This window comes from Gavia stellata, chromosome 18, assembly GCF_030936135.1.
Source record: "Gavia stellata isolate bGavSte3 chromosome 18, bGavSte3.hap2, whole genome shotgun sequence".
Taxonomy (NCBI): Eukaryota; Metazoa; Chordata; class Aves; order Gaviiformes; family Gaviidae; genus Gavia; species Gavia stellata.
This window is the reverse complement of record NC_082611.1, coordinates 13,816,517-13,938,412: the sequence shown is the minus strand read 5'-3', so window position 1 is coordinate 13,938,412 and position 121,896 is coordinate 13,816,517. Positions and strand designations below refer to the sequence as shown.

General features: G+C 41.8%; 2 protein-coding genes across 3 annotated transcripts; one reads left to right on the top strand and one right to left on the bottom strand.

The window, feature by feature from the left end:
• The first annotated feature begins 1,526 nt into the window (after positions 1 to 1,526).
• LITAFD (LITAF domain containing) lies at positions 1,527 to 5,770 on the top strand. The gene is made up of 4 exons (XM_009808087.1): positions 1,527 to 1,632; positions 3,821 to 3,886; positions 5,038 to 5,197; positions 5,662 to 5,770. Exons 1-4 carry the CDS (start codon positions 1,527 to 1,529, stop codon positions 5,768 to 5,770), a joined length of 441 nt encoding a protein of 146 aa, XP_009806389.1.
• Positions 5,771 to 11,095: 5,325 nt separating this feature from the next.
• Positions 11,096 to 84,951, bottom strand: USP7 (ubiquitin specific peptidase 7). Of its 2 annotated transcripts, none has more exons than XM_059826175.1 (31): positions 84,857 to 84,951; positions 53,525 to 53,629; positions 47,465 to 47,663; positions 45,907 to 46,045; positions 45,102 to 45,190; positions 44,263 to 44,371; positions 38,002 to 38,132; positions 35,112 to 35,166; positions 34,494 to 34,574; positions 34,317 to 34,407; positions 33,405 to 33,487; positions 32,302 to 32,411; positions 31,331 to 31,487; positions 30,082 to 30,226; positions 29,346 to 29,476; positions 28,119 to 28,253; positions 27,826 to 27,927; positions 27,026 to 27,131; positions 26,534 to 26,626; positions 25,580 to 25,647; positions 24,253 to 24,353; positions 22,678 to 22,831; positions 21,283 to 21,350; positions 20,036 to 20,144; positions 19,863 to 19,940; positions 19,403 to 19,503; positions 18,715 to 18,814; positions 17,770 to 17,889; positions 16,351 to 16,422; positions 15,344 to 15,434; positions 11,096 to 12,476 (listed from the first exon to the last, which is right to left on the bottom strand). In XM_059826175.1, exons 1-31 carry the CDS (start codon positions 84,939 to 84,941, stop codon positions 12,370 to 12,372), a joined length of 3,315 nt encoding a protein of 1,104 aa, XP_059682158.1. In that variant the 5' UTR covers positions 84,942 to 84,951; the 3' UTR covers positions 11,096 to 12,369. The 2 variants fall into 2 exon arrangements, with proteins under 2 accessions (XP_059682158.1, XP_009805702.1); XM_009807400.2 differs by lacking the exon at positions 84,857 to 84,951 and adding an exon at positions 54,105 to 54,138.
• Positions 84,952 to 121,896: the final 36,945 nt, after the last annotated feature.

The following is a 121,896-nucleotide window of genomic DNA, read 5'->3' as shown; positions in this document are numbered from 1 at the left end:
TCTTTATAACAAGTATACAGAGATGCACCCTTCCCCATCTCTCCTCTCCAATCCATACATTAGCAATTTTCTCCAGCATTTTCCGCCTTAACATGGTCAATGCTGCATTTCTGATTTTTTCTCCACACCATCCTACCTGTTCCCTTCATTATTCATTCTGCTACCATTTTCCATATCATTTCCCATTCATCCAAATTCGTGAAAATTACTTCACTTCTTCCCTAGTGATATTTTCAAATTCCTTCTTTTCTTCCTCCCTAAAAGGACTGATGCTTTATCTCAGCACTACTAATCCCCCCTCTTTTGGCCTCACCCATACATATTGCAACCTTGAAAACAGACCTGTTGAGACCATCCTGCCTCATTCAGCAACTTCTATCCTACTCCAGTTTGACCTCACTTATTCAGGCAGCTTGTGCCGACTTGCCAAATGTTACATTTCCCAGTCCCTATTTGCTTATCCAAGTGTCTCTTAATAATATAACCCCTCACTTTTGCATCACGAGTGAGTAGGTCAGATGGGGACAGTCCTGATCCAAACCAGGGAAGGCATCTGCACAGCGACACAGGACATTTAGCTGGACTGCAACAAGCTATGTGGAGTTACCTAAGCAGCCAGTAAACCTGCACCAGACTCATTTAGCAGCTCCTCACAAATATCTTCACTCCTTTTTCCCCCAAAGCTGCCCTTCCTCGCTGACCTGCGCGAAAGGCTGTAACTTTTTTCTGCGAAGGACTCCTACGGTTAACATTAGTAGGAAATTAACCAGTTAATAGTGGTTCAAGGGACAGCTAGGAATAATTAACACCATTCCATTTACAGTAATACAAACACACATCTCCAGCTGTGTCCTCTTCCTCCCACTCTCCTTTACTGCAAAGCACAGTTCCTGCTAACACCTGCAAAACACACATACTTTGTGGCCTGATCTTGTTCAGAGCCTCAGGCAGCGCAGTCGTATTTAATAATGATCTTGCCCAACAAAAGCCTGTCACACTAGTGATGAGACAATAGTTTCACAGTACAAAACTGGTCATGGTTATGATGATGATAAGGTTGCACAGTAACCCAAATTGCCACTGGTTGCACTGTCGCAGGCTCTGACTTCATGACACATGAAAGTGTTTCACAGGTGCTTCAAAGTGTGCTGCTCTTATTTTGACAATCCATAAAAAAAAAATTAGGTTAACTTTTCCGCAAAGGTAACGCTTTCAGTCACGAATTTACACACTTTGAATAGTGTGTTTTCTAGGGGAACATTTTTAGCTTTCCAGCACAAAGAAATATGTAAAGATGGTATTTTCTGCTCCCCCTTCCCATCTTCCTCATCATGAAGCATAACAGGAACTGACTGCACTTCAGTCTATAAAAAAAGCCAGAATATGAGAACTGCTAATTTTCCTCTAAGTAAAATCTGAGTATGAGAACGAGGAATTGCAGAAGCAGGCATTGGCAAATACAGGGCACTAAAAGTCACTTACAGTGGATTTTATTTTATGCTACTTTTGGCAGGTGAACTGTGGAGATGGCTAGTGAGAAGGGACGTGTGGAAATTCCTATGATTATGTATGAACAGCATCATGAACCCTACATGCAAGAACCCTCTGCACCAGAGTACTGCAGCCAGGAGGGTAAGCAGGCTTCGCTGCGAGGGGTTTGGAAAGAGCACCCTCTTGGTGGCTGTGTGGCAAACATTGATGGTTTCCAGACCATAACTGAGCCAGCTCACAAGGGAGCCAGCTTTGCCAGGACATGATGGGTTAGGAAAGTGCTTGTGCCAGCATATAAAACCCAGGGTTGGCGTAGGCAAGCTGGTGGGATCTCCGAACAGAAGCATCACTTAAAACGGCAAAAAATATTTTTGTTGGTTTAGTTAATAATTTTTCTAACAGCTGCTTTATTGGAAAAGGAACTGCAGTTGTATCTCTACAATAATTTCATATTCCTAATAAGCAAATGTTCAGACATGGACAGGCTATGTCTTGCTTAAATTATAATCCAGTTTTCCAGAGGACTGGCCTTTTCCCAAATGCTCCTGCTGCCCAGAGTTGCCCTCCCTAGGCGAGTCAATTCTGCAGCCAGGTTCTATAGGAATGAACAACCCCTCGCCATTGCTGTCTCATGAGGAAACATCATGACTGAAGTGCTGACAACTCAGCTCAACGACTGCAAGAGAGCACCAACAGCTGCTGCTCTGCTGAGTTGGCTCTTCCCTCTGAATCCAGGCATTGCTCTCACACCTAGACAAGTATCTCACAATGCTCCTTTGTCTTCTGCCTGTTCAAGCCCACACTCCTTGAAAGACACACTGAGATATCGGTGATTTACCTTTGTTACCTTCCTGCTATCAAGGAAATTGCCATTCAACAGACAGGACTGGAGCAGAAACCAGAATGGGAGGTCAGAAGGTGACTAATAAGGTTAGATCTGTCAGTACTGGGCCTCTAAACTTGACTCATTTTCAGAGCACTTTACTCTGATCAGCTCTCTGTAAACATTTTTGTCTTCAAAGACCTCTCCGGACTCTTTCTAAACTCAGGAGAACTTGCAAGAGCTTGGGGAGAAAAAGTCTCACTTCTTGTGAGCTACTCAACCAACCAAGGGACAGGCACTCAACACATCCAACACTGAGTTGCAGTGTCTTGTCCTTGCACAGGAAGCAGATCCTCCACAAAAACACATTGAGTGATAACTCGCTTGTAATGAACACATATCTCTTCTAGACTGGAAGGAAATTCTTTACTTTTTAATTTTTTTACAAATTTCTTTTTCCACAAATAACCCTCCCTCCAAAAAAGAAGCCCCAAAAACCTAAACACACCACCACCACTGTCAAAACCAAATGCCATTGCAAATCTCTCTCACTTCTGTCAAGCCACTCAAGGAAACATCCCTAACATTTTTTCAGCTTTGCCATTACATTTCATCTCAGTCTGGAAAATTCCAGTTTTGTACCCCATTGCCCTGTGGGCTTATTCCCTGGTTGGACTCACACTGTTTCTGAAAGGCTTCAACGGTGCAGGCTCGACTCCCATGTCAGGGCTGCTGTGCTGAGGGGTGAGGGCTTCTCTGACGCTGTGCGGGCTTGACCAAACAAGACTTCTCACAGGGGCTGTCCTCCTGCTGCAGATCAGTCGGTAGTTTGAAACCACATCCATGCTAGCTAGCTGTAAAGTTTTATACATTAATTTATTTTGAATGTATTCATGAATGCACTTTTTTATACATTTATTTATTTCACACTCAGGCAAGCTGACTGCATTCTTAGTTTGTAAGATCAGTAAAAGAGCTAAAAAAAGTGTGAAGTGTCTTAATCACCAGCTTCCCTTCTCCTTTATCCACAACAAAAGGAAAAGATCTTTAAATTTTTTCTAAAACAAAGGGTATGATGAAATTACTTGGCTGGAAGCTGAAGGCAGATAAAAGTCAAAGTAGAAAAAAGGCTCTAAATACTAATAGTAAGGGTAGTAATCACTGAAACTAGTTAGAGGTACTGTGGATCCTCTATCAATGGAGTCCTTCAATTAAGACCAAGTCTCATTCCAATGTTACTGCCTTTGTGTTGAAAAAACAATTTGGTTTCTCAGCTTATGTTATGTAGAAAGTGAGACTAGCTAGTCACTGCGGGCTCTTTTGGCTTTAAAAAATCCATGAATCAATTCAGAAGCATTTTTTCCCTGTCCTGTACTTCACTGAGTCATGTCAGGCCTTCTCTGCGAGGCACCTCCCCATGCAGCTTCTCCTCAGACTCCAAATAGGGCTGGCAGGAGGCACAAGCTGTATGCATTTTTCTGTTTTGTTCTGTTTTTCTTTGCATAGGGGGTTATGAGTATCCTTCTCCGCCACCTTACTCCTATCGAGAAACAGCCACCCTTGAGCAACCAGGTAAGTGCCAGGGGACTGTGTTTCTGACAATGTTTGTGGTTCTACATGCTAACAACAGTGAAATGTTTTTAGTTTTAAAATCAACAGAGAAGATGGAGTTTTCTGACCCAATCACAATCTAAGAGGCTGGAAAATTTCCTTAGAAATGTTGGAAGATAAACTAAGATGAGAGACTCAGACTCATTTTTCCAGCACTAGCCAATCTACAGAAGCACCCACTTTTTTAAAACCAGCTAGGAGCTAGGACTTTTAGAACAAATCATTTTAAGTCCAGTATATTTTGTTGTTCTTGTTCTAGTCACGTTTACGGAAGTGGAGAAGCTCAAAGGAGACACTGAGGAAAGGCTTCAAAGAACAGTCAAGTAATCTCTCTTACAGGAGAGAAGGAGACACATACATTTTTAAAATGCCTAAGATCAGAAAGCAATTAAACTCACATATGCTATATCCTATCTATCTAACAGACAATACCTTCCCACTCCTGAAGTTTTGCTTCAGGCTACAGTGTGAATGTACCCTAAACTTGTTTTAGGATGCTTAAAATGGTACTTTTCATTGGAAATATTTCTGAAAAAATACCCTTCATGTACCTACAAAGGCCATGCCCCTCCAGGAGTATGAGAGAGTCAGGTCCAGACTGAAAATACATGAGGGAAGATACAGACTTTACTAACTGGGGACAGCACCAGCATCTGACTGATGACATTTGTATGTCAGAATAACCACTTTGATTAATTTCTAACTACTGAAAAGTTGATCCAGAAAGCTCCTCCATATCCTTCAAATATCTTCTTCAGGGAGAACATGCATTTTTGTATTATTTTAAATATCAGAAGATAAATTCTCAATGTCAGAGTACATCCACCAGTGGGTGGTGGAGACTGCCTGACTATGGGGATTATCCCATAGGCAATTCCCTGTATATGTCCTTATCTGAGTAAATACTGGCTGCTGGTAGGAGCAACATATTGGGATATACAGAACAAGCAGTACAGTGGTTCTTATGAATATACTTGAAATCAATAATAGTAACATAGGTGCCTCTAGATCAGCCATGTTAAGACCCTACATTCTCTGCTTAAGACTTTATAACTTGTAAAAGATTTTCTGTGCTTCTAATTTTGCTGCTCCTCATTTCCTCTTGAACCCAGTTTACTTGGTGTCTCAGCCTCCGATCATTGTAGCAGGCATCTTCTCAAGCAAACCAACATCCACAATATGCCCTTCCTGCCGCCAACACATCACCACACAGGTCACCTACAGACTGGGCAGACTGTCCTACCTTCTGTGCACCAGCTTGTGTATGGTTGGGTAAGCTTTCATGTCTACTTTGAAGATTCTTCATAGCAGAAGGTTAAAAAAAGAGTTATTAAAAAAATAAAAGTTCTAGGTAGTGCTTATATAGACAGTTTGCCCTTCTCTACTTGGTAGGAAGTCATTCTGTCCATTCTAGATACAGTCATCATGGTTACAGGGGATGCAAACTTGCTGCATTTAGCCAAGTATGTTACTACTTTTCGTAAGACAAGCAAAAATTAGTACAACACTGTCTACTTCCCTACTGTAATTTAGGATCAGGCTCAGAATCAGACTAATGCATAAGAAGTTAGCAGTGAAGATGATTAATTTTTTAAACATTAAGAGACTTGGGAAAGAAGTGGATTCATGCAGTGAAAAGGCACACACAATAAGGCAAAGAAAAAGCACAGGCGTCGCCAGCAGAAAGAAAAGTCGGTAAATCATTCCACGCATGTCCATCTCCTCTTTGGCTGTAGGTGCTGTTTTGGATGCTGCTTCGTACCTTTCTTTGTGAGGATCTTCAAGGACGCAGACCATTACTGCCCATGCTGCCAATTTCATATCTATAGATACAAAAGACTATAGAACCAAAGTTTATGCAGCCAGATGATGTCACGTCTATGTTTCCTAATGGCGTAAGATTTTACACATAAAAATACTGCTAGGAAACCTATAGGAATAGGCTTAGGTTCCGCAGCTCCCTTGCTGGTGAATCCATCTGGAGCTTACCATCATGTGGTTGGACTGACTTTAAAACAAAAAGCCTTAAAGACTAATTTACAGTGTCACTTGAATTTATGCTCTATTTGAATCGTTGTCCTGAGCTGCAAAGTGACCAGCTGGTGAGTACTTCAGCGCTACTACTACTCCTCCCAAATCTCCGCCCCAGCTGGGACACGGACTCTTCTGGACTTTTCGACCCACCAGTAACCGAGAGGTTTGGACGTGCACGTTTTAGCGAAGCACTTACCGTCTGTGCATTGGAACTGACTGGTTGGGATTTCATTTCTCTCTGCTCTTCTTCGTATGGGACCTACCCCTGCAGGGCTGTGGGTGGTACAGCGTAGCTGATTATTTATTAATGAAACACTAAGTTATGAGACTGTCTTCGCTGTGTTATGTATAAGATAAGAAAATAAACCTGTTATCGTTAACAATACTGTCAAAACATCTCCTGTCTCCATTGCTTCCGTGACCTGTTGCATCCAGAGCAGAGATGCAGGTCAGACTGGGGCACCCCATTTACATTAACAAACAGAGAACCAAAAGCCAAACATATAAGGAAGAAAAATCAGCAAGCACAGCTTGAAAAGTCACCAAAGCCACAACACAAGGCCCTCATTTTACCTCTCTGCCTTCATGCTGCAGTGCATCATCCCCCAAACAAGGGCTTACTAGGCTTTACGCTTTACAGAGAACTTCTACAGTTCTCATCCAAAGTCACTCATCTCGTACAATCAGATCTCCGCGATTACTTGTCCGGAAGGTGCCCGGACCCTGTTCAACACTGAGCAGCAGGCCCTGCTACCCCGCAGCTGCGGCCACAGGTACGCACAAGGCGCTTCCTCACCGAGCACTGCGGGGAGACACCGGAGAACCGGGCAGAGACTCTGCCGGTTGCACGGCCACCAGAGCCAGCGCTGCCGCAGGCCGCAGCCGGCTGGGGACCATCCGCGCTGCCGGGGACCATCCGCGCTGCCGGATCCGGCCCGAGCTGCTCTGGGGAGGGCCCCGGGGAGGAAACGCCCGGCTGCAGCGAGCCCCACACAGCCCAGAGCCGCTCCTGGCGCCTCTTCCGAGGCAACGCACCGTTCACCTGTGCCCCCTCCTGCGGTTTTCACACAAAACCATGACCAAGCCGCGCTGCCCGCGGTGAAGCAGACTAGACCCCCGCCGGCCGCCGCACCTCCTCCTCAGCGCGGCCGGGCCCGGCGGCTGAGGGCGCCCGCCCGCCCGCCACCCTTCCCGCCCCGCGGCCGCCCCCTGGCGGGGCAGAGGGCGCGCTCCCCTGCGCCCCGCCCCAGCGCGCAGCGGCGGTGGGATCCGCGGAGGGGCGGGCGGCGGGGACGGAGCGCGGCGGCTTCGCCGGCGGCAGCAGCAATGGGTTCCGGGAACGGCGTTCCCCACCGTCCCGTCGTCTGAAACGAGCTGGAGTCCGTCGCCACTACAAATAGGCTCCCTTCAGCTAGCAGCACACTAAGGTAGGGCGGAGGAGCAGTAAGAGAAGTGCAGTCCGACTACGAGAAAAAAAGTACACTTGGCGGAAGGTAAGTAAAAACTGTTGAGTAACTACCTGCCAGGCAGATCAAAGCAAGGCCTGGAGCTAGCTCACCTTTGTGCTGGAGCACAGCAGGCTGAGCTTTCAGCCCGCCTGACACCACAAACTGAAAAAGCCCCATGGCCCTGCTGAAGAGGAGGAGAAGGGCAAAACCAAGAGACTGTTGCAGAAAACTGCTGCGAGAAGCCAAGCAGAAACCGTTTCTAGAGCAAGCACCGTGTGATTCAGTGTTCCACACCGCTTCAGCTGTAAGGCCCAAACTGATGCTGATCAGCCTGGCTGAGCCTGAAACGGGAGCGGGTGCCAGGCGGATCCCGTGCAGCAAACCCTCCGCTGCCCTTCCCCGGGGCCTGAACGCGGCCGGCGGCCAAAGGAAGCCACTTGGAAACAAACTGTCCGTCATCTCCGTTTGAATTATTTTTGTATTTTACGCATTTAGAAACTCACAACGTGTAAAGAGGAGGACGGGGGGGTAGTGCCATTTCTAGAGTGAGGCATTTCTATAAAGGAGCTTTTGCAATGAGGCCATGGCCCTGCACGAAGCCCACAGCCAACACCTCCCAGTTCTCAGCCTCCTCAACCCAGTGGTGCAACGAAGGCGGCTCCAAGAGCAGCTGCCCCGGCTCTCACTCCCTACCAAGGTCAGTAACTCTCCCTCCTCCGGTGGCCCAACCTACTTTAACCTACTGGGAAATAACACCACGACCACGAAATCCACAAGCAGCCAGGTAGGTGTCAGCCCAACAGGTTTTGTACCATTTCACAGGCTTTTTTAAAATGTGAAGCTTTTTCTCCATTTTAAAATCTGGCTGTGAAACAGCAAGCTTTTGCTGTTAAGTAGTGGTAAATAACGCATCAAGCTGGCAACATTTAGGAGGAAAGGTGCAAAAATCAAAACCACATAAATATATACATAACAAAGAAATTATATATATGATTTAAGATGTGCAGGAGACATGTAACAGAAGTAGTTAGAACATTTTTACACCAATATTTGGAGGCACAATAGTTTACACAAGTATTTCATACAAAATAAAGGCTTCCAGCTACAGCCTGGTGGTTAACAAATTTAATTTCCTGCTGTGCTTGGCACACAGCTAACTTCAACATCACCTGGGACAGAACTTAAGTTGAGCACAGATTTGAAGCCAGATTCAGGCATATCACACGTGAACATTTTCCCCTTCTTCTAACCCTAAAGACCAGGCTGGTTTAAAAGCCAACGACACCACTCACACACCAAACGCCGACACTCTCCGCCTCGATATCCAAATGCTTGTTTAGTTCCTCTGAGAAAAAAAGAGAGTTCAAAACCTGGAAATTGTCACAGAAGTCAGCATTTACCTGCTGGCCAGCTCTCCCTACACTATGAATGTCATTCTTGACACACAATTTGACTGAATTTTGCAAAATTTATCTCTGATCTAACCAAAATCACCCTGACTTCCGAGTGACCCATTAGCTTTCGCTCCCTATCTTCTCTAAAATGAATGGACAAGACACCATTGCAGTGTTTATCCTAGTCTATTTTATTTACAATATATACAGTTCCTACAGAAAACGGTTTCTCACAAAGGATATTAAATAGCAAAAACACAGCATAGCTCAGATCTGGGAACTGATGCCTGCAGCTAGCACACAGCCCGCAGGACAGGCTGGTCCAAGCTCCAGTGGGACGCCGGGGCGGGATGCTGGCTTGCCAGCTCCGGAGGGGCAGCAGCTGAGGTAGATCCAGTACACAGGAGGTACTGCACGCTCTGCACATCCTGCGGTACGACATCGGCCCGATCCCTCCGACGCGTCTTGCGGCAGCACATATTTATCCTGGTGTTGCTAAGCAAGGCTTCTTGTATAAAGGGTGGTTTTGTTGGCTGTCACTCTCTAGTCAGCAACTATGTCACTGGTGTGATTTGCTTAGATTTCACAGAATGCTTTGGACTCCTTTAGGATAAAAGGCACTATGTAAATCTACAGGAACAACGCTTTCTATTTTTGTAGGGAGAATTCAGATGGGCCATTAACATGTTGCTCTGATGCTGTGTACCATGAAATTACATCCTTATTGCTTAACACTTACATTATCATTAACTTAATTTAATGCATTCACTGTCTATTACCCAGATAATTCCAAAATCTGAGTAAGAAATGGAAAGCATGGTAACCTTGAAGACTGTATTCTTGTTATTTTTTTAGAATGAACTAAACAAACATACTGCACCTGAGAAAGTCTCCTGTCTTCCTCTTCTCTTCATAGGTGTGTGTTTCCACATTTAAATAACAAGTTACTTATGCTCAAAAAAAAATTTTCATTAAAAAACCTTCAGTTTTTGAAAACTGCATATGGAATGCCTTAATCTATCATCTTTTCAGAACTAGTGTGGGAATAGCGCAAATACTGAAGCATGTAAAAACTAGTCATCTAAAAATCAAAAGGCACCCAAAATTTACTTTGTTAGTGATACTTTCTTCTGAAATAGGAAGTATTGTGATTTCTTAAGATATTCCCTAAAAGCTGCCAACATCCCATAAATTAATGTGAAAACTTAGTGACATTGAGATACAAGCTCAATTTTATATCAGTCCACCATAACATTAAATTCACAAAATATAATTACGGCTTACTACTGCTGACCAGAGTCTCTGATTTTACAGAAGTATTTTGAATACAAATCCTGACATTTACAGAAAGCCTGTAGAGACAATCCAAGTACTAGTAAAAACACAACTTGGATGCTGTAATTCTCACCAGTTCGATGCAAATACAAATCAAAGGAAAACTTTATCCACTTAAGGCATGCCGTTTAAGCACTTCCCTCTACCTGTAACCTACACACTCAGGTGACAAAAAAAAGTAAACAACTAGTTTGCCTTGATTGGAAGTAAGAGACAGACAGAAGCACTGCAAGATATAAATTAAAAACAAATCCAAACATACCTAAAACTTGAGCGATTAATTCATTTTAAAGCTAAAAGAATGAAACAGATCTTAAAATTTCATTTAAAAATACTTGCTGGTGTTTTCAGTAATCACCAGAATCCACCTCAGAAAAAAGTATAAAAGCCATCACATGTACACAACCCCTACTTAAATTTTTATTGACATGTCTGAGAAAGGGAAACTTCTAAGCACTTTCTGTTTTGGTTATGAATACAGGGAACACATCACAGTGGGAATTACTCTATAAAGAGAGCTTACCTTTAGAGACTCCAGATTTCACTTTACACCATTTATAATATTATGACTTGAGAATCTGGACCACAAAATTTTGTACAGGCAGGCAGAGTCAAGTCTACCACAAAGACTCTACTACAAGCTTTACAAACAAATTTTTCCATTTGTCTTATTTGCACATGGCTCCTTCCTGGAAAACCTTTAATTTGTTAAGCTCAAATGTGACTAGTTAGGAGGTAAAAAAACAAAACCAAAAAACCCCTCCAAACCCCAAAACAATTAAACAGAAAAACCCACAAATTTTCCCCAAAACAACCAGTACGAGGGTTATACAATTGTCAACACTTCAGAAAAAAACCCACAACTTTAGCAAAACCTCACAAATGAAAACATCTCCCAAAACTCTATTTCCAAGGAGAGGAGAGATCTTCTTCAACGTCCATGTCATCACTCACCGAAGAAAAATTTTATAGAAAATTTTATTCAACATACAACATTTTCCAGCAAAAAAAGGCAATATACAGGAAGAGTTGTTGTACACTGCGGCTACAGAAACAAAATAAAATACTGGAAAAGAATGTAAAATTAAGTGTGAATTGCTGATTCTATCTTTACTGCACTCAAAACTAGACACGCGGCTGGCATTAGCTCCAAAATAAAAGGAAGCAGTCTGGGGACTGAAATAAAACTACACACAATGAATATCAACATCAGTGAAATTCACTTGCAGACTCACCCAACAAAATTAACTTCCAAGTGTTAAATTGTACATGTTCATTCATTAAATATACAATTTCATTTTTTCTTTTTTTCTTCTTTTTTCTTTTTTTTCCCCCCTCCTTTTTTATACAAAGTCAACAGCTTACTAAACACTAGTGAGCATGCCCTCTGTGCTAAAAGGCTATTTCTTGTGTTTTCCCCATCTCTTCCCACGTTAACTAAATTAATGATATTTATAATCCTTTCACTTGCGTTTGCCAACTTTTGAGTGTCATTCTCTTTGCCAGAAGATGGCATAATAAATCACAACGGTATTTATCAATGGTTGAAAATTTAATAAAAAGACCCAAATATCTTTTTTCAGGACTCAGGGCATCCATTTGGTAAAACGGGATGCAAAGTAATGACTAAATTAAATGAAAACTAGTTTATTAAAAAAGATTCTATGCAGCTGGAGGAGACAAAAATCCCGAATAAGTGCCAACAATGTACACAATGAAGTAGAGATTGCTATTTATTGATGATGTGAGTTCTTTGCATTTACAAATGCACAAAAATGTCATTTAAAGTATAACTGAAGGAAATAAATCTGATGTGAGTCTAAACATAAGACTTACTAGCTGCAGTGATGGTGAATACCATACCGAGAAGGGCAGCCAGCCAGCTTATGCCATCTATAAACGTACTACAGACAAATATTTTGCCAATGTCAACTGTTCTACTAAACTCTTCCCTCATTATGCTGACAATTGCCTTGCATTACGTTTACCATAAAATAACTCTCATTGGCATCCAAGCTTTATAAAAACACCTTCATTTTGCTCAAAAAGGGCAGTCAATAGATACAGAGAAGCCAAACTGAACAGCCTCAACAAAATAAAATTAACATCAGCAGCAAATCCTCTTGCTGAAGACTTCAGATATAGTGCACGTGTACCAAAGTTCTACAGTTGTTAAAAAGGTGCACACACACACTTATTTTTGTCCCTTGCCTTGACAATCTGGTTAAGTAAGTCAGTTATGGATTTTAATAGCTTTTTCAAGGTAAGTGTAGCGACTTCTCTTTGGGGCTTTATTGAAATGGTCAAGCCCTAGCCATGGCCTTGGATGAGACATGTTGCCTAGAAAAGAAAAGAGAAAAAAAATAATGAAGTTTTAAGACTAAATTGGAAAGTTTCCTTTACACAAACTACTCCTGTGTGCCCTGCTCACAGTTTGCTAGAAATCACAGGGTATGGAAGAGGGCTGCAGAACAGTCCTGCAGTCCACAGCCAACCGGGCAACTTTCCTGACCGTTGCTTTCCTTCCAATAATACATTTTACAGCTGTTTCTGGATCAGGTAGCTGGTTTTTCTCCTCTTCAGTCACTTAGAGGAGTTTACAGCAGTGAAGTGTGTGCTAAAGCAAGAAAACTACTGTTATAATTTATGGCCACAGGCACATCAAAGTACCAGCTTTCACCAAAGTGCTGAGCCTGTTTGAAACACGAAGGCATCCATCATCTAACTATGACAACCTACAGTATTTACCATATTGTAAGTTATCTCTGCTGTATTATGTTATTCTTATCGCTTACTTTAAGTGGGAATATTTGTTAAATACATATGAAATGCAAATAATCAGTTAATTAAGAAATTATGTAACTGACCTCTTCTTTATTTTCTGAGGAAGAAAATTGGTCATATTTGGATTGTAAAAAAAACATACAGATTTTTTCACTTGTTCAACCCAATATGGTTTCATCTACCCCTAGTTTTCATGAAAAACCACAGTCCACATACTTCTTGCAAATGGGAGAAATTCTCTTTTTAAGACATCCTCAATGCAGAGCATCAAATGTTCTTTGAAGTGAAATGATAAAGGCAGAAACCAAATAGCCCCCCAGCAAGAAAAGCACACTCCTACATTCAAAGCCATCAACTGCAACCACTAAAGCATAAAACACGTGAGCTTTCTGGTTGCCTGCATCTGCATTTTTGGATATATTTTCTTCAATCAAAATTATTTGTCTTTTTGTTTGACATAATGGTCAATGTCAAATATAAAACAGAACTGCCAATCTTGCTGAGATTACCTGAACGTCTTTTAAAGAAAGAAATGAAGTCCTACACCGCTAGAGCCAGCACGATCATTATTAGAGTGCATCTTTGTAAAAGCAGAGGGACACTATTGAAATCAGCTACGTCAATCAAATTAGAGAATGCCAAAGCTTTGGTTCAATCAGTCCAGCATGTGTTAAAACTTGGTATTTGTAGAAACACGTGAGCCCCACACCTTGAAATACTGCTTAGATGAGAAGGCATTAGAGCATTATATTATCACCCCATAGGAGAATTTCAGGGGCAGAATGAACTCTATCAAAGCGTATTATATCAAAGGGGCAACTTCCCATGAACTCTCAAACTAAAACCCTTTAATCTCACATTCCCTACTACTCCTACAAACAGTTCAAGTTCTCCTTTTTCCAATTTCTGCCATGTTCTGTACTTTTGACCTAGTTACCTGGTTAGTCTTTTGTGTTGTTTTGGCAATACCAGCTCTGCTTTGCTCAGGAAGTCCGACAGTTCATTTCAGACTCTTGCCTTCCCCTTCCCACCCCCAGAAAGATGACTCACAGAATACAATCAGGACTCTGCCTGCTCTGAGCAAACAAGAGAGAGTTTATCTGTCCATGGAGAAATGTCCACCTCCAAGTTCATCATCCAGAGACCCCTCACAACTAGTGCAGAAAGAGGTCCCTCCAGTGACACAATTCTCTGCTCACGGATGACTCGTGCAGATGCAGGCATTCAAAGTTTTGGCAAGTCCCCTCATATTCACAGCCATGAGCCATAAACCTAGCTGTGTAATGTACCACAAAGAGAGGACCTTTTGCTAGGTTCCTGCAGAGTACTCAATAATAGTATAGGTCTAACTCTCTATGGGTTTTGAAATAAATGGACAGTTACAGGTTTTCTTTACAACTGTTACGTAAATCCAGAACACAGCTTGGGGGAAAAAAAAAAATAAATCAGAGAAGGTTTGGCCCTAGCACAACCTGCCAACAAAAAAGAGCTCACAATTATCAGAAAAATAAAACTGCAGAGAGCAAGTTGTCCTCAATCTCGTTTCTACCAGACAGAGCAGCTCACAAAAAGGAACACTCAGCTAAGCTAGGGGAAAAAACCCACCGATGAACTCAAGGCTTTCAACAGAGCTCTGACTGCAGATTCAAAGGTGCCATTCCCAACTGAAACTCTCAAAAGATGACTGTTTGGAACCCCTGAAGGATTAACCTGGTTTCTCCTATGTGTAAATTCCTCAGAGAACAGAGCTTTAAATACCAGTCAAGTAAACAAGATGGTAGACCATCCACAGACAAATTCAGAACAGCGCTGCATTTGTAGCTCGGTGAATCACCTCTTAGGAAAAGAAAATCTAAACAGCATCCTATTCACATATGTAATACTCTTCTTAGATTCTTCAGATCCATTGAAGATACCAAGAATGAACAAGAAGCGTCTTCACTGAATGTAAGAATTCAAATACATCTTTGCAGCACACTTAAATAAGAATCTTATGAGAATGCACCTCAATATTTTTTAGGAACAACACGAGCACACACTCGATGTGAGAATCAAAGGCAGAAGGGAGCAGGTGGTCAATACAGGTAAGGTGCAACTGACATTGTAACTTTCTTCTGTAAAGTATGTTACATTGATATTTGACCCATTTGGCTACTCAAATGCAAACTTAACTCACAAGGAAACCGATTATTTAGTTATTTATGTGCCTATAAAATATATATTCTCAGACTAACATATACACTTAACATTGTTAAGTGTGCACACAAGTGTATATAAATACTTGCTTAGTTACTACATGTAACGTATTTCATCTACAAAGAACAATCTCTTTCTGCATCCTGAGTTAAGGATAATCACACTATAACAACTGGCAGAGCAACTTCTGCAGGTTGAAAGAATAGTCAGGTTGTCTAACAACTCACCAGGTTGGGTCTCAAAATCTTTCAAGTTCACTTCATACTCATCTTCATTGAGATATTGGTGTCGGCCCATCATTACAATTGCAAATTTAAACTATGAAAAGGAAAAAAAAACTGGTAAGATACCACATTAAAATAAGATACCACATTAAAATAAAGCCTTCAAGACTAATTTTATGGTCTAACGCGCAGCTGGTTATGAGTGGTACTCTTCAGGGTTTGACAAAGGCCAATCCTGTTTAAAATCTTCATCAACAACGGGATAAAACAAATGCTCAGGAATGAGACTGCATCTGGAATACTGTGTTCAGGTTCGGGCCCTCCAGGCAAAAAGAGGTGGCAACAAACTGCAGCAAGTCCAGCAATAGCCCAGTAAGACAGTTAGGGGGCCAGAGTCCACAGCATACAAGAAGCTAAGGAAATGGGTTTGTTTAGTCCAGAGAAGAAAAGGCTAACAGGGGCATCTAGTCTTCCACCAACGGAAGATTGTTACACAGAAGCAGACTCTTCAAGAGCTGCACAGCAAAAGGACAAGAGGCAACCATCACCAGTTGCAAAATGAAAAATTCTGATTACACGTAAGGAAAACAAGTGTCTTCACAATGATAGTGGTGATGGTCTAAAATACAGTGTCCAGAACGTGGCAGAATTTCCATCCTTGGGAGTTTTCAAATTGCACCTAGGTAAAACCCTGAGCAACCTGACTTAACTTCAGGCTAGTTCTGTTCTGAGCAGGAACCCGAAGTGGGCAGCCTCTAGAAGTCCTGCCGCCATCTAAACTTTTCTAGGTTACTTTAATGTTTTGCCGAGTATGTCTTTTGATGCAGGACAGAAATGCTACTCCTACACACCCTACCTAATTATTCTCAGAAAAAGCATTATTTAAGTCAAGTAACTGTTCTATTGATCAAAATCTACACTTATCCCAAATCTGTGGCATTCCAACCTCTTAAAATAAACTCATTTAGGGTCAAAAATCAGCAATAAAAATTCTCCCAACTTGCCATTACCTTTTCAAATTCTTTTTCTTGTATGTCCAGCATTGTCTGAATCCGCTTCATAACCTCTCTGAAGTGTTCACCCTAATAATTACAACAAGATTTTTAATGTAAAAAAACCCAAATCTATGAAAAAAAGGGATGCTGTTAATATTTCCTGCTTCAAGCTTCATTGAAATACATTGCCTTCATCTCCTTAATCTCTCAGTTATTTACAAAACTACACAAGTGTCAACATCATCCACTACAATACAGAGTAACAACATACAACTTGCTATAAATTCAGCAACTGTAAGTCTTATTGATTCATCATTATGCAAACTGTCCCATGAATTGACCAAGCACTGCTAGCGATATGTGCAAGTCAGGTTAAAGTTAAAAAACAAAGTTAGAAAATTAGCAGCAAAATAGGAATTTCAAAAAAAATTTTACATATCCTTCCTAAGCATATTACTTTTTAAAATCTCCACACCTGTGATGCTCCCCCTCAATTAGTAGCTTTTTGTAGTATGTTTCTGCATGCTGTGTATGTAAACTGCCAAAAAATGTGACGGATACCATCAATTTAATAGACCAATAATCTATATCAACTGTCATAGACAGGGAAAAGCAGTGCAAATGGTTTCCACCAGAAATTAACGTAGAGGTTTTACTTTACGTTGATCAAAAATATGGAAATATAGTAAAATTCTATGGGATGTGGACATCTTTCTCACTCCAAAACTTTTCTAAGAGTAGGTAATTTTCATACAAACTAACATACATGAACCAGAAAAAGTTTAGAAGCAAATTGCTAACTGCCCCCAGAAATACACTTTGATATTAAAAGAATTAGTGTGACATTCAGTTGGAGCAGCGCCACGTAAAAACTTAAGAATTTAAATTAAGCTTTCAAAATTAGCTTTCACTCTTGTATTAAAATCCAGCCCTAGAAGATAAAGCACATCAAATTACAGAAGTTATGAAATGCAAAGTCATCTTAGAAAATGTTCAGGAAAGCAAACTCATTTTTCATCATCACATGTCTCAGTAAGAAGCCAAGCAACCATGGCCTAGCCACTTTTGCCAAAAAGTTTGCACTGCAATTACTAAAAAGTGGTATTAGAAATAGGATTCTAGGTTTGTTGTGGGGGCGAGTGGGGGGTGTGTGTCTGTTAGTATTGCTTTGATAGTATTTCAAGTCCCTGGCTGATGCTGAATGCCTACTTTCTTGATATTGCACAGGCCCACTGAAACACTGTATCTATACTTGCAAAAGACGACTGAGATGGTAAATGATTTAACCATAAAAAGGCATATATCGGGCAGAACCTTTTACACAGGAGCAGTATTTTCCTATACACTTTTTATACTAATCAATTTCTTTGACAGTACTTTAAGAAAACATCATCAATATAATCCCACGGGGACAAAAAGGGAGGCATGTTGTACCTGGTGTATCCTCAGCAAGAATGGAATTCCAAATGTCCCAAAAACCTCTTTGTGGAAATGTGCCACTGTGATTAGCATCTCGTTTTCTTTATCTATATCTACCTGGTCCAGAGGAATTTCCTAGATCCAGACATAAAATTATGACTGCAATCAGCTAAAACTTCCCCAAAAAGTGACTTATTAAGTAAAACCGTAATTGATGTACTGTTACTGATGTAAAACGAGTCTATTTAAAAACGATTAAAAGAACCATGCTGTTTGAGAGAGTCTTTACAAGAGTCATTCATGCCTGGTATGACAGCATTTCAGCTTCCCCTACTCAGTAAATACTCTCCTGGCTTCCCCGAATGGCTTTTTCGACATGAAATCTTCCATCAGCTGTCATAGTAGCTGATAGCAATATGACAAACCTCTTGTTGTCTCCTCATTACAGTTTACACTGGAAACTTTTTTTACGTTTCTGATCTTTGAGGCAAGTTAACAGATTTACATGATAAAACGTTTAGGAAAAGTCACGTAAGTATCAAAATTTGGCTCAAGAAACTCAACCGAAAAGGAAACAAAGTCTTCTAGAATACTTAAGTTTAGAGTATGAAAGTGGGTTCTAAGCATAAACATTTACATCATGAGTCCTCAAACAAACCTTGGAATTATTGCTAAGGCAGCAAATGTCCTACGGACAAGCCCTTGCCAAGTCTTCATGTATTGTTATAATAAACATACATAAAAATTTAAAGAATGAAATCATTATGGGGAAACAGATGGAACAAAGGAAAAATTTTAAAGTATTATCTTTGAAAACACATACATATTATCATGTAATCTAGCTTGCTGCAAGTATCACAGTATTTGAAAATCAGAATCCAGAAAAAGAGAGTTACCGCTTGAGAGAGTTTCTTCTCTCAAAGTGAAGTTTTAAAGTTTCTTTAACAAAGTAATATTTACCTCTATTCGAAACGTTCGACTTGTTGCAGGCGACAAACACTCTAACAGCTCATCTTCCTGATGGACACCAATTATTTTGTAACTTACAATTTCTAGCAGCCTTAAAAAAAAACAGGAAGAGCATTAAAAAAAAGAAAAATTAAAAATCAATGCAACATTTCTTTCTCAAACCTTGAGGAGGATTAGTGTAGTCAGGATGTAAACAAATACTACTACTGTATTTGTAAAACTTAAAATTCAGTCTTTAGCTGTAAGGTTTCAAAAGGTTAAATTACTTCTAGCTCATGACAAAAAAAAGCCAGTACATGCAATTACAAGACAAAGGTTTTTAATTTGAATTTTTGTTTTAACTCTTTAATGATCTCACTTAACTCCTGAGAAGGGAACAGCATGAAATGCTTCAACTGGAAACAATTATTAAATTGTGAGTTAACAAATGCAATTGATGAAACTGATGTATCTCAAGGATGTAACTTTATGAAATACAAAATAAATGATGATACAAAATTTATATTCATAGTTAATACGAACTCTTTTAACAATGTGAATCTGGATGCTTTTTATTTTTAACATAGTAGCAGACTTCATTTGATAATAAAGGTTTCCACAGTATTTTAAATTCTACGGATACTTTTCTGTACAAAATCCACATGATCACATAAAAGAAATCAAAATCTTCCAGCTTTACCTTAATTTCCCTGAACCTTTTTCAGAGAGTTCTACAACTTTTTTACATTCTTCTAACAGGTCCCGCACACACCCATGCTTATCTGGATATACTGTTATTTCCTACAGAATTTGAAACAGAAAAATCATTAGAAAACTTGAAAATGTAAACAACCATATTAAAGCACAGAATACACTGGATTCTGCTCTTCATCAAAAATTCATCTTTAAAACAATTACTAAAGTGAACACCTGTGTTAATCTTCAAAGTTTTTGCTAAGAACTGGCACAATTTTTTAAATTGGGGGGGCGGGGTTAGGGTTAGGTTTTTTTGGTTGGTTGGTTTTTTTACCTAAGGTACATCTTTGTTCTAATTTTGTGTTCTTCAGGGACAACAGAGTGTGTGAATTGCACCATAATCACAGTCACACCAGCTTTGACACAGAAATGACAGCAAGTGTGTAACAGCCAGCCTCACTCACCTCTTCCCTAAACTGGCTATTTAGCCATATGCATTTAAAACTTCTTCTGTTTTCAAAATCGGTTATTTTCATTTTGAGCTTAAGGAAGAAAAGAAAAACACTTTAGGCATACTTTGTATAGGGCAGAATTATTTTTTTTTTAATTCACACCAATAAAATCAAAAGACTCTTACCTGTTGATAGTAAAGTTTTTTAGGTTGCCTAGGCTTGAAGAACTGCAGAAGATCTCTTAAAGTACCTTCATAATTATGTCTAAGAGGATTACCAGGGCCATCCCTGTAACTACAGAAGGAAAAAGAAAAACAAATATCTCTTTACAATCCATCACTGCTCCATAAATCAAAGTACCAAGTACATTTTTACTCTTGGCTTCCAGTTTCATATGACTGCTAGCACAGCCTAAGCAGCACTATATTAAGTGCTTTAGTGATTTTTAAAAACAGGTGAGCATATGGGAACAGAAATACCATTCACCGTGCGTGTTAACTCTCTTGCATGTTTACAAGCTCGCCTTTAATGCTGCAGGGTGGCAGACCTACATTCCTCTGAAACTACTAATACAGCAGCACATGCTTTAGATTGTGAAAGGTTAATTTGTGGGGCCATATGACACAGCAAATTCCAGAGTGACCACAGCACTGTAAACCATAAAGAGCTACTCAAATTACGACAGGCTCATTGATGATGAAGGGAGATACCTACAGGTTAACAAACAACAATCTACATTTGCATTAATACAAAAAGATGACGTAATATTTGTGTGTGCATTATTCCTGCAGCGTATACATATAACTACTTAATATGCTGTTTTCTGCTATAGTTTTATACAGATTCAAACTCAGCTTTACACAACTGTGCCTGAGAACACCACTTTAACCAGAAACGCCCCTTTTAGCAGCTGTAAACTTGTTAGATCATCATCATCTTCATAAAACTTCGTTTGCAGACTTTGGGGGAGGAGGGGGAAAACCAGTGAAGTAAATCCTGCATTTAAACCTGCAAAATCAGCAAAAATCCTGCTTTTATGTGCACTTGTTTCCCCCCCTCCTCCATTCTTGAAATCTGCATTCACGGAAACAGCACTTGCATTAACTTAATGATTTGTCCCATACAGTAAGGCTTTGAAGTAATTAATGATTTTAGAAATTTAAACAGTGATCCTTTAAAATGCATCCTTTTGCAATGACATTTACTAGAACTTTTCCAAAATGTGCAATTCTTTAAGGCTCTAGAGCCAGACATTGCAATACTTAAAAGTGTCTTTGCAACCTGCTGTGCATGCCAGAATGCTAACATTTTACTGGTAAAGAATTAGTTTACAACCTGGAAAAAGCTACAAAGTAACTGCCACCTACCTATATTTGGGCTAAGCATTTTAAAGAATAGTTTAGACACAGAACACCAAGGAAATTCATCTTACCCTTGGGACTTGAAAAACTGTAATAGCATTGGATCTGTATTAAGTCTTTGCGCAACTGTCTTTGCAACCTGCAAATAAAATTTTTTGTAAATTCTGAATTATTTCAGACAGTTATGACATTGCTCTACAATCACACAGTCATTCCTTATACCTCAAGAACATTATGCTACTGAAATTCTGAAAGACCCACTATGTCTACTTCCCCAAGGCAAAATAAACTACTATCTTTAACTTCTGAAGAGTTGACACAGAATAAGATACACTAAGAAAAAAAAAAATGAGGAAACTAACTGTTTTATTACAATAAATCACTGTCACCAAATGGCCACAAAATCCACAACAGCAGCTATGCTCCTCTTTTGTTTTCTTGTTTGTTTGGTTGATTTTGTTATTAATATTTTTTTAATTATAGTATTATTGGGGAAATAAGTAAGACGTGCTTTTTGAAAATTCCCACTGTTCTTTAACTCACTCCAAGGAAGTTAGCTTGCTGGGTAATATCACCACATTATTCCCATCAGTATATTTCATGTCACTGCCTCACAAAAAGCATGGGGATCCTCTATCTATTTTTCCCTTACCAAAATCAGCTATAAAGAACTTTCTCTTATTTAATTTTTACTTGAAGTGTGAGTTGCTGAAAGGCATACGATAAGAACAGGGTAGGAAGAGTCATCCCTGACTTCCCCTGTATAAGCAGATGCTCAGAGTTCCTGCCTTAGGTGACAGAAAATAAACTTGTCTGGTTTTAAGTTATCTTTCTGACACTGACAAAAGCAATTGCAGGAAAACTGTACGGAGTCAAATCTACTCAAGGCTTTTAATAGATCAGACCAACTTTATTTTAATTTTAAAAAAAAAAAGTTTCATTGTCCAGTTTTCCTCTCTAAACACCACCGGTCACCCTTTATGAACACAACAGGTTTGACCTGGTAGTGCCACTGAGCATTAAACAACATTCTGTGAAGAAAGCAATGCAGTTTGGTCTACAAAATGAATATTGTTGGTGATATTACAAGCAGAAAATAGGTATCACTAGATTCCCAAGGTATTTTTCTTTTAACAGCTAAAGCAGTTGAGCAAGTTTTACATATCACTTAGAAAGCAAATGCATAATTTCATTAGAATATCATTTCCCTGACAGAGCAGAATGGCATATCGAGAAAGAATCCTATTGTCAAATAACTCATTATTAATAAAACTGGGGGTTTTTTTAGAGTATTTTCTTCTCACAAGCATTAGTGCCTTCCTTAAATTTTTCATTATTACAATGCAAAAAGTGTACAAGAACAGATCTACTCTTTCCTAAAAATATGTATAATGTGCTTGAGAACTAATGTAAAAGTTACTTTCAGAACAAGGGAACAAAAGCAGATAAACAAACAGGACACATGCCTGAAAGTAATTCATCCTATTGGACAAAGTAACAACAAAGCCTGGGTCATTGGGGATGGTTTTATCACAGAAAATGACATCCACGCGATGATAGAGGTCTCGGAAGTATTCTTTAGCTGTTGGTAGTTCACTGTTATCATTTTCTGGGTCATCCCTACAAGAGCAAACAAATGATAATACCATTACATACCCCATTGTTACACATACAAGCAGTTAGGGCTTTTAAAAACATGTTCTACAGTAAGTCAGCAACAGTTGAGAGATACAGAAATAAAGTTTAGAAACCTCTTCAAAGAGCCACCACTTGTACACAGTAGAGCTAATACAGTCAGGAGTGTTCCACACCCCTGAGTATTTTTGTGCAGTGCAAGGGCAAACACACTTGCACTCTGCGCTCACTCATTTGGCAATCTGGCAATACTCTGATTCCAGCTGTTTCACAGTGGCTTTCTAGCAGTCATCTTCCCTCCCTCCCAACCTGGCACATTACTGCATGTCTGTATAACACTGCCACAGCTTTCCATATACTCCTATATTAACTGCTTTGCACAGAGGCCAGATGTACAATAGCACTCCTTGAACCACAGAAACAGAACCGTCGGCACAGACACTGGTTTGGGTCACTACTGACTGGTACCCCTAACCTTCTCGGCAGAGAAATAGCACCAGGGTACAAGCTGTGCACTTACCCAGGAGTCAGCAGCCAGCCAAAGGTGCATAACACCAACTGGGTCAACAGGGAATGCGAGTTCCAAGGCATGACATGAGAAATACATTCATCTCACATAATCTGGGGTAAGAGTGCTGAAGATAGACTAGCTGGCTTCCACCCACTGTCAGCCCATGGAGAGAAACACAGCAATACAGTTGGGTGTGACCATCAAGAGTGAGAGCATAGAAATGCCGACTTATAGCCCTGACAAGCTTATGAAAGATCCCTTTAATGGATACAGTATGCACGAGTTCTCCTTTTGCCTTGGAGAAAACTCCAGTTGAAGCACCAGTACACTTATTAGTCGCGTACGCTCAGGCAAATCAGGAGCATCTCATCACTGTGGACCAATATGGAACTTATTGTGAGCATGAGTAAAAGGAAAAAAGGGAAAGCAGTTTAGTTTAGTTCTAGGCCAAAAGGAGCTCCAGGCCAAGAGCCTTGTACAGCGGTAATGGTACAGAGCCCGAGATTTGAAATGCTGGTAGGCTCTTCAGTGTCTGAGTTACCGTGGCTCCAGGTAAAAAGCTGCAGAACTCAAGACACATTGCTGAACTCTTTGGTAATATTAAGACTCTTAATATTACTCTTCGTTAATATTAAGACCTATTTTAGGGTATTGGTTTCCTAAACTAGGATGAAACCTTCTTTTCCTTAAATATGTGGCATGTGATAATTAAAACACTACCAATATTTTTTTCATTTCCCCTTTGAATAAACACATAAGAACTGCTGAGAACATGTCTACTGTTGGAAAATTACACTTTGCTCTTGTTAAAAATGCTAAGTTAAAGGAATTTCTGCTTTCAAAGTGAATCAGGTGATTTAATTGCAATTATAAGCTGGCCCCTTAAAATACATACTTCTGAAAAACTATGATGTCACCATCCATGAGTTCATCAAGAGCTTTATCAAGAGATACATCATAGTCTTGAATCCTTTCTGTTAAATTGGGTTTAACTTCCTGCAATAAAGAACAAAAATTGTTGATCACAGAATAAACAAAAGACAAAAAAAAGGTCACAATTGCAAAGAAATAATCAGATAAGGTAACCTGTATCTTCTTTCAACTGAAACAATGGATGTGTGTGTGTGTGTGTATGTGTGCCTGAGAATTAAATGTAATCTTAGCTAAGGTCCAGATACATCTAATTGTTATTGATAAAGCTGGCTGCTCATTTTTACCTTTAGAGTCTCACTCAAGTTATCTTAATTTTCAAAAGTTTTTATCATTCAGCATTATCTTGTTAGCGCTGAAAAGTTTCCAAAATTCAGAGATTAATTTTCTACTGATGCAGCTTCCAGGAAGCTTGGAGAACCCTGATTATGCTCACTGATTTTAATAATGCAGAACTTTTGTACAGCAATTCACTTGTCTTTTTTTTTTTAAAAAAAATGTATTAAAAATGCGTATATTATAAAATATCTATATGCATATTATGTATTTACACTTGTAGGTTGTCCTCTTGGGATAAAAGCACGTGTCTTAACAAACTGGAACCAAACTGCAACCCTGACCCGCACAGAGTAGAAGTACCTGACAGTTCTGCTTTTCAGCACGGAAGTGTGTGTGCTCCCCTGGAACCACCAGAGAGAGCAGCATGACTGCTAACAAAAACGACAATTAAAAAACAATTCCTTGCTCTGACTATAGCAAGGACTTTGCCTTGGCAAGATCTGCGTCTTCAGCACTCAATAAATCCAGCAGTTATAAAGATTTGCTATTTCTGTATTTGGGCAGAAACACGTTAGCAGACTGAGTATTTTGTTTGCTGACTTCTAACTTAGGGAAGGAAGGAGAAGATGCAATATTTTCTCAACTCCGCTGTCTAAGGGCGGCACTGAAAATACAATGGTCAATACTGTTAGCAGCATTAGCTCCTCTAACACTGCGACTTGGAGGATATGCACAGATTTAGCACAGAAAAGCTGCTCATGTAAGACTTCATGTAGAGACTTTTTGTTTTTAAAGCCTCGCACTTCTACTTGTTTAATTCTAAATCTGTTCTGAAGTTAACTATCTGCTGATACTCTCTTGCAGCACTGTAGACGCCAAAGCTACAGGTTACAGAGTGCTTACGATTTATGAATTACCATTGTTATGAGCAACCTTTCTTTAACCAATAAAGCTTCTTTTCTCTTATAGCATGTAAGAGACAAAAATGTTACAAGAAGTTTATCAATCCAAACCTCATAGAGGATAAGGTTAGTTTCTTGTGGAAATCCTGCTCTCTCACACATAACTGGAAGCAAGTCACCTATTGGAAAAGAAAAGGAATGTGAAATGCGTTGCATTTTAGCTACTAGCAAAAATAAAAGAACCTATTTTTCTACCCTGGATAGTTTTAAAATGCCTAAGAAAGAGAGCCTTCCAGGTGAAAACTCCCCTTATTGACATTCAATCCAGAGAGAGAATTTAAGGTTTTCTTCCACTTCATCTGAACAACAAAAAAAACACATGTGCAAAGCCATCCAAGATCAAAGAGATGGAATAAAACTGTTCCTTCCCCACAGAAAAATTTTAATCTCTTTAAAAAAAAAATTAAGGCAGCTAAAATACAAAATTAGAAAGCATGTACAAGTCAACAAATGAGACATTCAAAATGACAAATCCAAGTATTTTTACTCAGAGGACATTTGCCGAATTCTTTAAATGGACCCATATGAAAACCAAGGCTCACGCCAAATTCAGTCTGAGAGGCTGCTCTCAGGCTACCATAGTGAAAAGTTGCACAAGAGTTATTTTTAAAAGCTATTGCAGAAGTACATTCCAAAAAAACCCCAACACTTGAAATAGAAGTGGAAAAAAAGAACAACTGGGGAGCAGTATCAAATCACAAAGCTTTACAAGCAAGTCTGAAACAGCTGTTTATCTTCAGCAACACCTGGTGAATATAGCAAACCTGTAACAAAAAAATTAACTGACAGCCAACAGTGTATTATGGCAACACTCTCAACCTTGCAGAAAGTTTCACTGACACAACATGGGGAAGAAAACCATCAGGTGTTGAGAGAAATCAGAATTTGTTTCTGTGGCCTACCTTTGATTTCAGTGATAAAACTAGTATTAAAAGAAAAGATATGCAATCTATTGCCTTTTTAAAAATCTCAATTATAACAATGAAATTGAATTTTAGAACTCACGAATTTTACAGGATATAGGTGTGTAGATATGTCCACAATAATTCAAACTCCGAGTCTTTGGATCATACATCTTCAGAAACAACATTACATCATCTACAAGTGAAGAAACAAGATTTAAGTAAGGCTTATTTGGACAGGAGGGTATCTTCTACATATTTTTCTTTAAACAGTAACAAAAGACGTGTCTTTGATTTATTAATCTGATTAACACCCTTAAAATATTCTAGAATACTGAATTTTTATCAATCAACTTTATGTATGTATGCATATATAAAAATACAAAAATTTATTCAGTGATTCTATAAACATGTGAAACGTCTTGCCCTTAAAGATGAATGAGGGGAAAAACTGCATAAAAAAACCTAATTTCAGCACTGTAGTTTGATGGATACATCAATGTCACCATTGAAAAAAGGAATGCACAATGTTTTCTGAGATACACACAAAATAAAAATATTTTGTATTTACTCAAGTTTTATCATATATGCTTACGATCTTTATCAAACTTGGGTAATGTTGCTCCAGTAGCAGCCATCTCTGGATCTACTGTTTCCAAAAATATTGTCCATGGATTTTCATTGTCACTGAGCTCAATCATCTATGCAGAAAGATGTGGAAGAAAAAAAGAAGTCTCTGGAGAATATAATATAACCTGCTATCTGCATTTTCATCAGATACAAGAATTTTACGACATTCTATGAGCGGAAGAATTATTTTTTTTTTTAGTTGCGTTAATGACAAGAAGTTTACGAAGTTTATTAAGAGAAACAATGACAGACATAAAAACACCAAAAAAAGTTTCAATGAAGCACTAGTGATAGGGTTTATTTAAAATGGACCTATTTCTTTTTAATTTAAAAAAAAAATATACCTACAGCTATCTTTATTATGACAAGAAAATTACTTCACTTTAGAAGTAACAGGACAGTGAAACCAATCACTATTTTTTGCGGTATTTAGACACAATATTTTACATTTTAAGCAACACATTTCATTAAATCCAGAGGTTTTGCCCAAATAATGGAGGACTCAAAAAGACATTTCTGTTTGAAATCTAACATAAAAATCATGATCATGCTTCTTTTCATGGAAGAAAAATCATGCACCACACTCCTCCCTCCTGTCCAAATCAACCCACTAAATCTCAAATCTTCTCACGTATCAAACTTCACCACATACATGTTAAACTAAAACCCTGAAAAATCTGATTTCCCAAACTTACAGATTCTTAAAGAGAACTAAAAATCATGGGTGATGTACAGAAATAATACCCTCTATCAATGAATATTTACCGTTTTATTGCCATCTGCTTCATTATCTAACATTGCAGGTCTTTTTGTTCCATTACTTCTAGCTTGCATTGGCCATAATCTGATTTGATCCTGGGGAAATCCCTAAGAGAAATAAAAGTTGTGACAGGAAACAAAAAAAAAAAAGGCTAGGATACTTTTATTAAACCCAAACAGATCTTCTATTTTCAAAGGTCTAAATTATGACTGCTGCCAATACCTGAAGATAAAGACTATGAAGCAACCATAATGTAATAGAATAAATACATACAGATATTCAGCTACAGAAAACTTACCATTGTTTGAGAGAGATTTTGAACAAATTCTGTAAGTGTGGAGTTTTTTAATACTTTGAAAACAGTGTATTTCACTTTTTCTTCATCATACATATCATTGCCTTGGTGACCACAGAACTGATCCTCTGCCACTATCTGAAAAAATTACATTTAAAGGTTACTATTCATATTAACTCAGCTGCACAGTGTCATACCTTCTGATGATGCTTTACTATGCAATGTCACTGGCTCTCTGGATAATGGCACACTGCTAACACTATTCGTGTTCTCATGAAGAAAACGTGCAAGTACACAAATTATAGTGAAATTTAAAAATTGTGATTGATAGTCAAATCAGCGTAATTAAAATACACTAATTCTTACAAATCGCGAACGATTAAAAACCAGTTGTGCTTAGATCCCAATCTTGGAAACATGTGCTCTAACAATCTCGGCACTTAAAAAAAGGCTACATAATTATTTTACTGGTGTAATGCAAGGAGACTGGCCTAAAATGTTTCCTGTATCTCCCACAGCTCCCATGCATTCTTTGTTAACAGAAAGACAAACGGTGCAACTCTGCCAGTTTCTCCACTGAAAATTGCTCCAGTGTAAATGCAGTGTAAAACAAGCTGAACTTCACTGGTATCTCTACTTATGAACACCAGAAGGAAGACACAAGGAAACATGGAGGCAAATGGAAAATGGGTTCTATTTTCTTCTGCCAGATGGGCTCTGGAAAGAGCCATAAACAGGGTTCCTTAAGGCAATTCATAACAATCTAGTCCATCTGGCTTTTCCAAAAAGATAATTGCAAATATAAGCACCGTCTCCTTCTGCTTCTACTTGATGAGCTCAGTTTGGCAGAAGTCCAGGACTGCAGCCTGTGGCTAGTTACATTCTAATTTTAGAAAATAATTCCTGAAGGAGATAAAAGTGCAGTGGCAGGGCAGCCATTTAAAATAACCTGGTGCTTTTCCTTTCACCTGAACATACTATTTTTACTTGCAAGCACATAACTTCTAGAGAAGACGGAAATGTCTGTAAACATACAGTACTGTTTGTCTCATTAGGATTTGTTGCATGTGTAAATATACTTACAAGCACCAAAATCGTTAATTTCACTTCAAACGCTACTTCCAAACACAAATTCAAAAAACTGAAAAATCAAGGTTTGTCTTGGGTGGCTCGACATTCTTAATTTTAAATGGTAAGGAAGGTGCAACTTGATCTGTTTCAAAAGCTGACCTGCACTTGCATATAGAGGTGAGCTTCTTGCCTCTCCTTCCTTTTCTGAGCTTCTATCCTTTTCTCTTCTTGTAGCCTTTCTACAAGTTGTTGAGGGATATCATGGTCCGTGACAGGCTGCAAAACTTCACCTACAAAGCAGATTTTTGTGATGTCATTTCAAGATTCATACCAAACAGCATCTTCTTCATACACGCTTGACTTCCCTCTGATTTGAAGTCAAAACCAGCTTTTTTCATCTTTTTAATTAAAAACATGGTTTGATATCATGTTTTGACAAAAGAAGCATTTTCTATCCTGAGCCAAAATGCACTACTTCCATGAAATATGTATCAGACTTCTGAATAAATATTCATTTTCAGGATTAAAAAAAAAAAAAAAATTACCACCACTCGATTTTTTAGTATACATGTATCTACATATTTTTAATCAATTGGGTCTAGTTTTCATCACTGGAATTAGTTCACCAATTCCTCCATCCTATAAAATAATCAAGGCTAAAGCACTGTGCAGATACACAGTCTTGACTTACTGTGTTAAGACAAGACAACACTAGATTAGCACGTACTTCCCAAAAGTGAGAGAAAGGCTGGTTGATCCCACAGAATCTATAAATTCTAAACTGTAACTAATAAAGCCCCTTTGTATAGGAAAACTGTCAACAATTCAGAAATAAAATACAGCCATAAATTCCTGTATGTAAATCTAACTTGGAACACATGCAGAGTATACATACTTAATTTTGATTCCCTGATGTAAACCAACATGTACGCATTCGTACAGTGCCGTACAGATAAGTCATCGTCATGACCTCCATAGTTGTGTTCAATCGCTTCTTCCTTTGTACATCTTGATACAACATCATCATCAAATTTACACCACTAGAGAGAAAATTTTATATAAATATAATTTTACACATAAAAACATGTTCTTGAATGATAAATTAATCCTATTTCTGGCATGTCTTTCAGCTCTTTGAAGTAACTAAAATTGCTCTTCAAGCAGCATGAGTTTAAAAAAAAAAATCTATTTCAGTATAATTTGTGCTACCTGCTACTTGCACTCAGCATAATGAAGGCCATAAATACCAAACCTTTACTGAAATATTTGAACATTTTACACTGAATATCAAAAGTCCAATAATTATTTGAAGAACTTTTTCTTAAGACTGTTATTCAAATATCTAACATTTCTATAAGAATTTCAGAAAATTGACCTTATTTGTTATAAAATAAAAAGCAGTTATGTACAAGAGATCTCTTAATTTGTACATTTAACGTAATTTACAGCGAATTTCAAATTAAAGCAATAAAGCCAATTAAGAATGAAAGACGAATAGTGACACATTCACAGCAAAATCTGATTTCTACTCTTACTGTGAACAGTCATGTACACACAAAACCAGTCAACTCAAGGGATGAGGCACCTGACCTATAAACAACCAATCCAATCAAGTCACCTAAACCTGTAACAGTGGGACATGCAAAGATACTGAACTTCTGAGTCACGGAAACATTTGAAACATTCGTATTAGCTTCAGCATAAAGTCAGCCTAAAAACATGCTGGATAAAATTCGATTGCAGAACTTCAACACATATACACACACAACTGAAAGGATTCCCTTAGTTAAAAGTCTTTTGCCAGAAGCCAATAGCAAAGATGAAGCTGCTCCTCTTAAGAAGGCAAGTGATTCTTTAATGCCTCCAAATGCAGGCTCCTCCCTAAGAGCAAAAACTACACAAAGGCTGCTGGTTTTTCTTTTTGCAAATACAAAGTAAGTTTCCCAAATACATTAGAATAGGCATCAAATGAAAAGGTATCAAGCTAAGAAATACACGGAGAAGTCAAATCCCTGTGTGATGAAGTGGATGGGCCAGCACGCTCTTCTGTTAGGGAACAAAAATTCAAAAGACTTGCTCATTATGAAAACTGCAAGTATACATTTGCACAACACAAATATATTTAGGTGCTTTTCAATACTCACTTTGCCATCCCCCTTTGGATTTAAGTAAACAACATAATGTCCGCCATGGTTATCTCCACTGTGTACTAGAACTGCATGAAGAATGTAATTGGCAGGATCTTTAGGATCTGTTTTTTGCAAAAATTCATCTAGTGGCAACTGTTCAGGAAACTCAAACCTAGTTTTGAAAAGAATTAAGAGAGTTGTATTGTAGTTAAGACAGACATTATGCAGGACATCAAGTACTTACTCCTAAAGCAAGTTGCAAAAACTGAACAAGTTATTGTTACAATGCCAGGATATATTGCATGCAGTGGCAGATTTTGTACTGATTTAATGTGGAATAAAAATAATCTTCCTAAGCACCTGAGAAAAAAAACATGCCCTCAGTAACAAGGGTAAGAGCGCACCTTACTGAAATAGTGCTGCTTTGGATTCACTGTGTCAAGGGAAAAGCTCAAAACCTGTTATTTTCTAGTACACAAATACGGCTTTTCTAGCACAGGTACCACTGGACTGGAACGTTATTTTGAAATGTCTTTCAGCTGCTGCAGTCCCACCTTCTTGGTGAGACCAAAATCCCTGCAATACAGATTTTACTTTACAACCAACAATGTATCTCCTTGAGAAATTATCAGCCTCTACTTACAGAAAGTGGGCATGGAAATAGATGGAGGGAAAGCAGAGGACTACTTATTCATCCTACTCACTCTTGTGGCAGCCTATGGGAATGTACCAACTTTCCACACATGGCACAAAGAATGTTCCACAAAGAGTTAAGATACATTCACTTGTTTCACATCCAAAACAACAGCTACAAATGACTATTTAAGTATTCAATTTGTCATTCAATCAGTGTACCTTTTGGGGACCTCTAACATGTACCAGTGCACACACCTGCTTCTTGGAGTTGATTCAAAAATAAGATTTTGGCAAATTATTTTTGATAAAATACATTAACAGGACAAAATTCTACAATGAGAAAAACTTACCTATCATTTATCTTGATGTTTTGGTCAGTCTGAGGATCATACATAAATCTCATGAGCTGTAGGTGTAATACTGGTGGTAATGTTAGGAACTTCACACCTTTTTCTGCCTCCTAGACATTTTGAAGGAAATAGATGGTTGAAATTGCAAGATTTTTAGCAACTCAAAACACTTGTTTGGGGCAGACACTCTTCCTAGACACTTTTTATTTTATAGGGTTGACCACACAACGTGCACCAAAGAATGTTCAGAACTGGGGTGGAAGTTAACTGTCTTAATGCTGCATCAACCTTCCCATGAGCTACTCCAACAACACTTACAAGAACTCAGTTCATTTAAATTTAGGCCATTCACACAAGCACATGTGAACATCTCACTGCATTAAGAGCAAGTTACCTGTATTAACAAAATTAAAAGAGAATACAGAGGAGAAAACTCATTTGTGATCAATTAATAATTTCATGCTCATTGTATTCTGCCAACAAATATTTGGCTACCACACTGTACCTTCCTAAGAAAAGCTAAAGCATATATAGAACATTACTCACAAAATCTGGTATATGGAAGCTGCAAAACTAAGCTTTAGTAAAACAAGGGTTTTTAAAAAGAACTTCAGCTTCCTACAGCGGGTGCAGCAAAGTGCAGCTGCAAAGCTCAGAAACATGTGCACACACATAAATGTTTAAAATTCCACGGGTTCATTTAGAGTTCTTGTTGACGATACAAAAATGACCTCTCTAAAGTTACTTTTAGAGCTATTCCACTTTTTTACTAGACACATATAAAAACAGACTACTCTTAGAGGAAGAACTTCTCAGTCTTGAGATCAGTAGAGAAGTTAATCGTTCTAGTCACTAAAACACTTACAGGTATAAAAGCAAAATTCAGTGCTGATTAGACTGGTTTAAAATCCAAGCTCCATTTAAGAAGCCTAACAGAAATTAAGAGGACCTGTGTGAAAGCTTGTCTGAGGAGAAAGATCACCAAAATCAGTTGATACAGCCTAGAATGGGTTTTGCAACATTTTTCTGGCTACCATAGCTTTGTTAAGTTATTTTATCAAGGACAGAGAAATAAAATTTAAAACCAAATTAAAAAAAAATACCTGCAAGCCATGTTCTCCTGCATCGTACTTATTATCACCATCCAACTGTTCCACTGCAACATAGTCAATGAAGGACTCAAAAACTAAATGAAAAAAAGATTGGGGAATTGCAGGGAAGGAGGAAGAAAACTGTAAGTTTACTCTACCCTGGGGGCTTAACAATGTATTAATCAAATAACATATTAAGACATGAGAGCTTGTGTTTGAGTATTTCTGTCTTTATTTAAAAAAAAAGTTTTATATTGCTTAAGAATGTCAAGAAATGCACAAAATTGTAGGGGCATACATAAGAGTATCAACAGATTTTAAAAATCACATAATTACACTGTCTGCCAAATTCCTATTCTCACTTTGCAACTGTTAAGTATCAAGCTAGATGATTCTGTTTGCTGGACTATTACATGTCCTTTTTCATGTCTTGTAGGCCAAGTATTTGGTAAAGTAATTATAGGGGACCACCATTACACTGCTCCGATCAGTTCATTCTTTGTATTTGCTTATTACTATGGTCAAGTCTAAATAAGAATTTATCTTCTCCAAGTTCATCTTCATATATAAATTATAACCTGCTGTGACAACACTACTGTTATCACCACGGCACAGTACGCACTTTTACAACACCAGGAAAATTCCTAAAATTCACAGGAGTTTTATGAAAAGGAATCAGTGAGAGAATTAGGGAGGAAAGAGCAGGGAAGAGAAATGGGAGAAGGGAAAAAAGTAACATAAGCAAAAAAACATTTTCTGCAGAAAATGTATTCAATGAGGTGTCAAAAGACCCTTTCCTCTGAAATTAAAGCAAGGATATTTCAAAGTGCTAAGCACCAACAAACCCATTTGAAAACAACAGGCACTAAAGATGTCCAACATGTTGAAGTATTTGATTGATGCATACCACAATGTATCACTTACTATTTTTCTTTCCCTTTATACTTAGTTGGATGTCATAATAATCTTCTATTCGTTCAGATCGATAGTCTACATGTTTGCATTGGATATAAGACTGTAAACAAAACCAAAAGACACAGAATTTCAATGTATACAAGCAGCAGTTAACTTAAATTTAAAAAAAAAAAATTTAATACATACCACCATCTTTCCTCTGAACAATTTAGGAATAGTGCCTTCTACACACGTGCCTTTCATTTTATTTTCCACATTATCAAGGAGCTGAAAGAAAAATTAGTTTTTACATAGGAGAAACTTATAGGTTTTGAATTTATTCATCACACAGATGACTACTTCATTGATTAAACTCTAAGTCACTTGCATAAAAATGAACTGTTAGTCTATTTGTACTGGCATCTCCTTTCTAGTCCTTTAAATCCTCCTCTTCCCCCTAAAAACTGCACTAAGGACTACCCCAGCTACATTCCCTTGAGTCTTGAAAACCTCACGAATATAACTATGCATTTGCATCTTCAAAACTGCTTTTCTCTCCATGGCTATTCAAGGACCACTAGCATACGTTCCATTTACTTTCAGCCTTCCCTATCCTTTACTAATTCCTCACCCACAAAAGGCCACAATCAATCCCATTCTTAATAAAGAGAAATAAAACAAGGCAAAAACTCAACGTCTTACAGAGCTAACTTAAATTAATCAGTGCCGCCATTTCTAGGAGTGTTACTAAATTGTACTACATATACACAATATCAAGAGACAACATTATACATCACAGATCAGTAAGTAGTAGTAAAAACATACCACTCGACATAATTCCTGGACATCGTGTTGCATGAAGCTGTCTAAAGTTTCCCACCTTTATAAGACAAATTAATATAAAATTACTACATTATGAAGAAAACTTACAGCTCAAAAGACATTCTTGAACTGCAAAGAAATCACAAAACAAGATATAAAGACTCCGAGATTTAGTACTGGTTGATACACAGGTCTCTTTAGCTCTGTAGCATTTACTTGGCAATAAGAATGGGCAGTGAACTTGTGGGACATTTTGGCAGCCATTCTGCGCCCACCTGCCTTCTCTCTCTGTGGATCCGGGGACAAGGAATGGGAAGGCAGCCGGAGCCAGCCGAAGAGGCCTGGACCAGGCGGCTGTTAGTAGAAAAATTCTTCCAGTCTACAACCTAGTCTCAGTTCACATCAAAAAAAACTCTTAAGAAAAGGCCTAGGAGCAATTCAATATGTCAGAATAGTTTCCGCAGCATGCTTCTAGCTGCCTCTCTTCTGAGGGCCCTTCAGGTGCAGTCAAGTAGCGTTCAGGGATTATGTTGGCACATGAAAGGAAGTAAATGGATTTATAGGAAATGTTAGCTCCTTTGTGCTCATCTAAACAGTTAATCCTGGACACACGGTAACTCCAAGGATGCAAGGAGGCATCCAGCTTCCTGAACTGTCCATGTGCAAACACACTCATGTGAAAGGAGGGGGGAGAGCAACAGCCTCTAAACGCCTCACAGCCAAGGTGGCACACTGCAACAAGGGTATTCAGCACTACTGCCTCAAATAAAAAAGCAGCATAAAGCCGTTTTAGTTTCAGCATGAAATACTTTCTCCTATGAACTCTTTAACTTAAACTCAATAATGCTTTTTAAATTCTACATCTCTGACAACTCTTTTTACAACAGTCATCACTCCCAACCACATGAAATAAGCTATATTTACTGTAGGCTTTAGCCTCAGCATGAGGTTCAACCCCGGCCCTTAAAGCCACAAGCACTGGGGTGATCAGGAGCAATACTAACTTTATCTTCCCCTCCCACTCTCTTCTCCGTGACTCACCACCACTGTCACACGGCAGCAGGCTACTCCCAAAAGTGTGCCAAAACAACTGTGCGGGGGTCCACACTTAAACAAGCTGAATTAAGTGACCTGTTGGGTAATTAAGAATGGGAAATAACCTCCTGACTCCCTAGGCTTTAAACACCAGCCAGCTTAAAGGACAAAATCAAAGAAGGTTACATGCTAATATTAGGGCTCCTTCAGACAATGGCATCACTTTCTACTGAAAGAAGCCAAACTTAGAAACTCACAATACCCAGTAAAAAGTTACACTCTACACACCATATAGGTAGGTTTCACAAGGTCAGAAATCCCTCTCCGATTCAATTGGGGGAAAAGACCAAATCTTCAAACGTATTCAAAAATTCCTTCCCAAGAATGAAGGCAGGCATGAACACATTTTTAAAACCTTGCTCTCAGATACAAAAGTTAAGCATCTGCAACACCCTCGGGAAAGATCTCTTCATGCTACTAACGATGACACAGTTGGGCTCTTAACTCAAGATGAAATATTTACGATCTCAGCAAGTCCTTCCAGTGTAACAGGACAGCAGCAGTGCTGATAAACTAAATATACAGTGTGCTAGTCGGAAGAGGATACAACCAGATAAACATACAACACTGAGGCTATTGATCTCATTTTAAAATTCCCCCAAAAGGTGAAAAGGAAAGGTTACAAAGATGCAAGGTTACAAAGAGTCTTATAAGGACTGAGCACTACTACAAGCTTTAGCAGAAGATGTGGGATCAGAGACCTCACAAATGTGATGAGCACTAGGACAGCTATGTGAAAAAGGTGATAAAAACTTCCTAATCTGTTTTTAAATTTAAAATGCTTGTCAATATTACTACAGAAGACTAGTCTACAAATACAGTGCAACCAAGTAATGTGAAATACAATCATTTAGAACAATTTTTGATAAAAACCTACTCCATGCTTACATGACACACAAAAAGGCTTGTAAAGGTTATGCTAATCTTAATCTTCTGCCCTAAAACTTGTGCTCAACTGAAACATCAAGCTAGTAAAAAAAAAAAATAAATATCAACAACCTCAATGCAGCTATATCGTATAATTCTATGTCTAGATACTCCAGATTTAAAATTGCACCCTAACACCATCCACAAGAAGTACCACCAGACTGGAAAAAATACCAGGCAGCAAACTGGATACTGGGCAAAAACTAAAATAAATAAAAAGCAAGCCTTTTTGTAGATGTTTTATGGAGAAGAAGAGGGTGCTAGAATGAGGAAGATGCAAAGAATTACTTTGTGTATGTGCTGACACCTTTACTTCATGCAACAGATACTCCTCTTAAGCTTTAAATCACGAGAACAGAACACAGCATTAAATACTTCTAAATTGTGCACAGGCAAAAACATGTGCATCTTTGATATGTCATAAGAAAATGTTACAACAGTCATCAATGCAGAACTAACAATAGGAAATGCAAATTACTATTTCTCTAAATTTAAAACATATTTTAAAAAAGACATTAACAATACATGAACTGCAATGTTTCAACATCATACTTTGTTCTGAATTTTACTAAGTAACATCACACAATTTTTAGGTAACAGGTAAATTATAAACCTACTACTAACAGTTGTGTTTGACTGTGCACTGCTCCCCTCCCCAAAAATTCTGACTTTTGGATCAGCTGCCTTTAGTACTGACTATAAATAAAAACCTATCCAAGTAAACTAAGAAAAGTTAGCAAATAACATAATGCTGTATTAACACCTCTCTGCACCTCTCTAAAAGTAACCTGATTTAAATAAAACCTTTTTAAAGAAAAGCTTTACAAAGCCTGTAATAGCCCAATAAATAGCCCAAATTTCTGAAACTTACCCAAAAGATTTTGTTAACTTTTTAGTTCCAACTGGTTTGTCACTATGTTGCAGCTCATAAAACACTCTTTGCAATGCTAAAGGAACACTTTTGGATGAATCATCTCCTTCTGTGGGCATCATGTACACAGCCTGAAAAAGCATTTAGTTCAATTAGTATCTAAGGAAAAGTTTATTGCTCATATTGTTTAATGCATTCTTTCCTCTTCACTGACTTCCTTCATATAACTCCATTTAATCATCACTCCAAAAGAGTCTGAAAAAAAATCTTGTACTGTAGTGTCTGGAATCGCTCCTCTTGAAGCACAGTGGTTAGGAAAGATGTGAACAACAGACTCCATTCAGTTATTTTCTCCAAATAGTTCCCTTATTCCACCCTAGAAAAGTAAATGTACTAAAGCATTCAACACTTTCAAACAACTTATCATGCCTGGTATGTCTACGCAATCATCACAGTAGGACCAGGTATACCGATCAATACTATAGGCTTTTGAAAATAACTTCAAGTTTTGTGCTGTAGCTTGGCTATGTGTGAATATCGTCACCTATGGGGTGGGGGGTAGAGGGGGACAGGGAACAACAAAAACAATCACATGAAACCATAAAGGTGAACAAAACCAGAAATGGTCCACATGGAGAAGGATGTCAAAGGAAGCTTTGAGATTCCCCGGATACATTCATTCCTACTTAACACCATTGCTGTCCAGCAAATAAACAGCTTAACAATTCAATTCACTGATTATACTGATCTGGGAAGGACTGAGAACAAATAAATTACACAAATAGACCAAACAGGGATTAGGAGAGTTCAATAGGCACTGAAATGAGATCTACTTTTTGAAAAGTGTGCACCAATATACCTAGGGAAAAGTAACAGCAACGAAAAGGTATTTACAGGGAGATGCTCATTTAGAAAGCATGAGAAGAAAAAGAAAACAGACAAATCTGGAAGGAGATTAGGTAATAACACATGAAAAAATAAAGACTCCAATACTAAGTAGTATATGAGAAAATAACCTGTTAAGAAACAGAAAAATTGCCTGCTGAATTTTTGCCTGTGATAAAACAGCGAGTGATATACATTTCTGCGAGCAAAGCACTGAACTGGACCTCAGTAGTCCTCACTCGGTTTCTGCATCAGCCTAGATTTCAGAGGTGTCCAGCACCTCTAACTTACCATGTACTTCAGTTCCCTATATACAGAGCAAGGTTAGTACTTTTACTACGAAGGTGAATTGTTGGGGGAACACATTCATCGTTATATGAATGGTCAATACAGGGGTGATGGGAACCAGATGAGATGGACATTAGATACAGACAAGGCTGATGCAAGAAGAACAGAAGGGAATGTCAAAAAAAGAAAGGAAAAAAGAAAAAAGGCAAAATAAGTTCTGAAGAAATTGGCAGGCCAGTTTCCTATTCCAATTTTTAATATCCACAAAATGATTTTTCAGAAGTTCAGAAACATAAACACTTAGAAGAATAATATAGTAAGAAACCATCAGCAGAATAGCTACAGTAGTAAGATGAAATAAAAGAAGCTGTTTTACTGAAATATTGAACAGTTTCATAAAGAAAGCAAATCCCTTATATTCAGACAGAAAAACACTGGTTAATGATGCAACTGTAAAGCAGTATGATAGTTCACATAAGTATCTTTAACTTTCAAAATTTAACAGTAAACAGAGACGATATAAAGCAGAATCACGACTGAACACTAGCAGCCTCCAAATTTTATGTTTCTACTTAGTTGTGAGCTACATCATTAACAGTGGCATTTATGCACCTAAAAGGGAAAACGTGAACGTAAATTAGCTGAAATTTATCATCAAATTTTTGTTGAAGGACAGCCCTTCCTATGTTAGCATAATTTTAAGAACAACAGCCCAGCCCCACCCTAATGGCAACAAAGAATTCTTCCTTTGCTCTGCTTTATTTTCAAAGTTTGCTTAAACTGCTTTTTCAAATTTCATAAATTAAAGAAAACAGCATCTTCAGTTTTATCATCAGCAAGAAGTTTTAACTGTTGAAACTCAATAATCCATCATGCCATTATTTTTGCCAATCCATTAGGCTAACTACCTGGCTAACCTGGAAAAATTAAGAGAACAAAAAGTAGTATTTTCTCATGCAGTTTCATCAGCAACTTTTTTAATGCACTACTTTAAGAGCTTATAGTGGTTTAGTCTGGAAAAGAACTCTGTAGGTTTTGAACTCTGGTCCTGCTCATAGAGGTACCAAGTTCAAAGTTGGATCCAGTTGCTCAGGGTCATATCCAGTTGAGTTCTGAGCATCTCCAGGAATGGAGATCCCACAAGCTTTCCACACATCCCATTGTAAAGCTGGACAACTCTGACTGTGAAAATTTATTTCCTAAGATCAGAACATACAATTTCAAAACAATTCCAATAGGCTAATAAAATTATTTTCAATTGCTTCTCTATTTTCAGTACCCAAATGCAGAATTACAGTTAACCATGCTGATCTGGGAAAACTCCAATTCAAATATGAATAGCTAAAATTATACCTTTGATTTTACAAGCAAAAGGGTTTTTTTGCTTTAAAATATGAACATCAAAATGAGTCAGCATCTTGCAGAGTCAGCTTAACCTCCCCCTGCCCCTGGTTTATGAACCCTTTCATGAGCTGGTCTTCACTGGCTAAAGGTCGAAACAGGAAATATTTGAATGACCAAGTCTCAAGTCTTTCAAATCTTTATAATCAGCCTCTATTCATTGTTTTTAATATCTTGTAACTTTTTTTTTTTAAAGAATTAAAATATAGGAAGTTACTTGCTGTGTTTACAGAAATAGAAATGAAATATGAAAAAATCAAGTAATGAAAAAATACAAATATAGTCAGTGCTGACACATTTTCATAGAACATTTTTCTATAGACTTATAAATAATACATTTTCAAATGCTAAATGTTCTTCATAAGGCACCAAGATGATACTACAACAGGCTAGAAGTCCATCTAGTGGTTTTCGCTAAAGCTACCTCCATTGAAAAGGTATAAATGGGAGTTCAGAATACTTTCAGAATTAATCAAAAACAGATCTTTTGCATTCAGTTCCTATTTGGTTTTATCATATACCATCTGGACAATTAATTCCTTTCCTGTATCTCTCAAGTAATATTAAAATAATAATTTACCATGTATTTATAATGACTACATTCCAGCTGCCATTCAATAAACACACCAGTTTTATTTCTTTTGAAATTCTGAATGTGTTACTACAAACTAAACATTTAACACATAGCCTTTCTCCTTCTGTTTGTGTGTATAAGTATGATTGAAGCCCATTTCTCAAAGCTTAAGTGTTTCTCCAAGCTAAAACAAAGCACTTTTCAAATACGATCCTCTACAAAGCTTTATTTTTATGCCTTACCCTCCCAAACTCTGAAAGCTTGACCTCAAGATCAAGGAGTGAGGCATTTTGATCCATTTGAAAAAAGCAGAATCTCTAATTTAACACCTGAGAAGTTCCCTCAGGAAATGAACACAAAAGAATGACAGGGACATGTATAGGCAACGGATATAAGCAACAGACACAAGAGATATGAGAAAAATTTTAGATATTTACATGGTAAAAGAATGCTACAGATAAGCTTGAACACACTGCTTAAAGTCAAGACAATTACTTGAAGAAAGGAAGAAAATACTGTGCACAAAATTCCAAAGTAAGGTAAAATATATGAAATAAATCGAGGAGACCCAGGTCAGGGAGAAATGTACTGGACCAGTATTTATTATTTTAGCATAGTTATATAAACATTCTGCAGTGTTCTCATGAATTGTAGGGAATTTTTCAAGGGAAGTGGCAAAGAATTTTAAGATGGACTGGATGCAGCTGCAAGTACTGACTGGCTGGAGGCACTGATGACAGACACAGGAAGACTGACGTGATGTGGTCCAAGATCAAACCTGGACCTATTTGGGAAGTTACCACCATCCCTTGCCTGGGTAGACTATTTAAGCATGCATTTATCACAAACAGACAAAGAAGATAACACTCTGAAGAGAAAGTTCCTTTGCTTTATTCCCTACCACTGAAGCCACCTGGTTGCTAATAAAAGGAGGTCTCATTTCAAATACCCAAGAACCTTCCATCTGTTGTCTGGAAACAGAGCAAAGAAGAAAGGATCTCTCCATCAATCCTCACCCACGCTTCAAGAGAGTCTGACTTTCCATAGGTACGCGCTTGCCTTTACTATTGTTCATTGCTTTCCCAGCTCTACTCTTGACAGCAACTTCTCTGTTAACAAAGCTCTAAATAACAGCAATAGAATTAATTATTTCTTCTAAGTAAGGAGGATTAACAGAAATAATGGAATTGGCGTTAAGCAAACTGAGGATATTAGACATTTTATTTTACTCGGTTTCAAGAGGAACAAGTTTGCTCAAAGTGAAAACAAAAAATATGTTGTAGAAATTAATTTTTTCCAGACAAGACAACTACTGATTCTTCCTTATCTGTAATAATGGCAAGTGAGTATTAAAACTGTCTAAAACTACCGCTGTAGTCTGCCCTGTTTATAGGGGCTCTGAAAACCTGAAGAATGAGCAGGGAATTGGGCATTTCAGCTCATGTCCAGTAACATTTTCATAAAGGAAGCTGTAGTTATCAGCTAGTAAATCAAGCTTTCTCATATGGTCACTATCCAGATATTAACACTGCCTAGAAGCTGATACTTATTTGGGGGCTGGGGGAGAAGTGCAGGGGAATGCCTGAAAAGATTAGTTCAGTTGAAACAAATTTGTAACACCAAAAGAATTTCTTCTTCACAGAACAAGATTACTTCATGGTACGTATTGATTTACTGACTACAAGACAGTCCTGAAAGGAACTACTCAATTGGATTAGATGTAGCTATTATAAAAACACATTTTTCTTTCAAGAGCGATGTGAAGTTGTCCAAAAAAATAAAACACACAAACACTGTGAATGCTGAGCAAAAAGAACAGGCATTGTAATGAATGACAAACTGAATGAGTAAATTATACCTCTTGCAAAAAAGAAACAGGTGCATCACGTAAAACAAATCAAGTATTTATTTCTTGTATATGGCATTGGTAAGATCTCAGTTACAGTCTACAGGAGTTCGATGTGCTATTTTTTGCAACGCTTCAGAGTAAGTAGCACATCGCAAAAGAGAAAAAAGAAATCCCAACTGGGACACTTACAGGCCACAGTGATATAAATGATAAGATGGCAGAACATCCAAGACAGTGAAAAGTAGGTACATTAAGAACGGAAATTTTGCAGAAAAGAAAGCTTAATGGAAATGTAACAACTAGCATACACAAGAGAAGGCAGAAGTCAGAACAGTTCATTTTCACTAAGAGATATACAATAAGCACAGGAATGTGCAGAAGGATGAATTAGGATCAATAGGACACTCCAATAAACTAAATGGTGCCAAGGTACTTTTTTCCCCAAGTATATCCCCTCTTCCAGATGGCCACCTCCAATATCAAGTCAGGATTTATGTTTTCATCCCATTAAGGCTATTGCACTACTTTAAAATGATACATTATCTAGTATATTTCATCTTGGGTTTGGATGAGGTATTTATTAAGTTGATACTTAAAGCAGTTCTTTCTTCCAGCAAAGAAATAACATCTACATTAAATAAAAAAAAAAAAAAAGAATGAAGCAAGTAAAAAATTAAGTTGTTTGAACTACTGAAATGATAACGCTTTCCATCACTACAAAGATGCTTACCCTAACAACAGAAAATTCAAGTGCATAATACAAATTAAAAAGACAAAACAAATGACCTACAAAGGTCATACATGTTTATCTTTTTACACTGTTTATGGGCTCAGGAGTCATAATTAACTTCTCTATTTTAACTATTTCAAGAAAGGAAAATTATTTCTGTCTATCATCTGCAAGATGTAGTCATCTGTTTGTTTTGTTGGGGGTTTTTTGTTTGTTTTTGGTTGTTGTTTTTTTTTTTTTTTAATTCCAACAATTCATAGCAACACTAACACATACGACAGTCTAAGAAACACCCCTTAAGCTCAGATACTCGGTGTGCTTTCACAAAAACCAAGAGCCTATGTTCAACAAACTATAAAAAGGAAGCTTCCTGCACTCAGCCTCAAGTAAGATGTGCATCACCATACAAGTCATAACTTCTCTAAGAGGACAAAGGAGGCAAAAGAAACGGACAGCTCTGTTTTGAAGCATTTATAAATATAGCATACTGGATATTTCAATTAGCAATCTCATTTTCTTTCACATACTAATTACCTTTCGTAGTTGATTTGTGAAAAATAAAGTCTGTAACAAACTGTTCATGTAACAAGTTGCTCCCTGGTTCTTTAAGCCAACATATCCTGTGTGCTTCTTTGAATCCCACCTAGAAAATAGTTAGTAGTTAAAAACAAGATAGCTTTGTATTAACTGTAATAAAGAGTACTTGTTCTAAGGTAGCATTGCTGGTAGATACCAGCTACTCTTCATTATTAAGGTTCATACAACAGGCTAAACTTCACTACTGCCTGCCAGTAACAACAGTCTTTGCAATTAAATGCGCTGTGATTTTGTTAGGGTTTTGGGTTTTTTTTTCTTAAAAAAAAAAGATATTCTATATGGCACAAAAAATATTTACAATGAAAGTGTACTGGAACCCAGAATTGTATTTTTAATGGCAAATCTGCATTTGAGTACAACCAATTTGTTTAAAAGTGACAGGAAGCAGAACGACTCAGATGAGGCAGTTTTAAAACAACTGTAAACCAAGGCTAGTTAGATAGCAGAGCCACTTAACTATGTCTGGAACCCTTATCAGCTGTAAGATCAGAAATGTTGAGGCTAGATTTGCAGAGGTGTTAAATCACAAATCAATTCATACAGAAGTTAAGGTTCCACAACATTATGCTGACTAATGCAAAAGAAAATTTAACCTATACAAAAATCTCTGCGACTAATGAAAAATACTGCCATGTGAGAATTCATCAATTAAAGGTGACAAAGCGAGAATGTCTAACGAGAGCTACACATATTAATAGCACAAAATACTTGAACACATCTCGAGCAACATAAAATAAAATTCTTAATTCTAATATTTTTTAAACAAAGATACTTACGCCACTCCATGTGGAGCATCTGCTTGAACATAGACTTCAAAAGTAACTTTGTCCTCTTCTATAAAGCCTTTTTCAGGATCAGTAACTTCCTGTAAAACAGGAATGACACACGAACATGAAAACTGGATCTTGTAACATGACTGTATCCAGTTAGATGTCATTTATTACTGATAGCTTAGGCTTGGAAATTAATAAACTGAAGAAGAAAAATTGAAGGACACCAGGAAAGCTGTTTTTCAGCTTAATGCACTTGAACTCTTTTTTAATGTCTCAGTACAGGAAACTTGTTCCTGGCTTTTCAGATTTTGCAGTATTTAAATTTTCTGTGGATAATAAGAATCAGTAATCAAAGGCTCTGCTTCTTCTGGACAACACTCCAACCAGATGAAAAATTAAGGGCCCAACCTTTGAAAATGCTTAGAAAGCTATCTCAGTTCAAGATAAGCCTCAGTAGTATTATTAGGGCATTAAATATTTGTACATATATACAAAGAACACATGGAAATGCAAGAAAAACTATGTTGCTTCAGAATGGCATTGACTATGAAAACAAAAAACAAGCATCCAGATATGCAGAAAATAATGAGGGGATATTTAAATCACAATAGAAGTAAAAGCAATCTACAATAATTAAGTACAGAAATTTATAAGAAACTGCAAAAGAATCTTCAGCAGTGACAGAAAAAAAAACCCAACAGCTTGGGAAAAAAACCAACAACTTTTCCATCAGTATCTCAGTATTCAGGAGTGCAAGTTCAAAACCGTTTCTATCTAGTAACAGATTAGTACATGTCCAATTACTTACACTCCAGGCCATGAAGTTGGAAAAGCCCCAGTCATTTTCCTTATGAAAAAACAAGTGACTAATACGACGACTGAATGATTTTTCATCATCCTTGTAGTTTATTATCTTGAGAACTGCTTGTGCATGACAAGACCATGACCTATAAATACAGAATAAACATTTGAAACTCATTCAAAACCAAGCTTTTTATAGTAATTAAAATAACTTTTTTGTTGGGGATTTTTGGTACATTACTTTCACATACAGGAATTATTATTTTTTCTTATTAGATGTTAAGATTTGGTTAATTGTTATTGAGGGCATGGATCCCTGGGGCTTTCTGAAGCCACATTATGAATGTGAAGCTGGAATGGAGATTTTCTAAGGGCAACAGTGTTGTTAAGAAAATACCGTGAGGCAATCACAGGTAACAGTGGTTTAAGAAGCTAACTGCTCTCTAAAGTGAGCTATTTTTAAGCTACTTCAGTGCAGATGGGTAGGCCAACTCAAAGCAGTCTTGGTCTCTCCAGAGCATGATAACTCAGCCTTTGGCTAAGGAAAGGAGGAGACAGTTCTACTCTCCCACCCACCAAATAAACTCCCCAATGCTCTTGTTTTCTCAGCAGCACTGCTTTATGACCATTCCTGTTCAAATTCATCCCACTTGTGCAAGACGATCAGGCTGAATAACAGTTCAGACAAGGTCTTGTCACTCTTTCACGCCGTGGCATTACTGCTTGCTTAGCTCCACCAGCTGCACCTTGGCTGATACTTTTGAAAACTACATTATCTTTTTTCTGTGACTACTTGTGTGTGAACCACTTCTCCTGTGACTACTTAATAAACTTACAACTTTCTTTACCTTCTGCACTGAGCACTCACCTTTTAGATTACAAAAATGATGGAAAAGAGCAACTTACTATTCAGAGTGAACGGTAAGCTGTGTGAGATTTGGGCAAGAATGGAGCTACTCTATGGGAAGGATACCTATGAGGGGTCTGCACTCTACCTGGATAAACTGCAGTAATGACCTAGACATTTGTATTTAAATTTCCCTATTATTACAAATGTGGTCAAAGACAACCAATTTAATCCAAGAACACGTACATGCTCCTATCTCGCTTGATGAGCGCTGAACGCCATTAAAGGAGATGACTACCTTAATATACTGCTCTGCCTCCGTTGCTAGCAGTTACCTGCTCACACACTGTACAGGGCAGGATTTATAGCTCAGCAGGGTTAGAGAAGCTCCAGTAACACTTTTATTTGAAATAAACCCAAAACTTTTCCTACGACAAGAAAACTGTTAGTCAAAGACTTCTCCCCGGCAATCAAACAGAAGTATATCTAAATTTTACTACAAACTTGTAGCTACATACTTCTAGCTCCTCCTAAAAAGAGGATTCCTCTTATGCTTTGGGATTTTAAAAGGTGGGGGGAAAAGAGGACTCAAACCCTTGCAAGAATTCTTTCCTCTTGCAGAAAGCTAGGTAAAATATTTTTTAGATGTTTGTATTTCCTCCAATACAGATTAACTAGTATCAAATGAGGACTTGTACAATAATTAAAAGAGTCTTACGTGGAATCAGATTCAGCATTGCATTGAAGGAAGAATCCTACGCTTTTTTGGTGTGGTCTGTCTGGGTAGAGTCGTGGCATAACCATGATCTTCCATGGCAAATTCCGTACAAAGCAGGGAGGACTGAGAACTGACTCGCTCAATCTGTTGAAGCGTTCCACTGTAAACTGAAATGTTGCTTCTGATCGCCAACTTGTATCTGTAACACACACACAAAATTATTTGAAAAACCTGATGTTTTTCACTCCAAAACGTCATTTTCAAAAATCATGCAATGTGAGCGTGTTTTATGTAGTGGAAGCAACCAAAAATACCCCAAACCCTGAGAGGCACTGAACTCCTTAACAACTCAAGTTTCAATTTGTTCATTTTGAAAAACACCGCAACACCATTCTGGAAAACTGAGCACTGAAAGACACATTCCTTTTGTACACTGTTTTCTTAAATAATTATTTAGCACTAGAATTTGCTACCACTTAAGTTTCTTCTAAAGCAGTGGGTACAACAAGACAGAGACATCAAATGCTTTGCAAAATAAATCACGGTCCACTCTAACTCTTCTATGTTGTGTAGTATCTTCACAGCCCAGTTTAAGTTAGCTGCTTGTATGAAGCAAGATGTGCAAAGGATTTTCACAATCTGCTCAACTGCCCTATTGATACCAAATCACCATTTAGTTGCTCTCTGCTTGCAACAGTATCTTTTCAAAACAGATGAACCCCATGACTGGTTGGTGGGGTTTTTAAAATCTCGTACCAGTTTGCTGAAGAATAGCTGAAGAGTAGGGTCCTGTATTCTTTGTGGTATGTGTGAAAATTTTAGAGCTTTTTAGTGGTCTGAAACAAGTTAAATGAGACACTGTTTTGGTTTGAGGGTGTTTTTTTTTTTTTTTTTAATAGCTTATTTTGACACGCACAATTAAAACTAATTTTGCTTTCTTCCCACATCCCCAGTTCTTCATATACCACAATCTGTTCTGCTTCTGTTGTACACAGCTATAACAGGGTGCTGGAGACTGCGACAGCTTCAGGAAGGCACAAGACTGGGTTCTCTTCATTGTGACGTGCCTCATACTGCGTACAGGGAGGAAAAACCCACAACTTAGCCCAACAATTTTACAGGGCAGGGATGAAGTACAGAGTATGCACAAGACACTCCCCTCCTTTTCTGTGGTAATACCTGTGTAACATGGAAAGATTTGCTACTGGGCGTAAGGAGGTTCCAGCAGCGTACAAGGCGGCAGACAGCACCCATAGTCAGACTGCTCATCTCACACCACCCATTGGTGATGCAGAAGTGAAGCAGATATGTCACACGTGCAGTGATGCCCAAAACCAAAAGCACTGAGGTACAACACCAAGCCAGAAATGGGATCATGAAATTATGTGACAAGGCGCAAAGTATAAAACAGATGTATTATTTCTGTACATGGAAAGCAGTCATTCACTCAGAAAGCTTTGCATGGCACCAGAGACAGTGTTGAATGACTTTTTTAAAAACAGGTGAGCCCTGGTTGCAACCTTACTTAAAAAATGGAACTCTCCTGATTACAACATGCAACAGCGTAAAGATTATACACTTCAATATAGAAAATTAACAAGTTTTGTCCACAACTGCCAGGGAGCTTTGACAGATTTCATTCTTCTTCCCTTGCAAAATGTTTTTTTCAAGCAGTTGTCCTAATTCTGATCTTGATCTTGGCAACACAGTTGATCTTATTTGTGTATGGCCTGACAGCCCTAAGCATTCCCAATTATCTCTTGAAAGTAATAGTACTACAGCAGAAACCAGCTTCCTCTCTCCTCCACACCTGCAATGACCTTCACATTAACCTGTGCTGTTAGGTTCCTCCGTAACAGAAGAGTTCAAAGGATTGTTTTCTTCTCTTTTTCCCCCGACACGTAAGTGTAGCTAACTAGTAGTCTACCACCTACTTAAAAACTGCTCCCTACCCATTTTACCTACTCACTGCCTATTGACAGAGTAGAAATCTGGTCTTCTACGACCAAGAGCCAGGCAGGCTGCAGACAAAGAAGCTGTATTCTCTCAAACTTGATTCGCAGGCAGAATCAAAAAAAATCCGTAACACAGTTAATTTTAAAATCAGTCTTGTATCACGTGTATCTCAAACCAGCTCGAGAACGTCTTCCTATTCACAATCAGTACTTCTGGGCTTAGTCTAAGCTCCTGAAAAATGAGCCGACCAAGTTTGCTTTCTGCCTCCTTTGATGCAGCTTTCAGAGCACTTCAGCACAAGGATGCAGCAGCGCTGCTACAGTGTCAGCTAAAAAAGGCAGCCCACGCAGCATCTGCAGATGCTTCAGAGAAAGTTTGCCTGTATTTCTTGATTTCTTTTCAGGAAAGCCTGTGCATGAGAGCTCACCAGGGAAGGGTAATCTCAGTAAAATATTTGAGCAATCACTAGTAACTAATCCACAAAAATGCAGCCTCATAACAAAGGTCAACCCTAAAATAGAATTTTCTTTAAAAATACAAAACACAACCCCCCCCAAAATAACAACCTTCCTTTCCTTCCAGAAAGCCCGTAGTTTTGGCAAGTGTAATCAATTAAAACATGGATTATATTTTAAAACGAAGTTTAAATAGTAAGAGTGATGACTATTCTGAGCACAGAAATAAATAGAACCTTTTTTCACCATCACAAGGCATGTCCACCAGTTTCCAATAAAAGACTGCAATTGGCAGCAGAATAATTTACCAGTGACTGGCAAGTAAGACTATAAATCCCTGAACTACAAATATGACACATGATCCTGAACACAAGAACAGACCCAGCTGACAATGTTTGGTGAAATTACATGCAACAGATTATATCTGCTACACAGAAAAGATTTTTTCACTGATGAGATGAATGACACATTTAGCACCTTCATACAACAAAGATCCTTCAAATCAGAGATCCAAATACAGAACATGATCCATTTGAAGACTAAAGTACATATTTAAGTGTTTATACCTTTGAGAAAAGCAGATTTCTTTATTCTCTTAGTAAATGTTACTACCTTTAAAGTACATTGAGGTTATTAAAATATTCTGAATCTGAATTATTAATGGAGAAACTGGCTGAATATTCTATGAATATTTTAATAACGATCCAAATACAGCATGCAATACTAGCATATGGCTAAGACTGATGCTTCTGAAAGCCTCCTGGCCTCTGCAATTCTTCACAAAAATGAGACTTCAGTAGGTAATTGCAAAGCTGTGAGTTTATGTTTAGCTAGGGACTGTCTGTTTGAACTTTAACGTCTAAGGGAATTTATTCTACGTGCTGTTTCGAATACTGATGCACTTGCAGACAACATTTGATCAGAACCTTCTTTTTATTTTTTATTTGCAGAAGCTGCTACTCCAGCTCACAAAGCTTGTTTCATTGAGTCATTCTCTGTACAAAGCATAGCACATTCCTTCAGCTGGTTCTTTTTAATTGCTAAGACATCATACATAGCAACAACAGGTTCTAGTCAAACCGCCTGGGAGAATGCAGCCTTATCTGAAAGTCCTGTTGGTGGTCCACTGCTGCCCCCATCACGTGTTCTTCACAATGCCTGTGGTTAGTTGTCTAGCAAAGGGGATGACAGCTGCACTTTTTTCCTATCTTATCAGTCATTTCTTTTTGTGCTAAGAACAACAAAATCACCGCAAAAATTTCTTGAACTTTGAAATTCACCAGAAAGCTGGTTTCCATGATCCAGCTGGAAGCATCAACCTTTTATCCTACTCTTCACCTCTGTAACAGGAACCATTAAACTCATTAAGTTCTTCATTGAAGAAGCATCTGAATTCTCTTCATGCATTCTTTATCAGTTCAGATCGATCCCACTTGCTATGAATAACAGCAATAGAAAACAGAGCATGTTTATCAAAGAGGCCAATATCTCCCTCCATTTTTTCCTATCTTGTGAATCTCCAAGCTGTCCATTATACATGTACACCATGCTGCAAACCAGGACAGCAAGAGAACAAACAGCAAGGGAGCAATTGCACTGATGTATAAATAATGCAACAGCAAGCAACTAATCTGATTTACAAGACTTGGAAAAGAGGCATCATCCACTTACGTGATGCAAGTCTTCAGGAATGTTTTTGCAATTATAACATTTTGCAATAACACTATTTTCTATCTGTGTCAATGCAGAGCTGTAACAGCACCAAGATGTAGCCAGACACTCCTTATTCAAATAGGATAATGAGGAACTATTAGAGTATTGCTTAATAATCACATTTTAACCCTGAAAGATGTCCCACAGCGAGTGGACCAAAGCTCCTGACCATATTAAAAGTCCACAGAGACATGAGTACTACTATAAACACAGAAGATTTCACAAGCCTTTTGCCGAATACCTTCAGATACTTCTCCCTACTGCGACACCTTAATATCCAGTTCTCTGAGACAAGTTGAATATTCAGTAAATGACAGAAACTGTTTTACAGCAGCTTTTCAGTTAAAAAGTCAATGTTATTCTGAATTAAGAGGTGTACATCTGATTACTTGCCATCCTCGATATGGCCTGGGTTTCAACAGCTGCTTATGCAGCTTAAGTCCCTTTTGCTTAATTTATGCAAGTATATACAGACCAACTTCTGAACAAATTTTTGTACTAATTGACCCATGTGTTATATACTGGCTGTATTGATAGCAAACACTATCAGGCTTTCTACCTATAAATATCATTACTGAGAACAGAAGTTCAACAGAGCTGTCCTTGCCAATCGGTGTCAACCCACGTGATCTTCTCTTGCCACCCTCCAAATACCATGGCCCGACAAAGACATTTAACATCTTTTATAACAGGTAACTTGATTTTGATAAAACCAGAATTGCCTATTTCAGTCTCAGCTAGTTACTCTGAGCAAGAAATCAAAGCCCTCTGAATAAGATCAGGCAATCAGACCTCATTTTTACTTTATTGTGAGAATCTGATCATAGGAACGTTTATCTTTGCCAATGATACGGAGGCAATTCAACCACGAGATGCTTTTGTCCTGAATTTAAACCATATTCTCTTCATGGAACATCACTATTTTCTATCAGTATTCTATTATATGTTCCACGAATATATGAAAGTAAGCACTTTTTTGACCTTTAACCTCAAACTCTGGCTTTTCTCAAACAAAAATCACTCAACATTTTGTACAAACCTAAATAAATGATTAAGGCTAGCCCTGAATGTACTCTCACAAGACAGCATGAAATAAGGAATCAGAGGGGAACAAATCCCACTCATATTGTCTCCCTTCTCACAATTCAATTTTATTTAGTTGTTCAAAATAAGAGCAGTCCCCCCTATAGCCTTCTCCTAAGAAAAGAAATATCATTGTACATTTTCCTCACTAAACGTAATAACAGACTTAAGTGAATTACAAACTCATTATCTTTCTTTAAATAAGCCCAGACACATCTACTTAAATATTATTTGATCTGCTGTAACAGAAAAAAACGTACACCCTTAGTTCGTTTAACAGACCAATGAAAAGATTTCAAAAACACATATCCCCTTTAACTAACAGGACATCAATACATACTTCTTTCTTTGCATTTGCAAAAAAAAGGGCATCAGAGTTGGGGGGCAGGGAGGGAATGTTCCTCAACAGGCTATTTACCACTGACTTACCACAGAATGACAAAAACTGATCAGAGCTGCCACCTGACAACAGAGTAGGACAGATAAGGATTCTAAATGTCCTGAAGGAACTGCGTAACTAACAAAATTACTATTCAGCAAAGCACTAGCTGCAGTACATTTAAAGGACATATCACAAAATATAACAATGGACAGTATCACTTTCAGCAATTTTTAACTGAGTACCCAGAAAGAGTAAGAGAAAAATATCCCAAGCCCTCAGATGCCTAATCCTATTACACAGCTATAATAAAAGGATGCCTATACAGAAAACCAGCAGTTATAACTACAGAGGGTTTCATTTTCTTAATGAGCTGCAGTTCAGAGGACACAGATGAGACATGGACCATTTTGTCCTCAAAAATCATAAAAATAAAGAGGCCAAAGCACATGTTTTTATCAAGTGTTTACTTACCATCTTCCATGTCTTCTTCAGTGTTGTTATGTCCATCAGCCATTGCTACATTCCCATTAATGACAGGATTTTGAGTAATTCTGGGAGGATCATCTGTATCTCCAGCTAACACAGAAAAAAAAAAATTAATCAGCTATATTAACATTTCTGTCTCTAGTAGTGCTTACATGGCACACTTTTGTGCGAAACAGTTTCTATTTAAATTATAGCGCAACAATTGTACTGGTATGTGTCTAACTGTAAAATTCCTCATATAGATTAATACTTATGGATGAAGCAAGAAGTCCAAATTAATGCAGGGTACAAATACAATGAACATTAATTTATTCTTAAGTTTCTAAATGGTCTTACAGTTGGCATCTCATAATCAGGTCTCATTAAATGAAAACGAACTTTTAAATTACTTTTTTTGGCGTTCCACATTTTTATATAGATAAAAGTTTCTAATAGCAGACTTTCTAAATTAACAATTTACTTTAAGACTTCTTCAGTGTTACTGCTTTTTAAGAAAAACCTAAACATTTAATCAAATGTAACTTGGGAAAAAATTGGAAAGAAAATCCTTTACCATCTCAGGAACATTTTAGAGGTAACATTTTCCGGTTTCTAGCCATCACTGCTATTAAGTTTTGCTACAGTAACTGTTTAAAACATACATAAACACCACTAACACAAGAGATACGAAACAACTCCATGAACTAAACCCCCACTATTTTAAAGATGCATTGCTTTGACTGAACAAGCATCTTCCTGATTTATCCAACAACTGAAGTCCTCCTTCCACCGCTTGCGCATCAAAAGCTGATGGATCATTTCAGCATGATTACAGGGAAGTGGATATATTCTTGAATAAACTGGTTTTCACTATTAAACCGTAAAACCTATAACCCTTGCAACCATCTCGAGGACAAGCACTACTTAAAAGACACTCTTTAAAGTGTCTGATAAGTTTCTCTTTGATACACCAGTCCTGCCATCAACTTGTATATTCTACTACACCACAAAACCCCCAAAGTCACTGGTTTCTGTAACTAAGAAAAGCTACACACAAGTTACTGACCGCGTGGGCAGCGAGGGACGTGGGTAACCTGTCCTACAGGACGGAAACGGCCCCCGAGGGGACCAGCAGGAGCTCAGCCCCGGCGCTCCCCGGCAGCGCCCCAGCCCGCCCGCGCCCTCTCCCCGTCAGCACCCTGGACAGAGCCGCCCTCGCCCGCAGGCGGGCCGCAGCCGCCCGGGCGGGGCTGAGGAGCCGGACGCCCCACGCGTGTTCGCGCTCCCCACCTGCACGCGTGGCGGTTAGGGATGCCTGGCTGTTTGCAAGAACGGCCGAGTGGAACCCACTAGCCTAGATGCTCGTCTCCTATCCGAATGCAGCTGAATGTCTCCTATACAAGACGGACAAACGCCTGCGACGAGAAGTAGAATCACGGCGTGACAGCCGCTGGAGTCTTTCAAAAGCCAAGGAACTAAGGCCAAAGCTTCGGTAAGCCACGTGAGAAGTGAAGTAGGCTGTCACCAGTTGCTTCACAGCCCTCCCTCTCCTCACAGCCATGCTGAGCTGTGCACAACATGCTTTTGCAGCCTCATTCCAATTCACAGTACACAAGAAAAGACACTTTCACAACCAGCATTCCTATTCTGATTGTTTACTCTTCTAGTAAATCCACAGAACTAATAACCTCTGCCCTGAGCCCAAACAGAAACAGATCAGGTTAGAGACTTACTTCGGGATTAGGGTTACAAAAGATCATAAACTTAACACTCAAACACGGCTTTCAGAAGCTTACTAGGATGCAGCAAATCTCACTGAGGCACAAGGGACATGTGTATGCTGAAACACACAGTATGCAGCACCCACAATAAAGAGTGCACCTTTCTCATCATTAGTACGGAAGCAAAATTAAGTATGATTTCAAGCTTTGATTTTATTAGAAAAAGGTTTGAAGAAGATTGGCTCCTGAGCAATACAGCTGCAGAAGCCCCCACTAGCAGCCATCGGTACTGGCAATGCTGCAGCGCAGTAGAACAGCAAGTTAAAATAAACACAACTTAATTACAGCAAAATTAAGGGGGGGAACAGGTTTGAACTGCTGCAACTCAAGAACAGGAAGACTGACGAAAAGAAGAGTAAGAAGGAAAGATGACTAAGTTTATTGTTCTTTTTTTTTTTCATCTTTTAACAACAGCACGGTGAGAGTCTAACAAGGAAGCTGTCCTCTGGGTCACTTCTATCTGGAAGCATACAGCATGCCTACAGCAATGCAACAATTGCTTACTGTAAATTAATACTAGGATTTTTTTATTATTTTTATTTTTAAAGTTATCATCAAGACAACTTAGTATCTAGAAACAAACTGAAGCAAACACCTGAGGAAAATAGTTCTTCACTAAAAGCTCATCCAAAATATTCTTTTAACAGAGGATTTAAATGTTGACACCATATTTTATGGGGAAAGAACTGTCCTTTACCAAGAAAATAAAGAGCCTTCTATGAGATACTGCTCTACATTCCTCAAAAGTATGAATGGTTAGCAGACAGGAGGGAGAAAATGCAGAAGAGATCATAGCAAAAGCAATCAACTTAAAAGATAAACAGAGGCGGCTTCTGAGAGATACTATTCAGTGATAAGATAAACTGAACCATGATGTATGCCACTGCTGCTTTTTCTGACATATATTGACACACATGTTGTGACACAGCTTTCAGATATGGAACCCAGATAACACTAGTGAATGTTTTTGGCTTCTGTGAATAAAGGAAATTTTTAACTTCTAATAAAATTGAACTATCACAGTAAATACTTTGCACGAACAGAACACAGTCCTTTTTCAACAGATTTACTAGCAAGCAATATGACAAAATTTATTTTCAACTACAGCACTGAAAACTAGTAATTTATGTCTTCCTCTGTTGTCCTTAAGAGCTCATAGGAAAGAATTGTCAAATCATACCAAGACTGAATTAAGAAACACATTTTCCTTCGCCTCAAGCAGAACGATGCCAAAGACTTATTCAAATTATACAATAAGGATTAAGAAAAAGAAAAAATACCTGTCCACACTGGCCAGGAAAACCTTCCTACCAAACATACTACTTAATACACTGCTGTCTTTAATGCAGCTTAAACCACAGTGTGTCAACATCACCCCAGTCATGTCATCTGTCAGTTCCTAGACCAGAATACCCAGTTTTAATCGTATCCCTAGAATAAGTTAAAGATGCAGTCTATTAATCAACCAAAAGTTAACATAAACCACATAAATTAGGAAAGTATTACAACAAAGCATGAAGGGACCTTATGAATAAGGAATGTTTTTAACTCTTTAAATACAGTACTGCAAAATATTAAGTAAATATAGCTTTCAATACCAGAATTTTAGACTGTCAGACTGTTTGGTGAAGAGCGCTTAAGTTGTTTTCTACCTCCCCAAAATGTAACACACACAACTTTGCAGATATTCTTTCATTACAAAAAGGAATGCAAGGCAACACAAAGAATAGCGATGACCATTTCTTCTGAAACATTTAAGGTCATATACAGTTTTCTATCTACCCATGCCACTGCATTACAAACAAACAATACAGCTTGAAGCGTTTAAAGGGGGGGCTCCGCAGTTTGGAGGTTAAGACACCTTCCAAGAAGAGGCATTTCAGATATTAGTGAGTTTGAGCAAAACAAGAGCTTTCACTTATTTACTGAAAGATCATGTGTGCTGAAATGAAATCAAGTCTAAAAATTGACGTATGCAACTGGAAAGAAACTGGAGCATGACAATATAGTTTGGGATGTTAGTAAGGAGTGTCAGTCCCCTTACACAGACAAATTACTGGATCATATATGACTCTGCAGATACACTCTTCTCATCGCTCATTAACTAAGTTTGTCACTGAAGTGTTGAGATGAAAGCCTGAAAGCAAAATGGTTATTGCAACTGATGCTGGGGGGGAGGGGGCGGGAAGAGATTAAATTCTCTGAAACTACAATCTTGCCACGGGATACCAGATCTTACAGGAAGTATTAAAAAAACCCCTCCTTGTTATGGACTATGACCTCAACATTATCATACTGAAATACTCACAGTGTTAAGTAATCAGAACAAAAATAGCACCAATTATTAAAAAAACTGTACTCAAAAAAAGCTGTTCAGATGGATTCAGCTGGTTTAATAAGATGAACTCAATGTCACTGAAAGATATATTGCTCTATTGTTCTACTGTTCACAATAATTCAAATCTACTGAGAAGGAATCTCAAAGTTTGCTATTTTTTTTCCTATTAATGAGAAAGCAGAAAAGATTTTGTCAAGATCAAGTGGCTTTTGGCACAACATAAGTCCCGTTATAAGACAGGAGTACTGCAGAATTTCATGTCTCTCCAAGATGCAGGATACGTTGCTCAGCAGTAAACACGTGCTTGCAGTCACATGTGGACAAAAGCTACAGAATAACTCCACTATCACAGCAAATAAATTACGGCAGAATACTGCTACTACTTTAACAATGGTGACAGCGAGCTACTAACTTCATCGGTTTCAGTCATGAATCATATCACACCAAGTGTTCAAATTTTGAAAGATTATAGATAATGTTCGTCATTAGCTTTTGGATCTGGCGGCCACAGAGGAGAAACTGAAGCAGCCTCCCCTAGCAGGTTATGAAACATTTCTGTTTCCTTTTGAGGTTAAGGAGACCACAATGGAGGAGTAATAGTGACAGTAAAAACATGCTTACAATTGTCACCTACAACCGCCTCATGATGGAAATCACTAGTACTGAGGACTTTTACATGTCACTACAGACGGTTTGCATAGACCTCCATGCAGAACCGCCACAGCTACCCCAGGACGAGGGAGTTGCACTAACGGTACCATTAGCAGGCCGAAGAGAAGTCAGACAGTCATTCACTGCTGGCAGCAGCTTGAAGACTTTGACGAACCAAACTTCATATCCAGGGTCCTGCCTTTAGTGGGGGAGAAGCAGAAAACACACGACTTTCTCCTCTGCTGCTGGACTAACTGGACGTTCCAGAATCAAAGTCTTCATGAAAGTTTTTAAAGGGCCTTTTGATACTTTTTTAATTTTTTAAAAGATAAATAGACCAGTATGTGCAGGTATGATAAATGGGGGCAGGAGGGCACCACAGGGGAGTGTGAATTCCAGTGGATGAGTGAAGCTGCAGTAAACATTAAGAAAAGGGACTTACTGAGCAAAAATATAAGGTAGTAGGAAATAAGAATAAACTCAGGCAATGTAAATCTCATTGAAAAATGAGCAAAGTCAGTCTTGTAGCAGCCAAATTACATCAACGTCAAAGGATATCAATTGCATGCAGAATACGCAGTCCAGGCCCAGCTTTGCACCTTAGTGTCAGAACTCGCTGGACCACATGAAAGCAGAGGAACCTGCAAGGACCCCCTGGGGCAGGCCCTGCTGAGATGCTGGTCCTCAGCGTTCACTACGTAATTCCTCTTCAATTATGGAACATACTATAATCTCTTCTTAAGAGTTTAAAAATAAATATTTTTAAATACATCAGTATTTTAAATATATCAAATAAACCTTTAAGAGTTTACTCCTTCGGTGCATAACTCAGAATGCCAGTCTCACACAGATAATACCACACAAGTAAAAAAAAAAAGGAAGAAAAATAATTTTTTAAAAAAATCACCATTGCTAGAAATTATAATGAAAAAAACATTCAGTGATTTCAAGTGCTGTATTAAATATCACCTCTTTTACCACAAAATTGACCTTTGCTATTGTAATGATTGGGCAGCATATCAAAATACATAATTGAAAAATTCCTAAAGCAAGCAGCAAGTGCAGCGCCTTCTGAAGCGGTTACTGAACTATGGTGGTGCGAAGAGGACACTGATGAGAAAACCTTAAAGCAAGAATATTAATTCTTGAAAGCAAACAGGAAACTTAGAATAATGCGAAGAAGATGAAGAATAAATACCTGCCTTTAACTGGAAAAAAACAATACGAACAGGTTACTTCACAACTCTCTGTAGCAAAGACTCCCCAAAGCATGCCTGTAAGTGGTCTGCAGGTAGTCTATTTAACCAGTGGAACCGTTTTCTATGTGACTACACAAACAGCTCAGAAAAAAAACCTGTGAGCTCCAGCAACTTGCTTCTCCAGAAGTCTGGAAACCATTGCTACGAAAGCCAGATTCATAGGCATTACTCCCAGGAGGCAGGGTTTAAAAAACCAACCCAAAACCAAAACAACCACACACACCAGAATTAGCCAAACAAGTTCCCAGCTCTATGATCTGAATGAAATTAACTTACAATAATCAGTCTTTAAACAACTAGAGGTGTTCAAAGCAAAAATTTCCTCTCACTTGCTCTGGAAGAACTCAGCCTTTCAAAAGTAAAAGAAAATATTTGGCCTCTAATCCCTACCTGCAGTTAGAATACAAATGCCACTTACTGCACAAAAGGACTCAGGAGAAAAGGAATTAAATGAAAAGTGTTCTACACAGTTTCGTTTTTTCAAGACAGTCCTAGGTTGCTGTAATGAAAATGTGAAGAGGTATCAACCAATCTCGGTAGTGTGGCTGCCTTACAAAAGGCATCCAAAAATAAAGCAATCCACCTAAAACATTTTTAAAGGATGAAACAGTAACAGAGATTAATTTGGCCAGTAGAATGGGAGGAGGGGAAAGGCAAGTACATAAATCCCCGAGATCCTAAGGACTGATCTCAAGGTGTGGATAACTGCTGCCACAGATGTTTCCATGACTTGTAAAAATCATGTAATTTGCCTTTACAGCCAGAAGTTAATTCTCACATTAGCAAAATGGTGGGTAATTTGCTTTTGTTTCATTTATTGTTTTTCTTTCTTCATGGTTCATTACTTTTTCATTACTTGATCCAGCATCAAAAGGTATATCTAGCAATGTAAACCTCTAAACAAGAAAGCTATGAAGGACAATGACTAATAAATCCTAAGGGGAAGAGGCTTCTAGAGAAGTATCAGGAGGCAAGAGGCAATCTTACAGATTAAGGAAGAAAGGTGTTACGAGCATAGGAAGTGAAATGGCTTGTAGCTAGGGAGACAAGCTTTAAAGGTCTCCAATGCTTTCAAAATTTGCCTTAGCAAATTTAGAAAGAAGGAAAGAAAGTAGAAAGGACATTTATTTACTAAAGAGCAAGTAGCCAACATTAGAGCTTCAAAAAAAATAGAATCAGTATTATACAGAAGTATCTTGCCCTCTAATTGTAATCTGAAACAAATGATGATTGCATTATTGACTGTGAATTGCAAATCCCCCAAAGAAAGAGATGACACTACACAAGACAGTAAATGAACAAGTGTTCAAGAAAACATTACTGGGATGGGACAACTTCCTGGAAGCAGACTCATCATCTCTGCCATGCCTACAAAATATTTAGCAATGACCAGACAGACAGTAACGCTGCAGCCACCACTTACTACACTGATCAATCATTATATTGCTGTTACCTTGTACGTCTATCATTACGTCTGCCTATCCAAAGAGAACGTTTTAACAAAACATAGGATGGCAAGACTGGTTTTAAATTGCACCAATGTACCTAACGAATTAAAAAAACAAATGATCATATTAATAGGTTACATGACCATTCTATACTTAGATAAAACAAAGAAGTTATTAACTCTAAGAAGCTCCTGAACACTAAATAACATGCATGAAAGATACCAGTCTGGAAGGTAAACAGTATCCGAAACTTCATCCTACTGAGAAAGTTACCTTTATGTGAAAATAAAAGGGAGGTACCATGTAACTTTGTGGATAGAAAAATAGCTGAGAACAAAATAGCCTACACAGAACCTGCTCTATAACTAGACAATTTGCTGCAGCAACTCATTTATCTGCTTATCTTTGAAGACAGAAGCAGTCTGATGGCACTTTACAAAACAAAATTTTAAGTCTTAAAAATGTGATTAACTTTTTATAGACATGTATAAAGCATTTAGGGTATTATCAATGCAATTACTCAGTGGACCAAAAGCTGCCATTTAAGAAGTCACCCCAAAAGATTTACTAAAACAAACAGTGACTAAATTAGTGCCTGCTTTCAGCAGTTTAACTCATTGCTTTATGAATAATTCAGTGTTAAATGAAAGACTGCATGAACCAGAGTTCAGTTTGGACACTAAGAACACACCTATAATTATGCAACATATTTACAACCTTATGCTCGTGCTGAAGGAGTTTGTATAGACAGCCTTCTCATTTTAAGAAATTTTTCATACACTTTTTTAGCTCCAGGTGTTTAATAACTTGGGTAGACAGCAGCACCAGCATGAGTTTTTCTTCAGTACAGTGATGTTATTTATCAGAAAGATACCAACCTGCCTGTCTCACTAACCTGGCTTTACCCATTCTATGGTGCCACAACCCCTTGGCAGTCATCAGGGCAAGAGAAGGTCTGCTGAAAAATCTTTCATAGTTCCTTTGCTTAGTCTGACAAGCTTTGTTAGCTTAGGTTACACTTCTAGAAAACTATCAGATCAGGAAGAAAGGAAGGAAGACTGCTTCTGGCTCCCATGTGATACTCAAAAATCAGTAACTAGAACAGTTGACAGGACAAATTATTTTCTTCCATGATAAGGAACGGCTGAAACATCAGATGTGTCCTGACCTATTATGGCAACAGCTACTGGACTTGCACTACCTTCTCTTGGCTGTATCTAGAGCAGCAAGGCTATAGAAGCAACTACCCTAACGCGTCACGTCTTGTCTCTGCACATTCCAGAGATGGTAGTATGATTACATCTTTGCTGAAGACAAGGCACTCAGTCCCAACCTACTGAACACACCCTAAACAATGTGTTTTTCCAGTATCACACCCCTCTTTATGTTTTCTGCTTTACCGAGTAAGGGACTTATCTCTTGCAACAAACGCAAAGCTCTTCGGCAATCATCACTAGAATGGCTGAAAAACTACTCAAAGAAAAATGAACTTCTGACACAGGGAAGACAAGGATACACTCTCAACTGGAGCCAGGGCAGCCCAAGCATCACAGAGCATTTATGTTTATGCATGACACTATACTCAACATGCTACAGTGCTGTGATCACATTCTTGGTGTTTTAAAAAAAGACAATTAAATAGCAATTAAAATGAGTTGATTTGAATAATAATATGAGCATGTTATGGGATTGGTGATTATGCTCCCCTTAGCACCTCCCTCTTTTCTTGTGAAAGTATAGAAAAACATACACCTTTATCACCTGGACCAGCATAATTTTTAGAGGTCAGTCAGCTACATACATTTTCAGAACTCACTTCTGGATCATTTCGGATGAGTAGAGTCCACAGTTTCAGAAAGTTTTGGGATATAGCTATTGCAGTAAATACTATGACTGAATGCTTGCTATATACTTAAGCAGCAAAAAGGTTTTGCACATTTAACAGCAATATAAAATGTTGCCTTACTCTTTTGGAAAAATGGATTAGTATGACTACACATACCACTTGCCCAAACTAGGTCTGAAGGTAGACTGATTCTGTGTAGTTACTTTGTAACAAAGTCAAAATATTATGTGCCATTATTTCAGAATCTGAGAATGGATTCAAACTTGCAGCAAATGCTAACTGCATTGCTCACTCCTGAATTCAGTCCTGAACTATGCTGAGCTTTGCTCACACTAGCAGTAGCATGGAAAGGTAGCATGAATATTAAATCTTCTTTTTTTCCCCTAATACCAACATGATTTTTTTAAACTGTTGAAACACTGCTGGTCTGTCCCTGTTAGAGTTTAAATGCAAAAATAATTTCCTAGCAAAGAACAACAATGGATAATAATACAGATTTTGCACTTCAATTAATTTTACAGACACTGGGAGGAAAAAAAATTAACATTTAGCCTCATACCTTAGTTTACCTTTAAACAGGAGATATCACTCCAAGCTAGAGAAACTATGCAACATGCACATCAGAGACCTCATATCTAAGATCTAACACCTTCAGCATTTCTTCCTGTTATTTTCAGTAATGCTTTTAAAGGTCTTCCTTTATTGTTGGATTTGCTAGTGTGGATCTTGTTTTACCTCTTCTTCCTTATGCTTTCTGCCATGCAGATAAATGGATAGGCATGTAAAATAGGTTCACACGAATGTGACTTAGTGGTTACAGGTAGCTAATACTAGGCTTTTGTGAGAAGAGGGAAAGACAAACAAATCAGATTCAGGAGAATAACTTCAAAAACTGTTACACAATTGTGAAAAAGAAAGCAAACAGAGTTAATGGTATTTCCCTCTCATTTGACAACACAAACAAGCTTAAATCCAGGCTTCTCTGCTGAATAGTAAAGGAGTCTAAATCAAATATGCTTACAAGAAATTACTCCTTTTAGGCTAACTATGCAACTACTAAAGCTGTTTTAAAGGTGGCCGTTATAGCAAAGCTGCACAAAATTACAAGCCAAATCATCTACAAACTTGATCTGGCAGTCCTATGGCGAATCTAGAAAAATGTCCTTGGGTACGCAGACAGTGGTGATCTATGCCATGCCACATGATGCGTACACTGCTCAGTTGGGATGTACAACTGGAAGATCTTGGGACTTCCTAAGCACAGTATCTGACTCTATCATTCTTGAAGCTGTGCTTCTATAACAAAGAACTACTATGGGCTTTAATTAGCACAGTGCACTGAATACTACAACAATCTGAATTGTAATATGGAAGCAGAAAGATAAGATACTGTTTATAAGGGAGAACTGTAAATAAAGCCTGCGGTGTGTGCTGGTTTGACTTCTTCATATAACACATTAACAGGTTAAGAATGAGGACAAAGAAAACAGACTAGATATATTCACTTCAGAGAAAAGGTGACTGAAGGGGGGTACAGGATATGCCAGACAAATATCCTGAAAAGCCGGGGGGCGGGGGACGGACCAACCAAAAAAAACCCCACCCACAAGAGAACAATTATTTTCTACTACTTACAATACAAGGGGCTTTACGTGAACTTACCAGAATGCAAATTTAAAGAGAACAAATAAAATCCTTTTTCATGCTGCACATGAAACTTCTGAACGCTGTAAAACATTTTGTCAGAAGATGCTGCGGAGACCAAGACACATTCCAGGCCCCTTTGGCTCAAAGGCAGCGGCGCTAGTGCAAAACAGGAGGTCCACAAAGCACAGCACGCAGGTTTGACACCGGCCAACAGAGGAAGCCATGACAGGCCGAAGGGAACAGGAATGGGGAGGGACACTGCTGTAGGGCACCCTCCCAGGCCCCCACCTCATGGCTCTGGGATTTCCTGATCTGTGGATGGTGTCTCTCCATTTCAAAATGCTCTATGATCATGTGCCCCCACTTTGCAAACCAGTAGACATTACTGGTATTTACAACATCCCAGCAAGGAGTGCCACAGTTTAACTATGTTATACAAAATAACTCTTTTTTTGTTTTCAACCTGCCCTCTGATGTTACATTCCATGTTCTCCCAGTCTTACATTGCTTCTGTTTCACCTTCCCCTACCACTTCTGCTTTCCAGACTTTTAGCACATCTTTCCTCAGTTATCCACAACACTAGGGCCAGACAGATGCTTCCTAGTCTACCTAGTCATTACTGTTACAGTGGCCGTTTAATACCTTTTATGATCTTTATTTTCCTTGTTGTAACTTCTTTACTACTCCTATACCTTTTTAAGATGGAGGAGGAAAGCAAGGCTGTTAACCAGGCTGCACTCGGTGTTCAAGATGCAGAAGCATAGTGAACTTTTTACAAAGCATATATTATTCCCCATTCACTTCCGAAGGCAAAGGAATGAATGGAAGAAGATTCCATCAGGAACAGTGAAAAGGCATGGAGGCAGCCTGGCCAGGCTCAGACACCCTCAGGGTAAGCACAACGGGGAAGGGAACTCTCACCATGCCTCCCCTGCCCTAACATTTAACATAAGCACCTGCTACTGACAGCCCTCAAAACACAAGACACCAGGTTAAACACAATTTTTGCTCAATCCCGGGTCACTAATCTTATGTAGATATGCAGGGTTTCAGTAAGAAGCTTCTGAACATTCATACTAAAAAACCCATTACCAGACTAAAGTTCACACTATGTAAAAACGGGGTAAAAAAAAAAATCCCAAGATTTCTGACTCAGAACACTGTTTCACACTGTCTATAAACTTTACTGTAGGAAAAAAACCCATGCCTATCACAGAAGTGTTTAGCGCTTTGCATTGAAAGTAAGAGCACACCTAAGTCATGCTTCTCTTCCACTTCAAGAAAAACAATCCCAGTTGCCAAGAAGCATCCACAGAGTGTGGGGCAGGGAGCAGGACCAGCCCCGGGCTCCCCACCCAGCCCTACACCCACAGGTGATGGCTTCACCTCCCAGCCCAGCGTCGGTGCTTCTGACAGTTTCCTCCTCCTTTGAGCATGCCGCACGGAACTGCATCGCAGATCAGCGGCCGCAGGAGTAAAGCACAGAGCTGAACCAATTAGCGTGGGTCTGCCCAGTACTGATAAACCCTAACCTCATGTCAGGGTCGCTTTTACAAGTGTAGATTAACCGTGGGGAAAACGACAACAACAATTAAACCATTCAAGGTTTGGGTTGGGTGGTTTTTTTTTTGTTAAGTCCTTTATGTGAACTGATACACATGCACATGCGCATGTCCTGGTAAGAGGAACATACACTGTTTCCCGCCAGAGATATAAAGAGCACTGCTGGCAGAATCATTATTTTCTACTGAAATTCAGTTTTCGCTATGTTTAACACCACATACATTTCAAGCATAGTGGTAAACTATGATTTTAAGAAATTCCTACTACAAAAAAAAAATCTACACTTTGGGTTAATTTTACCATTTGTTTTCACTGTAATTAACAAGACTTAATTATGCTCTCATCTAAAATTAACAACCACAGAAAGAGCAAAACAAAAACCATGCCTTTTTCAAACAGGATGCTTTACAATGAGCTGGACAAGAAACTGCTTTTTTGTTCTCTAAGACAAGGATTTCAGAGTTTTCTATTCTCCATCAGTTTCCCAAATTCCTGAAAGACATGGTTCCCAGGAGTTTTTGAGGTTGTTACTTAATAAGCTCCATTTCCCAACCTCGTCTGTTAGCATTGTTCCATGTTCTACAAACACTTCACTGAGGCAAAGAGAACAAGCAGAGAATGACTGTACATGGGAGGATTGCCATATACCCCATCCCGCTCCCGTTCAGCACAGTAATCCCCTTCCCTGCATCAGAAGTGTCCCCATTTTGACCAGAGTCTCGACAAAGGTTTTGGGGTCTGGACACTCCCAAAAAAACCCAGCCATTAAATTTCTGGCCAGCCTTAATTTAGTGATTCACCTGCCAGGTGGCTACTCTGCCTTCTCCTACTTTGTAGCACAAACACTAGCAATCATTAATATAATTTAAAAAGCCTTAACAGAGGACTGAACCAAGAGTCCTCCTCAGTCTTTACAAGAGAACCACTAGGTCCCAAAGCAGTTTAGGCTTTCCTCAGCATTCATGTTTAAGTAAGATTTAAGCTTTACCTTCCCTTTCCATTCTGACAGCAACCTTCCCTCCCATGCCCGAGTGTTAATGCAGGCAAATACTTATTTAGGCTCTCAGAAAGGGCTGGGGTTTTTTGTAAAGTGTTCTGAAGATCAGCTTCTCTTTACTGCTTTGAAAATATAAGTTACTGTACTGAAAACATCCAAATGTTAGCAGACACCAAAATTAGTACTAAACTGTGTTAATTATTTAATACTGTCTACATGAAGAACACCTTTCTTCAAACAAACACAGCTGAAAAACTGTTTTATGTAGAAAACACATAAGGAATCTTAGGTGTTAGCTTCCATTATTTACCAAGGAATTCTTAAAAGAATGCAGAACAGGAGTTTTATAATCCTTAGTTAAACACTCCACTGACAATTTTATCACTTTTTTGTCAGTAATTTTAAGTCACTGGTTTTTTTAATAATGAAAACAAAAGAAAATTTTTAAGAAGTGACAAAAAAGCTTTTCCTGTTTAAGTTCTCAAGTGTTAAACATCCAATCAATTGTTCTGGTGCCAAAAAGGCTGCCATGGGACCACGTAGCCACATCCTCACATTAGTTAAGCAAACACAACCAGAAAAGAAGTTATACTTTGTATTTTAAACAACACAATATACATACAAAAAAAGGCACAACCATACACACGTTTTGAGGCTACCTTTCTCTTTCAAAATCTAATACAAACGCACTGAAATCGATGAGGCAAAGAAACTACTGCGTAGTCCTCCATACCCACATTAGCTGAGAACAGCTAAATTCAGGTCTCCAAAATCAAGCTACTTGGAATACAAACAAGAACAAAAAAGTATCTACTGATAAACACTGGAACACCTGTAAAGCAGCAATCATATTTAAAACAATTCTTTATCACAGACAGAGCTTCTTGAACCATGTATATCATGCTGTAACATTTGCAGCTGCAAACTTCAAAACTATGTGGTTTATGCAAATCATGCAAACAACTATTTTAGAAACAGAAATTTGAAAGACACATTCAAGAAATGAGACCCTGCACCTATGTAATTTAGATTTCATCTTGCAGTGCAACCAAGTGGATGAAGGGTGGAGGGATCATGGAGTTTATTTCATATGCTGGGGCTCTTGCATATTTCGGTGCTCTCCTTAATGCCCTGATCTGTCACCACCCCAAATAACTACCCAAATTAGTTTTTCCCTGAAAAGGGAGACAAAACAAGTTGGTCAGAATTCTTCTCCTTTTTCTTTGGAAAGCCAGTCACCTCACATGTGCCAGCAGTTATAACTAGCACATTTTTGAGCTAAAATACATTCTGAAGAGGAAGTTGTATTTCTCTGCTCACATGTTTGTTGTGTATTTACTTTCTTATTTATTACATATTACATTTTACTTTTTGTTCCATGAGCCAAATCCTCAGACAATATTTCAATAGCTTTCTGGTCAACTATTCTTAGAGCATAAAGACAACTAAACAGATATGAAAATGTGTTTTAGAACAGCTGACTACTGCATGTCACCCAGTGAATTGCATCTTTCTTATGCTCTGCAAAACACCCTAATTCCACAAATACACTCCCAATCTCAAACTCTATTGTTTCTGGCAAATCTTCCCAACTACTTCTATTTTTGCTCCATTGCTAGCACCACTCATCTGAAGAAAGTTTTGAGGACTTCCAAAATTAGTGACTGCCTTCCTGCTTTGCCTCTGGCTAGAACCTGGTATAAACATCACCACTGAATTAAGCTGTATCTCAAATTCCTTATTCTGTTCACAATGAATGATTCTTCCTTTGTCCCTTAAGTTTCCTCCCTACCCTTTATTTTTCTCTCTAATGTAGCATTTGTGGCCTGTGTCATCATCAGTCACTACAAACTCACACACAGCTGGGACAGAAACCCGCACTACTTGCACTTCTTTTGCTCTAGCTAGTCCATTTACATTTCCTGCTGTAACTCCTATCCCACAAATGCTCTCAGTGTTTTGAGTATACCCCTGGAGCATGCAAAAGCAGATTTTTTTTGTCAGTCGTCCCCACTACCGGATCCTCATCTCATTACCTCTCTTTTTCCTGAACTACTTTTCCACAACTTTAAAACTGCTAACAGTTCTCCTTGGAGGGGGGCGAGCATGGGACAGTGCCTGGCAGTGGGAGGAGAAAGAAATAAATCCAAACATAGAGGTACACCACAAACTGTCCAGTATGTAATTCCTGGCACTTCCTCAGCTCCAGACATTTTTCACCAAAAAAAAAAAATCAATTAAGATTCCATAATGATGTTTCTCCTTTCAAAAGTAGAGAGGATGCAATTTAAGAGATCTTGCTTAAGAAATAAAAGTACATACAAAAAAAGTATCTGCAACTAGTATGCATTATTTGAAGGTGTCTCATCTAAAAGTCATTATTTTTTTACTACCTCGAACTGACAGAATTGAAGCAGAGCGCTCCAATTTAAGTGTCATTACAGTCAGGTCTGACCCAAACCTGAAACGAGCTCCAGATGTTACTGGTCAAAGTCAGAATAAGACCAGGATTGAAAAATTACTAGAGACAGTCAATTGGAAGAAACAGCAATAATTCAGCTGTAACTTTTATCCATACAGGAATACCTTTCCCCTTCTGAAAGGGGGAACTTTCTTTCAGAAAAAAAGAAATAGACATGCCATGACATGCCTTTGCAATGAAGAGTAGGAAGAGATATAAAAGACAATGAAAACAAAGACAAAATAGACCGGGACTGAAAAGAGAATGGTTATTCTGCTGGAGGTTATCAGGCAGGAGAAGCTGCACTCTGGGACAGAGCACTCAGACCAGCAAAGAACAAAACCAACCCTTCGATACAATATTCAGTTATTTCACCTACAAAAAACAGATGCCTACAAGTAAGTGGCAATGTGTTGTGTTTATCAGTGTGGTAACACAACACTGGCATACTTTTAACAGCTAAGCTACACAAAAGGAAATTTATCTGCGCACATGTAACAGGAGAATCTTTACCTGTTTAAGCTTGTTCACAGACCCCATCAGACAGAATACATTGCCTAGATTTTTACCTAGCAGATATACTTTTTTCGCATTACATTCTTTGACCATAAAAATGTTAAAATAAAAACATAAACATACACATATGTTTTGATTTTCTCTAATTCGTATGGCCAAATTCAGGTATTTCAATGTTCTTGTGGATGTTTTCTTCTTGATGAATTTTCAGCACACTTTTTAAGATCAAAGAAACCCCACAAGACCAAAAAGAGAGACACAGACAAGGGATGGGGTGAGTAGATGTCTGTCTCACTTTGGCTTGGACAGTCCAGGTAAACAATAGACTCCACTAAACATGCAGATGATAATCTGTAGGATGCTAGAGATCTCTAGCATTTTATTAGAGAACTTCTATCAAGCTGTAAGATCTCCCCATACTCCCCTTCTCAAGGCAAGGCCCTGGGATGTTGTAAGGCCGGAGAGAGGAAGTCCATTGCAAGGACCAGACTGCACGCCCAGGAGAAATATCACACCCGCTACTGTTGGGTTGCACCATCCAAGACAAAAAAGTGTTCCTTCATTGTACAAACCACTGCAAATGCCACCCTCTCTTCTGTTAAAGTATTTGCTTCAAAGTGTTGACACAGAATAAATGACGACAGAACAAAGAGAAACACTTTTCAATGTATCTTATGGGGATCTGGTTTTAGCTTTTACTATTGCTTCTGCCATCATGCCTGCCTAATAGATGCAGTGCTCACAGCTAAATTTGTTTTTAAAGTTTGGGGGGAAGGAAGGGAGAAGTACTTTCTTTTCATTATTTTCTGCAAATGCTATTAGCAACCAACTCCATGAATTTCAAAAGCAAACAGAAAGGCTATGACTGTAAGAATTTCAATGCCAACAGTGCTTATTCCCTATCACTTAATACAATCCAGCACTCTTGAAGTCCGAGCACACTTCAAATCCCTGCAACCTTCCTTCTCAGGCCCAGCGATTCTGAACTCGCCCTGCGGAGCTGTACAGGGAACATCCACCTGAACGCTGAGCTCCAGCTACTGGGGAAAAGGAAGCTTATTCCAGATACCCCGCTAAATGACCCCCCTGTCATCCATTTGCACACATGCAAATTAAACTCAAGACACTGGTGTCCAAAGCACTCCAGCAGAATTATGGCATTGCTCTACAGCTGAAGTTAAGAACCTGCATTAAGTGACAAACTCCTGTTACATGACAGCATTGCCTGTGCTGCATTAACTGCATGTTACAACTACTGTTCTAGGGATAGTTTTACACCTTATTTTCCCATTTAATTTTTTTAATGTACAAATATTAAATATTTTTTAGAGGAGTGTCATTTTGAGCATAAAAAAGCCTGCTGGACACGCACAGTTTCCATGTGATTTCTGTTATCAATTTTAACAAATATGCCAATAGGCAAAAGATTGAATCAAACAAGATACAGCTTTCTCACTTTCTGTTCTACAAGCGAGGAATAAAACCAGAAACAACAGTATTGGTATTATTTACAGTATTTAGTATTATTTTACTACTACTGGTACTATTATTGTAATAGTAATTTTACATGAATACTTTATCCGGAGTCAAAGAAATGACCCCTACACTTTAATTCATATACTAGTGTACTCGGTTTGGCCAGGTCTCAGACCGAGATCTAGCGGTCCAGCAGCAATCCAAGTGCCAGCAATACAGTTTCTCAACACCCAACAATCAGAATCTCCGCTTAGGCAGGTTGATAACCCTCATGATGCTATACCTTAAGGTGGAAACAGGGTAGGAGAAGAAAAACAGCAGACAAAAAGTGTGAGTTCTTGGTCATTAAGGATTTTCAAGACCAGACTGCATTTTTGAGTTTTGTTTAGAAATACAGAGAGGATCAGTGGAAACCATGGCACGTACATGATGTACACAGAAGAGCTGTTATTGCCAGTGGTGTGTCCTGCTACCTACACTGGTGCTTTTTAAACTTTTTGCAATAGCAACATGCATTTTGATACAGCTCCAACAACTTAACTCTAATCCTCATATTGATTATTGTTGCTTGAAAAACACATCTAAAAGAACTGGTAGAGCTCTGGGGAAAGGAGAAGGTATTTATCACCACTGTAACAAGTGGCATAGCTACAGCAATTTGTATTTTCTCCTAAATCTCACAACGCAGCGAGTAGTTAAACAATCTGTGTAGGCCATAAACCAAATTATTCAGGTATGTCCAGGTACTGAAATACCATTAAAATATAATTTTAAAATAGCTTTTGCTGCTGGTGAATCTACCAGGGACAGTCCAAACTTCTCTGCAGATCCAAGAGGCAGCTGCATACATTCAACCACGACACATGACTTACAGTTACAGATCTCAATGAGTGAATTTAAACAGGAGAGTTACAGTAGGGTGAGGAAAGCATTCCAGCTCCCAGAAAATTCATGCCCACCTCAATATAATCAAGTGTACAGCTATGTTTTGAATATAAACTGAACTTCTGAAGTTAGCATATAGCACTATAAATTCTGTGTTACCCTTCTAAGCGCTGGCACCACTCCTTGCCTGGCAGGCAGTTAACATACCGTCTTCTCAGTGGCTGCAGGGGAAAAGGAGCAGATACCCCTCCAGCCTCTCCTCTGCTCAAGTCCAAAGAGCATCTAGACAAGGCTGCCACCAAGAACAAGGTACTCTGCTCAAAAAATAACTATAGGCAATTCTCAGCTGCCCACTTCTCCAGGTGCTCTTCTGAACCGGACCAGTATGTAGGCCAAAATTACTATTTTGGAAGTAGCAACCTATTTTCAAAGCCTGTTCTCTCCAAGGCATCCCTTCCTCTACCTTTGGTGCACCCTCACCTAGGAAACACAGGGGCATAATGTAGGCTTCTGCCATCCCTGCAACGTCACCCAGCTAAGAGATTGCTCCAAGGAAGGAGAGCTGCCAGTAACAGGACAGGCGCCAGGTTAACTGGCCTGGCACACCACATGGCTATGGGGGAGCGATGCATCCCCACTGGGGAAGCAAGTTTACCAAATTAACAACCCCTCCCCAAATTTCTGAGCATGATGTAGAAATCAAAAATGCAACACTACCACCAAGAACGGGTTTATAACACCAAGAGGTTAACTAGCTTTTCATAGTATGCAACTGTCCATATTTAGGGTAGAAATGACCCATAAACTACTCAACAATTCCACTTACTTAAAAAAATTTCTTACTTCAGAAAACACAAACATCTCTCTATTTACAAAGCTGTATCCTGCCAAAATTTCAAATACATCTACTGTACATTCATCCTTTGATTTAACAAAGCATGCATCTGAGGTGGTTAGTGTGCATTTCAAGGTATATTAAAAATGAGAGATCAAAAATTAACATTAGCCCAGCTAATCACTGCCAATATTTTGCTCCAGCTTCACTAACCAGACCCTGTCTAGCATTCAGCCAGTCAGCACTAAGCCAGTTTTATATTCTTAAGTCTAACCTGTTGAACCTATTGCTAACAGCAATAGGCACACTTTATGTTGAATTTAAAATGACTGAAATTTCATGCATCTTCTCCTGTGAACTTTCCAGATGAGGAAACAGGCTAACTCTGAAACTTCTTTTAACAGACCTGCTAAAAACTTGTATGATCCAACCACATTCCAGAAAACAGTGGCTCCTGTTTAAATTGGGACCACTGCACTGGCCAGAGAGCTTGGCTGATAGAACAGCTGCAGCAGAGCACCAACTCCAGGTCTGAATGTAACCTGCAGATTTTTATCACTGTGCTGAAAATATCAGAAGAAAAGCTAGTTTGGACAGAAGGTTAAAACCCCCACAAATACATTTAGATTATGATTTGAGGTAACTGTTTGAGACTTTAATAGGTACTTAAATCAGAAAATAGTAACCCACTCAATATAGGTGAGAAAGCTGAACATCCTTTGGCTGTACCTTCAAGCTGGAAAATGCAAAAGACTATTTTTAGCTACAAGGAATACCCTTGTGCAAAAGAAAAAAAAATAAAAGAAGTGAAGACACTCAGCAGCAGACCTTCAATGGGAACAATTTCATCCCCAGAAGTTGTTTGCATTTGAACAATACTCAGTTTTTACAATGGTAAACCCATGTGTCTGCACCAAGAGCTCTGCAAGCTTGGATTTGATACTGACCCTTGGAACTTTGCTACAGCCCTGCCCCCTAATGCATTTCTTGGGGGAGACAGGCCCAAGTGTCAAACAAAGGGTCTTGAGAAATTTTTTTTTAAAAAAATAGTTCTAAAAGCTATTAATGGCTTAAGAGTTTTCTTTCCCTCCTGTCTCCTCAGTCAAGCTGACCCACTTGTTTGCGGGGCTAAACAATAAAGCAGACCAGTGAACTGAGCTAGGTTAAAAATAAACCCAAAATAAGGAAGTTATTTTAAATTCAGATCTCTTCATTCATCTCATTTACCATGTGCTCCCACACAGTTGTGTCAGTGCAAGCAAGGAGGCAAAAGGGAGGTGCAAAGGTCAGAAAAAAAACATTCTAAAAAATACCTCTTCCCTGTAGCAGTGTTAGAGCTAACTAGGCACAAACTCTTCTCCTGGCTCCCAGTAGCATATAAAAGTCACCTGATATAATGAAGTCTGGTGCCCATACCAAAATCCAGGATCTTCCCTGCAGCTTGTGCTCAATTTTGGGTTAGACTCCTCTTTCTTGCAGGCACTGTTCTCATCTGGACTGCTGCACAGCACAGCCACCTGACACGGTATCAGTTAAGAGACACTCCCTTGGATGTGCGAGATGTTTGATGCCTCTGACTCCAGAGAGGTCTAGCACGCACACCTACTAACTGCAAGTGGGCTTCCACTATACTAATTTAAGCAAAAGCTAGGTAACAATAGTAATATTCTTGAATAAAATGGGCCTTGAAGATGTGCTCTGTGTGGAATTCAGTGCTACTAGTATAACTTTACTAGCAAAACATGTGTTTACACACTTGGACACATAAGGCATTAGGAAGGCTCCCGTGGCTCATGTTCAGACCTTGACTATGCTGTTTTTCAAGCAACCAAGTACTTTTCTTGGATTCGACTTCAGTTTTGTTCTTCAAAGGTGCCGCACAGTATCTAAATTTTGATTCATCTTCATTATTAGTTTGCAATATGGATTTATACAAACGCTTCTGGGGCATGCATAATTTGTAAGACAACCAACAGATAAACATATGAAGAGAACCACTGAGGCATGGTCTGTCACTGTTAACAACTCTCTGTTCATTATATCGAAGGCTACTGAAAGGTCTTAAAGAATTAGTTAGAATGTTTTCTTAATCCAGTAAGGGAGGTCACTGACTAATAAAGCTGAAGCGTGTTTATCCAAAGTTTAAAAGACTGAAGACAGATGCTGTGGTTCCACACACATTTCTTCAGTGGCAATGCCAATGCGCCCAGTCCCCAGGCTCATTCACACCTCTACATCCTGCTCTTCACCAGAGCCAGCTCGGCTCTTTGTTCAGCTGCAGGAACTGGAGAACCCACCAGTTTCACTAGGTATCTCCAGCAAAGCAGAGGGGACAGAACAAAGTCAGGGCTGAATGGGTCTGCTTATGAATGGGCAACTGACACAGGTGAAACAAGATCCATTTTTGTGCAACCTTCTAATTATTTTTCCCCTTAATCTGTGCTATTATCAAGATCAAGAGAGGGTTTCCCCAGCAGACCTCCACTGGTAAGCAAAGGAGCTGCACAGCTTTCCCTCCTTCAGAGGGAAACCCCAAGAATCCTTTCCAGTAAGGACCCTATTCCTCCCACACCAACCCTCTCCTACTTTGGACAATACACCTCAGGGCGCAGGTTGTAAGCCAAAGCATGAGCCCGATGAATAAAACAGGTTAAAAAACCAAGACAAATCTGCTCAAAACAAGAAAATATCTTGAAATCAATATGGAACTGAAGCCATACATTTGAAGAAACAAACAATTATTATCAAATCCTGTGGTTAAACTTTTAGAACAAACTACTTTAAAAATATATTAGTAAGTTTCAATTTCTGGCAGATTTTGGTTTGATTTTACTGCTGCTTATTTTTAATTCCTCAACTGTAAGGACACTTTCAGAAGAAAAAAAAGAACTTATGCTTATGGTTACTACCTTCGTGGCACGACGGAAATATTGCAAGCATTATACTAGTTTTTAAGGGGACTGGTTTTTTGGCACAGGGTTGAAGTCCAAGTAGTATCTGAAGCAGTCAGACTGAAACAGAGCAGATAAAAACCACACAGGAAGAATGAGAAGAGGGAAAGGAAAGCAGAAGAAAATTGTGAAACACCACTACTAGCAAGGAGCGTTTTGCATGTGGCTTGTGACCCACTGTTTAATTCATATAATTTACAGACACATTTCAGTTATCTCTGTGTTCAAACTTCTAATAGAAACTACTATTCTGCAGAAATTAGGTTCACCCCTCAATATTATTAAGCAACTAACACTCAACCAGGTGAAAAATTCTTTAGAAGAGGTCTGTTCCTTGCTACTCCCAATGAAGAAGGAAATCTAACTGTCCTTAGCTTGATTTAATGAACAGTAAAAGAGGGTTCACACAGCCTCTGCTCAAGCAGATTTCCTTTAAAAAAAAAAAGTACATCTCGCATTGTCTTAGGACTCGAAGCCTGTAAACCCATGCAACAGCATCTGAGTGTCTAGTCGGCTCTAACATCTGTAACAGAAGCAAACCAACCATTTATCTACATGGAATAGATAAGACATGCTGTGAAGGCGAACTTGTGTCTAAAAATCGTTACCTGATTATGGTTACCGGAAATACTCCGGTGATACGTAACTAAGACGTATTTCATGACTACTGAACAGCAACAGCAAAGAGTCGGCTGCATCAGGAGAGCTGCAAGGCTTTACAAGCAGGAAGGGAAAATGCAAGTTCTTCCCCACCTCCAAATGAAGTGATCTTTGTTCTTGAAAAAAAAAAAAAAAAACAAAAACCCAAGGATTATGCAGAAACCACCGTGCCCCAGTACTAGGATTGCCAACTCTGCCTTGACTGCCTAAAACAAAACATATATTTAGATGTGGGGGGAAGGAAAAAAAGGGCGGGGGGGGGGGGGGGGGGGGGGGGGAGGAAACTGATCACTCCCTAAATACTTCATCTCTTCGTTCTTGTCCAGTAATCAGAGACTATCAAGGCAAAAAAAAAAAAACCCAACAGGTTACTGTTCAAAAACTGTATAGTGCTAAATAAGTGCAATTCAACACAGACACTCCTCTAGTCATACAGGGGCTGGGGCAGCCTAGTAGGACCAGATCAGTAATGGTCCCTATCACAGCTGATGGATGAAGTAGTGATGCATGAAAATACAGATCCCAGACACAGTGTTAGCCAGCCTAAGACCTGCAAAACAGAATGTTCATATCACTACAAGCCACAATCCCCCACCGCTGCCACCACCATGTCCAGCACAGTGGGAGAACTGTAGAACATGTGCAAGTCTAAAACACCTACCCAAAAGTCCTCATCCTCTACCGAGAGATAAGGGCTAAACTGCACAGGTGAGCAACAAGAGGGGCTGGCATGCCTGCCCCAGCACCCACGCGAGGCAGCTTCTTCCTCAGCTGGGAGGTCAGATTGTCCCCCAACCTGCAGAGCATCCCTGAGCCACTGCTGGGTCCCCAGGGACCATGGGCATGGGCAACCGCAGGCAAGATGCTCCAGGGTGCAGACAGACCACCGCATGGCCTAGACTTGAAAGTGCAGTCCACAATTTATCCAGTACTTTCATGGCTCAGAAGCAAGTTTTACAGCAAAAATTTCCTATCTAGTCACAGAACAACATGTTGATCTTATACTGGGAAGTCAGTTTCTTTTCTTAAAAATATACTTTCCCTTATCTTTATATGTTTCAACTCATTTATTAATACATTTACTACAGATTTAAAGTCTGTACATTTTTAATTCAGGAATTAGCCATTTTATGAAACAAATGTACACCACAGATCCCTGATCTATTTAACAGTAAGACTATTAACCCACTAAGATGGATTTGGAATTTAAAACCTTGGACAAGTTTTAATAGGCATTTGCACCCTCATACTTTTATCAAAATCTCCATCAAAGTTCTGCTGAACAATATCAGTGATGTTAGAAAATAACTCTCTGAAACATATGGGCAGGAAAATCTCTGTTGTGGAAACACATGACCACTCTGTTTTTAAACACAGCTCAACAGAAATTCATCCAAATGATGTGTTAGTGTAACATCCCATTTAGAGCCTAAAACAAAATTCTCCTTAGATCTTTACAAAACACACATGCACAGCTGGAGATGCCGTATTTTTTAAGAACATCCCTACATTTGCACCTTGTGAAATCACCAGATGATGAAGCTTAGAGCTACAGCGAACACCAATGACACTCCTACACATCCTTTCCTATTTACACTAGGAAAAGTGAAATTATGAAAAATTACCTTAGAATCTTCACAGATTTCTGCATTTAAAGCAAGTTTACTGGAGTGCATTCAATCCCTTAACATAAAAAATACAAAGCCCGAAGCTCTGTTTTCCAACACTTTTATGATGTTTCATATCAAAGAGGTGTGACTGTATTAAGAAAACCTCATCACCTCTCCCAGGCTGCAAAACACTGCTATTTATTTCTAGTTGAAAAAAATCGCAGCCTTCTAGGGAAACTAGGCAAATACAAGTCAGAATAAAGCATCTCCAAGCTGACCATTCTTCATTTTGCTGTCAAGTCATTCAAATTCCATTCAGTGTTTCTAAACTTACAAAGCTTGTTTTACTACAATCAGCAAGCCAAGCTGAAAAAAAATAGTTTAGCAGAAATATTAAAATGTGGTAAGTCTAAGCCTGCAACAATATGCACAGATACGTTATGCTACAGCCGTTGCCACTGATTAGGTGCACTTTTACTCTTTTTTTTTTTGCTAGTGTATCAAATTAAAACACTAAAACCATCAGAGCAAAATAAATTATCTTAAGTGACCAATAAAAAAAAAGTTTCAGAAAACAACTCTGCATATTTAATAATTTGACAAATAAGATAGCCAGTCTCAAGACCCCATTCTACTTGCCAAGACGCTTTGTAATAACTGTTAATCCTGTTGCTGGTAATGTCAAACTAGCACATAGCAGATTTTATATATATATTAATATACATATGTATTTGAGGGGAAAAAGCACACTTGCTATGGATTACTAATGCCTTGTATTGCAAGCCACCCAATATTTTACTCCTTCACAATCAACATATTACAGCCACAAGATACAAAGTTAAATTTAAGCAACTGATCTGAGACACCTCAAAGCACAAACTAAAGCAAACAATGCCCTATTTTAAATTTATTATCATTTAAGAAAAACTGGATGCTTCACAAGCTCTAAACCAGTTCATTTTCACCCTTACCCCAAATATCAAATGATGTCATGCAAGATGTACTGGCTAAACTGGTTTAACTGCTACAGGCTGGATGCACTGTTTAGATTTTCTTGTGATAAATTATTCTGCAGCAATGAAACAGATTCAGTTAGACTCAAGCAACTATCTCCATCTGCTTTTTTAAAGTTTGGGTTTATATTACTTTTTACACACACACCTTGCTACTTTACTTAGTATAGCTACATAGTAATGACAGGGAGCAGATTTTACTCCTCTTCTGAATTCAGTCAATAGAATGGAACAACTGGAGTGGAGTAAGGAAGTCTGATACAGTTCATCCTGAACAGCATGCTGTCTACACTTCCCTCTGAATTTTACACACATTTTCCACTATTCCACTATTTCCACTTCTCCTTCACCGAAAGTTTACTAAATCTGACAACCTATTGAGCACCCAGTTCATGAAGAGTGCACAGAAGAAACTCTAGACATAGTTAGCACTCTTCAAAAGTCACTGATGCCGCTTTCTCGGTTGGCATGAAGTGGCTATCTGAGAACGATGCAATGCACATCTTTTCCTAAGGCCAAGCATGCTGTTTCCAGAGGTAGTAAACATTATCATTACTGGGAATAAGAGGACAGGCCTGGTTCTTTGCTCCAGGTATAACCTCAGAATTAACTTAATTTTGTTTGTCATCTGCTGCATCAGCGTTTTTATCTCCCCTCACTTGAGCATCACCTATTTCATGGAAAAATGTCAAGGCTGGAGAGGGGAAGGGGCAGGAAGAACATATAAACAAGCAGATACCCACAGCTGTATGATTAATTTAGTCTGCGTATTCTCCTTTCAAACATACAGCCTGACTTGATCACCACTTGGCTAGAAGCAATACAGAAACCAGCGAAGGAGCTGAGGGAAAGAGGAATACAGGCCTTCAGGAGAAAGGCATGGAAGCAGGCAAAATAAGAAATGAACACCATGTTATGTATGCAAATGATATTAAAATGCAAGGAATTAAGAATACTAATGAGGACAAAATATGAGAGGGAAGTAAGCATTCAGAAGACAGGCAAAAAAAATAAGATACGTACTTGAGCCCAGTTTCACACAGTGGGTCAGAAATCTAGTAAATTCTGTCAGTAGTGAGCAAAACAGGAATGAACAGCAAGGAGCACAAACTTTCAATTGCATGGCAACTGCAGGAAAGTGAATTTTAAACTTGTCACATACACACACAGAAACACATCAATTTTTTTTCCTTGTTCTTTTTAAGTATCTTGTATCATTTCACCTGGACTTCAAATCTCAAGTTTAAATTGCCCTAACTAGGGAAAAACTTAAAAGATGGCCTTGCCTGAGAGGCTGCAGAGCTGACACAGGAGCACACAAGTGTGCAAGCTGAGCTACCAGTCACTGCGTGTTCACGGGCTGTGACACTGCCTTGATAAGCTTGTGCTGGCTACTTCAGAAAATAAACTTCCATAATGCAAAACACACGTATGTACGTAACTATGGGCAGAGGCTGAACATACAAAAAAGCAGATTCAAACTATAAACAAGGGAAACTTGCAATTATTAAGCTGCAAATGAGACCCCATGAAAGACCTTTATGAAATACATAACTGCAGATTTGTATTAAGCCAAGTTCTTTGAAGTTCAGACACATTTGTGAAAAGACGTTACAGAGGAAGCATATATAAAGTATCAGGAATGGGATTCAATTACACTTTATAGAGCAACTCACTAGCAACTAAACAGCCATAATCCTTGGCATGATAACGCAAGCTACATACTCTACTTACAGTGCAGAAAAACTATTATTTATTTTTTCCACTAAATTTATTTAGCATACAAATAAAGTCTTCAGAATTTCTACAGGATAATTTACTAATCACCACCCCAAACTGTTAATTTATCTAAAACTCAGGCACCAATGGCTCATCTGCAAACTGCCACTCTATTTTGGCCCAAAGGCAGCCATGGCAGCCAGAATCACATGCTTTTATGCAGCAATGGACGAGGGGTGCACACGAAATCCATGACTAGTGACAGAATTTGGCTAGGTAACCGCCAGCATCCATGCCACCTCAAGCAGATCTTCTTGTTCCTTCCCGCCCCGATGCCGAACCTTCACCACATTCATGCAACACTAAATGGGGCCGCAAGGTGAACCAAATTAAAAACCTAAACTACATTTTAAACCCCCACTTTTTGTTTCTAATTTTGAGCACTTCATAGTCAGAGGAAGGCATGCTAGCCCAACTGCTGGCAAGGCACACAAGACAAAAACAAGCAGCAGCAAACGCTGTGTTTGTCCAACTGTACCCTCAGCTAGGGAAGGGGCTGCCTTCAGATGAGGGGACGCAACTGCTTCTGACAGTTCTCATAAATTTAAAGTTTCTCTGTCCACGTATCACTAGTGCCAAGCCCCAGTAAGGCTAAAGCCGGTTACAAACAACATCCACAGGTAACAGCAGAGTAAATACACAAAGAGGTGATTTGTAACACTGCAGCATTCTAGCCAAGTATTGCAAGTAGGTGAGCCTGCAATCACACTGGGTCCCGCTGAGCGGGTACCTGCCCCTTATCAAGGCTGTCATTGCTTCTCTCCTTCACAATGCAGAGATTAATTTTTCTTTCTAAAGGGAATGCCTTCCTCCCTCCTGAAGTCCGACAGCCCAATCTAGTACTACTTTCACTTACACAGAGTGTCCACAAAGTCATCAAGGAAGAGTAAATTAGTCATAAGGGAAAGAGAAGGGAGAAAAACAGGGACATGAGAGCAGACACTCAAAATGCCGTATCGGATTTAATCCTAGAGAGTTTAATTCCACATTTATTACCACATCTGAAATGGTTATTTCACTCATCAAAAATTGTTCATCTAGTATAGCTGTACACAGAATAAGCGAACATTCACATAATTCAAAATCAAGATGTGCAATTTTCCCCTGCGCATTCTTCACATACCTCCTAAATCTAACGTGATCACTCACTGAAGAATGGGATTCGACGCTGCTCTGTGCGTGTTAAAATTAAGCTAACTACATGTTATTAAGCATTTTCCTCACTGCTTGAAAGCATCGCTCTCAAGAAAGCACACACACCCATACATTAAGATGATGAACACTGTTTTAAACATTAAATGAATATATACCCACGATGTCAACTTTTATGAAAAGTTAGCAATAATCTGATCTCTGAACTCCTGTAAACATAACACATTTCTCAAGAAAAATCAAGTACTGCAAAAAACCTCCAAATGCTAAACTTTTTTGGGTTTATTTTTGCATAAATGGGCAGTTCTGTAAACTCTCACAAATTAGCAAGTTCATAATATCACCTGGAATCAGCTGTGTGCAGCCTAATAGATCTCAAACAGATTTCTGAGATAACGCTGTATTCTCAGTGTCGCTATGCTGATATACGCAGAGTCTCCTTCCTCACCCCTCCAATGGAGGTGGCCACCAGTGAAGATTTCCACAGCCATCAAAGGGACTTCCACATGTATTTTGGGCTCCTGTATCCCCACTGACAGAGGGGATGCAATCCAGAGAAGTTCAGGACACCTTTAAACTGCATAAAAATGTTCAACATTTCACAGTGTGCCCAGCATGGTACAGCATCAGGCCCGTAAAAATCAAAATAAAACCCCTAAATACATTCAATATTCTAAAGGACTTGAAAAGGATATTGAGAAAAAGCAGATTGCTAAAGGCTACCAAACAATCTGCTGGAAAATATAACCCACAAGATGTTAATATTTGTACGCGTACAAACAAATATAAGGTATATTTTAAATCATCTCCTTTTACATATTTGCCACACAGTATGTAAACACCAGTTTGGAGATTTTTCTAAACCAAAACCAGAACCAGTCACTCCAATAGTAAGTTTTAGCTATTATTTTATGAAACAGAGAATTATGTTTAAGAAAGCAAAGCTTTACATAATGACCTTCTAATCTTGAAATGTAATCTCACAGTCACTGTGACAAACTTCCACCAAAACACCTTTGCTCCTCCTGATTTCAATGGCTATTATTTAGCAGAAAGGTACGTTTGCTAAGCCGATTGTCACGTTTCCAAGCAAAATACCTTGTGTTGGTGAATATTTATGTCACTGTTGATTAAAACGGTCGTTAACAGAATTGGCATCTTCACAGCCAGTCATTCTAAACGATATTTAGGTAGTTGGTGTTTTTGACCTCCAAGTCAAATACCATCGGTACGAGCAGCATACTGTGGCTGCCCTTCCTTAGGCAACAAAATCCCGCCGTACGTTTATTTGCCCAAAATAATTTCACGTCGTTGAATTCAGACGGAAGGTGTTGTTCAAAGACGGGGGGTGTGCAAAAATAACAACACAATGCAAAAAAAAAAAAAAAAGAAAAAAAAAATGCTGAAGGCACCACCGGAGACTACACCGGACGGGAGCAGGGAACAAGCCTGAAAACGTAGTGCCTCCTTTATGAAACCAGCGCAACTGCATGACGGTGCAGGATCCGGGCCGAGGGCTGTGCAGGCGCTACACATGGTCAGCGCAGCCCGCCGACCCCGCGCTAGGCCCGGCCGGCAGCGGCTTCGGTAAATAACCCTCAGAGGAGGGTTAATTAAAAATGGCGAGCAGCGTGGCTGCCTGCATACAATGAGCGGCCGGGCCGAGCCGCCGCGCCGCCCCGCACGGCCCCGGGCAGGGCAGGGCTGAAGCCCACCGCCCACCCCGCGGCGGGAGCGAGGGACGCCGGCGGCGGGCCGGGCTAGGCCCCGCTGCCCGCCGCTCACCGCCCGGCAGCCCCGGGGGCCGGGCAGCCCTCGGGACAGGCGCGTCCCCTTCCCCCGCGGGAGGGAAAAGCCTCCCCCGAAATCACAGCTACTTTGAGGCGGACCCCCGGGTCCCCCCGGCCGGACGGGCCCCCCTCGGGGCGCGGCTGCGCGCCCCCGCCGCGCCCCCCCCCGCCCCCGGCTCACCTCCCGACGGCCACCCCCGGCGGGAGGCTCCCGGTCCCCGCCAGGCCGAAGGTCCGCGCTCGCGGCCGCACGCCTCGCCCCGGGGGAGCGGGTCTCCTTTTGTAGCAGCGCTTCCCCCGCGCCCTCCCCCTCCCGCGATGCAAATTCCTGCAGAGCCCCCCCGGGCCGCCTCCCCCGGCCCCGCACCGCTCCTCACCGCCCCAACTGTCCCCGCTCCCGCCGAAGCGCCGCCGGGCAGAGCTCCCCGCGCCCCGGGAGGGGCGACCCCGGCCGCCGGGGCTGGCCGCGGCCGGGCAGGGGACGGCGAGCTGCGGCCGCCCCTGCTCGCAGGGGAGGCGAGGGCCGGGCGCGTGTTTACCGCGGAGGGAGGACGGGAGCTCCCCGAGGGGGACGCGGCGCCGGGGGAGCCGCGGCTGCCGGCGGCAAGGCACGGGGGGCGAGGGGGGGAAACTCTCCTCAGAGTTGAGGGCGCGGGGCCCTGCGCGGCCGCGGCTTTACCTTCCATCTCCATGTCCTCGGGCTCGCTCAGCTGCTGCTCCCCGGGCTTCTGGTGCTGCTGCTGCTGCTGCTGATGGTGGTTCATGTCGGGCTGGGGCTGGGGCTCGGGCTCGGCGGCGGCGGCCTGGGCCTTTCCCGCTGGGGGCTGCAGGCCTGTGTCGGGCGGGGAGGGGGCGGAGGAGCGGCGGGGCCTGGGCAGCGGCCGGGACTGGGCACCCGCCTCGGGGGGCTGCGGCTGGGCTCCGGCGGGCAGGGAGCGGGCAGCCGGCGGAGGCAGCGAGACGCGCACGTATTTGCTCGCTATTCGCCCAATCTCGGCGGCGGCACCCGGTCGGGGGAAAGGGGTGGGGAGGAGGGACCGGCCGGGGGTGGCGGCTTCCCCGGGGGCCGGAGGGGAGGGGACCGAGAGGAGGGGAGGGGGGGGAACGGGAGACCAGGAGTCAGGGCCCGCCGGCGGCGCCCGGCGCTTCCCCCTCTCCCGGCGAGGTGTCCCCGGCGCTGCGAAGTCGGGGAGGCGCCGCGGAGCCCCTCCTCTGCCCTCCCGCCCCCCCCAGCGCCCCGGCACAGCCGCTGGCCGACGCCCGGCTCGCTGCTCCCGGCCCGCGGGCCGCCCCCGTTGCCTGTGCCCCGGCGCGCTGCTGCCGCTCCGCCGCCGCCAGCGCTCTCTGCCTCAAAATGGCGGCTGCGGTAAACGCCGTGAAATGTCACATCCGCATGAGGGGCAGCCCAGCGAGCCGGGAGGGGGAGGCAGCGCCGCGGCCGCCCCGGGAACAGCAGCCGCCGCCGCCGCCGCCACAGGAGGCCGGAGGGGCGGGGCCACAGGGGCCGGGCCCGGGCGCCGGCGCCGCCGCGGCCTCCCCGCAGGCCGCCGCCACCTGCGCGCAGCACGGGCAGCGCCGCCGCCGCCGAGGGTTCCCGCGCGGTCGCCGCTGCCTGTCGGCCGGAGTGCCGCGCCCCTCCCGGCCGCTGCGGCGGAGACCCGCTCTTCCCGCCGGCCCGGCCCGGCCCGGCCCGGCGCGGAGGCTCCGGCTCCACCTGACAGAGGCCCGGGACCGCGCCCTGCGCTCGCCTTGCGGGGCCCGGCCGGGGCCTGCCGAGGGGCTGCGGGCCGGCTCCCGGCACCTCAGACCCCGCGGAAGCTCGGGGGACGCGCTGGGCTCCGTCTGGGCCCCGGGGGCTCGCATGCCGACTGCGGGCACGCTTCACCTCTTGCGCCCAGGCCCGCGTGTGTGTGGCTGGGTGAGGGGCTCATGGCGGGCTCGCGGCCTGGCAGGCCCTTCCCGGCCCTGTGCTCCGGCCTTGGCGCCGGGGCGGGGCAGGGCCGGGCGGGGGGCACTGGCGGGGGCCATGTCTGCGGTGGGCCCTGCTCGGGGCTCGGCCCCTTCCCTGCCAGGGCACCCCGCTGCCCCGTGCCCCTGGCCTGCTGCGCTGGTAGGGCATGGGCAGGCAGGTAAAGGATGTATTTGTATGGTGTGGGAAGAGAGAAATCTGCAGTAGGCAAGCCTGTTCCTCGCCTGGATGCCGCTGTTTTTCATGAGCCTTTTATGGAGGACGTAGTGCCTCCCAGGGATGAGGCCTGTCTTTTCCTGTGATGGAAGGAGAAGGCAGGGGTGCAGATGAATGAATAACACCTGGCTGATTCAGTTTGGGGTTAAAGCAACGAAGGAAGCAACTTCACTTAGGGATGAAAGAGTAGTTGGAGGGCTGTGGAGAGTTGCATTAAACAGCCCAGTATTTACTTCATGGTCCTGGGAAACCCAGGCACCAGGACGGTCTCTGAAGGGAAGGGCTCAGGACGTGTAAAATTGGGCCTCTTGAAGGGACTGAAAATGTACCCGAGCAGACAGTGCTGGTCTGACTGCAAGTGGATAAGTAAACTAAGAGTTTATTTATTTTTCTAGTTTATAAGACAAGCAAATCAAAAGCAATCTGGGGGACTAGTCCAGCCTGTCTGGGCTCCAGCTGGCCCCTTCTCAGCAACATGGCAGTCTGCAGGGGTGGGCATGAGAGGAAAATAATTTCCAAGTCTGAAGCACTGCCTTTAGTAGAACTCCAGGGTTATAGAGAGGAAAAATATGGGAAGTTGAGGATATTAGTGGGGAGATCAGGTTTTAAAAACAGTTAGGTTGATACTTCCCCTTCCAAAAAGTACATTCTGACTTTCCTGTTGTTCCTCTAAATTCTCAAAAGCTGTTTAAAGAAAAATTATTTACAAACCTGGCAAAGCTTTGTTACTGTTGTCCCAGGCAAAAACATGACAAATGTGCTAAGCCTGGGTTTACAATATCTCAGCAAAAGAGGGGGATTAGGACAGAGGTTTGGACAGAGATTGATGCACATATGTTTAGTTTCTTAATCTCCTCAACTTTGAATTCCCCACTGCCAGTCTTTCCCTGTAATTACCTCCCAGAACAATTGCTCTTTCCTAATGACTTCCATTCCAACCTCCTAAATCATACACAGGTTTAAACTCATCCCTCCGTCCTTCCCCCAGAAGTGATCCCCGAGACAGGACAAACCAGTATGTCACAGCAAGAAGGTGGCTACAGATTATTACCCGATTCTTCAGCCACGGACAGTGGGTTTGTGGGCAAGGAACAACTGCGGAAAGCAATTTCACTACTGCAGAGAATGAGTCCCTAAATTTAACCATTAGCTGGTGTTATCGTAAGTGTTAAAAACATTCGTTTATAAACAAAAACTTCTGTGAGCTTCAGTTAATTTTAAGGTAGCTAATTTTCCAAGATTGTTGAATTCTCCTACTGTTTTAGAGGAGCAGAAGTCGTGCAAAATGCATCTGTACAAATCCTTTGCTGTGGAAAGGGTGGTACGGAAGAGAGAGGCAGGAATTTTCCTGTTGGTAACTGGACACAGGAACAACGTATCATCAGGTTGTGAAGACAGTATATCGCGGTCAAGCACTCGATTGTATATTCCTAATTTAAGTGAACTTCATCTTTTCAGAGTCCAGCTGCAATACGGACTAAAGTACCTTGTAATGTTTTGAAAAGACGTGTGAAAATGTGTCATTTATGTTGTGTGAAAATAGCCCTGAGTAAAAAAAAAATCCATTGATAATTGATTCAGGTACTTATATTTAAGAGGGAATAAATTTTAAGTATGTGTATATAATAATCTCAAATGCATTTCTGAAACAATTAAATAGTAGGTATTTTATACCATCAGCCAGTGATTGTAGCACTGTGATTTGATTGTTTCTAGACAGGAAATAGAAATCTTATTAATTGCCAAGCCTAAGGTGAAGTCCAGATCTCAACATATGCTAACATTTTATCCCAACTACATGAAGAATACTTCTGCTGAATACTTGCGGCCCATTGCCACTCCCTCCTGAAACTTTCTGCCTTTCACATTTGTCCCGTACAAGACACAAAAGCTCTGTCCTTTGAAGTAAAAGACGGTCACTTTTTGTATAACCACCTGCCGTATCATTGCTGCTGGCATTTCACCCAGCCTCCACTCCAGCACTGATATCCAATCACTTATTTACCCAGCTGTTCCATAAATGCTTTCGGTTTTCTTAATAAATCTGTTTCTGCACTGCACATCCCATCCTTGACAGCCACATCCCCCTGCAACTGATTGCAGTCTACTGTAGTTCTGATGGCAAATTCCTTGTGCAGAAGCGTTGGGCAAATCCCTGTCAAGGGTTACTGATATTAAAAAAAAAAAACAAAGACCACGAGCGGGAACATGGTGAATAGAGTCTATGTATCCATTCCTATTGCTTTTATTCTTGTCCTTCCTTTTCCACTCCTGTCTTTCATTTCCTACACCCACTTACTGGATCTTGTCTAAATTTAGGCCTCTATCCTGTCAAGTCATCCAGTCCCTCTTGGCCCTTGTGCCCACACAAAGCACTGGGCAATCTGGTGAAGCTGCACCTGAGCAAAGGATTTCATCCTCCAGGTTGCGGTCGTAAATGAGTAGGCAAAGGAGATCCCTTACTGTCTGCCTCCCGGCATTCCCTCCACATTAGTCATCGTAATGAGAGATGAAGTTAAAGAGGTGCTGTCATATTTAAAATGCCATTGAAGAAATGGGCTTTGTTTTGTGAGGCTGACCTGCTCCCGAGCCTCCCTGAAATGTAAAAATAAATCCAACTCAGGCTGTTTATTTTTAAAACACTCGCAAGCCAGTGTTCAACTGCCTGCGTGCCAGGCTGAGCCTTCAGGAACCAGAGCGAGCCCCGTGTCTCTGCTGTGTTTCTGCCCTCCAGGTGAGAATTCCTGACCGACCTTGGCGGAGCCGGGGAGGCTCACCCGGCCCTGCTGCTGCCCGGCACTGGGATACCCCCCACCTTCAACAGGGCCTGACAGCCATGGCAGAGAAAACTGTAGGAGGGAACCACAGAAAACTGGGCTGAAGGAAAGGAGGAGGATGCTTAGCCCATCCTCTGCCCCATGGCAGAATCAGCTAGACCAGAAGTGTTTCTGCCAGTCTGCTTGTTTCCTCCCTGCTCCTCAGCTGCTTCAGGAAATCTTCCTTCCCGCTTGGCTCCACTTGCTGCCCTGGCTTCAGCTTCAGAGATGTCCTCTCCTGGCCAGTCTCTACACTTACTTTCAGCACCCCTTATGGTGCTCCATAATGATGCAGGTGGCCGTGTCTATAATCAAGAAAATTTATAGCCATTTAATGACAGAAGGGCAATTACACCAGCACACACCCTTAATATAGATGCACTAAACCAGCAAAACTGGGGTTGCTGCTTGTGCAGCTTACTCTACTATGTTTCTGGATGAATATACATTAATGCAAATGTACCTCTGTGCCAGCACTGTGCTTCCTCAAGACATTGAATTTGCACTAGTGGGACCATACCCACAGTTATACCAGGCTGCCTTCCCCTCAGGCAGCCTCTTCTGGTCTCTCACAGTTTTTCTCCCTCGTCCCATATCCATGATCAGAGAAGCTTGGTACTACAGTGATAAAAGTAGCTAAAATATACTCATTGTTGCCAGAAGCTCTCTGTTCCCTTGTTCGTGGTCCTTCTGATGCTTTGCCCCATTGCCGGTGCTGCCTGGCTTGCTTTGTACCTGAAGAGTGAAAGGTGGATCCCAGGACACCTTATTTAGGGAGCCAAGGAATCAAATCCGTTGTCCCAGGTGCTCTAGATTAATGCAATCGCAAATCAGAGATCTTCCAGTTGAACCAGGCGATCAGTGACTCTTGTGAACACCTTCAAGCTGAGTGTGAGAAAGAAAATAATCACGAGCCTCCTGCAGCACATGAGACAGGAAGGCAACAGGCAAAAGGCAGAAAATGTTGTTAAAGGCACAAAATTAGGTAGAAAAACTAGGTAATTTGTTTGGCTGCAATGTATGTATTCAGCTATAACAACTTGTTGCACAGGTAGTGGGATGGATGGAGTTTCACGTCCTGTAAATGTATTTTCCACATTTTCGAACCCTCGACATCCTGCAATAAGCCCAGACTTTCATGGCTTTTCTTTCCACAAAGTGACAAACAGCTCCAAATAACCCCAGTCTTTCTCTTGAGCAGGGGCTGGACCCAATGACCTCTGAAAGTCCCTCCCAACTGAAATAATTCTGTGGTTCTTTACTAAGCCAGCAATTTCCACAAAGTTTGCAGGTATTTATTAGTTCAGTCTTCTACCCCTTTATCATTTTTTGTTGAGAGTGACAGACAGGCAGACAGTGCAATAACCTAAGCTCTGTTCCCTCAGGAAGCTAGGGTAAAATACATGATTACAAAATTTTGAGAGATGTTTTCAATTCAGAGATCTTTGGTTTGATGATTTCTCTTTCATTGAACAAACATTATCTTTTAAGGAGAGATATAAATCATTATTCCTTAATAATAGAAGGTGGTAAATCCATTACAACTGAATGCATCCCGTAGTTCAAAGCTTTGCGCGATTTAAAGTATATTTTTGAGCAGTTTTCCGAAGCCACATCTTTCATATGACTTTCACAGAGAGTCAAGTCATCTAATTTCGTAGCTATTAAAAAAAAAAATTGTTGAAATTTAATTTTCACAATAAAACAAAGCCTGTTTTGCTAAAAAGTTGTATGTTTACACCTAAGCTGCTAGATGGTGACTCAGTCTCTGTTTACCATCTTTGAAAAGTCCAGTGCTTCCTTTTTCTCATCAAATTTTGTTGGACACAGTAAACTATGAAGTCAAGTGTTACAGTGATATACATCCAAAGTCAAAAGGGAACAGAAGGTACTTTACAGGTTCTTCTTTTTCTGTACCACTGAGGGTAGCTGTGAAAGTGGTGTCTCACTCGGAGTAGAAGGCAGAAGGTGAAGCTGAAAAGTACCTATGCAATTAGGTACACTTGCAACAGCCCTTTTTTAAAATAAATGTATTATCAGTGGAAGATAGGGATTGCCAGTAAGAAAGCTGATGTCTCCCATGCAGCGTGTGTTGTTCTGCCGAAGCACTTCGACCTGCAAGGTTTTCAGAATGCTTGTAATGTGGCGTTTGAATAATTTGTACATCTCCTCTTCTGTAAGGGAGGTGAGGTGTTTAAGATCACCGTATTTACAAACGGGCAGCAAAAGATGAAGTGACTTGTCATGCACCACAGGTCATACAGCAGCTAACTCACTGTCAGCACCGGAATGTGAGCTGTGTATATATTGAAGAAGTGAGTTATGGCGTCTTTTTTAGAAAAAAATGATGGTTTGTATGTTCTGGCCATCCCTGTATCACATATCCAAGGACAGGTGGCACAGAGCAGTGGGATGAAAATTAGGTGAATTCTTCAGGCATGGCATAGCAATTGATCACCCTGCTGCAAATTTTCTATTGTTTAAGTCTCTTGACTTTTGACATCGAAAGCAGTATCACCTGTAATGGTATTTGGCTACTTGTCTATCCAACTGTGGGGGATACCAAAGAATTTCTGTGCTCTTTGCCCAGAGAGTTCTTGAAAACAACAAGAACAGAAACTTTCCAGTTAAGGTACCAGGCTGAGACTTAGGAGATGGGACTTCAGTTCTTGGCTTTGTCACAGACCTCCTCTGTGACACCTCCTCTGCAAAGCACCAGACAGCTGATCCAGAAGACCGCAACACACATTTCAGTTGGGTCTTGCTAACTAGAGGAGTTAGTTGTGTATCCACAAATGTAGTTCTCTGCTTGTCTGGTCACAGGAAAGGGTCACAGAGATGGGCAGGTACTGTCTCTGCTAAATAAAATATTTCCTGATGTTGACTAGGTCTGCTGGGTGTTAGTGCTGCTAAGCAAACAAACAATTACACAAATCAGAATGTTCAAGTGAAAATAAATGTAGAATATAACATGAAAAATCTGAGTACTTCAAAATTTGAGCCATTTCTCCTCCCTGACATCACTTCTCTTTGCCTGGCCGCACGTCAAATCCCCACCTGGATGCTGAGCTTAGCTTTTGTGTACCATGAAGCTGATGGCAGCCCAGGCATGCTCCTGAGATCTGCGGTGCCATCTGCCCACTGCAATTTTCTTATCTCCTTCCTCTACCTTCTTCCTCAGAAGAAAGACCTACCTCCACAAATCCTTTCCTTCTTTCAAGAGTCCACATGAATGATTACCTCCTCTCTGCCACTGATTCTTCTTCACCCTGGTCTTCACTTTATCCTGACAGTTTAACAGGGCAGGGGCAGCATAAGCATAGATGATGCTATGACTACATTGAATCTTCATCTATCATATTAGAAAAATCTGTCATATATTAAGGGGGAGATTTGATTTCTTTTCAATGTGTTATTTACAATCTGGCAGAGTTCAGTACAAATGTAGGAACTGATCCTGCAATTTGATCAGCCCAAGTAAACCCAATGAAGTCAATGGAGTCTGCACGGATGGATCAGATTCCAGTATTGGAGATTATTCTCGTAAACTGTTTAACATGCAAACCTCACAAAATCTGTAGTCACAAAATGACCAAATAAAACAAGGCAACTGAGATCTGCAGTTGGCATTTTTACTTCCAATGAATGTTACAGCATTGGCTGAATTAATCCATTTGTTTTAAGTGGCAGAGGAAAGATCCTAGAGAGGGAATAAATTAAAAGAAGTGAAACTAGTAACAGAAAGAAACTTTTTAAAGATAAGCTTGGGAAGATACACCTTTTGCTTTGAAGTGAATAAACCCAGGTCCTAGAAGACATGACTCTCTTTCTATCACTTTCAAATGGGAGCCCTGATCCTGCAGGGAGCTCTGTGCAGGCAGATCCAAGAACCGATGTAGTGTCCTTCAGTGTCTTGAGTTTTGATTTTAGGTCAGAAATTCCCAGTAAAATGAACAAAGGTATTTTTCCCCCTTTTTTTTTTTTTATTGTGTGTGTGGGTTTGTGAAAGGAGTATCAGGATTACGAAGCTTCATTGTTCCTACAAGAAGCTGCTGAAGTGAAAGCCCCTTGGCTTTTGATAAAGATGTGACTGCTGAATTTTTCCCAGATTAAATTGTCTCCTAAGTATTATTAGGAATTTGAGTTCAGTAGAAGTAAGAAGAAGAAGTTTGATTAGAAACCCCTGCCCTCTGATTGTTCAGATGCCAGCCCTATTGTCATTGTCATCCTCCTGGTTTTCCTATGCTATCTGCCAGCTAGCAAAGCTGGAGAGACCAAAGTGCAAGCAAGCCAAAACCCAGGACAGAATAAAAAAAGGTATCTTCAGCCTTTTGTCATAAAAGCCATAAGAAACAAATGAGATGCTTTTTTTTTTCTCCCCTTTAAGATACTTTTCAGAGGCATATGTGAACAGGAATGATTGCTACATATATTTGAGCAGAGACTGAGAATTAATTGCTAGAAAACTGCTCCTATATGTGGTGTCTGAAAAGGAGGAGTTTCTCACCACAGCAATGCCAGAATTGTGCAGAATGTTGCAGAGAGGAGGAAGATACCAATTAGAGTAATAGAAAGAGCAGGGCTGGGAGCACAGAGATAAACATCTGGAAGGCTCCCTGGGGCAATTGCATGTGAAGACTTAAAAATAGGAAGGATGAATTTAAATGGGATCCTGAAATGGAACTGAAACTGGTAGAGTTGTTTGCAGGTGGAATCCCGTAATTGCCCTTCTTCCTATTATCAGCGGTAGTTTGCGTTCAGAGGAGTTTAGGAAGGTGGACTTTTAAAGAACATAGAAGGAGAACTGACAATAGAGTGGGGGAGGCAAGATGAGAGCATGAATTAACATTTCCACAGTGGTGAAGTCAAAGCCAAGTGTGGCATCCAACTACCTTTATTGGTTCTCAATATTTAGCAATGAATATTAATTATATGTAATACAAGCTGTTTTGTTATTTGAATATGAAACTTACTTAAACATTCAGTTGGTGCTAACGTCACAGTTTAAAGCAGGCTGTCATTATTTCAGCATGCCTTGCTTTCTAGGGAACCCCTCCTATGTCCACTGTAGTGGAAGTGAAGTGGCCTTTCACTAAGGGTACATTTTGGCTGAGCTTGGTTTTTAGCAAGAATAAACCATTTAATTCTTCTGAGAAAATTGGGGGAAAAAATCTTTTGGGCAGTTTTAGATATATTGTATTTAAAATACTTCTGATGCATGGTGCGGTCAGTAGTGGTAGGGCATGGGGAGGAAAGAGAATTACTAGTTTAATTTTTCAGGTATGCTATGCATGGAAACCCCTTGAATTGATCATTTTTAAAGATAGCCTCTGGTCAGAATTTACTTCTTGGTCTGGGATCCTTAGGATAAGACAATTTTCAATAACTTTTTGGTTTGATCCTTGATGTCTGCAGTTGCTGCATTAAGCAAAAGGCAGGATTCCCGTGGTCATCATTTACGCTTTCCACCAAGCATATGTATATGTATATTTAATATCCCCCATCATTTCTTCCTGACTGTACCTGGCAAAGGAAGTCCTTGCAGAGTCATCACTGCTTTGCCAATGTTGAAGGCTGTTGCCTGGAGTGATTTGACGCATGTAGGAACCTGCTTTGACACTGGATTTCCCTGGCTTCTCTGGAGGCTGTTTCAGTGTTTTGGCAGACTGCTGTTGTTGGTACTGATTATACTTCTTGCCTCAATGCTCAAAGTGCATTGATACTTTCGAGAAGTTTAATAGCTTAACATGCAGTATTTTCTACAAAAGTGTTAACTTGGTGCTTCTACATGCTCAATGGGATAGCTTTTCCATATTTCTATCCATAGGCCCAATAAACTGTCACCATCAAACTGGAAGATTCTGCCAAGGGTTAGCTCATGGACTCATCTGAATGCTTCAGTCACAGCAGGGGAAAGGGATCCTTCTTTGTTAAAAGGATTTCATGCTTCTGAGTAGCTGCAAGGAAATCAGTCCCAGAGGTCCTCCACAACAGAAGCTGCAGGAGCAAAAGCCATCTTTCAACATAGACCAAGCCCCAAGAGGTTGGAATATTTAAAGATCTTATCAGGAGCTTTCTAACAAAGGCAAATCTTTTACCTCTGGCCTCAGATCAGAACAAGCAGAAGATTTTGAGTGATGTTCAGCTGGGTTTCAAATCTGGGAAGACCTACAGCTGCAAGTGAAGAACTGACACTTTTTTTTGATGATTCTTTGGTGATTTAGTCCGTCAGAATGCACAGCTTAAAGCACTGACCTTCCTCAATACACACGGGAAGCAGTACATCTAAGTAGTCAGGTCCCTTGATATAAAAATGCCACAGGTTTTACCTAAACTAAATTACTCCAAGGTAGACTCTTAAGACTTTTTTACAAGTTCATATGGCAATGGGTGTCTTTGAAACCTCCAAAAAGCTCAGTTCTAGGGTCTTTAGTGGGGTCTGCCATTGCTGACTTCCATGGAACCACTCATTGTCTGGATTCTTAAATACTTTTTTGGGGACATCAAGTGAGTTTCATGCATCAGTCAGTTATCTTCTCTTAGATTTTACATGGTAGAGTGCTGCAGAGAACTCATCTGAGAATCACTGCAAAGAGGAGACTTGAGCTACTTTGCCATTTCCACCGTGCATCTTATAATGAAGCCCTGTTCTAAATTTTTAATAGAAACCAGTTGTACAGTGCTACTTGAGCAAGCTAATTCCCTTGGAAGGTCTATCTGACTTACTGTCTCCCTTGGTATCGACACAACAGGCAACTCTGTTACTGATACCTTGTCTAACGGCTAAGCTACTCCAGTACATTTTAGTTTTATAACCTGTCTGGCCTGAAGTTTTAAATTACGTCAAACTGCATGTGATCTCAACAAAGCAGCCTCCACTATTTGTCTCAGGGATATTTCCATCAAAGGCAACTGCAAGCTAGCTATGTGGACTTTCTCCATGCATTTACAAAACCACTATGATTTAGATTTGGTCTACAGCAAGAAATCCTATTTTAGTCATCCTGTGCTGTGGAAATTGTTTCCAATATTACAGGAATCAAGCTGTTCAACCCAGTAGAAACTTCATCTGTTGCAAGATAACATTACTTAGCTTTGAGTTTCTTTTGCTGTGGTCTCGCATGCATCTTTCAGAGTAAGCAATGCTTTTCTGGAGATTGCTCTGCGTTGCCTTACCTTTTGTTTTAAATATGACTTGGCTTCTGTATCTATCCCTTTCTGTTACCAATTCCACCTTTACATGGCTTTTCTCATTGTTGTAGCTTCTTTTTTGTCACCTCCTGATACTCCAGGAGTAAGAAACCAGACAGACCTCTGGAGAGGGCCAGCCACTCACTAGAACTGGCTTCCGTGAAGAGACTGTTCACCTCTGTCCTATTGTTGGGAGACTCGCTGATAAGATACTGGGTTTGTAACTTCTGTTTTGTTCTGACAGACTTTCTTCTCATTCCCATCCTCATTTATTTTTTGCCCTCCTTGGCTGATTTATTTGTCTGGTAATACATTAACTCCTGCTTGAACTGGGAGCTGCATGGAGCAGCGGATCCAGTTGTGGAGACCACCAGTTTGTGCTTGGCACTAGTACCAAGCCACCACTGTATGTACCCAAACCTCTCAGGGTTATAAAGGTTTGCATTTGTCTCATTCTGAGTAGTCAAGATGTAGGACTGAGAAACGTCACTGAAATGAAAATCTGAATGTTCTCTTCAAACGCAAAAATTATAGGTCAGTAACTTTCTTTTTTTAGGCAGTTGATATTTCACAATCAATACTGTTTGGGATGTTGCTAGTATAGTGTAAGATCTCATTAGGCATTCACAGCATTAAAGCTTAACCAAAACTAGAGAACAAACCAACAACTAGGCAAACCCATGCATACATTAATGCAGAAATGGATTATTCCATGAAATATTTCAGATTTCCACAGGTACAGAGAAAAAAGACCCATTATTTGCTTTGGGAATTTGAGTAAAGGTAAGAGAGGAGGGAGAATATTTTTCAGAAACTTTAGGCTGAGTATGTGAAAAATGTCTTAGTGCTACTTACTAAATCATGGACATATCCTTCAAAGAAAAAGGTGGAAGCCTGTCCCTTAAGGGGTTTACAATAGTAAGAAGCAATCCTGCATTAGCAGGTAGGATGGACTGAAGTACTGGTTACACAGACACTTAGGACTTGAGGAAGGCAGTAAGTGCCTTAGCCAGCACAGCTACAGCTGGAAGAGGATGAGTCGTGAAACCCTCAGGCTCACACAGAGCTTTTCAATGGGGATATTCCTATGCCTAACTTTACACGTACACATTTGCAGACCTGCAAATCTAATGCAATTGATTTCTTCCTCTCTATATCCTATAATTTGAGAGCTGAAAATTATTTATAGTAGAGGGAGTGTTCTTTAAACAGGAGGGTGGCTTAATGTTTAAATAGGTTGGTTTTTAGGGATACTTCCAACTTGTTACGGATCATCTCTCAATACAACAGCTATGCACTAGTTTCAAGGAAGTAGGAAACTTTTTCCGGTCCAATGTCCTCATTTCCTATGTTCCTGAATGATAATTTATAGCAATGTCACACAGTCACAGAAATACTACATTGCAAAGGTCAGTATGCTTAAAGATGTCACTCCTGTTAGGCACCTTTCCTATCCTCTTGCTGGGTGTCACTGTCCTCGAAAGCAAGGACAACTTTTTGTGAATTAGCACTGGGACTGCTGCAGTTCCGTATTAAGGCCAACCCAAGCCGGAGTTATTTTCCTTCAGTATATTGGGCTGATGGTGGCAATCTAGGACCTGATTCCCTAGAGGATCAGATGTCTCTGCCTTAGAGAGGAGTAAGGCTGAAGGCAGTGTAACCTCAGACTGCTGACGGTCCAAGTGTGCTGGAGCTTGGTTAAGCATCAGATAGTGACAGTGGTGGAGAGGTTCTGGGCTACGTGACAGGTACTAGAGGCCAGGTAGATTGTTGGTCTGGTTTTGCTGGCTGTGGAGAGCCTGGACATACTGATAAGCTGTTTTTGAATCCTGCCAGGCAAAGGCTTGAGGACTGTCTATCTAGAAATTCATGGGACAACCTCACAGAATCACAGAATCACAGAATCACTAAGGTTGGAAAAGACCTGTAAGATCATCAAGTCCAACCATCAACCAACACCACGATGCCCATTAAACCATGTCCCTCAGTGCCACGTTCACACGTTCCTTGAACACCTCCAGGGATGGTGACTCCACCACGTCTCTGGGCAGCTTATTCCAGTGTTTCACCACTCTCTCAGGAAAGAAATTTTTCCTAATATCCAGCCTGAACCTCCCCTGGCGCAACTTGAGGCCATTTCCTCTTGTCCTGTCACTTGTCACTTGGGAGAAGAGACCAACACCCACCTCTCTGCAACCCCCTTTCAGGTAGTTGTAGAGAGCGATAAGGTCTCCCCTCAGCCTCCTCTTCTCCAGGCTGAACAATCTCAATCCTTTTCTGCCCCAATGGAGGAGACAGAAGAGTGAAGTAGTTATCTTACACGCACAGCAGCAGGACGGCAGGGAAACGTGGAAGTCACAGCTGGAAGGACCGTAGCTGACTTTTAAGGGGTTGCAAGAACAGCCACTGATTTTGGGAATTGGCGGTTGAGCGGAGGGAGCTACAGCTGAGCGTGCGGGTGGGAGGAGGCAGGAATGGAAGCCCAGGCTTACCCACTGCCTGAAGGGAAGGGAATTTCCAAGGGTAGGCAGAAGTCCTGGTGGGAGGGGTGAAATAGCGCAGGTGGGGGCTCCTGAGAGCAGGGAAGCCCGGGCATGTGCCCGGATCCTGTGACGGGGTGCAGGTCTGACGAGGGATACAGTTGTTTGACGTGCACATCATTTTGCAGTACAACAGTGCATACCTGCGCATGGTTTTCTGCCTGACAGTCGATGTGGTCTGAAGCACTGCATGGGAACTGCTGTTTCAGAGGGAGACATGTGCGAACACATGCTCCTTGTGCAATGCTTCCGCTCCCACACTCACCCTCTCTTCTTTCTCTTGTCACATACAACTCAGGTTCATTACTTTTCCTTCCCCATTATTTTGGAAAAAAATCACTGGTTTGGAAAAAAAAAAAAAAAGCCATTTGGTAATTGTCAGGGGGGCCAGAACTTTTCAAAGCTTAATTCTTCAGAGCACTTTGAAAGTTCCCATCAGAAAACGTCATATGAGGAAACCGGAGGGAGCCAGGGCTGGTTCAGGAGTCATTTCTGGGGATATGAGACTTTGAGGAAGGCAAAACAGCAATAAGCTGTGTGAAGGAGAAGGGCCCATTGGCCCTCATGTTGTTGTTCTTCCTGTTCTTCTGGCTCCATCAGCTCTCTGCCGGTTCCTGCCCGGCGGAGCTTCCTCATTCTTTCCCTCTTGTCTTTGAATCCACCTCTTTCCATTTCCAAAAGACAGAACGTGAAGCGGCTCGGTCAATGAAGTAAGGAATCTCGTGTTTCCTAAAGCCTGGCAAATACTCCCAGAGCCCGCCCGGCAGTCCCCAGGGTGGAGGATCCCCTGGGAACACCCGCCGGCACCGGAGGGGAGCGGGAGGCGGCAGGGCCAGCAGCAGCCAGGCTGGCACAGGGCGCTCTCTCGCTTCTGGAGACTGAGGGAATTAAGTCTTTTTACAAATCTTTCTGTAGAAAATCTTATTTTCGTTTGTTTTCCTAGATTGATGGTGTGTGATTCTTCCTGCTTTATTTACGGAGAGATTATTCGGCCACATGATTAACTAACACAACAACCAATTACACGCACATTGTAGTAATTGGGAGTTTGTGTACAGAAAAATTACCATAGAAATTATATGAAATAGGCTCATCTCAGTGAAACAGAGGAAGACCAGCTATTAGAGAAGAAAGAGTGTAGACCACGTCTTCCCATATAGATCTGTCATCTTGCTTCGCATTAGCAGACACAGATTCCTTTTCAAAAAACACATTTGGTGACATCTTAAAAAATTCTGCAGTTTACTAGATGCTCACGTGTGGCATTTATTTTAGCAAACAATTACAGGAATAAACTTCCTGGGGCCTGTATTTGTTGCTAAATGCTTTTACTATGCAAAAGACGCTTGACTAGGGATGTTACAAAGGCAAGGCGGAGGGCGTTTGTGTGGTGTTTTGCAGCCAGCAGCCTGCTGTTGCCTCAGCTGCCTGGGACAGTCCCATAACCCTTACACTGAACAAAAATTACGTTTAGCTATTGCAGAGGTCCTGTAGGAACTGCTCCCAAGAAATAAGAGGTTTCAAATATCAATGGCTTCCCTGTTAGGAAATGTGAATCTTTCCGTGAAGGACTGGATAGCCTTAATGGTTGAACCCAGGAAGCAGAAAAATAGGTTAAGTGAGTGAAAGAAGCAGAAAAGGGTAAAAGTAACCTGTAGGCAATCTCAGTTTGTCCCAGAGGAATTCTGTAACAGAAAGGCAAAATGGTTTTGCAGTATTAAAAATTAAAAATTCACAAATTCAGACTACCTACTCCCACTCCCAAAATAATTTCTTGTAAGGTTTATTGCCATCTTAGCACATTGATGATAAGCTGGGAGAAATGCCACTAATGCAAGAACAGAGGGGACTGGGCAGCAAGGTAAAGAAAATGAGGAGTTCTGTGTTTGTATCCCACTCTAATAAAAAAGGTCAGCACCAAAATAACAATTCTAAGTCTAGTTTTTCTTTATGGATTTAAAATCACTGTTGTACACCAACCAGGGCAATACAACTGTATAGCTACACTATTACTGTCATCAATGTTAAGAGAGAGAAGGAAAGGCAGTCGTTGTAGTCACCAGAAGTATACACAATTAAGGTTAAAGGAAGATACCAAAAACTGATACAGGGAACAAAAAAAATTACTTGAGCGTATCCTCTGAATATCCTGGTCTTTCACGGAGGGCGCAGCCTGGAGCAGCTCCCCAAAGAGGAGCACACATCAGCTCATTCGCCAACAGCAGCTCATCCTGCGGGGAGAACACAGGACAGCCGTGGTGAACGCAGTCCCCCTCCCAGGGAGCTGCAGGGCAGTCCGATAACAAAACTACAGAGAGAACATGGTTAACGTGCTGTAGGCTTTGCAAGCTAAACCCTCAACTGCTGTAAAACTGAACAGTTCAATGCAGTCAGTACATGTATGTCAGTTCAGTTCACTGGAGGATTCGGGGCTGTTACGCACTGCAGAGTATGCATCTTGCAAATCTCAGGTGACACCACGTTCCTGCAGAAGCACAGCAAAGGGGAAAACAATGTGCCATAAACCACGGTCATGTTAAGCCACCAGCATCAGGTGACTTTCCACGTAGCCTTTACGACGGCCATAAACCAGGCCTGCATCTCCCACCCTTGCCGCGCGCTCAGAAGAAATACAGACATCTTTACTGCAAAGCAAGTCCTGGTCACCCGCATTTTCATTGTATTTTATGTACTCACAAATGATCTGTTCACCGAGAGCTTTAAAAGGGCAAGTTATGCTAGAGCTGATGGAGACCCGGCCGTTGGGGGTATTACTTTGGCGATTTGAGGACAGGGGCTCCCCACCTGTGCCGTGCTTGGGATGAGCCAGGAGGGCTGGGAAGGGCTGTCTTCCTTCTCCTGCCACCGCGCACGCCCTGCACGGCTGGAGAAGGGCCATGGGAAGTCCATTAGGAAAAAGATTGCCGTTTAGCTTATAAAAGCAAAGATGATCCCCAAGTTAGACAGGTGGCAATACTTGTGATTGTCTGGGACAAAGCTCAGGCGTGCCAACCTGCTTTGAATGGCGAGGAGGTGCCCTCTGCGTTGGTCCCCAGCACGTCTGTGGTGGGGTCAGGCTGTCCCCTACACAGTTTTCGTTTTTCACAGAAGCAGCAAGGAGATTAGGTCCCAAATAAATAAATGCAGAGTGCTCCATGTGTCACCTGAATAGAGAGCAGCACAGGGGAGAAACCCACCACGTCTCCTCAAGTATAAAAACTGCAAGAAGAGCACAACTGTGCTATCAGACATTAGAGAATCTGCACAGGAGAACATGCAGAAACGGAATCTCATCATTTCTGCTGTTCGTAGAGCATTATTTGTAAACACCATTTCTTCCTTTCCTAGGGTCCTTAGCCCTAATTAACTATATTTTAACAAGAGTCTTGCCTGTCTTCCCTTATTTCTCAATGGGTTGCCGTGCTGAGAGAGCAAAAGCAGCAGCCTCCTCTGTTCCCTTCCCTCCTTCTCCCCTGGGGATCTCTCCCTCCCCAAATTGCAGGCAGATTGAGAGCTCTGGCATCCAGAGAAGCGGGAAAACAAACAACTCTCTCACAATCCCAATTCCACTTTTTGCCTCCTCTTTGAGACCAGCTTGGCTGAGCGTGCTGGCTGCAAGCACGCGGGGAATGAGCTGTTGCGCTGCTGGGCTCGGGTGTGAAGGGCTGTCACTTCAGCATACATAGTGAATTTTGTCCCTGTGCTGGTATGGAGAGACACGTGCTTTTACACTCTCATTCTGGCCCCGTGTGAGGGAGGTTAGACTCCTGAAAAACTGTCTGCCTTAACTTCACTCTTTTTTTCCCCTCTATTCTACAGGCTGCAACATAGTGAATTAAACTTCTAGAAAAAAAATGCTGCGGACTTTTTTTGCAGCTTTCAATGGTTCAGCTCAGGCGAGCAATCAAAGGGCAAGGCAGAGGCATGCCTTTTCATTGCCTGCTATAAACAATCAAACGCAGACTTTGCACCGTGTAGAAGGCTGCGTTATAAACAAGCGCGGCTGCTATCATATTACCATCCCGAGGCTGATTTATATAAACTGCCTTCTGAGCTCTGATTAGGCTCAAAAACCCAGGTGCTGTATAGGCAGACCAGATTGCTGGAATAAAATTTTCAATAACACCTCTAATTATTCAGGTGCCTACTAGTGGGAAATTTCAGGTTCAGGGAAGTTGCGTGCAGTTTCTGAAATGTTTGAGGAGGAAGGTAGTTAAGCCAATGGATTGGTTTTTGTCTTTGAAGAGGTTGTGTCTCTACTCTGTACATGCTGTATATTCAGGAGCAGTAACTGCAGGTCGGTAGATTACTAGAGGGACAAATAAATGTGTTGTAATGTTAAAGTAGCGTGCAAGGAGCTGCCTCAGGTCTTTGTAATTTACGCTATGGAAGGAATATTTACAACTAGTGAAATCCAAAGAGTTTTCAGAAATATTTTTGGAGGTCGTGATCAGGGCTACTTTAAGTGAACCTGCGCAGTTCATACTTAACTATAAAAAGACTTTCTATCAAAGCATGTAATAAAAAGAATACTATTTCTTCCACTCAACAATTCGGAAATCACACAAGCCCTTGATTATAGACTTGTCTTCTGCTCCCATGTTATAAACTCCTCCTTCTCCAAAGATTTTTGAGGCAAAGACTCCCCCCTTATTTATGTGAAGAGGCAGACATACCTATGGCTGAGCATATATTAACTCATGCCTGTTCAAATGGCAGTGCAGTGAGGCTGAGGACACAAGAATTAAACGTTGTAGTGGAGGCTTAGCTGCTTAGAAAAATGCGCCAAGCAATTAGGAAACGGCTGCCTGAAAATAAACTCCAAAAGGTCCTATTCAGCGCAGCAGTTCAAGCCTTGCGTTACTAGAAAAGTAGTCCAAATGTGCTAACCGTTATCAGTCAGAAGTCCCCGCTGTCCTGGATTCCCATGCAATTGAAAGCAGAGTCATCTGCAACAATGGGAGCTTTATTTATCCTGCACAACTGCTGCCAAAGCAGTCCTGGGACTTCCATGAGACTGCTATGAATATGTTTGGAGCGGGATGAATCTGGCAGAACGCTGCGGAACTGCTGCATCACCAGTCTCAGGTCTGCCGGCTGGCTGCACGGGCTGGCGGTTCCTGTGCAGGGCTGCTAAGGAAATTTTAAAGCTTTTAGGAGACTGAAATGGCACTGTTCGACCTGCCCGCCCTGTTAGAGACTCATGATTGCTCTACCCTCTAGAGGCAGTGGAGAGGATATAATCGCTGCTGTCCGGGCAGCTGATGGAGATTTAGAGTGGGGACTGCGGTCTTAGCCCAGCCTCGCGTCCCGCACATCCGCACGGCTCCCACTCTCACGGTGGGAATTGCCAGGAGTAATGAATAAAGAGATGAGTCAAGAGTAAAATGGGAATCGTTTTGCACTGTCTTTCCAATGGTTCCCTGGACCCCGTTATGAGATTGTCCGTTCTTTTCTTTACTGGAGGTCGAAGTGGGTGTGTACCCAAGGAACAAGAATTTAAGGCTTTCCTTTGTCAGGATCATTCAGCCCTTTCAGGTGTGCTGCACAGTGCGTGCAGCTGCAGCAGGGGAGGAATCTGCGGCCTTCCGAGTGTCCTACTGAACTGGTCATAATCCTGTTAGTCTCCCTAATACGACCTACTTCTTCCCAGGACTAAGAGTCATCCTGCCTTCACAGGAGACGATAATGAAACTAAATCTGCTTTCCAGCCTGTAGGACTCCTGAAAGAAGAGTCATTTGCTGACAAGTCCGGACTTGATACTAGAGAGGCAGCAGGACCGGTAAGTTCCCACCGGAGAGCAGACTCGGCAGGTTAGAAAACTTTCCACTGGACGTTATTACCGAGCTCATAGGGCTTAGGGAGCAGTGAGAATTTGGGGGCATCAAACTGATAACGTACCTGGAAAGCTCACTGATTGCATCCCAGAAGACGGAGCCATTCCAGCAGAAGGACTCTACATCCTACGAGAGCTTGGCATCCTTACCTCACCGCCTCACAGCCAGGGAACGCTCTAGGTCTTCCTTGTAGGGAGAATTTTCAAGTCTTCACTGAGCATAAAATAACAGTAAGAATTTTAAGGAGAATAACCTTTCCTGCTTCGTGAATGGGCCTTTTTGTTTATGCAGTCTTCCTGGCTCCTCACTACATGGACCCTCCAGACGTGAGGGCTGAATCAAAGTTCAGACTAGATCAGAATTGCTTTTGGTGAACACAAAGAAATAGGGGACAGCAAAACAGCGTGGAAGGTATTCTCTGAGGTGATGCTGACCTTATTTCCTAATGGGCTGAAAAGAGATAGGCAAGAAGCAAGCATAAGATAAAAGGGAATTTTATATTAACTGCCTACTTGAACTCTTTCCAGAATGAAGGTGAGAACCTCCTCGACCGCCAGCTTCCAGGTGTCTGTGGTACTGCTCTTGCGTAAATGTAAATGATGCCTCGTGGAAAAGCCACTCAATTCTACAGTTTGAATTTGGTTAATTAAAGGATTCTGGGGGCATATTTCTTAACATATGACCCTTCATGTGAGAGAAACACACTCAGAAGCTCTGGTGTGCCAGAGCAAATGTGGATGCCAGGTTACACGCCAAGCCTGAGAACCAGAGTCTGAACTGTGTTAGCTTGTTCCTTAAGAAAAAGGCTTCTATTTTCCTTTCAATATTAAATTTGTACTTTTTTTTTGATGCATATCAAAATGAGGGGATATTGGTGAATGCTTCCCAGCAGGAGTCGTTCTGGACTACTATTAGGATTGGCTTGCAGAGGCCAGACAGAGCAGCAAGGGTGAGCGTATATTGAGGGAGTCTCATGTCAGATTTTGAAGATTTTAACTTGTCTTTGAAGATATAAACCTGTCTTAATGATTGGCTGCAGTAAGTTTCCAAGATAAGGTCTCCCATGTGGACTCCATCGTTAAGTGCGCTGCACTCCAGGTCACAAGTAAGGTGGGGGATATAAAGGCAAACTCTGAGATGTACTGCCCAGGCAAAAGGAACTTGTCAGAGATCCAGAATTAGAGCCCAGCGTAAAGCCCAGAGTATGACAGTGGCAAGCCCCTAACATGCTAAGTGTCACAAACTTCTAAGCAATGCATGTAGATGTAGCCAAAGCTTCTGTGCAACATGCAGTTGTTATTTCAATCTTGAGATATATCGCAGGAAGGACATCATCACAGCTTGCAAGACCACCAATGTGAGGTATGCAGTGCATGCGAGACCACGTAAGAGAAGGATTCTCCTTGGTTATCACATGCCTGAGAGAATCTGTGTCATCCTGATACTAAGAGCAATAAAGTGATAAATCAATGGAAAGCAAAGCCTGTACGTTGACAATGGCTCAAAAAATATTTGGCAGTTCCCAAAATGTTCATTTCGCCCTCCCATCGTCACCTCTGGTTTGCTTAATGTCATTTGCTTTTTGTTTTGGTTTAAACCTCCATTAGCTCTGGCATAGCGTCAAACTGTGAGGCCCTTTGAAAACAACTTGCTTACCTCTTGCCTCAGCTCCTAAATCCCAAAGACTAAGACATTTTTCAGGGGGAAAAGCAAAACGTACTTCCCTGCTTTATTAAGAGACTGTAAGGATCTGCAGTGCTTTAGTGAAAAATTAAGGGGCAAAGCTCAGCAGTGGAGGAGGGCTGAAGGGCTTGCAGGAGGTCACGGTGAGGCTCTATAGCAAGGAGACCAACTTTCATCTCCTCTCCGTTGTTTTAGCCATATCGCTCTCTAAATGTGTATTGCAGTCTCTGTCCCGAGAAGCTTACAGTTCATGTTACAGGCAGCTGTGATGCAATACTCAAATATTAAGGTGGCTGGTTGACAGTGATAACGTGGCTTGGTGTTGGAAGGCTCTCAGTGGAGAAATGGATATTTGGAGTACTGTGGTAGGAGAGATAAAAGGTCACAAATGTTGAAGCAGAAGTGTCGCTATTAGTATACAAAAGGATGTTAAAAATTCAGTTCGTATGAAAAAATGATACAATAATGTAATTGTGGTTGAGCAAAGTACCACAAGGGCGTATCTGAAATCTCTCTTTAATCCTCCCAAATTCAGAAGTATCAGACGAGTAATTTTATTTCCCTGTCACAGGTCATTATGAAAGGACATGGCATGCTCTGCATCTTCTCTAAGATTGGTATTTATCTCGTAATGTTTTGTATATGAAAGTATCCTGTTCTTTGATCAACATGAGACCTTCCCAAATAAAATTACAGTAATTTCACTGGGTATTATCTCCAGAGAAGGCAGGAATATGAGCAAAAGGTCGATTTAAGGTTCACTGACAGAGCTGTGTGCTGAGCTGTGTCTGACAAGTACTCCAGACTAGAGGAACGCACAGTTTCAATGCTGTATTTCAGCTCATTCTGCTCTGTGTGGTGACTAATATTACATTGATCCAGTGGAACAGCGTAAAGTATCAGATTAAAGTAGTCTTTCAAGTACAATTTGCTACCAATCAAGTTACAAGTGGGGTGAAAAGCTTGAAAGAAACATTGACTCATCAAGTTGAAGCTGTTTGGGTTGTGCCCAAAACTTTCTTTAAAAACAAAAACTGCACCAAGCGTCCCCAAATCTTTAATCACATGCTCCAATTTAAAAAAGAGTATAACCTAGAGAGATGCAGGCTCCGCTATGGCAGGAGTTCTTGTGTAAGTGTGTATCACCTCTTCTCAGCAGCCAGACGTGGATCTGGTCCTCCAGTGCCAGCCCTTGTGCTGACTCTCCCATCCTACTCTGAATAACGTGATGCTGCACAGTGCCTCAGATGATGCTGTCAGGGACCACAGCGTGAGATGAGATAAGCATGATGACTCACTCATTGATCTGTTAAAGAAGGGCGTAAATATTATACAGCTTGTCTTTATTCTAAAAGAAAGAAATGATGAGGTTTTAGTCTCTGAACACAGTACATGGCAGAGCCACAGGCAGACTGCATTACGTTCCTCTGAACTGGCAGTTTCTCTTTTTTTATGGGAGATATTTTTCATTCCTTTCACCCAGACAGGGGAAAGCCATCTTCCTGTCCGTCTCCCGTTCTGCCTCCCACAAAAATGTTTCACTAGAACTTTACCAGTGGTGCCAAAACCTGATATATAGCACATAAACTATGGCACTATCAAAATATGAATCAGTCACAAAGCACCTCACTCCTGGTGAGGTGACACAGGTTAAAAGCCAGACTGGGGAATTCCTGATGGATTTTCTGGAGGACCTCAGCCTCCCAACCTCTTTTACTGTTATGCATAAAACAAAGCACATTTTTATTTGTGGAACATATCAACTTGCTTAAAACAATACAAGCAAATGAAAACACAGCCTTGCCTCCTTTTTTTAGTAAGTTTGCAAACCAGCATGGTCTAACCATTCATCCAAGAAAATTCAGAGGAATCTGACACTCATTCCTTTGGCAGCAGGATGGAGGACTGAAGTAAATGGGAAAGCCAGCTCTTGATGGCAGAGAAGTTCCTTTCCGAGGTGGCATCAGACATAGAGGTTCACATCCTCAGCTGTTAGAACGGACATTTATACTACACCAGGAACCATCTCCTTCTGTCTCAGGTTGACTCTGATAGGGAAGATGAAAGGAGAAAATATTAAGGAGGAACCAAGATATTAAACAAGTTAATATTTATAGAACTGACCTGTGACCGATTCGGACAAATAAACTCCTGTCATCAAATGGCTTGGTTATCTGGAGGGCCGTATGCCAACGAAAGGCCACTGGTGTGGGACGTTGGAGCTGTTTGTAACCAGGGGGCACAGCATGCCACCTGAGACAGCCTGAGCACCCATAAACCACCTTCTCCTTCAGACTGCTAGGTGAGCACTCTTCTGATCAAATGTGAGGCTCTATTCCTCATTTACATCGAATAGCACTCATTGCATGTAGTCTATTGGGAAAGGTACAGGTAGAAGTACTGGCTATAATAGCGCAGCGAAGACTCTGCAGAAGCCTGTGGGCAGTAAGCATAAACCACGGACCTGGCGTGCTGCCACCACCAACTGCCACATCGTTAGGGTGAGATTGGCCTGGTGAACTTGTCTGAACAGCACGGTTGGTCACCGCTGCGTTAATGGCAGACGTGTAGCTAAACCTCTTGTGCAACATCCAAGTCTCACTTGCAGTCTCCTCTCCCCTCCGAAATCTCACTCATGGATGACCCAGTGGATGGTAGTCTCCAGGCCAGGGATCCTTATCCTTATTCACTCTTACTCAGTAAAAACCTGATTGATTTCATCTGGTGACTTAAGGAGTAGTTACTATACTCAGATTGCCTCAGGCGGTATATTTTGTCTATTTATGTCCGCGCAAAGGAGAAATAAATACAGGTAGATGACATGGGAAAGTGCCCTGAACCAAGCAGGAAGCTTTAGCGATAGCAGTTTTATCATATCTATTCCAGAAGATGCTTTAATATTGGAGAAAATGGTAGAACAGAAGTGAGAAGAAATGAAAACAATTTGTATCTTTATGGATGAACTGTAAACCACAACACCAGGGCAGTTCTATCCTGAAAAAGAAAACCCACCCCCCTAACTGGTTTCTATTACACTCAATCGTTAAAAACTGATGTTGGTGGGTAAATTTTACCTCTAGACAGAATAAAGCATTCCCCAGCTGCACTACATAGTTTATTTTCCTGTCTGTGTGTGCACAGCGTGCACTTTATGTAATGAAGGATAATTATGTCAGTGCATAATTAGAGATAAAAAAGCGGGCGGGTGAGATGCCAGTGATGAGATCAGTATGGCAATCCTTCTAAAGCGATGGATATCTACTTGCCACATGGTTTGAGGCCAGGTCTGGGACTAGGGTCAGGAAATTACTTCTCTAACTGGACTGTGCATGACCCTGAGGAGAGCATTTAACTTTTCTTTGTCCCATTTCCCATGTGGTGCAAATTAAAGATGACTGTTCAGATGAACGTCACCTCTCTGCAGAGGACCCGTGCAAAATTCAGGCAATACTTGAATCGTTTAAAATGATCATTCCAAAATGCACCGTGGCAAAGTTTACAGAGCAGCCCAAAGGCTGGAAGACTCACAAAAAGAATTTAAAGGGATTATTTATGAATTAGCTAAGCATTGATTAATGGACAGTGTACAGAGGCAGCCAGGAGGCATGTCTACTATTTTTATACCGTAAAAGTGGAGAAACCTTATGAACAATAATCAAAATAACAAAAAGAAAGAAACTATCAGGAGGCCATACAGCAGACCCACCAGCCGTCCCAGTCCTTGCTGTTGCCCTGCATCAGCCTGCAACATGACATTTTGGAGATACTCACTTCTCAGAAGCTGTCAATGGCTGCTAAGCTGAGAGCAGTGCAACTTGGGACTCTCAGTATCTTTAGGAAAGGGAGCTGTTTTTCCATCTCATGATCCATCACTTTGAATTCCCTTTTTAACACACGGTCAACAATGGATTTGTAGTGACAAGTGTGAACGTGGGGATCTAACATAGACCACACGCCATAATCAGGAGTGGAATCAAGAATTAGCCAAAAACTTGGAGCTTTAGCATTAGGCATCATTAAAAACCAACCAAACAAAAAAACCCCCAAAGAAGTTACCACTTACTGTTTCTGACATGGATTTTGTTCTTATTTTAAGAATATTCAGAAAGATGGGACTCAACCTGTCTGCTCAGGACAGGACTTGGGAGACCTGAGACCTGCTCAGGAGAGGGCTCCAGCTGAAAATAGCCTCAGCAGCTGCGTCAAGAGCAGGTTTCTATCAGTAAGACAGTCTAGGACTAACCCCTGCAAACCCTGTCCTTCTCCCTCCTTGGGTCGGTCTCAGAACAGATCCTCTTTTCCTGAGATGCAAAGCCAACACCTCTCCCACTCCGTAGCTGATGGATGAGGAAGAGGAGGGAATGGGCAATGGTGAAGGCCATCAGCTATGTTCATGCAGGTCCAGCTGTTGACACAACAACTGGGATGAGTCTAAGCTGTGCTGTAAATGGTGGTACTGAACACGAGATCTTATTTTAAAGGCACAGTGGAAGAAGGGATTAGGGTGGGGAGAGAGATATGGGAAGAAAAGGGGTTTGCAGAAGAGGATAAGGTGGGGCAAAAAGGGATTGCAGAAGGGGAAAGGAGCCAGGAAGGCTTAGACAGCAGGGTCAGAGTTGGGAGAGGCTCTCCCTAGACATCAAGGACAGTGGAAACCTGTTCAACCATGCCTAGGAGGTGGTGGGACCTCAGCAGTGAGATCTGAGCATGGCTGGGATGCTGCCTCCATGACTGCAGTGAGCGTGAAACATTTGATCTGGGCAGCACCTGGAAAAACGGGTCTGGATCTAAACCCCCCCGTACTGTTGGAAATGTGCCCCCGACTGCCAGGTGAGGATCATTAGTCTTAGAGCCCCAGGTGAAGGGCCATTTTCAAAGTGCAAGCGGTCTCGTGGTTAATGACATCGAGAGGAGGGGACCGAGGAAGAAGTTCACCATGCCATGATGTGAGCAGAATTGCACTGACTTGCGAGGGAGCGTGCTCAGCCACGCAGCCAAACGCAGAGAAAACAGGGACATTGTTAAAAACCATTCCTTTGTGGGACATTCCTTTGTGTTTACTTCTCCACAACACTTTTAAAGGCCATTCATATAATGCTGGAATAAGAATGGGAAATGCCTTGTCTCAGACTTCCTGTTGTCAAAGCGAAAAATGATCCAATATCCTCCTGTGTGGGTGCTGGCGTGGGCCCAAAATGCACTTTATTACGGCGCGGGGGCCTTCGGACGGCTCACGCCGGAGCGGGGCCACGGGCCTGGCACGGCACGGCACGGCTGGGAGCGCTCCCTCTGCCCAGGGGCACCGCGCCTGCTCTTCCGGTCGTATTTTATTTTTAATTCAGCTCGTCAGAGGGATGGAGAGAGGAAGAGGCGGGTGCTGCGCTGAGTTGAAGTCCAAAGAGCATTGTTTTCCCATTATGAGCATTGTGTTGCCATCATGGATAATTATAATCTTACATCTCAGTTCATTTTTTTTCAAAACCGCACAAAGGCACTGAAGCCAGAGACTCCTTGGTGACAACCCAGGAGATGTCTGTTGTTCTTCCTGACTGTGTATTTTATCTTATGGGGATTCTAGAGTATTGCTGTGGAAATGCCAAATATTAAAACCTCATTATACTTCTGTTTGCAAAACAGATCTTAATCGCTCGCCATCCTAGACAATTACCCTGGAAGGCAAATTCTGGAAAAATTAACAGCCAAAGAGGATGAAAAATCTTTCCTTTTGCTTTGTTGAAGCAGCAAAATCTGCATGCGAATTCACTTAGTCAGCCAAAATACCCTGCTAACACAGCCCTATGCCCAAGGAGGCACTTTTCCAATTTTCTAAAGTGAAGCTGCTTGTGTCTCCTAAAACTTGTTCCAACTATAGCTGTAGTATAAAGTTAAATGTTTTTCTGCTACCTGTACCAGCATACAGAGGTTTGATAAGAAGTAGGGAGATGCACTCCATCCTTACCCTCAGTTGCCTTTCCTGTATAAATCACGTGTGGCGTGAGAAGTGCAAAGTCCCGCTGGTCCCCGGTGGTTAACACTCAAGATTCAGTGCAAAACCATCTTGGCATTAACACAGCAACACTGACGATTTCTGATATCTTCTTCTCCAAAAGAAAAAAAATCTCATGCACCTTGGCTGGAGCTACTGAGCGATTCTCACTTCCAAAACTGATAGTGTTAATGTGGTGGGACTACCATGGATTTACTGCAAAAAAAGTAGTGATGTCTAATAGAATTGTCTCAGTTTCATGGGGATCCGGGTCCTGGTATTTCTGTCCTTGTGTGAGTCTGAATTCCTTGGGGTTTCCATTACCCCTTGGGGCCTCTGTTACATCAATCACAGGTCGCCTAATTGTCAGTCAGGTCTGTGCTTAAAGCAAAACCCCTCTCAAGAGGTTCAGGAAGTACTGCTTTATGGCAGTTCTTTGACTAAATGACGAATATTATTGGAACATTTACTTGCCTGGGAGAAGATTAATTTCTTCTGCTGTTTCCCTCCCTGTAGAGGGTAGTCATTCCTTGACTCTGGAGAACTGACTTCTAGAAAGCTGGAATGAAATGGTCTGTGTCCTGCTGCTCCCAGCCAGTGCTGGGGCATCAGATAATTCCTGAGATGAGCAGCAGAGTCCCCCGCCAGGTCACCTCATCCAGCCAAGCACACTTGCTTAAAGATGGTCCAGATGAGCCCCTAAGCGCGCAGCTGGCCAGCTGCGTCCGTACGTCTGTCTGCTCACAGCCCACTCCCCAAAGACTCAGGCAGAGCCTGCTGCCTCCCCCAGCAGCACCCCCTTTCTGGGGTGTGCAGGGCAGCTCCCCGGGGACAAGCATCCAGCCCAGGGGGAAGGTACAGATGGGGTGCTCGCCTCCCTCCAGTCGCCCGAGGGGAGGGGGCACCGCGCTCACGCCACCCCAAGCCCCATCCAGGCAGCAGGATTCTGCAGTAAGTTAGATGCATCTGTCACAGCATCTGAAACAGCTGAAAACTGAGAGTACAGAAGCCCCCGCAGGTCCGTGAGATAGAGCGGGTGCGAGTAAATAACTTGGGGTGGTTTTGGCTTAGTGGCATTTATGTATTGTGTTTTAGGACTAACGATGGGGTGATGCGAGGGACAGTGGTGCAATTCTCCTATGCAAGCTGGCTTCTCCTCTTGCCAGCCCCCCAGCTCAGCGCGGCGCTGACTCCCAGGAGCCAGGAGACGCACGGGAGATCGCTCCTCTCCTTCACCGGCTGTAGTTTCCTACAAACGCCGAAAGACAGAGGCACGTTAGGAACCGCCGGATCCCGTGTTCCGTGCCCCGGCCCTCCGCGGCCGAGCGGTGTGTGGTTGCCCCTCCCGCGGGGCTCTGGCGCTCGCAGGGGCCGGGGAGCGGAGCCCGGGGCCCCCCGCCAGCCGCCCGAGGGGGCCGCCGCTCGCCGTGCTGCCCGGCGCCGGGCCCGCAGAGCGCCCGGCCGGGGCGGGGGCCCCGGGGCTCGCTCGGGGCGGCGATTTCATGGTAATGGCAGCTAATGGCCGTCGTTTCCAAAGCACTCAGCGCTGGTGTGCATACCTTTCCGATCGTCGTTCCGCCTTAAACACGCATGCCGCGGTTTACATTTGCTCCCCGGGTAACCGCAGCGTCCCTGGGGCGGGCCGGGGGAGCGGCCCCGGGGGGAGGCGGGGGCTTGGCGGAGCCCCTGCGAGGGCGAGAGGGCAAACCGGGGGGGCCGGGCTCAGCCCCGCCGCCCCTTTGCAGCCTCCCGTAGCGCCCTTCGCTCCCCCGGCCTCGGCGTTTCAGGCCGTGCGACGGGAGCGGCAGTGGCGCGGCGCAGCGCTCTGCCAAGCGGCGTTAGCGGGGAGACCGGGCGGCACGGGGTGGGAACGGAAGGGATGCTCCAGGCGAGATGTGAACCTTAGCCAGTGACAGGACTTTGTCATTTCTTCGAACCTAAAGGTATTGGAAGTCAGTGGGTCCAGCGTGACTGAAACGGATGTAACTGAAAAAAAGTAGGTGTAACTGAAAAAAAATAGGTGTAACTGAAAGACATTCTGTTCCCTCTCAGAGTGGGGTTTTATGTGAAACATCAGCACTAAGGTCTGAAAATTATTTATTCCCAGAAAGCATAACTCATCCACTTGTTATCCCAGGAACTTCTGCTTTAGAAGCCTTTCCAGTGGCATTAGTCATTCAGGATCATAGTTTAGTTTTCTCATTTCATTAGAAAGCCATAGCTGTAAAGCTGCACGATGAAAAAAAAAAAAAAAATCAAACCTAATTTAAGGACATAAGCTGCTCCACTTGGACTTTGAATTTTATGCTACACAGGGACTGAGGCACTAAGATCCCAAGCTGAGGGTTACACAGCATCTAAAGACAAACACACTGGAGAGAAATATTTGTGGTGAGGAAGTGCCCATTGTTGAGACCTCTCAAACTTCTTTAAAGCAAAAGGAATATCTTCTGTCGTAACAAAGCAGCCCTGTGCTCAGTCTCACTGGGGCTGCTCTCGCAGCTCCCGGTGCCGTTGGCTGGGGAGCCGAGCAGCCCGCTACAGCAGCCGTCCCTGGGACAGACCCGATTCTCCACTGCCCGTCATGGTCTGCCACGCACGTACCTCGCTGGCACACAGTGTCGCTGGTGTAAAGGCATTTTCTGGGGTGCTGTGACCATGAGTAAGGGGCTTTCATCAAAATGTTACAATAACTCTGGCATCTTAGACCTGCTTTTAATTTGTGCTAGGCAGCAGCACTGGGGTATGGCGATGCATAGTCTCAGCACTCCCCTGTTCCCACAAAGTGCCCGGCACATGGGTTACAGCCACCCTGACAGAGTTTGGTCCCCAACGCCAGTCTGCTGTTCTCTTCCCCCTCATCGGACAGGTCTGGGAGGGGACCAGCTCCCTCCTTCCGTCCAAAGCGGTGCTAGTGCTGAGCTGCCTTTCCCGGGACCCGTGGCTGCCATGGCCGTGCTCCCCGCATCCCCCCTAGCTGAATCCCTCTCCGAAAGGCTTTAACTCTGCACAAGGTTTTTCCGAGGTGAGACCAGTGATGCAGGAAGAGGGACCTCCTCAGAGCTGCTGAATTCACCTTAAATTTGCAAAACCCACTTTGATGTTGAACAGAGCCGAGCTCTGTGAGGGTTGTCTCTGCTCCTGCTTCTGGAGAGAAGAAAGTTTCATTGTTTTGGCCACAGGCAATGGCACCGATACAAGCATTTAGTGTGCACAATGACAAATACTCTGTATCTTAGCACATTCATACTTCCAGAGTCACCAAGAGGGATTTAAACACATCTGAGTGCTCAGCCGGAGCTGGGAAGGATGGAAGGTTGTGTTTAAACTGTTGCAGTCTTGCCTTAACAAGAATTGCTGATGATTAAAAGAGTTGGCCTGCGAGGAGCCCGGTACCAGGTATTGCCTGCCAGTCCCCTTTGCTACATGAGGGTTCTAGCCAAAAAAATGTCGCTTTATGAGAAACGAGTGACTGTTGCCAGTCAGAGCAGCAGGCGGTGGGATGCTGCACTCGGCTGCGCAGGCACAAGGGCATCAGTCTCAGGAACAGAGTAAACCGTGGTCTGTCTGCGGAAGCTAAAACCGGTGCGTGTTGGGATTTGCAGAGCTAAAGCAGTAACTAGAAGCTTTAAGTCCGCAGGGGAGCCCCTGTGAAGCAGGTTTGTGTAGCCCTGGTGGGGAGGCTAGCGGGGAGCATCATCCCCCCGAGCCGGGATGCCTGCGTAACAGCCCGCATTCCTGGGCTCTGCCAGCTCCCCCTTATCTTTCGATCTTAATGGCAGCCACAACCCACCATTTGTACCTGAAGAAGGCTGCGGGGAGAAAGGCCTTTCAGGTGTACAGCTCCTGCAGCGCTGCCAGTTCTTAATTACTGTAGGAGGCATTTCCCAGTATTTTGGGTGCTAGGGTTTTTTGATGTGTTTTAAAGCTCCGCACGCCGGAATCTCGTCAATATGTGAGAATTTCAGCCCAGATTTCGCCTCGTTCTTTTTCTAGACCCTCAGCTTGCTCCTTCAGAGGAGGGGAAAGCGAGTTGGGAAGCGCTGTGTCTTTAGAGGCAGCGCTCGGACAAAAGCACTCCCCAGCAGGGACGGGGACGGGGGATTGCTCTCAGGATGAGCCCCACCAGCCCAAAGAGCAACTTCCCCAAAAACGCTGGCTCCCCGGGAAGCCCAGGGGGAAGTGGACGTACAGCCCGCAGCCCAAGGCTGGGAAAGCAGAGGGGCCGGGCAGAGCCCCCCGGAGCAAGGCCTGTCGCTCCCGAAGGGGCGGCCGCTGGAGGCCTCCTGCCTGGCCCGCGTTCGGAGCCAGTATGACGGCAAGAGGTGCGGGTTTAATTTTCCTTACGGCACCGCAGCACCTGAAGAAAGGTATTTGGGAAAACTGTTGTATTTTGGCACCGTCTCATAGAAATGGCACTGCCGGCACACCTTTCAGCGTAAGGATCCAAACGAGCCGGGGCACCGACGGCCGCAGCGTTAGAAATGAAGGGAGGAGCGGAAGCTGCAGTTTGAAATAAGATGCAAAACAAATGCGGGCTGGAACCTGCGCTAAAGATTAGTTCACAACTGCAAGCGCCAGGTAATGGGCGAGCTCTGCTCTTCTGCAGTAACTGCGCTCTCACGAGGGGACATTCCCCTTGAAGGGACATTGCCCTCTGCCTCATGGGACACGAGTGCTGCTGATGCCACGCGAGTGCCGGGAGGCCGCCCGGCACAGCCCGTTCCGTGCCCCACACGGAGGCCCGTGGCTTTTTCTCCTTAACAGCCCGTACGCGGGAGCTGGATGGCCCTTCGGGGGCAGCCGTGCCGAAACCGATGGCTATTGCAGGATTTCTCTCGATAGTATTTCTCCAATTCACTCCTTACATAACTCGTGTCATTTTTAACTCCAACATGCTTTTCTTTCATGGAAGCAAACACTCAAACAGTGTCCCAAACTCAGGGTTACGTTAGTGTTTAACAATCTTTTAGGGTAAATCGGAGTTTCCCATTGAAAACAGCAGGTAGAATTGAAATTGATGGTTTCTACTACAGGAAAATGTTCCCTGTGATATTTTGGCGCTGTGTACAGTGTAGTTAGTGCTCAAGTCACATTTATGGTTAATTATTCATTTTCTTACTTTGAAGTGCCTGGGGTGATGCTGTAACAACCCACGCAGCGCTAGGCAGAATTGATTTTGGAGGAAAAGTTATTTGTTGGAATCTCTAAATATATTTTGGGTAGTTTTTAAAATAATAACCCCCCCCAAAAGGTCAGTACGTGGAAGCCTGTAGGGAAGCGTGACCGCCCTTCTCCTTCCCCAGAGGTGGGTATTAAGTAAAGAAATGAGGAGATCTGTCTTAGCCTGAAGTTACAAGAAATCATTTCAAAATCACCGGAGAAATATTCGTCTCATACGCAGCGTTCGACCCAAGGGGTACACCCGATCTGCAAATATTCCTCGTGCCCGGGGGAAGCCCCGGGTACCCGCCTCGGGGGCATGCTTGGGACGCTGAGGCGGCGGCAGCAGCGGGTGGCAGCGGGTGGCAGGGGACAGCGGGGGACAGCGGGGGACAGCGGAGAGCGGTGGGGGACAGCGGGGGACAGCGGAGGGCGGCAGAGAGTGACACCGGGCGGTGTCGGGCGGCAGGGGACAGCAGGGGACAGCACGGGACAGCGGAGGGTGGCAGAGAGTGACACCGGGCGGTGGCGGGCGGCAGGGGACAGCATGGGACAGCGGAGGGCGTCAGAGAGTGGCAGCGGGCGGCAGGGGACAGCGGGGGACAGCGGGGGACAGCGGAGGGCGGCAGAGAGCGGCGGCGGGCGGTGTCGGGCGGCAGGGGACAGCGGGGGACAGCGGAGGGCGGCGGGCGGCAGGCTCCCGCCCGGGCAGGAGCTCCGGGGCTCCCCCCGGTACTCGAGCCCCTTCCTCCGCCCGGGCGCGCGGGGCCGAGCCCCGGGTGAAGGCTCTCCCGGGCCGGGCAGACCCCGGGCGGGGTCAGAAGCCGGGACGGTGTCCGTGACAGCGGGGAGAGTGCGGGGAAGCTTTTAAAACCAGCGCGCCGGGGCTGGGTAAGCCCGCGTGGGGAGGGACCGCCGGGGGCTTTCAGGGATTGCACATCCCCGGTGTGGCTGTAGGGAATCCCAGCTGGGAATTTTCCCACAAGATTGCAAGCGACATAAACAGAGATGAGCCGAGGAACCGTAGGCATCTAAATTCTTCAGGGGTAAATAAAATTCTCTGGGAAAGCCTCTGGCCCGGGCGTTCCAGGCAGGCGGGGACAGGGAACAGGGGCCAGGGGCCAGGGGCCAGGGAACAGGGAACAGGGGACAGGGGCCAGGGGACAGGGGACAGGGGCCAGGGGCCAGGGGCCAGGGCCAGGGGCCAGGGGCCAGGGCCAGGGAACAGGGAACAGGGGACAGGGGACAGGCAGTGCCCCCCCTCCAGCTGCGTCCCGGCAGCACCGGCCGGTGCCCGCTGCCCCGCGGAGACCCCCTTGCCTTTGCCTTGGCAAAGCAGCACCGCCACAACGCCTGGATGAAAAGGCATTAAAGGAAAGGCAGTCTGGCAGAACTCATGAGCGGGTGCGTGTGCTTACAACCTCCCGCATCATGGGATCCTGAGAGCTGAACGCTGGCTGCATAAAGTCTAAATGCATCTCTTCCCAGAGTTCAGCTCCGCTAGCAACCACAGGGCCAACGAGCAGATCTAAACTTTCTTCTGAAGCGTAGATGCTCCAAAGTTTTTCCTTGCAGTGCCGTTAGTTCGAGCTCTCCTGCAGACCCCCGGGGGCTCATCCAAAGGCTTCTTAAACCCCAGACGCAGCTCAGAGAATCCAGCTGCCACCACAAGCAGCAGCAAATGTACCCCATCTTTAGGTCTGTCGTACTTGGGTTTAAGCTAATTCTGTGTTCTAGCAACCACCTTCTTACCCATGGCTGTGGCCATAGGTCTCTCACGATCTTTGTGAAGTCTCCAGTATGATTTTGATTCAACCGAAAAGGGAAAGCCCAGTAAACTATTGCAACATAGATTTTATATTCGATCCTGTGTTCAGGGAGTTTAGCAAAAAACTTACAGACGCACAGGCTATGAAAATGGTATTTATCAACTAGGGGTTTTTTTCAATATTAAATGTTCAGTCTTGCAGTTAAAAATCTTAATAACATACAACACTTTTAAGAAATGCAACATTTCAAATCTTTTATAAACATAATTCTCGTGGAAAATAGGAAAATGTATGCATTATGAAGTGCATGAATTAGGAAGATGTTTTCTACCTTACATACAAAGAAAACAGCAGCCTTGGAAGCACGATTTCCCTTGTCAATGACAAACATCAGAGCACAGATTAAGCCAACTTCTTGAAATCAGGAACCAGCAGTGCAGAACCCACTCATGCCATCTCATTGTATTTGGGGATCACTTTCCCACAGCTACTGAACAAAGTTCCTCAAAGCACAGGTAGAGATCACATTGCTTCGGAATATACCGAGCAAACTCCTGTGTCCCAGCTACAGCAGCTGGTGAAACACGGATTCCTTAAGGCAGGCAGCACATCTGCGCCTGGGCGAGCAGGGAGCACCTTTGCTATGGAGATGAAGAATTGCCGATAAAAGTACAAGATAAAGTTCATCTCCTGGATTGGCTCGGTCGTGTCTTCTGCTAGTGTGGCTGCCTGGAGGAGAAAAGGCAACGAGAGCTGCGTGGCTGCGTGCGAGCGGTGCAGGGCCGGTTCAGCTGCTGTCCTCTCCTCCCGGCAGGCCGGCCGGGCAGCGCAGCAGCAGGCTGGTGAAGAATGGTGGGCACGCAGCCTGATTGCTTACACATGTGCCCACCACGTGCCTTTGGAGCAAAACGGAAAAACAACTTGCTTCTAGAGCTTTGTGCCTGGCGCTCTTAAATATTCCCAGCCTGGGATTGTGAACATCCCGGAAAACAGCGCATTGAAACAATTTTCTCAAAGTAAGAGAAGAGGCGTGGCTGTAGGTTGTTGGTTGTAGGACCCTAAGCTGTGAACGTGGCTCTGGAGGAAGCGTAGCATCTATGGCTCCGTTCCTCACCCCGCCAGTATTTCATCTCCCCCATGAAACGTCTCTCGTGGTGTGACATGCTGCAGGAGTAGTATCTGTTTATTCTACTATGTGGCTTTTTCCCCCAGAGGATCTGCTCTTCCCAGGAAATTACTTGGGAGACAGTTTGGTTTAAGGCTGGACTCAGTTCTCCATTATTAAACCAAGGTTATTGTGTGGAAACATTGCTTCACAGTGTAACGCCACCACTTCAAAAGCGTTACCCAGTGTGGTGCTGGTGTAGTAGAGGCTGAACACTGTGTCTCTTTCTAGGACTACACCGGCTGTGTGAGCAGGGGAAGCTCGTGTAAACTGTCCGTGCCGCAGTGAACATCTGTAAAACGAACATGTTACTCCTGGAAATACACTTTGAGATCTTCCAACAGAAGACAATGGTCTTATCCCTTTATTGAATCTGGAAGCCTGAAAAGGGATTTAAGGTATAGTTAGTTAAGAAAATATATAACTTCTTAAATTACAAATAGACAATTTAATTCAAATTACTTATGCCAAAACCAGTTTGAGGCAGCCAGTGATTACACACGTTGTAGGATGGCAGAGGATTTGGGGACCTGGCGGAGAGACACCCACCGACCGTTCACACTCAAACCAGAGTTTTTTCAGCCAACGCAGCCCCAGCTGCCCTGCTCCTGCAGATCCCAGCTAGCAAGGTGGAGGGACATTTTGCTACCCTGATATTGCACATCTATTTTAATCCAGGCACTTCAGCAGTCATTTGAATGGTCACTTTGCTTAAGGGTGTTTTGCTTCAGGTTCAAATCACTGAGCACAGCTCTTCTAGTTTCAGAACACTTAAAATAATAACTATGGGCTGATACCTAGGGGTTTTGCCCAAGCACATCATGTATTTCACACCTAGCCTGGTGAATTGCACTTTTCATGGCCATACCAGAAAGACAGAGTTTATAATGGACTTAACACCCCACAGAGCAGTCCAGAGCCAAGCGGCAGCCTCTGCCACCACCGCTGCCGTGAGCCGGCACACTGCGAGCAACACGACTTCAGCAATACAAATATGCTGCTGCTGTAGGAGCTGAGGCCTCTTCCTCCTCAGCTCATTAACAACTAAAGGGAATTTACCGTGCATCGCATGTTCCCAGTCCCCTGTAATTCAGCTTCACAACACAAGCACGTATATGATCAGTGGAATTGTTTTCTTTCTACTGGTTGTGTGTGCCACAGTTGGAATTCTCATTGTTTCCTTCCTTCGGTTCCCACTAAGTGGCCTGAGTGCTCCCGGACCCCGAGAGAGCTCAGCTCTTGCGTATTTTTATCCATCCAGAAAACTGCCTCTGAAGACTGAAAAACAATCGGCAATTTTTAAGCTGGTGGAATAATTCTCTATTGTTTATTCTACCGGCGTGCTCAGGAGCACGGTGTAAGCCCACAACACATCAGAGCTGT

Excerpts from the sequence above, each read along its gene's own strand:
- LITAFD (XM_009808087.1), top strand. The coding sequence starts at position 1,527 with ATGGCTAGTGAGAAGGGACGTGTGGAAATTCCTATGATTATGTATGAA. Across the intron at positions 1,633-3,820 it reads AGAGTACTGCAGCCAGGAGG|GGGGTTATGAGTATCCTTCT; the intron begins GTAAGCAGGCTT and ends TTCTTTGCATAG. Across the intron at positions 5,198-5,661 it reads ACCAGCTTGTGTATGGTTGG|GTGCTGTTTTGGATGCTGCT; the intron begins GTAAGCTTTCAT and ends CTTTGGCTGTAG.
- USP7 (XM_059826175.1), bottom strand. The coding sequence starts at position 84,941 with ATGAACCACCATCAGCAGCAGCAGCAGCAGCACCAGAAGCCCGGGGAG. Across the intron at positions 47,664-53,524 it reads TGAAGAAGACATGGAAGATG|ATACAAGTTGGCGATCAGAA; the intron begins GTAAGTAAACAC and ends TGTGTGTTACAG. Across the intron at positions 15,435-16,350 it reads AAGAAAAAGAATTTGAAAAG|TTTAAATTTGCAATTGTAAT; the intron begins GTAATGGCAAGT and ends TCCTTTTCATAG.